The 121,896-nt window shown below is 41.8% G+C and overlaps 2 protein-coding genes across 2 annotated transcripts; one reads left to right on the top strand and one right to left on the bottom strand.

Moving 5' to 3' along the window:
- Positions 1-7,175: 7,175 nt before the first annotated feature.
- On the bottom strand, positions 7,176-37,757 carry LOC124121057. The gene is made up of 4 exons (XM_046484006.2): positions 37,638-37,757; positions 20,609-20,874; positions 12,150-12,308; positions 7,176-8,500 (listed from the first exon to the last, which is right to left on the bottom strand). Exons 1-4 carry the CDS (start codon positions 37,661-37,663, stop codon positions 8,310-8,312), a joined length of 642 nt encoding a protein of 213 aa, XP_046339962.1. The 5' UTR covers positions 37,664-37,757; the 3' UTR covers positions 7,176-8,309.
- A 3,034-nt stretch (positions 37,758-40,791) lies between these two features.
- On the top strand, positions 40,792-82,060 carry LOC124121059 (kelch-like protein 24). Its single transcript, XM_046484007.2, has 2 exons — positions 40,792-40,822; positions 78,839-82,060. Exon 2 carries the CDS (start codon positions 78,847-78,849, stop codon positions 80,614-80,616), a length of 1,770 nt encoding a protein of 589 aa, XP_046339963.2. The 5' UTR covers positions 40,792-40,822; positions 78,839-78,846; the 3' UTR covers positions 80,617-82,060.
- Positions 82,061-121,896: the final 39,836 nt, after the last annotated feature.

The raw sequence follows: 121,896 nt of genomic DNA, 5'->3' as shown, positions 1-121,896 counted from the left end.
TACTATTGTCTCCAGGTCACCATGTATGCAGATTGATAATGTGTGATGTTCATGTGCAAATGGGTCATGCTGGTCCAGAGAGAACATTGTGCGAGAGTAGGAGATACTTTTGGATTGTGCGTGGGCGGAACCTAGCCAAGAGTATTGTGAGAAATTGTGTTGTGTGAAGGAAGTTACGTCAGCCTGGTAATACCACTCTGATGGCTGACTTGCCTCCAGAAAGATTACTTCCATTCTCACCACCATTCCATGTAACAGGAGTTGATCTCTTCGGACCAATGTCAATCAAGTATGGTAGGAACAAAACCCAAAAGGTATGGGGAGCAATCTTCACGTGCGCGAATGTGAGAGCGGTTCACTTAGAGATAGTGGATGGATTGTCTACTCAGGCATTTCTACAAGCATTGGGTTGTTTTGTATCAAATCATGGATGGCCACACACAGTTATTTCTGATAATGGCACATCGTTTGTTGGAACCGAGAGAGAACTTCGTACCATATTCATAGAAGGCAAACAACAAATGATGGACTTTGCATTGCTGCACAGAATCAATTGGAAGTTCATCACGCCTTTGAGCCCACACCAAGGTGGAATCTATGAAAGTTTGATTAAACAAGTGAAAAGATCTCTTGAGGTCATCATCGGTCAACAGATTCTCAGCTGGAATGAGTTATCAACTGCATTTGCAGAAGTGAAAGGTTTGTTGAACGCAAGACCATTGTATTATACAGCACAGGATCCTAATGATCCACAAGCCCTAACACCCAACCACTTCCTGTTAGGGAGAGCTTCCATAAATGTTCCACAAGGACCGTTCCAGGAGACAAAGAACCTGCATAAAAGGTTTGAATATGTGCAGGAGCTGGTGAAACAGATTTGGAAGAGGTTTCTACGAGAGTATCTACCAACTCTCATGCGTAGGAGCAAGTGGCGTACACAGGGGAGACAACTCCAGATAGAAGATATTGTTCTGCTCATGGACAACAATGCACCTAGAGGAAAATGGGACTTGGCAAGAATCGTTGATTTATTTCCAGGAAAGGATGGTATAATCAGAAATGTCAGAGTTCGCACCAAGAACGGTGAATACAACAGATCAGTACAGAAATGCTGTTTGATCCTGGAATATTTCACATAGACTGTTTTCAGATGGCACTTGGTTGCCCCCGGAGGATTTGGTTGATATGACATTTGAATCTGAAATAACTAATAATTAATTTCATTTATGCTAAGAAAGACATATTTTTAGTTTGCCGGTTTGATCAAGCCGTTTTGGTATATGTACTGTGCTCCAAAATAATGATGACTCCCTGTTGTGTATTGCGAGCTCCAGCGATGAGCGTGAGTGACCCGCGATGGTCAAATGTGTGAGAATTTCTGTGTGTTGCAGAGAGTTAGCGGCTGAGCACTAATCTTCAGGTATGAAATACTGTTTTTTGTTTAATATATTATCATGTCATAAATGCAAGTTTTGGAAATACTTCAACTTTATTGATAATTCATTTTGCATTTTTCAAAGAGCGTGTTGTTCGATTTTCAATCATCTTTGAGTGCTCAAAATATATGCTGGAAGTATTTGTAATGTTTTCAAGTATTGTTATATCACCTAAATGGTATAACTATTCTTTGTTGCGTAAATATCAGTCAAAGAAAATGTTTATTTACCGTAAATTTGAATTTTGTAGGGAGTTAAATTTAAGGAGAAATCCTTGTTTCAAAATGAAATGTAACCTTTATTGGGGATGATTTGGGTGAACATTATGAATGTTTGAATACTTTTCAAGAACTTTAAGTGATTTATTTGCTTTATTATCACTAAAGAGTATATTTATTTTACTCTTCAGAACATATTTAATGTTACGAAGGACTCAGCCAATAAAGAGTGGTGAACACTATCTTCTCTTTATCATTTGTACCAATCTGTATTGCTTCCTTTATACACAGGTATTATCACGCCTATCATACCTTCAGGAAGATAGTATTCAGATATAATAAGGTTAAACATACATGTACTGTGCCACTGTGAGCGGCATACCTTCAGGAAGATAGTATTCAGATATAATTAGGTTAAACATACATGTACTGTGCCACTGTGAGCGGCATACCTTCAGGAAGATAGTATTCAGATATAATTAGGTTAAACATACATGTACTGTGCCACTGTGAGCGGCATACCTTCAGGGAGATAGTATTCAGATATAATTAGGTTAAACATACATGTACTGTGTCACTGTGAGCGGCATACCTTCAGGAAGATAGTATTCAGATATAATTAGGTTAAACACACATGTACTGTGCCACTGTGAGCGGCATACCTTCAGGAAGATAGTATTCAGATATAATTAGGTTAAACATACATGTACTGTGCCACTGTGAGCGGCATACCTTCAGGAAGATAGTATTCAGATATAATTAGGTTAAACATACATGTACTGTGCCACTGTGAGCGGCATATCTTCAGGAAGATAGTAGTCAGATATAATTAGGTTAAACATACATGTACTGTGCCACTGTGAGCGGCATACCTTCAGGAAGATAGTATTTAGATAGAATTAGGTTAAACATACATGTACTGTGCCACTGTGAGCGGCATACCTTCATGAAGATAGTATTCAGATATAATTAGGTTAAACATACATGTACTGTGCCACTGTGAGCGGCATACCTTCAGGAAGATAGTATTCAGATATAATTAGGTTAAACATACATGTACTGTGCCACTGTGAGCGGCATATCTTCAGGAAGATAGTAGTCAGATATAATTAGGTTAAACATACATGTACTGTGCCACTGTGAGCGGCATACCTTCAGGAAGATAGTATTTAGATAGAATTAGGTTAAACATACATGTACTGTGCCACTGTGAGCGGCATACCTTCAGGAAGATAGTATTTAGATATAATTAGGTTAAACATCCATGTACTGTGCCACTGTGAGCGGCATACCTTCAGGAAGATAGTATTCAGATATAATTAGGTTAAACATACATGTACTGTGCCACTGTGAGCGGCATACCTTCAGGAAGATAGTATTCAGATATAATTAGGTTAAACATACATGTACTGTGCCACTGTGAGCGGCATATCTTCAGGAAGATAGTAGTCAGATATAATTAGGTTAAACATACATGTACTGTGCCACTGTGAGCGGCATACCTTCAGGAAGATGGTATTCAGATATAATTAGGTTAAACATACATGTACTGTGCCACTGTGAGCGGCATATCTTCAGGAAGGTAGTAGTCAGATATAATTAGGTTAAACAAACATGAAAGGTGTTTATATAAACTACAGTGGGCATATTTTAGATACTCATTTGTAACTACATCTGGTCCTTTGCAAAGTCATTATCAAAGTCGGAATTTTCAAATGGACGAAACAGGTAATATGTGTCCCTTATGTTACAGATTCAGTAGTTGTCACCGTTATGGTCTTGTACGTGTCAGAGTTCTCAGCTGATGTCTTCCACTGCTTCTTCACTGTTTTATAGAATTCACTAATGTCTAATTCACACATGTGGAAGTATTTTTCTTTATTCCACTGCCTTTCAGCTTTTCGTTTGCGACGCCTGCTTGTACGCTTTGTAATACTGATGACTGGCCAATCTTGGCTTCCTCTCAGCCTTCCACAATCGCTTTGATTGTCTCATATCATAGCTACATGTCCAGCTTTAAAGGTTTCCAATAAGGCTTCAGTTAGGTCTTAAATTACCTTGTGGGATGTGTTGCAACGCACGCTGCAGAGTGCAGGGCAGTTGGTATTGAGTCCATGTATGATTCTATAGTATCCAGTGTTTGGTAGCCTGGACCAGCTACAGTTGATCCTAGAAGAAACTGTACTTCTGTTCTATACAGATCCCGTTGTACTCAATCAGCTGTATACCACCTTGGCATGTTCACATGTTTATCCTCAGTGAGAAATATGTCGCCATGAAATGCTGAGGTCACAGGATAATGATCTGATAAATGAAAAAGAATGGTACTGTCAATTGCACTCTGGAGACTAGATGGTCCAAAGATATACTCTAAGACTGAGTATTGAGTATAAGTCTTGTTTCGCCAAGTTTTCACCATTCCTTCAGTGGTACCACAAGAGTACGAGGCCACCATGCTGCGATCCGATAGATACTGTGAGAGTAGCTGTGATCTTCGTGAGAGGCTATTGTTTTGAATGTCAGTGTTATTAAATGTTCTTCCATTGTAACTACATCCCTACCTACTCAACTGTATAAACACCTGTATATATGCTTGTCAACCATACCATGAACATCACCTGCTGGATAACAGTGTTAGAACCTACACCGAAACGTCGCCCCCAATTCTAATAAAGAAGGTGTCCATCAATATATCTTATCCTTACGAAATATATCGAGGTTTTGGTTTGAGATTTTACTATTAAGTGAGCAGCGGCTGCTTATTTCTGAAATGTAGGCCAAAGGCCCGTCATACAAGTACACTGATGGATATCGGCCGAGTGGTACATGTATGTTTACGTGTTGACAGTACATGGTGTATAAACGTAGCCACATTCCGTAGGAGATGGTCATTTCTGTTGACATTAGTACACACTTCTACCATGACATTGATGAATGCTTGATTCTGATTGGTTAAAAGAGGTTTCATTTTTGCTACGGAAACCCCTTTCAAATATATTAAGCCTTTTCACAAAAAAACGTGCGTATGAATACATAAACTAGTGTCCAAAAGAAACGATACCACCTGTTTGCAACGACATAAAAGAAAAACTAAACAATGCAGAAGTTTAGGATTGGTGTTATGCTTTTGAGAAATTCTTTCACAACATCTGTACAAAAATTTCATTTCAATAAAATCTGTACAACCAATATGACAAGCCTTTAAAGATGGGTGGGGTCGAAAAATGAACATTTCGTTAGAGCACTGATCACAGAAACAACGGGAAATGTCACACCACACGTCTCAAAGTCAAGTCAGTAGTGGGTATGTCCACCGTGAGCATCAATACATGCCAGAACACGCCTACGGACTGATGACGTCAAACGTCTGATGACGTTGGGAGTGATGCGTTGCCATTCCTCGAGGAGACATCGTTCCAAGTCCTGGACGTTGACTGGAGGCACACGGTGACGTCGGATTTGCCGATCGAGGTGGTTCCATAAGTGCTCAATGGGATTCATGTCCGGTGAACATGCGGGCCATGGCAAAACCTGTACTTTGGCGTTGGCAAGGAATTTCTGTGTCAATCTTGCTGTGTGTGGCCTTGCATTGTCATGTTGGAATAGGAGTCCACGAGGCTGTTGCTGAATAAAGGCCACCACAACAGGCCGTAGGATGTCATCAAGATAACGCTGTGCATTCAGGTTTCCACGAATTACGACAAGCATCGTTTTGACGTCACCACATATGCCACCCCAAACCATTAACCCTCCACCTCCAAACGGCCGGACCTGTTGGATACAGTTAGGCGCCAAACGTTCACCAAATCGTCGGTATACCCGTAACACGTGCCCAGTCCCGCCGTTGCCAACGTCGAACTCGCCTGGCCCAGATCAGTCTGTTGTTCCGGTGTCGAGGCGTCAGGAGCGGTCCGCGGTAGGGATGACGTGGCCGGATACCATACTGCCGTAGTCTCCTGTAGATGGTCTGTCGACTGATCCTGTGTCCCAGTGCTGTAGCCGCAATGGACGTCGCTGTTACGATGCGGTTCCTCAGGTGTAATACCTGGATGTTACGATCTTCACGGGGCGTGGTTACTCGTGGTCTTCCACTCCTGGGCCTGTCTGACGTCTGACCTGTCTGACGTAACCGCTGCATCAACCTGGTGATAGTGATGCGTGCGCAGCCCAACCTTCTAGCGACGTCGACGTGTGACGCTCCTTGTTGGACCATTCCAACGGCTCTCTCTCTCTCGATGGCTGTCAAACGTGGCATATCTTGTATTCTTTTTGTTGCTGTGATATCAACGTGTCTGATCAGCCGTTTTATACAGTTTTTCTGCACGTGCAGAACATGCTAGAGAGGGAAATGTCACTTTCACGAAATTTACGTTTTTCCCGGGAGTGATCACGTGTTCCCGGTATTTTTTATCGACTATGCTGTGTTTGGGATGCGCAATACGAATTGGCATGTTTTCATACTTGACAATTCACTTAGTAAAAAACAATTTTGAAAATAAGTTGGTATCGTTTCTTTTGGACACTAGTTTAGATAGCCTACATATCGATTTATAGAAAATGGCTGCCGATTGACCACCCCCATTTGAACTGTAAAACATATCTATATTTCCTCTAATACACGCTGGGTCTCTAATACACGCCGAGTCAAGGGCTCTCGCGAAATTAATAGACGGCGTTGCGTCAAATAGAGGAAATACAGTAGTTTGTTATGGGATGTTTTTGGCGTTGGCTAGGCCGCAACCCTGACTGCTTCGATGATGACATTAAAAGATTTAATGAAGGCATATCTTTTGCATACAAATGAAATGTTTTTGAAACCGTTAGAGAAATGGTCTATGGTGACCAGAATCGGAACCATTAAAGCTATTTCCTCATTGAAACAACCGACAATGAAAGTAAACTATAACAGTATAAAAACTGTTTGAAAAAAGCTTTATTCATGACAACATGTTGTTTACAAACCTTTTTCTGATCGATATTCGTTGCCATCTCCGTCAACCACCACCGTTAGAATTTGGCAGGAGGGGATTTGAAAGTCCATCATTTAACACTCCCCTTCGAAAGTCCACGAAAACAATGTCCCAACTGAAGTGACAGCTCATCAAACTTGATGAAATTCATTTCAGAACACCACAATTAAGAAAATCACACACGATCCACTTTTTCTGGGACACAAATGTCTAAGTTCTGTCACTATTTGGCTTTGGATCCGTGAAATCTTGAAATTAATAGATCACATCATGCAGATTCCTCGTTTTAAAATATCCGGCTGGTCTGCAGCCTAAACGCGTCTGTTCAGTCATACTCAGTCACATTGGTAATCATGTGCTTGCTTCTTTCTATAACTCGTTATGGAGAATGTAAACACATCATTGTCAGCCATTGACAGCTGTGAGGTGTGAGTAACCGTGATGTAGGTCAAGTTCTGCCACATCCAAGTTCGGTTTGGAGAGGCTTTTATTTTGATTTTATTATTGTTTACTGGGGGTAATTGCTAACTAACTAATAACACTTACACATGTTAAATGTATAATAGAATGTTTATTTATAAAGTTTGCTGTAGAAATACATTCGTTTAGCATTTTAAAACCTTTTTTTATTACCCGTCACCCCTACAATAGAAATGATGGCATGTTCGATTTTCCAGAAATTAACTCTCACAAAATTCCGAGAAATGACAGTCAGTCCACAGTGTGCAACAGTGTACAACAGTTTGTCGGAAATTAAAACATCTCTCTTTGGACTAGGTTAGGAGAGTTATTTGTCAACTTCTTTTGAAAAACTATGTGTATTGAACACTTATTATGAAATACTCACGACTATGGTGTTTCTAATCTTGAACTTTGGTCATAATTGTTACATATATAACTACCTGTGACCACTTTTCGGAATGTTTGATTGCGGACCTGTGCACCTGTGTTATTACTCGTTGCAAGAGAGCGCCGTTTTCAAAGCGAGGTTGCCGTCATGGTAGAATGGAGATAAACCTACTGTGTTTCCAAATTTGATGTAGTCCCACTGTAGAATAGATACCTCTTTATTATAATTTTGAACCGAGCGCTTTAACGCTTTAGCGCAAGGTTCCAAATTATAATAAAGAGGTATCTATTCTACAGTGGGACTACATCAAATTTCAAAACACAGTAGGTTTATCTCCTAAATAGTATTAGCTGATGGACAGGACGTATAGTTTAATGGAATTTAACGATTCCCTAGATCTCTATAATGTGTACATTTGAGAAGGACATGGAATTCGTCTTCAATATCATTACTGTTATACATTCTACATAATTGGTTCCCAGTGGCATGAAATAGTTATTTTTTATAAAACATTAGATCATAACAATCACATCGAAATTGCGATAATGCTGTTCTAAATTTTCATACACTGCTCATATTGTTTATATAGTGAATACGGATATGTACATTTTCCATTTGAATATTCCTAGCCCATTCTTGCTGAAAACAATCTTTACATCTTTGTTGCACAATTGATACAGATTTAAAGATTTTTTTCAGCAAGAATGGACTAGACATATTTAAAACGAAGTTACTATTAAGTTGTAGATCGCAGACCTCTGTCAGCCGTCCTCAACCAGTAACAGTTGAGTTTAGCTCCGTCCATCAACTAGTTCGTCCCTACATGCTGTTGGGTCTATGTGTCCTGACCATGTCCCCGCTGGCGTCGGACGCCTTCGATGTAGGCGGGTAGCGTCATCGTCGCCCCTGTAGCCGCAGTCAGAATCAGCGCCAAGATGGCGACAACGAAGGACCAGGACACACGGACATCGGGTACAGAACTGACCCCGGTGTTGAACATGACGACAGTCAGCAGTAGACATATGCCTGGAAGTGGACATGTACAGATCTACTGTATACAGGGGATCTCACTACACACGATGTTGTAATGCATCACAGGAAATCATTTACTCACCAACTCACAACACAGGACATACGTTGGATATACGAGGGCTGGTAAAGACGTTCTAAGCCTAAGAAACAAAACCAACAATTGATTTTTTTCAACACAATCTGTCTGCTTTTCAATACACTTCTCATATCGATAGTGAAGCAATTCCAGTCAGGACGAGGTTTTCTGAAGCCACCCTGAAAAACCAATTCATGACAGCTTTGAGGTCATCCTTGTCGTCATAGCGCTTTCCACGAAGCTGTTCTTTCAGTTTAGGAAACAGGTGGAAACCAGTTGGTGCCAGGTCGGGTGAGTATGGGGCACGAGGAAGCTCGTCGAACCCACATTGTAGCAGAGCAGCCTTTGCAAGTCGAGAGGTGTGAGAAGAGGCATTGTCATGAAATCGTAGAACTCCAGCAGTCAGCATTCCTCGCTGCTTTTTTTAATAGAATCCCTCAGGCGATGTTCAAAGCAACTCAGCATAGCAGGCACCGGTAATCGTCGTTTGACTTTCTAAGTAATCAACAAGGATCACACCATTTACATCCCAGAATACAGTGATCATAACTTTCTTCACTGACCTTGGAGACTTGAATTTCTTTGGTGCTGGAGAAGTGGAATGGTGTCATACAATTTATTGACGTTTTGACTCCGAATCATAGTGGTAGACCCATGTTTTATCACCCGTTACTAATTTTTTTTTTTAATTTGACGAAATCCTCCTCAATTAGCTCTAAATGTTCACTGTCAATATCAGTTCTTTTTTCATTGAGATAAGAATTTAGAAACTTTGGCAGCCAACGGGCACATATGTTATTCAACTGCTAATGTTAAAGAATAATAGTTTCAATAGATCCTTTGGCTTAGACCTGTGTCTTCCTCAAGTTCAGCAATGGTAATACATCCGTCTGACAGTATAAGTTTTTCTATCTCCTTGATTGAATCTTCATTGATGGTAGTTGAGGGACGCCATAGGGTCATCATCAAGGCTTGTTCTCCCAGCCTTAAACATAGCTGCCGAACGTTTAACAGTGGAATAGCTAGGGCACTTATCCACTCACAATTTTCTCTAAAGTTAAAAAAAAATGATGACTGCTCTGTACATGTTCTTTTCTATTTCTGGGTCCACTTGGACCCCTGTCACGTTCAAATGGTTGTCACTAATATACAAAGGGCCTCAACAGACCAAATACACTTGCAATGAACTACTCAAACAATGTACTACATTTGCTCGTTCATTTTGTTATGGCCCATAGTTGAAAGTTAGTCAGGCTTAGAACTTTTTGACCAGCCCTCGCAATTGTTAATATTTTGACCGCGGTAGTACGGATATAAAACGGAGACTGAAATGTTTATACCAGAAGGAACCAGTGTTGGAAAGTGAGAGCTTGCTTCACGTGCAGTGTTGTCAACATCAAGCTGTTGACAGTGGTATTGGCAATGGTATGGTGTGGGAAAAGGGCCATAATATCCAATACACGGATACAACCTAATAATTTTCAAAACATATCATTCTGTGTAACTTTGACTTTACTTGGCGCCTGATGATTTCCAGGTGTATACACACCTGTGTATGATGCAGGTCAGGTCACGTGCTATGTAGCAGGGCATGGCTGACTTCCTGTTCTAGGGGATTCCCCTTTCTGTTCAGTAGAATCCGGGAAGTGTGGTTAATCAAGGACTGATAGAAAGTATTACGAATCCAAATAGAAAGTATTTTGGATAAAGCTTTAAGAGGCATAGATCCGATGCTCCAAATCTAATGAACCTATTGAAACATGACTTATGAATGTTCTGAACCTCACATGAAAAGACTTGGTCTAAAAATCTTATAATGGTTTTTCAAGCTAACCCCCCTTCCACGTTGATACACTTTAGCTAACGAAGTTCATGGGAGTTTATAAGTTTCGGCTAAAGATGTCTTCATGTCTGGGAACAGGTGACAGATCCATCAGGAGCATAAGGTGAGTGCTGCACAAGTTCAAAGCCACACCCGTGGCTTGTAGCTATGGCAATGCCTGATTTGTGCCCTGGCGCATTGTCCTCAATGAGGAGCACAGCTTTTCTCAGCTTCCCACATCTCGTAGTTTTAACTTCATGACGTAATTGCCTCAAACGTGCAACATAATATGCTCCGTTTATTGTCTGTCATTTTGGAACATAGTCCCCCATAATGGCACCCCCGGATTTCCATAAACATCTGAAGGGACAATCTTTGCTTTCTTGGGTGGTGGTGGTATCAAATGCTACCACTGTTTTGATTGTTTGGACATGTTTCATTCACAGTCACAAATCATTGCAAGAACCTTCCTTGGCCAGCTTCAAACAGAGTTAGATTATCCCGAGACATTTTGTGTCTGATGCGTTGCTGTATTAACGAACTGAAACCTTCTTAATTGCTACAGTTTCTGTGATAATGGAGTGTACTCTCTCCTGGCAAATGCCTACTGAACTAGCAATATGACCCCCAGTCTCTCGCCCGTTGGTCATCACCACATCGTGGATTCTCTGGCTCATTTCTCCAGAGATCACAGAACGCTGCTTATTTTGCTTACTTCTCACAACGAAACAATTTACTGATTTGACTCCATTTTGTATGGACATACCTCTATGGCATCATGTAATGTCCGATTAAAGGGTTTCATTATTACGTAATTCCTTGTATGTAAGGCTCAGTCAACTCTCGTTAAACAATAAAGACCTATATGTCCCAGGCCTGAACCTGGTCCAGGCCACGTGGCATCATAACTCCACCCTCTGTACTACCCCTTCCTGTTCCTCATTGTATACATTTGGTGAATTGAGTGTCACTCTTACCTCCTTGATGCAAGGGGTAAGGAGTAACCAGGTTGGTACTATGTAGAAGACAACATAGGAGTAATCAGGTCGGTGCTATGTAGAAGACAACATAGGAGTAATCAGGTTGGTGCTATGTAGAAGACAACATAGGAGTAATCAGGTTGGTGCTATGTAGAAGACAACATAGGAGTAATCAGGTTGGTGCTATGTAGAAGACAACATAGGAGTAATCAGGTTGGTGCTATGTAGAAGACAACATAGGAGTAATCAGGTTGGTGCTATGTAGAAGACAACATAGGAGTAATGAGGTTGGTGCTATGTAGAAGACTACATAGGAGTAATCAGGTTGGTGCTATGTAGAAGACAACATAGGAGTAACCAGGTTGGTACTATGTAGAAGACAACATAGGAGTAATCAGGTTGGTGCTATGTAGAAGACAACATAGGAGTAATCAGGTCGGTGCTATGTAGAAGACAACATAGGAGTAATCAGGTTTGTGCTATGTAGAAGACAACATAGGAGTGATCAGGTTGCTACTATGTAGAAGACAACATAGGAGTAATCAGGTCGGTGCTATGTAGAAGACAACATAGGAGTAATCAGGTTGGTGCTATGTAGAGGACAACATAGGAGTAATCAGGTCGGTGCTATGTAGAAGACAACATAGGAGTAATGAGGTTCGTGCTATGTAGAAGACAACATAGGAGTAATGAGGTTGGTGCTATGTAGAAGACAACATAGCAATACATCTATCGTAAGTTGAGTACTTTACTGTCTGCACTGACCAGTGGCCGCTGTGAGACTGGCGTTGACCCCCGCCAATATCTCTCTCCCTGCGGCACCCGGCTTCAGGAACATGTGGGCTAGGATGGCAAACTCCTCCCAGAACCAGCTCAGTAGACCAAGGATCATAAACACCTGCGGAGCCCGGTGCCAGTCACCCACTGCCAACAACAAACATCGACGCACATCAAGGTTACAGTTTACAAACATAATAAAAGTGGGGTATCCCTATCCTGGACCTCCATGATAACATATAATAATATATATATAATAACAATAAAATTATAATAATAATAATAATATATATATATATATATATATATATATATATATATATATATATATATATATATATATAATAATATGCAGTTTATGTCACTGGGTATCTGGAGGGGTCTGCAGTTTATGTCACTGTGTACGTGAAGGAGTCTGCAGTCTATGTCACTGTGTATGTGAAGGAGTCTGTAGTTTGGGTCACTGTGTACGTGTAGGAGTCTGCAGTTTGGGTAACTGTGTACATGAGGGATTCTGCAGTTTACGTCACTGTGTACGTGAAGGATTCCGCAGTTTACGTCACTGTGTACGTGAAGGAGTCTGCAGTTTATGTCATGAGTACGTGAAGGAGTCTGCAGTTTATGTCACTGTGTACGTGAAGGAGTATGCAGTTTATGTCACTGTGTACGTGAAGGAGTCTGCAGTTTATGTCACTGTGTACGTGAAGGAGTCTGCAGTCTATGTCACTGTGTATGTGAAGGAGTCTGTAGTTTGGGTCACTGTGTACGTGTAGGAGTCTGCAGTTTGGGTAACTGTGTACATGAGGGATTCTGCAGTTTACGTCACTGTGTACGTGAAGGATTCCGCAGTTTACGTCACTGTGTACGTGAAGGAGTCTGCAGTTTATGCCATGAGTACGTGAAGGAGTCTGCAGTTTATGTCACTGTGTACGTGAAGGAGTATGCAGTTTATGTCACTGTGTACGTGAAGGAGTCTGCAGTCTATGTCACTGTGTATGTGAAGGAGTCTGTAGTTTGGGTCACTGTGTACGTGTAGGAGTCTGCAGTTTATGTCACTGTGTACGTGAAGGAGTCTGCAGTTTGGGTAACTGTGTACATGAGGGATTCTGCAGTTTACGTCACTGTGTATGTGAAGGATTCCGCAGTTTACGTCACTGTGTACGTGAAGGAGTCTGCAGTTTATGTCATGAGTACGTGAAGGAGTCTGCAGTTTATGTCACTGTGTACGTGAAGGAGTCTGCAGTTTACGTCACTGTGTATGTGAAGGAGTCTGCAGTTTATGTCACTGGATACGTGAGGAGGTCCTAAGTTAATGTCTCTGTGTACGTGAAGGAGTCTGCAGTTTGGGTCACTGTGTACGTGAAGGAGTCTGCAGTTTATGTCACTGTGTACGTGAAGGAGTCTGCAGTTTACGTCACTGTGTACATGAAGGAGTCTGCAGTTTATGTCACTGTGTACATGAAGGAGTATGCAGTTTACGTCACTGTGTGTGTGAAGGAGTCTGCAGTTTAAGTCACTGGATACGTGAGGAGGTCCTAAGTTAATGTCGCTCTGTACGTGAAGGTATCTGCAGTTTACGTCACTGTGTACGTGAAGGAGTCTGCAGTTTGGGTAACTGTGTACATGAAGAAGTCTGCAGTTTATGTCACTGTGTACGTGAAGGAGTCTGCAGTTTATGTCACTGTGTACGTGTAGGAGTCTGCAGTTTACGTCACTGTGTACGTGAAGGAGTCTGCAGTTTGGGTAACTGTGTACATGAAGGAGTCTGCAGTTTGGGTAACTGTGTACATAAGGGATTATGCAGTTTACGTCACTGTGTACGTGAAGGATTCCGCAGTTTACGTCACTGTGTACGTGAAGGAGTCTGCAGTTTACGTCACTGTGTACATGAAGGAGTCTGCAGTTTACGTCACTGTGTGTGTGAAGGAGTATGCAGTTTATGTCACTGTGTACGTGAAGGAGTCTGCAGTTTACGTCACTGTGTATGTGAAGGAGTCAGCAGTTTATGTCACCGTGTATGTGCAGGAGTCTGGAGTTTATGTCACTGGATACGTGAGGAGGTCCCAAGTTAATGTCGCTGTGTACGTGAAGGATTCTACAGTTTACGTCACTGTGTACTTGAAGGAGTCTGCAGTTTACGTCAATGTGTACGTGGAGGAGTCTGTAGTTTATGTCACTGTGTACTTGAAGGAGTCTGCAGTTTACGTCACTGTGTGCATGAGGGAGTCTGCAGTTTATGTCACTGTGTACGTGAAGGAGTCTGCAGTTTACGTCACTGTGTATGTGAAGGAGTCTGCAGTTTATGTCACTGGATACGTGAGGAGGTCCTAAGTTAATGTCTCTGTGTACGTGAAGGAGTCTGCAGTTTACGTCACAGTGTACGTGAAGGTGTCTGCAGTTTATATCACTGGATACGTGAGGAGGTCCCAAGTTAATGTCTCTGTGTACGTGAAGGAGTCAGCAGTTTATGTGACTGTGTACATGAGGGAGGCTGCAGTTTACGTCACTGTGTACGTGAATGAGTCTGCAGTATACGTCATTGTGTACGTGAAGGAGTCTGCAGTTTATGTCACTGTGTGCGTGAAGGAGTCTGCAGTTTACGTCACTGTGTACGTGAAGGAGTCTGTAGTTTATGTCATTGTGTACGTGAAGGAGTCTGCAGTTTATGTCACTGTGTACATGAAGGAGTCTGCAGTTTACGTCACTGTGTGTGTGAAGGAGTATGCAGTTTATGTCACTGTGTACGTGAAGGAGTCTGCAGTTTACGTCACTGTGTACGTGAAGGAGTCAGCAGTGTATGTCACCGTGTATGTGCAGGAGTCTGGAGTTTATGTCACTGGATACGTGAGGAGGTCCCAAGTTAATGTCGCTGTGTACGTGAAGGATTCTACAGTTTACGTCACTGTGTACTTGAAGGAGTCTGCAGTTTACGTCAATGTGTACGTGGAGGAGTCTGTAGTTTATGTCACTGTGTACGTGAAGGAGTCTGGAGTTTACGTCACTGTGTGCATGAGGGAGTCTGCAGTTTATGTCACTGTGTACGTGAAGGAGTCTGCAGTTTACGTCACTGTGTATGTGAAGGAGTCTGCAGTTTATGTCACTGGATACGTGAGGAGGTCCTAAGTTAATGTCTCTGTGTACGTGAAGGAGTCTGCAGTTTACGTCACAGTGTACGTGAAGGTGTCTGCAGTTTATATCACTGGATACGTGAGGAGGTCCCAAGTTAATGTCTCTGTGTACGTGAAGGAGTCAGCAGTTTATGTGACTGTGTACATGAGGGAGGCTGCAGTTTACGTCACTGTGTACGTGAAGGAGTCTGTAGTTTATGTCATTGTGTACGTGAAGGAGTCTGCAGTTTATGTCACTGTGTACATGAAGGAGTCTGCAGTTTACGTCACTGTGTGTGTGAAGGAGTATGCAGTTTATGTCACTGTGTATGTGAAGGAGTCAGCAGTTTATGTCACCGTGTATGTGCAGGAGTCTGGAGTTTATGTCACTGGATACGTGAGGAGGTCCCAAGTTAATGTCTCTGTGTACGTGAAGGATTCTGCAGTTTACGTCACTGTGTACTTGAAGGAGTCTGCAGTTTACGTCAATGTGTACGTGGAGGAGTCTGTAGTTTATGTCACTGTGTACGTGAAGGAGTCTGGAGTTTACGTCACTGTGTGCATGAGGGAGTCTGCAGTTTATGTCACTGTGTACGTGAAGGAGTCTGCAGTTTACGTCACTGTGTATGTGAAGGAGTCTGCAGTTTATGTCACTGGATACGTGAGGAGGTCCTAAGTTAATGTCTCTGTGTACGTGAAGGATTCTACAGTTTACGTCACTGTGTACTTGAAGGAGTCTGCAGTTTACGTCACTGTGTGCATGAGGGAGTCTGCAGTTTATGTCACTGTGTACGTGAAGGAGTCTGCAGTTTACGTCACTGTGTATGTGAAGGAGTCTGCAGTTTATGTCACTGGATACGTGAGGAGGTCCTAAGTTAATGTCTCTGTGTACGTGAAGGAGTCTGCAGTTTACGTCACTGTGTACGTGAAGGTGTCTGCAGTTTATATCACTGGATACGTGAGGAGGTCCCAAGTTAATGTCTCTGTGTACGTGAAGGAGTCAGCAGTTTATGTGACTGTGTACATGAGGGAGGCTGCAGTTTACGTCACTGTGTACGTGAATGAGTCTGCAGTATACGTCACTGTGTACGTGAAGGAGTCTGCAGTTTACGTCACTGTGTACGTGAAGGAGTCTGTAGTTTATGTCATTGTGTACGTGAAGGAGTCTGCAGTTTATGTCACTGTGTGCGTGAAGGAGTCTGCAGTTTACGTCACTGTGTACGTGAAGGAGTCTACAGTTTACGTCACTGTGTACATGAAGGATTCTGCAGTTTATGTCACTGTGTACATGAGGGATTCTGCAGTTTACGTCACTGTGTACGTGAAGGATTCTGCAGTTTATGTCACTGTGTACATGAGGGATTCTGCAGTTTATGTCACTGTGTACATGAGGGATTCTGCAGTTTATGTCACTGTGTACATGAGGGATTCTGCAGTATACGTCCCTGTGTACATGAGGGATTCTGCAGTATACGTCACTGTGTACGTGAAGGAGTCTGCAGTTTACGTCACTGTGTACGTGAAGGAGTCAGCAGTTTATGTCACTGTGTACGTGAAGGAGTCTGCAGTTTATGTCACTGGATTCGTGAGGAGGTCCCATGTTAGTGTCGCTGTGTATGCAAAGGGGTCTGAAGTTTACGTCACTGTGTACGTGAAAGAGTCGTCAGTTTACGTCACTGTGTACGTGAAAGAGTCTGCAGTTTATGTCACTGGATACGTGAGGAGATCCCAAGTTAATGTCGCTGTGTACATGAAGGAGTCTGCAGTTTACGTCACTGTGTACATGAAGGATCCTGCAGTTTTTGTCACTGTGTACAAGAACGAGTCTGCAGTTTACGTCACTGAGTATGTGACGGATTCTGCAGTTTACGTCACTGTGTACGTGAAGGAGTCTGCAGTTTATGTCGATATGTACATAATCAGTCAATTAATCAAAACAATCAACCAACTAACCAACCAACCAACCAACCAGCCAACCAACCAACCAACCAACCAATCAATCAATTGAATTACATTGCGTACAGAATCTCTTATCTCTTGATGTATTATTTGAAGTACATTGCTTCGTACATAGAAATATTTTACACGTATAAAGATGAACTGATACAGTCGATTTAAATTCACATAGCCCCCACACTTCTGAGGCAAATTACCGAATTAAGGAAATCTTAGTATCAACGATATTAAAGAATGTCGTATATGAAAGGTCTGTTACATTTTGTAAATTATGTAGAAGACCGAACTGTACCTTCTCCCCTTGATCGCTGCATTATTAGCATTCGTAACGGTAACTTTTTTGAAAATGTAACACCTAAATATTTGTAGGAAGTAACAGTTACTAAATGGCCTTTGAAATACCATTTTTCCTTTTTGCGAGTTTATTACCTTTACTAAAAACTCTGACCTCACTTATCAGAATTTACTTCTACATACTGAATAAAATGCTTCAGTGACATTGCATACAATGCTTCACGTTTTCTCTGTATATATCCGTCTGTAATAGCCTGTACGATAAATATGTTATCTGTAGTGGAGTATCCACGTCTAAATTCCTATTGTTCTTCGCCAATCTTTTCAAGAGCTTCAGACCAAAAACCTTTCTTCTATTTATGATTGAAATAATAAAATACGATGTTTCTAGAAATGAACTGAATACAGTCTCAAAATAGAGAACTACGAAATTACGAGACGATTCTTAGATTAATGCTTCGCTTCCTGAACTTTTATTGGTTTTCAAATCATGAATAGCAGGTGATATTTCTTCTCTTGATATTGGTTGATCCAGCATATATGTGGCATGAGTACATACCTCTTCTATTTGAGTCTTGTGAAAGGAGGAAAACTATGGTCTATGTAAGGAGGGACATGGTGGTCTAGTGTAAGGTAGGACACGGTGGTGTAGTGTAAGGTGGGACACAGTGGTCTAGTGTAAGGATGGACACGGTGGTCTAGTGTAAGGAGGGACACGGTGGTCTAGTGTTACCTGGGACACGGTGGTCTAGTGTAAGGATGGACACGCTGGCCTAGTGTAAGGATGGACACAGTAGTGTACTGTAAGGTGGAACACGGTCGTCTAGTGTTAGGTGGGACACGGTGGTGTAGTGTAAGGTGGGACACAGTAGTCTAGTGTAGGGAGCGACACGGCGGTCAAGTGTAAGGTGTGACACGGTGGTCTAGTGTTAGCTAGGACACGGTGGTGTAGTGTAAGGTAGGACACAGTAGTCTAGTGTAAGGTGGAACACGGTCGTCTAGTGTTAGGTGGGACACGGTGGTGTAGTGTAAGGTGGGACACAGTAGTCTAGTGTAGGGAGCGACACGGCGGTCAAGTGTAAGGTGTGACACGGTGGTCTAGTGTTAGCTAGGACACGGTGGTGTAGTGTAAGGTAGGACACAGTAGTCTAGTGTAAGGAGGGACACGGTGGACTAGTGTCAGGAGGGACACGGTGGTGTACTGTAAGGATGGACACGGTGGTCTAGTGTAAGGATGGACACGGTGTCTAGTGTAAGATGGGACACGGTGGTCTAGTGTAAGGTGGGACACGGTGGTCGAGTGTAAGGAGGAACAAGGTGGTATTGTGTAAGGTGGGACACAGTGGTCTAGTGTAAGGTGGGACACGGTGGTCTAGTGTAATGAGGGACACGTTGGTCTAGTGTAAGGAGGAACACGGTTGTGTAGTGTAAGGTGGGACACAGTGGTCAAGTGTAAGGCGGGACACGGTGGTCTAGTGTAAGGAGGGACACGGTGGTCTAGTGTAAGGTGGGACACGGTGGTGTAGTGTAAGGTGGGACACAGTGGTCTAGTGTAAGGTGGGACACGGTGGTGTAGTGTAAGGATGGTCACGGCGGTGTAGTGTAAGGTGGGACACAGGGGTCTAGTGTAAGGAGAAACACGGTGGTGTAGTATAAGGAGGGACACAGTGGTCTAGTGTAAGGTGGGAGACGGTGGTCTAGTGTAAGGAGGGACACGGTGGTGTAGTGTAAGGAGGAACACAGTGGTCTAGTGTTAGGTGGGACACAGTGGTCTAGTGTTAGGTGGGACACGGTGTCTAGTGTAAGGTGGGACACGCTGGTGTAGTGTAATGTGGGACACAGTGGTGTAGTGTAAGGCGGGACACGGTGGTCTAGTGTAAGGAGGGACACGGTGGTCTAGTGTAAGGTGGGCCACGGTGGTGTAGTGTTAGGTGGGACACAGTGGTCTAGTGTTAGGTATGACACGGTGGTCTAGTGTAAGGATGGACACAGTGGTCTAGTGTAAGGAGGGACACGGTGGTGTAGTGTAAGGTGGGACACGGTGGTCTAGTGTAGGGAGGGACACGGTGGTCTAGTGTACGCAGGGACACGGTGGTGTAGTGTAAGGTGGGACACAGTAGTTTAGTGTTAGGAGGGACACGGCGGTCGAAAGGTAAGGTGTGACACGGTGGTCTAGTGTTAGGTGGGACACGGTGGGGTAGTGTAAGGTAGGACACAGTAGTCTAGTGTAAGGAGGGACACGGTGGTCTAGTGTAAGGTGGGACACAGTAGTCTAGTGTTAGGTGGGACACGGTGGTGTAGTGTAAGGAGGGACACGTTGGTGTAGTGTAAGGTGGGACACAGTGGTCAAGTGTAAGTATGGACACGTTGGTCTAGTGTAAGGTGGGATACAGTGGTCTAGTGTAAGGGGGGGACACAGTGGTCAAGTGTTAGGTTAGACACGGTGGTGTAGTGTAAGGATGGACACGGTGTCTAGTGTAAGGAGGGACACGGTGGTCTAGTGTTAGGTGGGACACGGTGGTCTAGTGTAAGGTGGGACACGGTGGTCTAGTATAAGGAGGGACACGGTGGTGTAGTGTAAGATGGGACACAGTAGTCTAGTGTAAGGAGGGACACGGTGGTCTAGTGTAAGGAGGGACACGGTGGTGTAGTGTAAGGATGGACACAGTGGTCTAGTGTAAGGTGGGACACGGCGGTCTAGTGTAAGGTGTGACACGGTGGTCTAGTGTTAGGTTAGACACGGTAGTGTAGTGTAAGGATGGACACGGTGGTCTAGTGTAAGGATGGACACTGTGGTCTTGTGGTGTAAGGAGGAACAATTTCCTATGCAGGGATTCATATTCTCTTGACATGTTAACTCTGTGGTGGTAGGTTCAAATATCATATTACCTGGTTCGTTAGCACCTTATCATACCTGGTTCGTTAGCATCATACCACACCTGGTTCGTCAGCACCATAGCATACCTGGTTCGTTAGCACCATACCATACCTGTCATCTTAGGCTTCACAGACACGTCTTGAAAAGTTTGAATAACTCCTACCACATTCACCAACTCCTGTGTAATTGAATAATGTAGTTTATTAGGCTACCTTTACTGTGGTCGACCACGTGAGTGTGGAGAACCTTGGACGAGCAGGTAGTCTGGCCGTCCTTGTCAGTGAGACACCCGGACCACAGTCCGAAGTTGACACGGTATCCACCGGAGTTGAGTACTGCCCAGTGATTGGTTGAAATGGCGATGACGTAAAGGACAAGGGTGACGAGAAAGGAAGCGGCTGTGAACATGTCTGGCACCGTTGGCCTCTTCCACTTGAAACTGTCCAAAAAGCTGTCGATCACATCAACATCCTGAAGTCTGAAATACAATGATAATAAAAACTAGTACTATACCTAATTCATCACCGAACTAGTGCTATATCCAGGTAATCAGCGAAATAGTGCTATATCCAGGTAATCACCCTACCAGTGCTATATCCAGGTAATCACCCTACTAGTGCTATATCCAGGTAATCAGCGAACAAGTGCTATATCCAGGTAATCACCCTACCAGTGCTATATCCAGGTAATCACCCTACTAGTGCTATATCCAAGTAATCACCCTACCAGTGCTATATCCAGGCAATCAGCGAAATAGTGCTATATCCAGGTAATCACCCTACCAGTGCTATATCCAGGTAATCACCCTACCAGTGCTATATCAAGGTAATCACCGAACTAGTGCTATATCCATATAATCACCCTACCAGTGCTATAACCAGGTATTCACCCTACCAGTGCTATATCCAGGTAATCAGCGAAATAGTGCTATATCCAGGTAATCACCCTATCAGTGCTATATCCAGGTAATCACCCTACCAGTGCTATATCCAGGTAATCAGCGAAATAGTGTTATATCCAGGTAATCACCCTACCAGTGCTATATCCAGGTAATCACCCTACCAGTGCTATATCCAGGTAATCACCGAACTAGTGCTATATCCATATAATCACCCTACCAGTGCTATAACCAGGTAATCACCCTACCAGTGCTATATCCATGTAATCACCGAACTAGTGCTATATCCATGTAATCACCGAACTTGTGCTATATATATGTAATCACCGAACTAGTGCTATGTCCAAGGATTCACCCTACAAGTGCTATATTCAGGTAATCACCCTGCTAGTGCTATATCCAGGTAATCACACTACCAGTGCTATATGCAGGTAATCATCCTACCAGTGGTATATCCAGGTAATCACCCTACCAGTGCTATATCAAGGTAATCACCGAACTAGTGCTATATCCATGTAATCACCCTACCAGTGCTATATCCAGGTAATCACCGAACTAGTGCTATATCCAGATAATCACCCTACCAGTGCTATATCCAAGTAATCACCCTACCACTGTTATATCCAGGTAATCACACTACAAGTGCTATATCCAGGTAATCACCCTACCAGTGCTATATCCAGGTAATCACCCTACCAGTGCTATATCCAGGTAATCACCCTACCAGTGCTATATCCAGGTAATCAGCGAAATAGTGTTATATCCAGGTAATCACCCTACCAGTGCTATATCCAGGTAAACACCCTACCAGTGCTATATCCAGGTAATCACCGAACTAGTGCTATATCCATATAATCACCCTACCAGTGCTATAACCAGGTAATCACCCTACCAGTGCTATATCCATGTAATCACCGAACTAGTGCTATATCCATGTAATCACCGAACTCGTGCTATATCCATGTAATCACCGAACTAGTGCTATATCCAAGGATTCACCCTACAAGTGCTATATTCAGGTAATCACGCTACCAGTGCTATATCCAGGTAATCACCCTACCTTTGCTATATCCAGATAATCACCGAACTAGTGCTATATCCAGGTAATCACCCTACCCGTGCTATATCCAGGTAATCACCCTACCTTTGCTATATCCAGGTAATCACCCTACCAGTGCTGTATCCAGGTAATCACCCTACCAGTGCTATATCCATGTAATCACCCTACCAGTGCTATATCCAGGTAATCACCCTACCAGTGCTATATCCAGGTAATAACGCTACCAGTGTTATATTCATGTAATCACCCTACCAGTGCTGTATCCAAGTAATCACCCTACCAGTGCTATATCAAGGTAATCACCCTACCAGTGCTATATCCATGTAATCACCCTACCAGTGCTATATCCAGGTAATAACGCTACCAGTGTTATATCCATGTAATCACCCTACCAGTGCTATATCCAGGGAATCACCCTACAAGTTCTATATCAAGCTAATCACCCTACAAGTGATATATCCAGCTAATCACCCTACCAGTGCTTTATCCATATAATCACCGAACTAGTGCTATATCCATGTAATCACCGAACTAGTGCTATATCCAGGTAATCACCCTACCAGTGCTATATCAAGGTAATCACCGAACTAGTGCTATATCCAGGTAATCACCCTACCAGTGCTATATGCAGGTAATCACCCTACCAGTGCTATATCCAGGTAATCACACTACAAGTGCTATATCCAAGTAATCACCCTACCAGTGCTATATCCAGGTAATCACCCTACCAGTGCTATATCCATGAAATCACCGAACTAGTGCTATATCCAGGTAATCACCCTACCAGTGTTATATCCAAGTAATAACCCTACCAGTGTTATATCCATGTAATCACCCTACCAGTGCTATATCTAGGTGATCACCCTACCAGTGCTATATCCAAGTAATCACCGAACTAGTGCTATATCCAGGTTATCACCATACAAGTGCTATATGAAGGTAATACACCCTACCAGTGCTATATCCATGTAATCACCGAACTAGTGCAATATCCAGGTAATCACCCTACCAGTGCTATATCCAGGTAATCACCCTACCAGTGCTATATCCAGGTAATCACCCTACCAGTGCTATATCTAGGTAATCACCCTACCAATGCTATATCCAGGTAGTCACCCTACCAGTGCTATATCCAGGTAATCACCCTACCAGTGCTATATCCAAGTAATGACCCTACCAGTGCTATATCCAGGTAATCACCAATCAGTGCTATATGAAGGTAATCACCGAACTAGTGCTATATCCATATAATCACGCTACCAGTGCTATATCCAGGTAATCACCCTACCTTTGCTTTATCCAGGTAATCACCCTACCAGTGCTGTATCCAGGTAATCACCCTACCAGTGCTATATCCAGGTAATCACCCTACCAGTGCTATATCCATGTGATCACCCTACCAGTGCTATATCCAGGTAATAACGCTACCAGTGTTATATCCATGTAATCACCCTACCAGTGCTGTATCCAGGTAATCACCCTACCAGTGCTATATCCAGGGAATCACCCTACCAGTGCTATATCCAGGGAATCACCCTACCAGTGCTATATCTAGGTAGTCACCCTACCTTTGCTATATCCAGGTAATCACCCTACCAGTGCTATATCCAGGGAATCACCCTACCAGTGCTATATCTAGGTAGTCACCCTACCAGTGCCATAACCAGGTAATCACCCTACCAGTGGTATATCCAAGTAATGACCCTACCAGTGCTCTATCCAGGTAATCACCAATCTAGTGCTATATCCATGTAATCACCCTATAAGTGCTATATCCATGTAATCACCGAACTAGTGCTATATCCAGGTATTCACCCTACCAGTGCTATATCCATGTAATCACCCTACCAGTGCTATATCCAGGTAATAACGACACCAGTGCTATATCCATGTAATCACACTACCAGTGCTATATCCAGGTAATCACCCTACCAGTGCTATATCCAGGTAATCACCCTACCAGTGCTATATCTAGGTAGTCACCCTACCAGTGCTATATCCAGGGAATCACCCAAACAGTCCTATATCCAGGTAATCACCCTACCAGTGTTATATCTAGGTAGTCACCCTACCAGTGATATATCCAGGTAATCACCCTACCAGTGCTATATCCAAGTAATGACCCTACCAGTGCTATATCCAGGTAATCACCAATCTAGTGCTATATTCAGGTAATCACCCTATAAGTGCTATATCCAGGTAATCACAGAACTAGTGCTCTATCCATGTAATCACCCTACAAGTGCTATATCAAGGTAATCAACCTACCAGTGCTATATCCAGGTAATCACCCTACCCGTGCTATATCCAGGTAATCACCCTACCAGTGCTATATGCAGGTAATCACCCTACCAGTGCTATATCCAGGTAATCACACTACAAGTGCTATATCCAAGTAATCACCCTACCAGTGCTATATCAAGGTAATCACCCTACCAGTGCTATATCCATGAAATCACCGAACTAGTGCTATATCCAGGTAATCACCCTACCAGTGTTATATCCAAGTAATAACCCTACCAGTGTTATATCCATGTAATCACCCTACCAGTGCTATATCTAGGTGATCACCCTACCAGTGCTATATCCAAGTAATCACCGAACTAGTGCTATATCCAGGTTATCACCATACAAGTGCTATATGAAGGTAATACACCCTACCAGTGCTATATCCATGTAATCACCGAACTAGTGCAATATCCAGGTAATCACCCTACCAGTGCTATATCCAGGTAATCACCCTACCAGTGCTATATCCAGGTAATCACCCTACCAGTGCTATATCTAGGTAATCACCCTACCAATGCTATATCCAGGTAGTCACCCTACCAGTGCTATATCCAGGTAATCACCCTACCAGTGCTATATCCAAGTAATGACCCTACCAGTGCTATATCCAGGTAATCACCAATCAGTGCTATATGAAGGTAATCACCGAACTAGTGCTATATCCATATAATCACGCTACCAGTGCTATATCCAGGTAATCACCCTACCTTTGCTTTATCCAGGTAATCACCCTACCAGTGCTGTATCCAGGTAATCACCCTACCAGTGCTATATCCAGGTAATCACCCTACCAGTGCTATATCCATGTGATCACCCTACCAGTGCTATATCCAGGTAATAACGCTACCAGTGTTATATCCATGTAATCACCCTACCAGTGCTGTATCCAGGTAATCACCCTACCAGTGCTATATCCAGGGAATCACCCTACCAGTGCTATATCCAGGGAATCACCCTACCAGTGCTATATCTAGGTAGTCACCCTACCAGTGCCATAACCAGGTAATCACCCTACCAGTGGTATATCCAAGTAATGACCCTACCAGTGCTCTATCCAGGTAATCACCAATCTAGTGCTATATCCATGTAATCACCCTATAAGTGCTATATCCATGTAATCACCGAACTAGTGCTATATCCAGGTAATCACCCTACCAGTGTTTTTTCCAGGTAATGACCGAACTAGTGCTCTATCCAGGTAATCACGCTACCAGTGCTATATCCAGGTAATCACCCTACCTTTGCTATATCCAGGTAATCACCCTACCAGTGCTATATCCAGGTAATCACCCTACCAGTGCTATATCCAGGTATTCACCCTACCAGTGCTATATCCATGTAATCACCCTACCAGTGCTATATCCAGGTAATAACGACACCAGTGCTATATCCATGTAATCACACTACCAGTGCTATATCCAGGTAATCACCCTACCAGTGCTATATCCAGGTAATCACCCTACCAGTGCTATATCTAGGTAGTCACCCTACCAGTGCTATATCCAGGTAATCACCCTACCAGTGCTATATCCAAGTAATGACCCTACCAGTGCTATATCCAGGTAATCACCAATCTAGTGCTATATCCAGGTAATCACCCTATAAGTGCTATATCAAGGTAATCACAGAACTAGTGCTCTATCCATGTAATCACCCTACAAGTGCTATATGAAGGTAATCAACGAACTAGTGCTCTATCCATGTTATCACCCTACAAGTTCTATATCCAGGTAATGACCGAACCAGTGCTATATCCAGGTAATCACGCTACCAGTGCTATATCCAGGTAATCACCCTACCTTTGCTATATCCAGGGAATCACCCAAACAGTCCTATATCCAGGTAATCACCCTACCAGTGTTATATCTAGGTAGTCACCCTACCAGTGATATATCCAGGTAATCACCCTACCAGTGCTATATCCAAGTAATGACCCTACCAGTGCTATATCCAGGTAATCACCAATCTAGTGCTATATTCAGGTAATCACCCTATAAGTGCTATATCCAGGTAATCACAGAACTAGTGCTCTATCCATGTAATCACCCTACAAGTGCTATATCAAGGTAATCAACCTACCAGTGCTATATCCAGGTAATCACCCTACCCGTGCTATATCCAGGTAATCACCCTACCAGTGCTATATCCGGGTAATCACCCTACCAGTGCTATATCCAGGTAATCACCGAACTAGTGCTATATCCAGGTAATCACCCTACCAGTGTTTTTTCCAGGTAATGACCGAACTAGTGCTCTATCCAGGTAATCACGCTACCAGTGCTATATCCAGGTAATCACCCTACCTTTGCTATATCCAGGTAATCACCCTACCTTTGCTATATCCAGGTAATCACCCTACCAGTGCTGTATCCAGGTAATCACCCTACCAGTGCTATATCCATGTAATCACCCTACCAGTGCTATATCCAGGTAATCACCCTACCAGTGCTATATCCAGGTAATAACGCTACCAGTGTTATATCCATGTAATCACCCTACCAGTGCTATATCCAGGGAATCACCCTACAAGTTCTATATCAAGCTAATCACCCTACAAGTGATATATCCAGCTAATCACCCTACCAGTGCTTTATCCATATAATCACCGAACTAGTGCTATATCCATGTAATCACCGAACTAGTGCTATATCCAGGTAATCACCCTACCAGTGCTATATCAAGGTAATCACCGAACTAGTGCTATATCCAGGTAATCACCCTACCAGTGCTATATGCAGGTAATCACCCTACCAGTGCTATATCCAGGTAATCACCCTACCAGTGCTATATCCATGAAATCACCGAACTAGTGCTATATCCAGGTAATCACCCTACCAGTGTTATATCCAAGTAATAACCCTACCAGTGTTATATCCATGTAATCACCCTACCAGTGCTATATCTAGGTGATCACCCTACCAGTGCTATATCCAAGTAATCACCGAACTAGTGCTATATCCAGGTTATCACCATACAAGTGCTATATGAAGGTAATACACCCTACCAGTGCTATATCCATGTAATCACCGAACTAGTGCAATATCCAGGTAATCACCCTACCAGTGCTATATCCAGGTAATCACCCTACCAGTGCTATATCCAGGTAATCACCCTACCAGTGCTATATCTAGGTAATCACCCTACCAATGCTATATCCAGGTAGTCACCCTACCAGTGCTATATCCAGGTAATCACCCTACCAGTGCTATATCCAAGTAATGACCCTACCAGTGCTATATCCAGGTAATCACCAATCAGTGCTATATGAAGGTAATCACCGAACTAGTGCTATATCCATATAATCACGCTACCAGTGCTATATCCAGGTAATCACCCTACCTTTGCTTTATCCAGGTAATCACCCTACCAGTGCTGTATCCAGGTAATCACCCTACCAGTGCTATATCCAGGTAATCACCCTACCAGTGCTATATCCATGTGATCACCCTACCAGTGCTATATCCAGGTAATAACGCTACCAGTGTTATATCCATGTAATCACCCTACCAGTGCTGTATCCAGGTAATCACCCTACCAGTGCTATATCCAGGGAATCACCCTACCAGTGCTATATCCAGGGAATCACCCTACCAGTGCTATATCTAGGTAGTCACCCTACCTTTGCTATATCCAGGTAATCACCCTACCAGTGCTATATCCAGGGAATCACCCTACCAGTGCTATATCTAGGTAGTCACCCTACCAGTGCCATAACCAGGTAATCACCCTACCAGTGGTATATCCAAGTAATGACCCTACCAGTGCTCTATCCAGGTAATCACCAATCTAGTGCTATATCCATGTAATCACCCTATAAGTGCTATATCCATGTAATCACCGAACTAGTGCTATATCCAGGTATTCACCCTACCAGTGCTATATCCATGTAATCACCCTACCAGTGCTATATCCAGGTAATAACGACACCAGTGCTATATCCATGTAATCACACTACCAGTGCTATATCCAGGTAATCACCCTACCAGTGCTATATCCAGGTAATCACCCTACCAGTGCTATATCTAGGTAGTCACCCTACCAGTGCTATATCCAGGGAATCACCCAAACAGTCCTATATCCAGGTAATCACCCTACCAGTGTTATATCTAGGTAGTCACCCTACCAGTGATATATCCAGGTAATCACCCTACCAGTGCTATATCCAAGTAATGACCCTACCAGTGCTATATCCAGGTAATCACCAATCTAGTGCTATATTCAGGTAATCACCCTATAAGTGCTATATCCAGGTAATCACAGAACTAGTGCTCTATCCATGTAATCACCCTACAAGTGCTATATCAAGGTAATCAACCTACCAGTGCTATATCCAGGTAATCACCCTACCCGTGCTATATCCAGGTAATCACCCTACCAGTGCTATATGCAGGTAATCACCCTACCAGTGCTATATCCAGGTAATCACACTACAAGTGCTATATCCAAGTAATCACCCTACCAGTGCTATATCAAGGTAATCACCCTACCAGTGCTATATCCATGAAATCACCGAACTAGTGCTATATCCAGGTAATCACCCTACCAGTGTTATATCCAAGTAATAACCCTACCAGTGTTATATCCATGTAATCACCCTACCAGTGCTATATCTAGGTGATCACCCTACCAGTGCTATATCCAAGTAATCACCGAACTAGTGCTATATCCAGGTTATCACCATACAAGTGCTATATGAAGGTAATACACCCTACCAGTGCTATATCCATGTAATCACCGAACTAGTGCAATATCCAGGTAATCACCCTACCAGTGCTATATCCAGGTAATCACCCTACCAGTGCTATATCCAGGTAATCACCCTACCAGTGCTATATCTAGGTAATCACCCTACCAATGCTATATCCAGGTAGTCACCCTACCAGTGCTATATCCAGGTAATCACCCTACCAGTGCTATATCCAAGTAATGACCCTACCAGTGCTATATCCAGGTAATCACCAATCAGTGCTATATGAAGGTAATCACCGAACTAGTGCTATATCCATATAATCACGCTACCAGTGCTATATCCAGGTAATCACCCTACCTTTGCTTTATCCAGGTAATCACCCTACCAGTGCTGTATCCAGGTAATCACCCTACCAGTGCTATATCCAGGTAATCACCCTACCAGTGCTATATCCATGTGATCACCCTACCAGTGCTATATCCAGGTAATAACGCTACCAGTGTTATATCCATGTAATCACCCTACCAGTGCTGTATCCAGGTAATCACCCTACCAGTGCTATATCCAGGGAATCACCCTACCAGTGCTATATCCAGGGAATCACCCTACCAGTGCTATATCTAGGTAGTCACCCTACCAGTGCCATAACCAGGTAATCACCCTACCAGTGGTATATCCAAGTAATGACCCTACCAGTGCTCTATCCAGGTAATCACCAACCTAGTGCTATATCCATGTAATCACCCTATAAGTGCTATATCCATGTAATCACCGAACTAGTGCTATATCCAGGTAATCACCCTACCAGTGTTTTTTCCAGGTAATGACCGAACTAGTGCTCTATCCAGGTAATCACGCTACCAGTGCTATATCCAGGTAATCACCCTACCTTTGCTATATCCAGGTAATCACCCTACCAGTGCTATATCCAGGTAATCACCCTACCAGTGCTATATCCAGGTATTCACCCTACCAGTGCTATATCCATGTAATCACCCTACCAGTGCTATATCCAGGTAATAACGACACCAGTGCTATATCCATGTAATCACACTACCAGTGCTATATCCAGGTAATCACCCTACCAGTGCTATATCCAGGTAATCACCCTACCAGTGCTATATCTAGGTAGTCACCCTACCAGTGCTATATCCAGGTAATCACCCTACCAGTGCTATATCCAAGTAATGACCCTACCAGTGCTATATCCAGGTAATCACCAATCTAGTGCTATATCCAGGTAATCACCCTATAAGTGCTATATCAAGGTAATCACAGAACTAGTGCTCTATCCATGTAATCACCCTACAAGTGCTATATGAAGGTAATCAACGAACTAGTGCTCTATCCATGTTATCACCCTACAAGTTCTATATCCAGGTAATGACCGAACCAGTGCTATATCCAGGTAATCACGCTACCAGTGCTATATCCAGGTAATCACCCTACCTTTGCTATATCCAGGGAATCACCCAAACAGTCCTATATCCAGGTAATCACCCTACCAGTGTTATATCTAGGTAGTCACCCTACCAGTGATATATCCAGGTAATCACCCTACCAGTGCTATATCCAAGTAATGACCCTACCAGTGCTATATCCAGGTAATCACCAATCTAGTGCTATATTCAGGTAATCACCCTATAAGTGCTATATCCAGGTAATCACAGAACTAGTGCTCTATCCATGTAATCACCCTACAAGTGCTATATCAAGGTAATCAACCTACCAGTGCTATATCCAGGTAATCACCCTACCCGTGCTATATCCAGGTAATCACCCTACCAGTGCTATATCCGGGTAATCACCCTACCAGTGCTATATCCAGGTAATCACCCTACCCGTGCTATATCCAGGTAATCACCCTACCAGTGCTATCCAGGTTATCATCAACCAGCCAGTGCCATTTTAAATACCAAACCTGCGGCATCTTCGTGTAAACACTCAATCAGTCCATGGAATCACACAACACGTATTATATCTATGTAATCTTTCCAATTAAATTAGAGTTGATCCGCCGTTCTCTGAACGTGATGTTGAGAAGTTTTCCTTTCATTTTAAAAAGGTAGATAACAGTTTGAAATGGCCTCGAAATCAGTAATCTTGATTATCAGGTTGTCAAGCCCGAGGTTCTGAAGGCGTATGAATTGGTCCCTGAAGCTTAGTGGCAAGCGTTTGGGTCTGCTACGAAAATGGATTATTCTGCTTTTTTGACAGGTGGTCTATTTCAAAGGAGGTCAATGGTGATTTTGATAGTTGGTTTTTCTGGAGGATTTTAAGCAGTGCGTGTCAACAAACATTCAGACATATCTTGATGAGCAGAATGTGTTACATTCGGCTGCTACTTTGGCTGATGATTCACCAACTCACAGGGCTAGTTTGGCTCATGATTCACCAACGCACAGGGCTACTTTGGCTGATGATTCACCAAATCACAGGCTGCTTTGGCTGATGATTCACCAATCACAGGGCTAGTTTGGCTGATGATTCACCAAATCACAGGGCTAGTTTGGCTGATGATTCAACAATCACAGGGCTAGTTTGGCTGATGATTCACCAAATCACACGGCTAGTTTGGCTGATGATTCACCATATCACACGGCTAGTTTGGCTGATGATTCACCAATCACAGGGCTAGTTTGGCTGATGATTCACCAAATCAAAGGGCTAGTTTGGCTGATGATTCAACAATCACAGGGCTAGTTTGGCTGATGATTCACCAAATCACACGGCTAGTTTGGCTGATGATTCACCATATCACAGGGCTAGTTTGGCTGATGATTCACCATATCACAGGGCTAGTTTGGCTGATGATTCACCAATCAAAGGGCTAGTTTGGCTGATGATTCACCAAATCACAGGGCTAGTTTGGCTGATGATTCAACAATCACAGGGCTAGTTTGGCTGATGATTCACCAAATCACACGGCTAGTTTGGCTGATGATTCACCATATCACACGGCTAGTTTGGCTGATGATTCAACAATCACAGGGCTAGTTTGGCTGATGATTCACCAAATCACAGGGCTAGTTTGGCTGATGATTCAACAATCACAGGGCTAGTTTGGCTGATGATTCACCAAATCACACGGCTAGTTTGGCTGATGATTCACCATATCACACGGCTAGTTTGGCTGATGATTCACCAATCACAGGGCTAGTTTGGCTGATGATTCACCAAATCAAAGGGCTAGTTTGGCTGATGATTCAACAATCACAGGGCTAGTTTGGCTGATGATTCACCAAATCACACGGCTAGTTTGGCTGATGATTCACCATATCACAGGGCTAGTTTGGCTGATGATTCACCATATCACAGGGCTAGTTTGGCTGATGATTCACCAATCAAAGGGCTAGTTTGGCTGATGATTCACCAAATCACACGGCTAGTTTGGCTGATGATTCAACAATCACAGGGCTAGTTTGGCTGATGATTCACCAAATCACACGGCTAGTTTGGCTGATGATTCACCATATCACACGGCTAGTTTGGCTGATGATTCACCAATCACAGGGCTAGTTTGGCTGATGATTCACCAAATCACAGGGCTAGTTTGGCTGATGATTCAACAATCACAGGGCTAGTTTGGCTGATGATTCACCAAATCACACGGCTAGTTTGGCTGATGATTCACCATATCACACGGCTAGTTTGGCTGATGATTCACCAATCACAGGGCTAGTTTGGCTGATGATTCACCAAATCACAGGGCTAGTTTTGCTGGGTTTACAGGCATGAGTTAGCAGGGTTACAAATCAGAATTTAATAAATCTGGTTCTGAGTTTGTTGACATTAAGTCAAGTTCTACTCCAGTTGGTTCTAAACATACTTCTAGTTTTTCGTCAGAGCCTGATTGTAGAGATTGCACAAAACATGTCATATCATTTCTGAGTGTAGTAATCTCGCTTTCAAGAACAGTCATTCTTCCCCGAAAGCTTTTGTAAATGTCAGGTTGCAGCCTGAGGAGATAGCTGTCGTGGATCAGTCACCAAAGTCTGTTGTTGTGCGAGAGGGGTACTTCCCTCATGTTGATAAAGGTTGCAGCCTGAGGAGATAGCTGTCGTGGATCAGTCACCAAAGTCTGTTGTTGTGCGACAGGGGTACTTCCCTCATGTTGATAAAGGTTGCAGCCTGAGGAGATAGCTGTCGAGGATCAGTCACCAAAGTCTGTTGTTGTGCGAGAGGGGTACTTCCCTCATGTTGATAAAGGTTGCAGCCTGAGGAGATAGCTGTCGTGGATCAGTCACCAAAGTCTGTTGTTGTGCGAGAGGGGTACTTCCCTCATGTTGATAAAGGTTGCAGCCTGAGGAGATAGCTGTCGAGGATCAGTCACCAAAGTCTGTTGTTGTGAGAGAGGGATACTTCCCTCATGTTGATAAAGGTTGCAGCCTGAGGAGATAGCTGTCGTGGATCAGTCACCAAAGTCTGTTGTTGTGCGAGAGGGGTACTTCCCTCATGTTGATAAAGGTTGCAGCCTGAGGAGATAGCTGTCGAGGATCAGTCACCAAAGTCTGTTGTTGTGCGAGAGGGGTACTTCCCTCATGTTGATAAAGGTTGCAGCCTGAGGAGATAGCTGTCGTGGATCAGTCACCAAAGTCTGTTGTTGTGCGAGAGGGGTACTTCCCTCATGTTGATAAAGGTTGCAGCTGAAGATGAGTGTTCCAATGTTAAGCCCTTTACCGTTTTAAAGGATACTGTTGCTCTTCAAACTCTGCTTTTTTATGGTAATTTGCCACTTCTGACACCAGCGAGGTATCGTTAGAGGGTTTTTGTGGTTTTACCAGTGCAACTGTCCATTTTATAAATTTAAAGACATATTTGGTGTCTGGGTTGGTCAAGGTGGGGGTTGTAGAAACTATGCCTCTTAAAGCTGTAGACTTGCACAATGGGAATGATTTGGTAGTGGGAGATGTTTGGCTGATCCTTTTGTTTGTCTTGAGCCTGGTACTTCGGAAAGTACTGAAAATCTTGAAAAGAAATTCACAGGTTTTTTCCTTCCTGTGTTGTTACTGTGTTGTGCCATGGTTAAGCAAACTTCTTCTGAGAATGATTCCAGTTATGATTTGGCTGGCACTTTTATGGATCATAGAGGGAGAGTAATAAAAATTCTGACAGTTTGGCTTTTGAGAAACCAGTTCTTGCCAACAGGGCACTCTCTTTAGAAGAAGCTGACAGGTTCCAGTTTGCTATTATTTCATGGATAGCCATTTCATGGCCGCCAGATGTACATGCTGAAAATGAATGGAATGTTTTCCGTCAAATTGTTAAAACCGAAAACACGTTTTGAGTTTGGCACATGAAACTCCTTTGGCAGGACATTTGGGTATAAGAAAAACTTGTGACAAACTTCTGTCCCATTTCTTTTGGCCTAATTTGCGGCATGATGGGGCTTATTTTGAAAACATGCCATGTTTGTCAAGTGGTTGACAAACCTAATCAGAAAATCCCAACCGCACCTTTGAAACCCATTCCAGCTTTTGAAGAACATTTCAGCAGGGTCATCATTGATTGTGATGGTCTTTTGCCTAAAAAGTCACGGAATCAGTACATCTTGTGTGCCTCCTCAAGGTTTCCAGTGACTATCTCTTTACGGAAAATTACAGCTCAGGTTATTATCACGGCTTTGGTAAATTTCTTCACCATGGTTGGTTCGCCTAGGACCAGTCAGAGCAGGGCTCTAATTTCTTGTCAGTTGTTTTCCAACAGGCTATGCACCAGTTAGTGGGCATAACTCTGTTTAAGTCTCGCGCATATCACTCTGAAACTCAGGGAGCTTTGGAGAGATCTCACAGACTCTTAAGAATATTAATTGAGTGTTTTAAGACTGAGAAGGAAGGCATTCATGTGTTGTTGTTTGTTGTGAAGGAGTCAGTCCAGGAGTCCTAGGTTTTAGTCCTTTTGGCATTGTCTTTAGTCATACAGTTTGCAGACCTTTACATTACTTGAAGGAGCATTGAATGGTCTGAAATGAGTTTTTGGAGTATGTCTCACCATTTGGGTCTTGGCTTTTAAAAGCTGGTGAAGTTGCCAGCGATAACTTGACGGAATCCCAGGACAAAATGAAAGTAAATTATAACAAAAAGTTCGGTTCTGGCGATAAAGTATTCGTGATTTTGCCAATCCCTGGACAACCATGACGGGGTAAGTACTGACGGAAATGTCAGTGATACTGACTATTTTGTACAAACACCAGGCCGTCGTGAAAAGACACAGCTTTGTCATGTCAATATGATAAGAAAGTATCATGAAAAAAAATGACATTGTACCTACTCATTGTGTTGCCACTGTTTCACTTGTGGATATTGTATGAGATTGTGATACTGACGAGAATTGTGACTTTGTCAAGTTTGATGGCATTGCTGACTATGCTTAACAGTTCTAATGTTTTTGCTAACTTGGATGCTAAGTTAGATCATGCCGTAGGACAAGGCATGGGTGGAAGCTATTTAAAAATTCCAAGTTCCACAAAACCACCACTCTATTGTGTACTGCCATTGTAACTGATGTGCAGTAATTTGAATCGATTTGTAAACCTAGTTAATTTTGTAATACATTTGTTGATTGTATACCGCTTGTTGGTTGTTGGTTTCACACTAAGCTCTTTTACATGCATATTTCTGGGTTAACATATTGTTTCAATTTAGGAATGGACACGTGGTTCTATGCTGGTTACACGCTAATCAGACTTGCCTTCTGCAAAGATTGAAGTCAGCATGTCATTGCCCCTGGGTGGTTCTATGCTGGTAACACGCTAATCAGACTTGCCTTCTGCAAAGATTAAAGTCAGCATGTCATTGCCCGTGAGTGGTTCTATGCTGGTTACACGCTGATCAAACTTGCCTTCTGCAAAGATTAATGTCAGCATGTCATTGTCCCTGGGTGGTTCTATGCTGGTTACAAGCTAATCAGACTTGCCTTCTGCAAAGATTAAAGTCAGCATGTCATTGCCCCTAAGTGGTTCTATGCTGGTAACATGCTAATCAGACTTGCCTTCTGCAAAGATTAAAGTCAGCATGTCATTGCCCCTAAGTGGTTCTATGCTGGTTACACGCTAATCAGACTTGCCTTCTGCAAAGGTTAAAGTCAGCATGTCATTGCCCCTGGGTGGTTCTATGCTGGTTACACGCTGATCAGACTTGCCTTCTGCAAAGATTAAAGTCAGCATGTCATTGCCCCTGAGTGGTTCTATGCTGGTTACACGCTGATCAAACTTGCCTTCTGCAAAGATTAATGTCAGCATGTCATTGCCCCTGGGTGGTTCTATGCTGGTTACAAGCTAATCAGACTTGCCTTCTGCAAAGATTAAAGTCAGCATGTCATTGCCCCTAAGTGGTTCTATGCTGGTTACACGCTAATCAGACTTGCCTTCTGCAAAGATTAAAGTCAGCATGTCATTGCCCCTAAGTGGTTCTATGCTGGTTACACGCGGATCAAACTTGCCTTCTGCAAAGATTAAAGTCAGCATGTCATTGCCCCTGGGTGGTTCTATGCTGGTTACACGCTAATCAGACTTGCCTTCTGCAAAGATTAAAGTAGCCTGTCATTGCCCCTGGGTGGTTCTATGCTGGTTACACGCTAATCAGACTTGCCTTCTACATAGATGTGCATGTCATTGCCCCTGTATATGAAGTGGTATATGAAGTACACATTTGAACCATATTTCTCTATCACCGACTTCTTAGACTGCCCTCTCTGTGCACGTTTAGGTAAATGCCCTTCCCGTGTGTCGTTACATCTTTCTTTGGCAACGTCTCACTTTGTTCAGTTTCTCTTCATCGTCATTGTATTAAAAAGATCCTTTTCAAAGGAAACTCGATAATTTTGTGCCAGATGTCCGTGTATCTCATCGCAAATGTCACTGTTTCTGTCAGCCACTATTTGTGTAACACAGCGTGAGCTATCGTCCCCACTGAGAGAAACCTCACACGACCTGCCCATTGTTCTCTGACTCAACGCTGGGTTAGTCAACCATGGCCACTTCGGTCCCTTCTTTAGGTATTTACACATATAAGATTATTGACGTACAGACGAATTCCCCCATTCGATCCATGTAATACTTTACATAGATTGGCTCTTGAAGTTGTCATTGTCCTTTTCTGCAACTGTGCGCACATGATATTTTCATTAATCAAAAGTTTGATGTAGCGTGACCTGGACAGACGTGGTCCGTGTACATGAAGTGAGCAGAAACAAGATCACGTGACCAGCTTTCTCTTCTGACTGCCATCAGTCAGACAAGAACCCGTATATATGAATACTGATAAACCGTCAGCAACATAATCTAATATATAGAAAGCGTCTTACCCTTTCACTTGTGACTTTCTCCCCATGTCCACCGTCTGTGCATGAAGCAGCTCCCCGTGCAGTGATGCATGACAAACAAGTCTTCTCTGTTCTCCCCGGAGCCCTCGGCTGACCCCGCTGTGTAATTATCGGCTGACGTATCGGGTGTTACATTGTGCAGAGGACATGTCGGCGATTGTTTCACAACATACTCATGGACAACCACAAGGAAACACATATCACAACACCAGAGTCAGGTTTACTGCTGATTAATCTCAAGAAATGCGCGTTCACAGAACCGTTGTCTACCCACAGCACAACATGACACTGACCACTCTCTACCCACAGCACAACATGACACTGACCACTCTCTACCCACAGCACAACATGACACTGACCACTCCTTACCCACAGCACACCATGGCACTGACTGCTGTCTACCCACAGCACAACATGACACTGATCACTCTCTACCCACAGCACAACATGACACTGACCACTCTCTACCCACAGCACAACATGGCACTGATCGCTATCTAACCACAGCACAACATGACACTGGTCGCTGTCTACCCACAGCACAACATGGCACTGACCACTCTCTACCCACAGCACATTATGGCACTGATCGCTATCTAACCACAGCACAACATGACACTGGTCGCTGTCTACCCACAGCACAACATGGCACTGATCGCTATCTAACCACAGCACAACATGACACTGATCGCTGTCTACCCACAGCACAACATGGCACTGATCGCTGTCTATCCTTAGCACAACATGGCACTGACCGCTCTCTACCCACAGCACAACGTGGCACTGACCGCTGTCTACCCACAGCACAACATGACACTGATCGCTGTCTACCCACAGCACAACATGACACTGACCGCTGTCTACCCACAGCACAACATGGCACTGACCACTCTCTACCCACAGCACAACATGACACTGATCACTCTCTACCCACAGCCAACATGGCACTGATCGCTGTCTACCCAGAGGACAACATGACACTGATCGCTGTCTACCCACAGCACAACATGACACTGATCGCTGTCTACCCACAGCACAACATGGCACTGACCGCTGTCTACCCACAGCACAACATGGCACTGGCCGCTCTCTACCCACAGCACAACAAAGTTTTTAAAAGAGAAATATAGAACAGTAAGGATTAGGGCTAGGATTAATTTTAGGATTAGGATTACGGTTAGATTTAACACCCAGAATGCTACTGAGGCATCAGGGTTAGGGTTAGAGTTTAGGGTTAGAGTTAGGGTTAGGGTTAGGGTTAGGGTTAGAGTTAGGGTTAGATTTAACAACCAGAATGCTACTGAGGTATCAGGGTTGGGGTTAGGGTTAGGGATAGAGGGTTAGGGTTAGGGTTAGGGTTAGGGTTAGGGTAAGGGTAAGGGTTAGGGTTAGGGTTAGGGTTAGGGTTAGGGTAAGGGTAAGGGTTAGGGTTAGGGTTAGGGTTAGGGTTAGGGTTAGGGTAAGGATTAGGGTTAGGGTTAGATTTATCACCCAGAATGCTACTTAGGCATCAGAGCATAACAGAAACAGGGTTAGGGTTAGGATTAGGGTTAGGGTTAGGGTTAGATTTAACACCCAGAATGCTACTGAGGCATCAGAACATAACAGAAACAGAACACAGGGTTAGTGTTAGTGTTAGGGTTAGGGTAAGGGTTAGGGTTAGGGTTAGGGTTAGGGTTAGGGTTTATGGTTATGGTTAGGGTTAGGGTTAGGGTTAGGGTTAGGGTTAGGGTTAGATTTAACAACCAGAATGCTACTGAGGTATCAGGGTTAGGGTTAGGGTTAGAGGGTAAGGGTTAGGGTTAGGGTTAGGGTTAGGGTTAGATTTATCACCCAGAATGCTACTGAGGCATCAGAGCATAACAGAAACAGGGTTAAGGTTAGGGTTAGGGTTAGGGTTAGGGTTAGATTTAACACCCAGAATGCTACTGAGGCATCAGAACATAACAGAAACAGAACACAGGGTTAGGGTTTGGGCCTAAGGGGAGTCATCTGAGCCTAGGCTCAAATAACTCTCGAGTCGTCTGAGCCTTGGGAGTCATTTGAGCCTCCTACACCGGGATACTCGAAATATGAGGCACACGTCTGCAGACAGTATATACACAAGATGTCAGGAAGGTATATTTGGAAGAGTTTACAGTTCCTATGACATGACATGATGTACATAATGTATTTATTTATTCATTTATTTACAATTAAATAGTTGTTTTAATTTAAGCATATTTGGGTTTTTAAGATATGAATTTAGAACAAATATTTTCCGTTCGTGCCACCTGCTTAATTCAATAGGTAAATGATGGCATGAAGTTCTAAACAAGAAAGTTTTAACAGATAAAAAGAAAGGCATAAATGATTAATACTTTTCAAGAACGAACTCAGTTTTTAATATGCGATATGTGCTAACTTTAGAAGAATGTGTAATCACTGCATTCCATGTTGCTTTGTCAGATAATCTTGAAGAAATGATAGATATAAAGAAATGAGGAAGACTTACTTGTTGGCCTAGCCAATAAAAACTATAGCCCGTTTCATTGAAAATACTTTCCAAACATTTTATCCATTTATGACAGCTGTTGTTTTGTACAGACTTCATTATGTAACATTTAATATATGATTCTTGAACATTTGTTCTTTGCCAGATAAGAGCTTAGCCCAACAACATACCATTAGATATTTAATCGAGTTAAGTAAAGGTACTCTTCAATGTTCTCCATATAACCTGTTCAAATGTGGTCTTTTCTCAGTGGGAAGTAATTTACATAAACGCTTCACATGAAATGAATCAATTTCAACAGTTTCTAAAACCCCAGTTTTCACAACCATATAATAGAATTGGTTTTATCATAGCATCGAGGAGATATAGTTGGCATTTTATTGATATATTGAATAATCTGCTTTTACGTAATATAAAGTACATGGCCTCAGTGGCAGATTCACGAAATCCGTAAGCACAAGCAGCCAAAGAAAAAACAGTATTTCCACAGTTCTAATAAGTGATTGATAACAATGGTTTATTCACTCAAGCGGGATTACTTCTTGAGGATTTAACCTAAGTCGCCAATCTCCTTGGAGATAATCCCAATGTGACTCTCAGCGCGCACCTGCCCTAGTGACCACGGGTCAGTCTGCAGTCACCAGCAGCTCACGCTGCACGCAGTTATCTTCAGGTAAACAACAACTTCGGTTCTTATACTCATGTATGCGCTATTGTGTTAATATATGTTTATGGCGAAAAGCAAATCTTTCTAAAACGTTTAAAAGTAGACATGTGGAGAACATTTCCAAATTTGCCGCATAAGTGACAAAAAATATGTACAATGCAATTCCCTGTTTTGACTTGTACCGTATGTTGTCGTGTTTTTCCAGGTGAACAACTGACTTGCCTTTGCATGTGTTTGCAACGGGTATCACCTTTTCGCGAACAACCGTTATCGTTACTGTGTTGAAGTATCTATATGGCGGGTGTTATAGCGAGTCATATACTCATAAAGTGTTCTCATATTGAGTCCTTATAGTGTTCAAAGTGTCATTATAGCGAGTCATGTACTCAGGCGGACGTCAGATAGTGTTCAATGTGTTTGTATGGCGATGCATGTACTCAGATAGACGTCAGATAGTGTTCAATGTGTCTGTATGGCGAGCCATGTACTCACTCCGGTGGCCATCAGATAGGGTTCAATGTGTTTGTATAGCGAGGCATGTAATCAGATGGACGTCAGATAGTGTTAAATTTGTCTGTATAGCGAATCGTGTACTCAGGTAGACGTCAGATAGTGTTCTATGTGTATGTGTGGCGAGCCGAGTACTCACTTAGGTGGACGTCAGATCGTGTTTAATGTGACTGTATGGCGAGTCGTGCACTCAGGTAGACTTCGAATAGCGTTCAAGTGCTTGTACAGCGAGTCTTGTACTGAGGTAGATGTCAGGTAGTGTTCAATGTGTCTGTATAGCGAGTCATGTACTCAGGTAGACGTCTAATAGTGTTCAATGTGTTTATATAGCGAGGCATGTACTCACCTCGGACGTCAGATAGTGTTCAATGATAGATAGATAGATAGATAGATAGATAGATAGATAGATAGATAGATAGATAGATAGAAAGATAGATAGATCATCTTTATTTCCTCCAATTGATGAAGATACATTGATATGAGATATTACGGTGTTCTACAAATGTATATATATAACACCTGATATATTGTATGTACAGGCAGTTTCACATCGTTATCAAATAATTATTTCATACTTTGAAGTTTACACTGTTTCTTTCATGCTAATTGGCTGAATGGGTAGTCACGGGATCTGATGTTTGGAGTTCACACACCTGTGACGGACAGACAAAGTTCACACGATGTGAACAATTTTGTGTGAAATTGATCGTGTGAACTTTTGCCGGAACTACTATCCTCGATCGTTGTTTACGATCAACTCGTTTTTCTTTTTTCTTTTTAATACCTGCATTTATCAGCAATATAATTAATTTAGTATTTTTGCCTGGTCTTGTTGCATTTCAGCGGACTTATAAATAAATGCTTTGGTTCTGGTGATTGATGTCATCTAGCTGCGACAGGAAACAAGATGGATTGTCCTTGCGGTGATTTGAATATGGAATGGCAATCTTTCAATACTAATAACGCAAGTGAAGAAAATTATTTCTGTAAAATTACTGATGTGAACGAAATTGATTTATTGAGCGATTTTGACTTTGATGCCTTGTTTTCGGAAATGACAGGAATCTCGCGACAACGAAAACAATGTCGTACCCTGCTCACATGAGTCCGCTGACAGAGCAAACGCGACTGCTCCTGATCAATCCCAAACTAAAACCCGAATTTACTATCGTATCGGGAAAAAAATCTGAGATTTTGAGAAACCATAAAACATAAAAAGGTAAGGAATGAAACTTAAATTTTTTTTTAAAAAAACATCCAAAAACGTGCCTACCTGTTTTATCGATTGGTCATCGGAGACGAGAAAATATCCGTAAACGGAATTAGAAATCTACTATATTCCGGTTTCTGAGTGCATTCTAGGCCGAGAAGCGGCGGCACATGAGGATTGACGCTGGCATCAGATCATACAGTAGGTCAATCTCAGGTGACAAGAAACACCAGCTAAGCAAAGTAGTACAGCACACGCGACAAATCCCAAACTCCAAATATAACACACCCTGACGTTGAAAATTCACAGAAAACACGCAAGTTTCAGAGCACTCGGTTCAATCCCTACCAGTCCATTCCGCATCGTCCGAATTGGTTTGCGATTATCCAAACACATGCAACACAATCATAAATCGGTGATATTCCAAATTTGCTAGTGCCATGAGAGGGTTCACGCGTCGGGGTGTTATCCATAACTGCTCCATAAACGTCATTTTCAACAGCAGTAATATATATATATTAAAGTATAAATTTTATCCTCATGCTCCCGTTCGACTCGAAATGCACCTCTTTACAAACTTATGTGACGTCATATATAAATCCGCGCGTGAAGGTTGACCTCGCCTCGGTGCATCGAGGTCATGTTTATATTTTTGTTCAACTTCCTGTAACCTATTTTTAAGATTTGATTTATCCCAAATATTGGTTGTGTAATTTGTTCAGAGAATGAAATTATGTTGACATATTTCAAGATTATGTTGTATATATTCAAAGAACTATTTTTCTTTGCGTAACTGAGTATGAGTAGGGAAACGTATGAGACCGAGAGCCGGCAAATACCGACAAAATTACATTGTTGCAATGTTCTTCGGCGAAGCCAGAGGACTTCTAATTTAAGCAAACATTGGTAGGATATTATTCGGCGAGACCAGTAAACTATAAAGTATGAAATTATAAGAATTGAACGTCAGTTTGGATGGGTTCATTGAAGTGTGAACGATTGAAAAGCGATGGAGGTTCACACAGTTTAAGCATCGTTTTTCAATCGTTCACACTTCAATGAACCCATCCAAACTGACGTTCAATTCTTAAATGTTTCTCAGTAGGTTTTTCCACATTGTAACAGTTTTACATACACGGAGCATTATATTTGTCCATAGATTGTATTCAATTGTCATAGTACTTTCTGTTGGCAAAGGTATCGTCATCATCGTTCCAGATACTAGAAAAAGTTGTCACATCTAGTGAATCAATAATAGACTCAACAAGAATATTTCTTTGTTGTTGAGTCTTTTTATAATACATAAACACATGTTTGATAATATCAAAAGCAAATGTGCCGCATAAACATTCATCAGATTGTATACTGTAGGTGCTAAACATAATAAATATGCTAAATCATAGAAGTGTTCCGGCCTTTCAATTGTTAGTAACCAAAGTCTGTGTACCTTAGGTGATCGTATAAGAGAGTATCGTTTAAGGCTTTCTCTTGAATGAATCTCTGCATGAATTACGTTATGGTCACAAACGCTTATTTGTTCTTTAACTCGACTCGCCCATGCATGTTTTGAGGGGAAATGAGAATAGGTGGTATAGGTGTTTATATCATTTTTTAGTTCATACTTGTTTACAAGTGAAAGCATGTGGTATACGGGTGACATTTTACATTTATCATCTTTTTCTTTAATTGTATCGAGTTCATACTGAACAGGTCTGGGCTGCAATCGTCTTTTAAATGCAAAGTTAATGCCACTATTACATAGACTTCCAAGGAATAAGCGAGCTCGTTGATCAATGTACGCCTGGAGAGAAATTAAACCCAGACAATCTCTGGTGACGACGGAAGGAGTGCGTCTAGACACTCCTTGAATCTTTTTACAAAACTAACGTTGAATAATTTCAAACATTTCGTATTCCTTTGGTGACAGTTTACCCCATACACTAAAAGCAAAAAATCCACATGGTAAAATTACCCTTTCCATATACGAACAGCTGGGATAGGATTTAAACCACCAAAGTATAATCCATGATTATAATTTATATTGACAAACATTCTGAGTTTTTCACATATTAGATGGGTACGTTCTAAGGTTTTCTTTGATGTACTTAAAAGCAATCAAGCATAAGTTACATTTTCCTTTTTAGGAAGTACTTGTGAACCAATGTAGACACATTGACACACAGATTTGCGAATATTCCCAAACAGTAGAAATGCACTTTTACTGGCATTATATTTCAAATGCCATCTATTAGCATAGGTGTATATATCATTCAGTAGACATTGCAGTCCGTCAGGGGAGCTGCTCAACAGCGTAGTATCGTCTGCTAATAGGATGCCGGGGGTATTACCCCATGGAAGACACAAACCACGCCCTGAATCATCAAGTGAATACAACAAATCGTTAATATATAGAGTAAAAAGCCATGCCGATAAAACGCGACCTTGACCAACACCTTGCTTAACATGAACCACATTTGAGGTAAAACCTCCAATGCTTACACATGACTGCATTGAGGTATATATTGTGCGTTAAAGTCGCCATAATTTTCCATTAATACCAAAGTTATACAATTTGAAAAAAAGACCATTAAGCCAGACTCTGTCAAAAGCTTTCTCGTTGTCGAGAAAAGCGCAATAAACTGGAGACTGCCTTTCGTTATGATAAGCTATGCTTTCCATTAATGTACACAGGGCAGTTTCTGCCCCAGCCCCTCTCCTAAATCGAAATTGAAAGGGATGGGGGAAGCCTTTAGATTTGTTTGCCCACTCTTCAATTCTATTCAGCAGAAGTCTTTCGAACAGTTTACTTAATACTGGAGTGAGGGTAATACCTCTGTAGTTCGTGGGGTCATCTTTACATTTACCATGGCCTTTATGGATGGGTAAAATCTTTCCAACGTTAAACATTTTAGGTACATATTAATGAGAAACAATTTTTTTTATAGAATATAACAAGGTGATGGGTAATAGAGTATTTAATATGTTCATTAACTATGCCATCGGGACCAAGCGACTTTCCACTTTTTAGACGTTTTATAGTTGTCAATAACTCATCAGATGTGAAAGGACAAATCAACGTGGAACTAACGTCACTGTTCCCTTGGTCATTATACGAATCATTTTCGAATATTCACATAATCAGTAAAATCTGAGTCAAAATTGATATCATGATTTTAGCATTGATAAATCCTTGAAATATTTGGAAAACAGATTACAAATTCCTTCCTGTGTATTACAGGACTCTTCATTATACACAAGCGTCTGGGTTTGTTCCTTCTTTCTTTTATATTTCTTGGTTTCTCTAAAGTACTCTGTTCTCTCAACCTCTGCTGCTTCATATATTTCCTGAAACTTTTCGTCTTTCAGCTTTTGTTTGGAACGGCGATGCTGCTTCGTAAAGATATGTTTTGCTCTTTTATACTCAATGTAATTTGCATCCTCTTTATCATGAGAATTACCATTATAGATCCATTCACCACGGCGTTGTCGCATTGAACGATGCAACGTATTTAAATTATCTTTTGTCCAGTATGGTTTTAAATGAGATTGGAATTTGAAGATGGTATACTTAGTTTAGCTGCAGCATGTAACGATTGTGGGATATAGTTGTGATAATTTTCAATGTATTCATGAGGAGATGCGTACTGTGTTTCGTCAAACTGAGCACATCTAAAATAGTTTTCAGTTTCATATCGGTATAACATAAAGTCTACGTCATTAGCTTGACGCCAGTTAAGATGTTCACCGCCATAGTGGCGTGGCTGGGAATATTTGACAATGGTCTGATACTGAGTATTGAACTCCAGTATCTAAAGTATAACCAACAACGGTACTAACATGTTGGAGGTTAATGAACACATCTATCATACTTCTAATAGTTTTACATTTACTTGTGAAGGTAAAAAAGCATTATCGTCAAGGGGTACGACAGAAATTAGATTCCGTTCAGTGAGCACTCTTTGCAGATATTTCGCTCTGCGTTTCAATATAATTCCATGCCGCAGGTCTGCATTGAAATCACCTAGAAGAATTGTATCCCCTTGATGAGAACATTCATCATAAATCTCTATTAAGTTCTTCTATGTATACACTATCTAATACGTTAGATGAGGGAAGGCGAGCAATGATATGCTCGCTTGAAGGTATACTGATTGCTGACGACCTCCGACATGTACTTTTACGAATAAATATGGCTATACCCCCTGCGCCTCTTTGAGATAAGCGGTCATGCTGACATTTAACATAGACGTTAAAGTCATCATCCAAGTCATAGAGTAGATATTCACGTGTGTCGTCTTGCCAGTGTTCGGTAATAACCAAAATGTCACAGCTCGTTAGTTTTGAGCGAATTTCACCTAAGCAATTCAATGCCCCACGCACATTCCACGTAATCATGCGAATGGTTGCCATTAGAACAAGTATATATGTCGCAAGTCTAAAATTGGTCATCTTCATTAGTAATGTTCAGCCTTATCGTCATTGTACCACACATTATTCGGTAGCCACTCACGACAGTTAACGTTTTCGGGCCAAAAGCAGTCATCATCCAAGATGGGGAAGGTAGGATTGCGTCGCCCTTCCCAGTGTTTCATGAGTCTCACATTTGTGATAGTTACATCACGATTCTTAGCATAGTCACATATAGCATCTTTAACAACGTCAAATGGTTCGTCAGCTCTGACATAGCTTAGGACGAGTCTTTGGTTTCTATTTCTATAGACACCGGCAAAAGACTTTTCCTACTGATTGTTGAATGTAACATTTCTTGACTTCTTTACATTGTTTACAGGTTAAGTTTTCTTTTGTCTGTCGACGTCGACGTCATCATGCTTGACAATGAGCGGCTCGGGGGAAGTGTCTTCAGAACTTGGGTCTTTACTGCCTGCATTGTCATGAGTCTGAGGTCTGAATGGGAGGCTTGGGAATTGACGAGAGTCTATACTCGTGTAATCGGTCCTCTGAATGGGTGGGGAAATAGGTCTGTTGGAATTTGGGCTTCCCTTCGTAACAGTCTCCGAATATAAAAGTTTGTTCTTGTGTTCACGCAATCTATTTTTCCATCGACAACGCGCACATTCTTGTCAATAGATATAATTGTTTCTTTCACATTTCCTCTCAATTCAAGTAACTCTGTCTTTTTCTGTTTGAGTTGACTGTTCATTTGAACGAAGTGTCTGAATCACAACCGTACACCTTTTCACTTCATCGCTCTTTTGATCATATGCACTGATTAACTGTAACATATCTCAGTCATATTTGTCTTGAAATTGATCCAGTTGTCTGCGCACACTGTCAAACTTCTTGTTCACATCTTCATGCAAGAACATTAGTTTCGCCAATACACTTGACAATATGTCCTTGTCCTTTTCCATAGCTACCTCAGTAGTAGGCTTCATACAGACAGACAGACAGACAGACATACAGACAATTTTATTCAGTAAGAAGGCCATAGGCCCATAATACAGACAATGGTTGATTGCATGAACTACGCATGCCAAGGAAGTAATCGATTTAAGTTTCTCTTAGCCGTTGGACTTTATATAGATATAAACATTTGTTATATACAACATCAAAGTTTTCTGATGAAATAATTTCAGTAAAAGATGTTACAGTTTGAAACTTGATATACTGTTTAAAAAAATATTTCTTAGGGCTGAATAAGATGCTAAAGATGTAAATACTTTGCATATGGTATCAATGAGTGATATGCCTCTATAATTGTTGGCATCATTCATATCACCAGACTTTAACAGAGGACAGATGATACTTTTCCCCCACACATCTGGAAAGTTACCACTCTCAAAGATTTTGTTAAATGTAATAACTAAAATTGGTGTAATTTGTTTCTCTGAAGACTTTAAAAATTCAGCAGCAATACCATCAGGCCCAGGGGATTTATTATTCCCAAGCTGGTTTATTTGACTTGATATTTCTTGTGCTAGAATAGGAATGTTAATTGTTAGATCATTATTGTCAGGGATATGGTACATACTGCTATCAAGTGCAAGATCCTGCCTAAAAAGAAGAGACATAAAATGGTTAGTCCATTGCTCAGTATTAATTGATTGAGTGACTGCATTAAATGGTTTACTATCCTTGAGCAGTTTCCAGAACAACTTTGGGTTGTCTCTTGCAGCTATCAGTTTTTCTCTTTGTGCTTCAAGAAATGAGTTTTTCTTTCTACTGAAAGCATTTTTAAACATTGATCTTAAGTGTCTAAAAAGTGAAATATCTTCCCCATGATCTCTGTGAGCTCTCAGGGCTTTGTATTTGTCATGTTTAATTAATTCAAGTTCATCGTCCCACCAGGGAGGCTGCTGATTTCTCCTGAAGTTAGAATTTAAACCATATACTTTTTTGGTGTGTTCTGCAGCTTCTTCATAATAACTGACTATACAAGATACTGCTGTATTACAATTATTATTAGCTAGTTGTAAGATATAATCATAATGCCCTACTAATATACCCTCAAGCTTGTGCAAGAAGGTTCTCCCAACTGCTTCCACCTTCCTTTTCCAGATTACAGTTGGAGTTACTCCTTGTATTACCTGGGGCTGGGGGTTGACTATATTTACCAGATGAGGTTCCCTGAATATTGAGTGAGAAGTCCGAGAATTCATCGGACCGTCTCACAAATGACTCACAAAACGCTATCAAGTCAAAATGTTCACAAAGACTTTTTACCTGAGATGTGGAGTTTTCATATTTTCGCAGTCCTTCTATATTTTACGAGAGAATATCAAATGTTGGGCCGTGGCCGCCACATCACTTACCAAAATTGTCAACATTGGGAGTTAACTCCCCTGAAGGAGGTGTGTCTCGGTTTGTGTTGCTTCCGGGTCCATACAAATCACTCCATGAACGATCGCGAAAAGAGGGCCTTGCATCACGATGCGTACCCCCACCTGTAGACACCTTCTTCACACACTTGTCTTGTCGGTCGTACATATATACCTGCCCTTCCACAATAAGCTTGTTAACACGTATCTTAGGTCGTTTCCCGCTGTCTCTGGCTTCTTGGAAGTAGGTAGACAGTGCGCTTCTATCCTCTCGTATTTTCTGTGGGAAATCCTCTGTTACACGTGATCGGTGATTTCTATCCTGTTGTTCCCGTCCTCTCTTGAAAATATCACTCTTGTCTTTTGTCAGTAGGAATATAGCTATGATAGGAGAATCACTTTTGCCAGGGTTGAGGCGGTGCACATCATGAGCACGAATAGTAACAATATCATTTGCCTTCTCCATGTGTAACTCGTCGCGCAGAAACTCTCTCACGTTTGACTCGGACTGATCCCATGTTTCGCCCCTCTCTCCAGATATTCCATGGAATTATTAATATTAAGTTGTTTCGCCGCTCACGACACTCTTGATCCTCGAGTTTTTCTTCCAAACTAGACAGAGAAAGTCTCAGTTGTGTATTTTCATGTTGTAGCGAGGCTAGCTGCTCGTGGAAATCAGACGCCATTTTTGTGACCTTGTCATCGAGTCTCTCAAACTTATTGTTTATGTCCGTGGTGTTAGATTTAATGTCCTTTAAAATCGCCATCAAGTCGCTGTTTTCATTTTCCGTTGCCGATATCTGTATCAATCCTGTTTCAGACACGGACAAAGTTGACTGATTTCGGGTATTGTGTGCGGGGCCGGACTTAGGTGGGCCTGGGTTCGTCTCGACACAACCATCTGCTACAAGTAGCAAACTCAGACAGATCAAAACCCGTAGGCACATCGAGAAACACTTATTGCTAATTTTGATACCTTTCATGCTTCTTCTCGCTTTGTTTGGTTGTACAAACAGTCCTATTTTAGCTCTGTATTGGGAAAGAGAGATCCCCATGGTGGGAGCTAAGAAAAACACGTCCACCCTGTTCAAACTCACGCATGCGCATACAGGCTTGCTTTGGTCTACTTATAAACATCAGTCTGAATCACATGAGCTGGAGTAGCACCTTTAACAAACTTATAAAGCAGATACACATCAGATGCATATTTTTCTGCTACGCTTTTGGTTTGACCACTTCTATTGACTCTCTTAATCGAAATGCCCTCTGGAAAGTCTCCACACTCTGATTTAGCTACATCATAGACAGATTCTCTGATATGATTGAGCCCTGTATCATCATTATCAAAGGCGTCAACCAATTTCTCCTCACAAGTCTTTCTATCATTTTCGCCAATTATCTCTTCAAGCTGCTTCAATATATTGTAGTCCAGTTCATCTGGCAGTTGTGTTGAGTACGCTTGAGCACTTTAACTCATTGTCAATATAAAGGTATAAAGAAGGATTGTTTTACCTTACATTGAGATGTCCAGTGGTTAATCACAAATAGTCCAAATGTCTCAGGGTAATGCATCACGAATCTTCAGTAATTCACAACTATTATCGTACACTTTCTCACAAGGCTGTAGTATGCATCATATCGTTTCGCCCTTAGTCAGATAGGTTTCTGTGTGTCTGTATAGCGAGTCGTGTGCTCAGGTAGACTTCGAATAGTGTCCAATTGTCTGTATAGCGAGTCATGTACTCAGGTGCACGTCAGTTAGTGTTCAACGTGTTTGTATAGCGAGTCATGTACTCACTCAGGTGGACGTCAGATAGGGTTCTATATGTTTGTATAGCGACTCGTGTACTCAGGTAGATGTCAGATAGTGTTCAATGTGTCTGTATTGCGAGTCATGTACTCAGGTAGACGTTAGATAGTGTTCAATGTGTCTGTATTGCGATTCATGTACTCAGGTAGACGTCAGATAGTGTTTAATGTGTCTGTATGGCGAGTCGTGTACTCAGGTAGACGTCAAATAGTGTTCAAGTGTCTGTATAACGAGTCATGTACTCAGCTAGACGTCAGATAGTGTTCAATGTGTCTGTATGGCGAGTCATGTACTTAGGTGGACGTCAAATAGCGTTCAAGTTTCTGTATAGCGAATCGTGTACTCAGGTAGACGTCCGATAGTGTTCAATGTGTCTGTATAGCGAGTCATGTACTGAGCTATACGTCAGTTAGTGTTCAATGTGTCTGTATGGCGAGTCGTGTACTCAGGTTGACGTAGGATAGTGTTCAATGTGTTTGTATGGACAGGCATGAACTCAGGTAGACTTCAAATAGCGTTCAAGTGTCTGTATAGCGAGTCATATACTCAGGTAGACGTCAGATAGTGTTCAATGTGTCTGCATGGCAAGTCGTGCACTCAGGTAGACTTCTAAGAGCCTTCAATGTGTAGCGAGTATAGCGACTCATGTACTCACCCAGATCAACGTGACACAGTGTTCAGTGTGTCTGGATGGCGAGCCATGTACTCAGGTAGACTGTCAGATAGTATTTAATGTGTCTGTATGGCGAGCCATGTACTCAGGTAGACGTTAGATAATGTTCAATGTGTCTGTATGGCGTGTCATGTACTCAGGTAGACATTAGATAGTGTTCAATGTGTCTGTATGGCGTGTCATGTACTCTGATAGACGTCAGATAGTGTTTAATGTGTCTGTATGGCGAGCCATCTACTCAGGTAGACGTTAGATAGTGTTCAATGTGTCTGTATGGCGTGTCATGTACTCAGGTAGACTGTCAGATAGTCTTCAATGTGTCTGTATGGCGTGTCATGTACTCTGATAGACGTCAGATAGTGTTCAATGTGTCTGTATGGCGTGTCATGTACTCAGGTAGACTGTCAGATAGTGTTCAATGTGTCTGTATGGCGAGCCATGTACTCAGGTAGACGTTAGATAGTGTTCAATGTGTCTGTATGGCGTGTCATGTACTCAGGTAGACTGTCAGATAGTGTAATGTGTCTGTATGGCGAGCCATGTACTCAGGTAGACGTTAGATAGTGTTCAATGTGTCTGTATGGCGTGTCATCTACTCAGGTAGACTGTCAGATAGTGTTCAATGTGTCTGTATAGCGTGTCATGTACTCAGGTAGACGTTAGATAGTGTTCAATGTGTCTGTATGGCGTGTCATGTACTCTGATAGACGTTAGATAGTGTTTAATGTGTCTGTATGGCGAGCCATGTACTCAGGTAGACGTCAGATAGTGTTCAATGTGTCTGTATGGCGAGCCATGTACTCAGGTAGACGTTACATAGTGTTCAATGTGTCTGTATAGCGTGTCATGTACTCAGGTAGACTGTCAGATAGTGTTCAATGTGTCTGTATGGCGATCCATGTACTCAGGTAGACTGTCAGATAGTGTTCAATGTGTCTGTATGGCGAGCCATGTACTCAGGTAGACGTTAGATAGTGTTCAATGTGTCTGTATGGCGTGTCATGTCCTCAGGTAGACTGTCAGATAGTGTTCACTGTGTCTGTATGGCGTGTCATGTACTCTGATGGACGTCAGATAGTGTTCAATGTGTTTGTATGGACAGGCATGAACTCAGGTAGACTTCAAATAGCGTTCAAGTGTCTGTATAGCGAGTCATATACTCAGGTAGACGTCAGATAGTGTTCAATGTGTCTGCATGGCGAGTCGTGCACTCAGGTAGACTTCTAAGAGCGTTCAATGTGTAGCGAGTATAGCGACTCATGTACTCACTCAGATCAACGTGACACAGTGTTCAGTGTGTCTGGATGGCGAGCCATGTACTCAGGTAGACGTTAGATGGTGTTCAATGTGTCTGTATGGCGTGTCATGTACTCAGGTAGACTGTCAGATAGTGTTCAATGTGTCTGTATGGCGTGTCATGTACTCAGGTAGACGTTAGATAGTGTTCAATGTGTCTGTATGGCGTGTCATGTACTCAGGTAGACGTTAGATAGTATTTAATGTGTCTGTATGGCGAGCCATGTACTCAGGTAGACTGTCAGATAGTGTTCAATGTGTCTGTATGGCGAGCCATGTACTCAGGTAGACGTTACATAGTGTTCAATGTGTCCGTATAGCGTGTCATGTACTCAGGTAGACTGTCAGATAGTGTTCAATGTGTCTGTATGGCGATCCATGTACTCAGGTAGACTGTCAGATAGTGTTCAATGTGTCTGTATGGCGAGCCATGTACTCAGGTAGACGTTAGATAGTGTTCAATGTGTCTGTATGGCGTGTCATGTCCTCAGGTAGACTGTCAGATAGTGTTCAATGTGTCTGTATGGCGAGCCATGTACTCAGGTAGACGTTAGATAGTGTTCAATGTGTCTGTATGGCGTGTCATGTCCTCAGGTAGACGTTAGATAGTGTTCAATGTGTCTGTATGGCGTGTCATGTACTCTGATAGACGTCAGATAGTGTTCAATGTGTCTGTATGGCGTGTCATGTACTCAGGTAGACTGTCAGATAGTGTTCAATGTGTCTGTATGGCGAGCCATGTACTCAGGTAGACTGTCAGATAGTGTTCAATGTGTCTGTATGGCGAGCCATGTACTCAGGTAGACGTTAGATAGTGTTCAATGTGTCTGTATGGCGTGTCATGTCCTCAGGTAGACTGTCAGATAGTGTTCAATGTGTCTGTATGGCGTGTCATGTACTCTGATAGACGTCAGATAGTGTTCAATGTGTCTGTATGGCGTGTCATGTACTCAGGTAGACTGTCAGATAGTGTTCAATGTGTCTGTATGGCGAGCCATGTACTCAGGTAGACGTTAGATAGTGTTCAATGTGTCTGTATGGCGTGTCATGTACTCAGGTAGACTGTCAGATAGTGTAATGTGTCTGTATGGCGAGCCATGTACTCAGGTAGACGTTAGATAGTGTTCAATGTGTCTGTATGGCGTGTCATCTACTCAGGTAGACTGTCAGATAGTGTTCAATGTGTCTGTATAGCGTGTCATGTACTCAGGTAGACGTTAGATAGTGTTCAATGTGTCTGTATGGCGTGTCATGTACTCTGATAGACGTTAGATAGTGTTTAATGTGTCTGTATGGCGAGCCATGTACTCAGGTAGACGTCAGATAGTGTTCAATGTGTCTGTATGGCGAGCCATGTACTCAGGTAGACGTTACATAGTGTTCAATGTGTCTGTATAGCGTGTCATGTACTCAGGTAGACTGTCAGATAGTGTTCAATGTGTCTGTATGGCGATCCATGTACTCAGGTAGACTGTCAGATAGTGTTCAATGTGTCTGTATGGCGAGCCATGTACTCAGGTAGACGTTAGATAGTGTTCAATGTGTCTGTATGGCGTGTCATGTCCTCAGGTAGACTGTCAGATAGTGTTCACTGTGTCTGTATGGCGTGTCATGTACTCTGATGGACGTCAGATAGTGTTCAATGTGTTTGTATGGACAGGCATGAACTCAGGTAGACTTCAAATAGCGTTCAAGTGTCTGTATAGCGAGTCATATACTCAGGTAGACGTCAGATAGTGTTCAATGTGTCTGCATGGCGAGTCGTGCACTCAGGTAGACTTCTAAGAGCGTTCAATGTGTAGCGAGTATAGCGACTCATGTACTCACTCAGATCAACGTGACACAGTGTTCAGTGTGTCTGGATGGCGAGCCATGTACTCAGGTAGACGTTAGATGGTGTTCAATGTGTCTGTATGGCGTGTCATGTACTCAGGTAGACTGTCAGATAGTGTTCAATGTGTCTGTATGGCGTGTCATGTACTCAGGTAGACGTTAGATAGTGTTCAATGTGTCTGTATGGCGTGTCATGTACTCAGGTAGACGTTAGATAGTATTTAATGTGTCTGTATGGCGAGCCATGTACTCAGGTAGACTGTCAGATAGTGTTCAATGTGTCTGTATGGCGAGCCATGTACTCAGGTAGACGTTACATAGTGTTCAATGTGTCTGTATAGCGTGTCATGTACTCAGGTAGACTGTCAGATAGTGTTCAATGTGTCTGTATGGCGATCCATGTACTCAGGTAGACTGTCAGATAGTGTTCAATGTGTCTGTATGGCGAGCCATGTACTCAGGTAGACGTTAGATAGTGTTCAATGTGTCTGTATGGCGTGTCATGTCCTCAGGTAGACTGTCAGATAGTGTTCAATGTGTCTGTATGGCGAGCCATGTACTCAGGTAGACGTTAGATAGTGTTCAATGTGTCTGTATGGCGTGTCATGTCCTCAGGTAGACGTTAGATAGTGTTCAATGTGTCTGTATGGCGTGTCATGTACTCTGATAGACGTCAGATAGTGTTCAATGTGTCTGTATGGCGTGTCATGTACTCAGGTAGACTGTCAGATAGTGTTCAATGTGTCTGTATGGCGAGCCATGTACTCAGGTAGACTGTCAGATAGTGTTCAATGTGTCTGTATGGCGAGCCATGTACTCAGGTAGACGTTAGATAGTGTTCAATGTGTCTGTATGGCGTGTCATGTCCTCAGGTAGACTGTCAGATAGTGTTCAATGTGTCTGTATGGCGTGTCATGTACTCTGATAGACGTCAGATAGTGTTCAATGTGTCTGTATGGCGTGTCATGTACTCAGGTAGACGTTAGATAGTGTTCAATGTGTCTGTATGGCGTGTCATGTACTCAGGTAGACGTTAGATAGTATTTAATGTGTCTGTATGGCGAGCCATGTACTCAGGTAGACTGTCAGATAGTGTTCAATGTGTCTGTATGGCGAGCCATGTACTCAGGTAGACGTTACATAGTGTTCAATGTGTCTGTATAGCGTGTCATGTACTCAGGTAGACTGTCAGATAGTGTTCAATGTGTCTGTATGGCGATCCATGTACTCAGGTAGACTGTCAGATAGTGTTCAATGTGTCTGTATGGCGAGCCATGTACTCAGGTAGACGTTAGATAGTGTTCAATGTGTCTGTATGGCGTGTCATGTCCTCAGGTAGACTGTCAGATAGTGTTCAATGTGTCTGTATGGCGAGCCATGTACTCAGGTAGACGTTAGATAGTGTTCAATGTGTCTGTATGGCGTGTCATGTCCTCAGGTAGACGTTAGATAGTGTTCAATGTGTCTGTATGGCGTGTCATGTACTCTGATAGACGTCAGATAGTGTTCAATGTGTCTGTATGGCGTGTCATGTACTCAGGTAGACTGTCAGATAGTGTTCAATGTGTCTGTATGGCGAGCCATGTACTCAGGTAGACTGTCAGATAGTGTTCAATGTGTCTGTATGGCGAGCCATGTACTCAGGTAGACGTTAGATAGTGTTCAATGTGTCTGTATGGCGTGTCATGTCCTCAGGTAGACTGTCAGATAGTGTTCAATGTGTCTGTATGGCGTGTCATGTACTCTGATAGACGTCAGATAGTGTTCAATGTGTCTGTATGGCGTGTCATGTACTCAGGTAGACTCTCAGATAGTGTTCAATGTGTCTGTATGGCGAGCCATGTACTCAGGTAGACCTTAGATAGTGTTCAATGTGTCTGTATGGCGTGTCATGTCCTGAGGTAGACGTTAGATAGTATTCAATGTGTCTGTATGGCGTGTCATGTACTCTGATAGACGTTAGATAGTGTTCAATGTGTTTGTATGGACAGGCATGAACTCAGGTAGACTTCAAATAGCGTTCAATGTGTCTGTATGGCGTGTCATGTACTCTGATAGACGTCAGATAGTGTTCAATGTGTCTGTATGGCGTGTCATGTACTCAGGTAGACTGTCAGATAGTGTTCAATGTGTCTGTATGGCGAGCCATGTACTCAGGTAGACGTTAGATAGTGTTCAATGTGTCTGTATGGCGTGTCATGTACTCAGGTAGACTGTCAGATAGTGTTCAATGTGTCTGTATGGCGAGCCATGTACTCAGGTAGACGTCCGATAGTGTTCAATGTGTCTGTATAGCGAGTCATGTACTGAGGTATACGTCAGATAGTGTTCAATGTGTCTGTATGGCGTGTCATGTACTCTGATAGACGTTAGATAGTGTTCAATGTGTTTGTATGGACAGGCATGAACTCAGGTAGACTTCAAATAGCGTTCAAGTGTCTGTATAGCGTGTCATGTCCTGAGGTAGACGTCAGATAGTGTTCAATGTGTCTGCATGGCGAGTCGTGCACTCACGTAGACTTCTAAGAGCGTTCAATGTGTAGCGAGTATAGCGACTCATGTACTCACTCAAATCAACGTGACACAGTGTTCAGTGTGTCTGGATGGCGAGCCATGTACTCAGGTAGACTGTCAGATAGTATTTAATGTGTCTGTATGGCGAGCCATGTACTCAGGTAGACGTTAGATAATGTTCAATGTGTCTGTGTGGCGTGTCATGTACTCAGGTAGACGGTAGATAGTGTTCAATGTGTCTGTATGGCGTGTCAGGTACTCAGGTAGACTGTCAGATAGTGTTCAATGTGTCTGTAATGCGTGACATGTACTCTGATAGACGTCAGATAGTGTTTAATGTGTCTGTATGGCGAGCCATGTACTCAGGTAGACGTTAGATAGTGTTCAATGTGTCTGTATGGCGTGTCATGAACTCAGGTAGACTGTCAGATAGTCTTCAATGTGTCTGTATGGCGAGCCATGTACTCAGGTAGACTGTCAGATAGAGTTCAGTGTCTGTATGGCGTGTCATGTCCTCAGGTAGACGTTACATATTGTTCAATGTGTCTGTATGGCGTGTCATGTCCTCAGGTAGACTGTCAGATACTGTTCAATGTGTCTGTATGGCGTGTCATGTACTCTGATGGACGTTAGATAGTGTTCAATGTGTCTGTATGGCGTGTCATGTACTCAGGTAGACTGTCAGATAGTGTTTAATGTGTCTGTATGGCGAGCCATGTACTCAGGTAGACTTTAGATAGTGTTCAATGTGTCTGTATGGCGTGTCATGTACTCAGGTAGACTGTCAGATAGTGTTCAATGTGTCTGTATGGCGAGCCATGTACTCAGGTAGACGTTAGATAGTGTTCAATGTGTCTGTATGGCGTGTCATGTACTCAGGTAGACGTTAGATAGTGTTTAATGTGTCTGTATGGCGAGCCATGTACTCAGGTAGACGTTAGATAGTGTTCAATGTGTCTGTATGGCGTGTCATGTACTCAGGTAGACTGTCAGATAGTGTTCAATGTGTCTGTATGGCGTGTCATGTACTCAGGTAGACGTTAGATAGTGTTCAATGTGTCTGTATGGCGTGTCATGTACTCTGATAGACGTTAGATAGTGTTTAATGTGTCTGTATAGCGTGTCATGTACTCAGGTAGACTGTCAGATAGTGTTCAATGTGTCTGTATGGCGATCCATGTACTCAGGTAGACTGTCAGATAGTGTTCAATGTGTCTGTATGGCGATCCATGTACTCAGGTAGACTGTCAGATAGTGTTCAATGTGTCTGTATGGCGAGCCATGTACTCAGGTAGACGTTAGATAGTATTTAATGTGTCTGTATGGCGAGCCATGTACTCAGGTAGACGTTAGATAGTGTTCAATGTGTCTGTATGGCGTGTCATGTACTCTGATAGACTGTCAGATAGTGTTCAATGTGTCTGTATGGCGAGTCATGTACTCAGGTAGACGTTACATGGTGTTCAATGTGTCTGTATGGCGTGTCATGTATTCTGATAGATGTTAGATAGTGTTTAATGTGTCTGTATGGCGAGCCATGTACTCAAGTAGACTGTCAGATAGTGTTCAATGTGTCTGTATGGCGAGCCATGTACTCAGGTAGACGTTAGATAGTGTTCAATGTGTCTGTATAGCGTGTCATGTCCTCAGGTAGACTGTCAGTTAGAGTTCAATGTGTCTGTATGGCGAGCCATGTACTCAGGTAGACGTCAGATAGTGTTCAATGTGTCTGTATGGCGTGTCATGTACTCAGGTAGACGTTAGATAGTGTTTAATGTGTCTGTATGGCGTGTCATGTACTCAGGTAGACGTTAGATAGTATTTAATGTGTCTGTATGGCGAGCCATGTACTCAGGTAGATGTTAGATAGTGTTCAATGTGTCTGTATGGCGTGTCATGTACTCAGGTAGACTGTCAGATAGTGTTCAATGTGTCTGTATGGCGTGTCATGTACTCAGGTAGACGTTAGATAGTGTTCAATGTGTCTGTATGGCGTGTCATGTACTCAGGTAGACTGTAAGATAGTGTTCAATGTGTCTGTATGGCGAGCCATGTACTCAGGTAGACTTTCAGATAGAGTTCAATGTGTCTGTATGGCGAGCCATGTACTCAGGTAGACGTTACATATTGTTCAATGTGTCTCTATGGCGTGTCATGTACTCAGGTAGACTGTCAGATAGTGTTCAATGTGTCTGTATGGCGAGCCATGTACTCAGGTAGACTGTCAGATAGTGTTCAATGTGTCTGTATGGCGAGCCATGTACTCAGGTAGACGTTAGATAGTGTTCAATGTGTCTGTATGGCGTGTCATGTACTCAGGTAGACGTTAGATAGTATTAAATGTGTCTGTATGGCGAGCCATGTACTCAGGTAGGTGTTAGATAGTGTTCAATGTGTCTGTATGGCGTGTCATCTACTCAGGTAGACGTTAGATAGTGTTCAATGTGTCTGTATGGCGAGTCATGTACTCAGGTAGACTGTCAGATAGTGTTCAATGTGTCTGTATGGAGTTTCATGTAGTCAGGTAGACGTTAGATAGTGTTCAATGTGTCTGTATGGCGTGTCATGTACTCTGATAGACGTTAGATAGTGTTTAATGTGTCTGTATGGCGAGCCATGTACTCAGGTAGACTGTCAGATAGTGTTCAATGTGTCTGTATGGCGAGCCATGTACTCAGGTAGACGTTACATAGTGTTCAATGTGTCTGTATAGCGTGTCATGTACTCAGGTAGACTGTCAGATAGTGTTCAATGTGTCTGTATGGCGATCCATGTACTCAGGTAGACTGTCAGATAGTGTTCAATGTGTCTGTATGGCGAGCCATGTACTCAGGTAGACGTTAGATAGTGTTCAATGTGTCTGTATGGCGTGTCATGTACTCAGGTAGACTGTCAGATAGTGTTCAATGTGTCTGTATGGCGTGTCATGTACTCTGATAGACGTCAGATAGTGTTCAATGTGTCTGTATGGCGTGTCATGTACTCAGGTAGACTGTCAGATAGTGTTCAATGTGTCTGTATGGCGAGCCATGTACTCAGGTAGACGTTAGATAGTGTTCAATGTGTCTGTAAGGCGTGTCATGTACTCAGGTAGACTGTCAGATAGTGTTCAATGTGTCTGTATGGCGAGCCATGTACTCAGGTAGACTGTCAGATAGTGTTCAATGTGTCTGTATGGCGTGTCATGTACTCAGGTAGACGTTAGATAGTATTTAATGTGTCTGTATGGCGAGCCATGTACTCAGGTAGACGTCAGATAGTGTTCAATGTGTCTGTATGGCGTGTCATGTACTCAGGTAGACTGTCAGATAGTGTTCAATGTGTCTGTATGGCGTGTCATGTACTCAGGTAGACGTTAGATAGTGTTCAATGTGTCTGTATGGCGTGTCATGTATACTGATAGACGTTAGATAGTGTTTAATGTGTCTGTATGGCGAGCCATGTACTCAAGTAGACTGTCAGATAGTGTTCAATGTGTCTGTATGGCGAGCCATGTACTCAGGTAGACGTTAGATAGTGTTCAATGTGTCTGTATAGCGTGTCATGTACTCAGGTAGACTGTCAGATAGAGTTCAATGTGTCTGTATGGCGAGCCATGTACTCAGGTAGACTGTCAGATAGTGTTCAATGTGTCTGTATGGCGTGTCATGTACTCAGGTAGACGTTAGATAGTGTTTAATGTGTCTGTATGGCGTGTCATGTACTCAGGTAGACGTTAGATAGTATTTAATGTGTCTGTATGGCGAGCCATGTACTCAGGTAGATGTTAGATAGTGTTCAATGTGTCTGTATGGCGTGTCATGTACTCAGGTAGACGTTAGATAGTGTTCAATGTGTCTGTATGGCGTGTCATGTACTCAGGTAGACTGTCAGATAGTGTTCAATGTGTCTGTATGGCGTGTCATGTACTCAGGTAGACGTTACATAGTGTTCAATGTGTCTGTATGGCGTGTCATGTACTCAGGTAGACTGTAAGATAGAGTTCAATGTGTCTGTATGGCGAGCCATGTACTTAGGTAGACGTTACATATTGTTCAATGTGTCTGTATGGCGTGTCATGTACTCAGGTAGACTGTCAGATAGTGTTCAATGTGTCTGTATGGCGAGCCATGTACTCAGGTAGACGTTAGATAGTGTTCAATGTGTCTGTATGGCGTGTCATGTCCTGAGGTAGACGTTAGATAGTATTCAATGTGTCTGTATGGCGTGTCATGTACTCTGATAGACGTTAGATAGTGTTCAATGTGTTTGTATGGACAGGCATGAACTCAAGTAGACTTCAAATAGCGTTCAATGTGTCTGTATGGCGTGTCATGTACTCTGATAGACGTCAGATAGTGTTCAATGTGTCTGTATGGCGTGTCATGTACTCAGGTAGACTGTCAGATAGTGTTCAATGTGTCTGTATGGCGAGCCATGTCCTCAGGTAGACGTTAGATAGTGTTCAATGTGTCTGTATGGCGTGTCATGTACTCAGGTAGACGTTAGATAGTGTTCAATGTGTCTGTATGGCGTGTTATGTACTCAGGTAGACTGTAAGATAGTGTTCAATGTGTCTGTATGGCGAGCCATGTACTCAGGTAGACTGTCAGATAGAGTTCAATGTGTCTGTATGGCGAGCCATGTACTCAGGTAGACGTTACATATTGTTCAATGTGTCTGTATGGCGTGTCATGTACTCAGGTAGGCTGTCAGATAGTGTTCAATGTGTCTGTATGGCGAGCCATGTACTCAGGTAGACTGTCAGATAGTGTTCAATGTGTCTGTATGGCGAGCCATGTACTCAGGTAGACGTTAGATAGTGTTCAATGTGTCTGTATGGCGTGTCATGTACTCAGGTAGACGTTAGATAGTATTTAATGTGTCTGTATGGCGAGCCATGTACTCAGGTAGATGTTAGATAGTGTTCAATGTGTCTGTATGGCGTGTCATCTACTCAGGTAGACGTTAGATAGTGTTCAATGTGTCTGTATGGCGTGTCATGTACTCAGGTAGACTGTCAGATAGTGTTCAATGTGTCTGTATGGCGTGTCATGTACTCAGGTAGACGTTAGATAGGATTCAATGTGTCTGTATGGCGTGTCATGTACTCAGGTAGACTGTCAGATAGAGTTCAATGTGTCTGTATGGCGTGTATTGTACTCAGGTACACGTTACATATTGTTCAATGTGTCTGTATGGCGTGTCATGTACTCAGGTAGACTGTCAGATAGTGTTCAATGTGTCTGTATGGCGTGTCATGTACTCAGGTAGACGTTAGATAGTGTTCAATGTGTCTGTATGGCGTGTCATGTACTCAGGTAGACTGTAAGATAGTGTTCAATGTGTCTGTATGGCGAGCCATGTACTCAGGTAGACTGTCAGATAGAGTTCAATGTGTCTGTATTGCGAGCCATGTACTTAGGTAGACGTTACATATTGTTCAATGTGTCTGTATGGCGTGTCATGTACTCAGGTAGACTGTCAGATAGTGTTCAATGTGTCTGTATGGCGAGCCATGTACTCAGGTAGACTGTCAGATAGTGTTCAATGTGTCTGTATGGCGAGCCATGTACTCAGGTAGACGTTAGATAGTGTTCAATGTGTCTGTATGGCGTGTCATGGACTCAGGTAGACGTTAGATAGTATTTAATGTGTCTGTATGGCGAGCCATGTACTCAGGTAGATGTTAGATAGTGTTCAATGTGTCTGTATGGCGTGTCATCTACTCAGGTAGACGTTAGATAGTGTTCAATGTGTCTGTATGGCGTGTCATGTACTCAGGTAGACTGTCAGGTAGTGTTCAATGTGTCTGTATGGCGTGTCATGTACTCAGGTAGACGTTAGATAGTGTTCAATGTGTCTGTATGGCGTGTCATGTACTCAGGTAGACTGTCAGATAGTGTTCAATGTGTCTGTTTGGCGAGCCATGTACTCAGGTAGACTGTCAGATAGAGTTCAATGTGTCTGTATGGCGTGTATTGTACTCAGGTACACGTTACATATTGTTCAATGTGTCTGTATGGCGTGTCATGTACTCAGGTAGACTGTCAAATAGTGTTCAATGTGTCTGTATGGCGTGTCATGTACTCAGGTAGACGTTAGATAGTGTTCAATGTGTCTGTATGGCGTGTCATGTACTCAGGTAGACTGTAAGATAGTGTTCAATGTGTCTGTATGGCGAGCCATGTACTCAGGTAGACTGTCAGATAGAGTTCAATGTGTCTGTATTGCGAGCCATGTACTTAGGTAGACGTTACATATTGTTCAATGTGTCTGTATTTCGTGTCATGTACTCAGGTAGACTGTCAGATAGTGTTCAATGTGTCTGTATGGCGAGCCATGTACTCAGGTAGACGTCAGATAGTGTTCAATGTGTCTGTATGGCGAGCCATGTACTCAGGTAGACATTAGATAGTGTTCAATGTGTCTGTATGGCGTGTCATGTACTCAGGTAGACGTTAGATAGTATTTAATGTGTCTGTATGGCGAGCCATGTACTCAGGTAGATGTTAGATAGTGTTCAATGTGTCTGTATGGCCTGTCATCTACTCAGGTAGACGTTAGATAGTGTTCAATGTGTCTGTATGGCGTGTCATGTACTCAGGTAGACTGTCAGGTAGTGTTCAATGTGTCTGTATGGTGTGTCATGTACTCAGGTAGACGTTAGATAGTGTTCAATGTGTCTGTATGGCGTGTCATGTACTCAGGTAGACTGTCAGATAGTGTTCAATGTGTCTGTATGGCGTGTCATGTACTCAGGTAGACTGTCAGATAGTGTTCAATGTGTCTGTATGGCGTGTCATGTACTCAGGTAGACGTTAGATAGTGTTCAATGTGTCTGTATGGCGTGTCATGTACTCAGGTAGACTGTAAGATAGTGTTCAATGTGTCTGTATGGCGAGCCATGTACTCAGGTAGACTGTCAGATAGTGTTCAATGTGTCTGTATTGCGAGCCATGTACTTAGGTAGACGTTACATATTGTTCAATGTGTCTGTATGGCGTGTCATGTACTCAGGTAGACTGTCAGATAGTGTTCAATGTGTCTGTATGGCGAGCCATGTACTCAGGTAGACTGTCAGATAGTGTTCAATGTGTCTGTATGGCGAGCCATGTACTCAGGTAGACGTTAGATAGTGTTCAATGTGTCTGTATGGCGTGTCATGTACTCAGGTAGACGTTAGATAGTATTTAATGTGTCTGTATGGCGAGCCATGTACTCAGGTAGATGTTAGATAGTGTTCAATGTGTCTGTATGGCGTGTCATGTACTCAGGTAGACGTTAGATAGTGTTCAATGTGTCTGTATGGCGTGTCATGTACTCAGGTAGACTGTCAGGTAGTGTTCAATGTGTCTGTATGGCGTGTCATGTACTCAGGTAGACGTTAGATAGTGTTCAATGTGTCTGTATGGCGTGTCATGTACTCAGGTAGACTGTCAGATAGTGTTCAATGTGTCTGTATGGCGAGCCATGTACTCAGGTAGACTGTCAGATAGAGTTCAATGTGTCTGTATGGCGTGTATTGTACTCAGGTAGACGTTACATATTGTTCAATGTGTCTGTATGGCGTGTCATGTACTCAGGTAGACTGTCAGATAGTGTTCAATGTGTCTGTATGGCGTGTCATGTACTCAGGTAGACGTTAGATAGTGTTCAATGTGTCTGTATGGCGTGTCATGTATTCTGATAGACGTTAGATAGTGTTTAATGTGTCTGTATGGCGAGCCATGTACTCAAGTAGACTGTTAGATAGTGTTCAATGTGTCTGTATGGCGAGCCATGTACTCAGGTAGACGTTAGATAGTGTTCAATGTGTATGTATAGCGTGTCATGTACTCAGGTAGACGTTAGATAGTGTTCAATGTGTCTGTATGGCGATACATGTACTCAGGTAGACTGTCAGATAGTGTTCAATGTGTCTGTATGGCGAGCCATGTACTCAGGTAGACGTTAGATAGTGTTTAATGTGTCTGTATGGCGTGTCATGTACTCAGGTAGACGTTAGATAGTATTTAATGTGTCTGTATGGCGAGCCATGTACTCAGGTAGATGTTAGATAGTGTTCAATGTGTCTGTATGGCGTGTCATGTACTCAGGTAGACGTTAGATAGTGTTCAATGTGTCTGTATGGCGTGTCATGTACTCAGGTAGACTGTCAGATAGTGTTCAATGTGTCTGTATGGCGTGTCATGTACTCAGGTAGACGTTAGATAGTGTTCAATGTGTCTGTATGGCGTGTCATGTACTCAGGTAGACTGTAAGATAGTGTTCAATATGTCTGTATGGCGAGCCATGTACTCAGGTAGACTGTCAGATAGAGTTCAATGTGTCTGTATGGCGAGCCATGTACTCAGGTAGACGTTACATATTGTTCAATGTGTCTGTATGGCGTGTCCTGTACTCAGGTAGACTGTCAGATAGTGTTCAAGGTGTCTGTATGGCGAGCCATGTACTCAGGTAGACGTCAGATATTGTTCAATGTGTCTGTATGGCGAGCCATGTACTCAGGTAGACGTTAGATAGTGTTCAATGTGTCTGTATGGCGTGTCATGTACTCAGGTAGACGTTAGATAGTATTTAATGTGTCTGTATGGCGAGCCATGTACTCAGGTAGATGTTAGATAGTGTTCAATGTGTCTGTATGGCCTGTCATCTACTCAGGTAGACGTTAGATAGTGTTCAATGTGTCTGTATGGCGTGTCATGTACTCAGGTAGACTGTCAGGTAGTGTTCAATGTGTCTGTATGGCGTGTCATGTACTCAGGTAGACGTTAGATAGTGTTCAATGTGTCTGTATGGCGTGTCATGTACTCAGGTAGACTGTCAGATAGTGTTCAATGTGTCTGTATGGCGTGTCATGTACTCAGGTAGACTGTCAGATAGTGTTCAATGTGTCTGTATGGCGTGTCATGTACTCAGGTAGACGTTAGATAGTGTTCAATGTGTCTGTATGGCGTGTCATGTACTCAGGTAGACTGTAAGATAGTGTTCAATGTGTCTGTATGGCGAGCCATGTACTCAGGTAGACTGTCAGATAGTGTTCAATGTGTCTGTATTGCGAGCCATGTACTTAGGTAGACGTTACATATTGTTCAATGTGTCTGTATGGCGTGTCATGTACTCAGGTAGACTGTCAGATAGTGTTCAATGTGTCTGTATGGCGAGCCATGTACTCAGGTAGACTGTCAGATAGTGTTCAATGTGTCTGTATGGCGAGCCATGTACTCAGGTAGACGTTAGATAGTGTTCAATGTGTCTGTATGGCGTGTCATGTACTCAGGTAGACGTTAGATAGTATTTAATGTGTCTGTATGGCGAGCCATGTACTCAGGTAGATGTTAGATAGTGTTCAATGTGTCTGTATGGCGTGTCATCTACTCAGGTAGACGTTAGATAGTGTTCAATGTGTCTGTATGGCGTGTCATGTACTCAGGTAGACTGTCAGGTAGTGTTCAATGTGTCTGTATGGCGTGTCATGTACTCAGGTAGACGTTAGATAGTGTTCAATGTGTCTGTATGGCGTGTCATGTACTCAGGTAGACTGTCAGATAGTGTTCAATGTGTCTGTATGGCGAGCCATGTACTCAGGTAGACTGTCAGATAGAGTTCAATGTGTCTGTATGGCGTGTATTGTACTCAGGTAGACGTTACATATTGTTCAATGTGTCTGTATGGCGTGTCATGTACTCAGGTAGACTGTCAGATAGTGTTCAATGTGTCTGTATGGCGTGTCATGTACTCAGGTAGACGTTAGATAGTGTTCAATGTGTCTGTATGGCGTGTCATGTATTCTGATAGACGTTAGATAGTGTTTAATGTGTCTGTATGGCGAGCCATGTACTCAAGTAGACTGTTAGATAGTGTTCAATGTGTCTGTATGGCGAGCCATGTACTCAGGTAGACGTTAGATAGTGTTCAATGTGTATGTATAGCGTGTCATGTACTCAGGTAGACGTTAGATAGTGTTCAATGTGTCTGTATGGCGATACATGTACTCAGGTAGACTGTCAGATAGTGTTCAATGTGTCTGTATTGCGAGCCATGTACTCAGGTAGACGTTAGATAGTGTTTAATGTGTCTGTATGGCGTGTCATGTACTCAGGTAGACGTTAGATAGTATCTAATGTGTCTGTATGGCGAGCCATGTACTCAGGTAGATGTTAGATAGTGTTCAATGTGTCTGTATGGCGTGTCATGTACTCAGGTAGACGTTAGATAGTGTTCAATGTGTCTGTATGGCGTGTCATGTACTCAGGTAGACTGTCAGATAGTGTTCAATGTGTCTGTATGGCGTGTCATGTACTCAGGTAGACTGTAAGATAGTGTTCAATATGTCTGTATGGCGAGCCATGTACTCAGGTAGACTGTCAGATAGAGTTCAATGTGTCTGTATGGCGAGCCATGTACTCAGGTAGACGTTACATATTGTTCAATGTGTCTGTATGGCGTGTCCTGTACTCAGGTAGACTGTCAGATAGTGTTCAAGGTGTCTGTATGGCGAGCCATGTACTCAGGTAGACTGTCAGATAGTGTTCAATGTGTCTGTATGGCGAGCCATGTACTCAGGTAGACGTTAGATAGTGTTCAATGTGTCTGTATGGCGTGTCATGTACTCAGGTAGACGTTAGATAGTATTTAATGTGTCTGTATGGCGAGCCATGTACTCAGGTAGATGTTAGATAGTGTTTAATGTGTCTGTATGGCGTGTCATCTACTCAGGTAGATGTTAGATAGTGTTCAATGTGTCTGTATGGCGTGTCATGTACTCAGGTAGACTGTCAGATAGTGTTCAATGTGTCTGTATGGCGTGTCATCTACTCAGGTAGACGTTAGATAGTGTTCAATGTGTCTGTATGGCGTGTCATGTACTCAGGTAGACTGTCAGATAGTGTTCAATGTGTCTGTATGGCGAGCCATGTACTCAGGTAGACTGTCAGATAGAGTTCAATGTGTCTGTATGGCGTGTATTCTACTCAGGTAGACGTTACATATTGTTCAATGTGTCTGTATGGCGTGTCATGTACTCAGGTAGACTGTCAGATAGTGTTCAATGTGTCTGTATGGCGTGTCATGTACTCAGGTAGACGTTAGATAGTGATTAATATGTCTGTATGGCGTGTCATGTACTCAGGTAGACGTTAGATAGTGTTCAATGTGTCTGTATGGCGAGCCATGTACTCAGGTAGACGTTAGATAGTGATTAATGTGTCTGTATGGCGTGTCATGTACTCAGGTAGACGTTAGATAGTGTTCAATGTGTCTGTATGGCGAGCCATGTACTCAGGTAGACGTTAGATAGTGTTCAATGTGTCTGTATGGCGTGTCATGTACTCAGGTAGACGTTAGATAGTGTTCAATGTGTCTGTATGTCGTGTCATGTACTCAGGTAGACGTCAGATAGTGTTCAATGTGTCTGTATGGCGTGTCATGTACGCAGGTAGACTGTCAGATAGTGTTCAGTGTGTCTGTATGGCGAGCCATGTACTCAGGTAGACGTTAGATAGCGTTCAATGTGTCTGTATGGCCTGTCATGTACTCAGGTAGACATTAGATAGTGTTCAATGTGTCTGTATGGCCTGTCATGTACTCAGGTAAACGTTAGATAGTGTTCAATGTGTCTGTATGGCGTGTCATGTACTCTGATAGACGTCAGATAGTGTTTAATGTGTCTGTATGGCGAGCCCTGTACTCAGGTAGACTCTCAGATAGTGTTCAATGTGTCTCTATAGCTAGTCATATACTCAGGTAGACGTCAGATAGTGTTCAATGTGTCTGCATGGCGAGTCGTGCACTCAGATAGACTTCTAAGAGCGTTCAATGTGTAGCGAGTATAGCAAGTCATGTACTCACTCAGATCAACGTGACACAGTGTTCAATCTCTCTGTATGGCGTGTCATGTACTCTGATAGACGTCAGATAGTGTTCAATGTGTCTGTATGGCGAGCCATGTACTCAGGTAGACTTTCAGATAGTGTTCAATGTGTCTGTATGGCGTGTCATGTACTCAGGTGGACGTTACATAGTGTTTAATGTGTTTGTATGGCGAGTCATGTACTCAGGTACACGTCAGATAGTGTTCAATGTGTCTGTATGGCGTGTCATGTACTCAGGTAGACTGTCAGATAGAGTTCAATGTGTCTGTATGGCGAGCCATGTACTCAGGTAGACGTTACATATTGTTCAATGTGTCTGTATGGCGTGTCCTGTACTCAGGTAGACTGTCAGATAGTGTTCAAGGTGTCTGTATGGCGAGCCATGTACTCAGGTAGACTGTCAGATAGTGTTCAATGTGTCTGTATGGCGAGCCATGTACTCAGGTAGACGTTAGATAGTGTTCAATGTGTCTGTATGGCGTGTCATGTACTCAGGTAGACGTTAGATAGTATTTAATGTGTCTGTATGGCGAGCCATGTACTCAGGTAGATGTTAGATAGTGTTCAATGTGTCTGTATGGCGTGTCATCTACTCAGGTAGACTGTCAGATAGTGTTCAATGTGTCTGTATGGCGTGTCATCTACTCAGGTAGACTGTCAGATAGTGTTCAATGTGTCTGTATGGCGTGTCATCTACTCAGGTAGACGTTAGATAGTGTTCAATGTGTCTGTATGGCGTGTCATGTACTCAGGTAGACTGTCAGATAGTGTTCAATGTGTCTGTATGGCGAGCCATGTACTCAGGTAGACTGTCAGATAGAGTTCAATGTGTCTGTATGGCGAGCCATGTACTCAGGTAGACGTTACATATTGTTCAATGTGTCTGTATGGCGTGTCCTGTACTCAGGTAGACTGTCAGATAGTGTTCAAGGTGTCTGTATGGCGAGCCATGTACTCAGGTAGACTGTCAGATAGTGTTCAATGTGTCTGTATGGCGAGCCATGTACTCAGGTAGACTGTCAGATAGAGTTCAATGTGTCTGTATGGCGTGTATTGTACTCAGGTAGACGTTACATATTGTTCAATGTGTCTGTATGGCGTGTCATGTACTCAGGTAGACTGTCAGATAGTGTTCAATGTGTCTGTATGGCGTGTCATGTACTCAGGTAGACGTTAGATAGTGTTCAATGTGTCTGTATGGCGAGCCATGTACTCAGGTAGACGTTAGATAGTGTTCAATGTGTCTGTATGGCGTGTCATGTACTCAGGTAGACGTTAGATAGTGTTCAATGTGTCTGTATGTCGTGTCATGTACTCAGGTAGACGTTAGATAGTGTTCAATGTGTCTGTATGGCGTGTCATGTACGCAGGTAGACTGTCAGATAGTGTTCAGTGTGTCTGTATGGCGAGCCATGTACTCAGGTAGACGTTAGATAGTGTTCAATGTGTCTGTATGGCCGGTCATGTACTCAGGTAGACATTAGATAGTGTTCAATGTGTCTGTATAGCGAGTCGTGTACTCATGTAGACGTTAGATAGTGTTCAATGTGTCTGTATGGCGTGTCATGTACACAGGTAAACGTTAGATAGTGTTCAATGTGTCTGTATGGCGTGTCATGTACTCTGATAGACGTCAGATAGTGTTTAATGTGTCTGTATGGCGAGCCCTGTACTCAGGTAGACTCTCAGATAGTGTTCAATGTGTCTCTATAGCTAGTCATATACTCAGGTAGACGTCAGATAGTGTTCAATGTGTCTGCATGGCGAGTCGTGCACTCAGATAGACTTCTAAGAGCGTTCAATGTGTAGCGAGTATAGCAAGTCATGTACTCACTCAGATCAACGTGACACAGTGTTCAATCTCTCTGTATGGCGTGTCATGTACTCTGATAGACGTCAGATAGTGTTCAATGTGTCTGTATGGCGAGCCATGTACTCAGGTAGACTTTCAGATAGTGTTCAATGTGTCTGTATGGCGTGTCATGTACTCAGGTGGACGTTACATAGTGTTTAATGTGTTTGTATGGCGAGTCATGTACTCAGGTACACGTCAGATAGTGTTCAATGTGTCTGTATGGCGTGTCATGTACTCAGGTAGACTGTCAGATAGTGTTCAGTGTGTCTGTATGGCGAGCCATGTACTCAGGTAGACTGTCAGATAGAGTTCAATGTGTCTGTATGGCGTGTCATGTACTCAGGTAGACTGTCAGATAGTGTTCAATGTGTCTGTATGGCGTGTCATGTACTCTGATAGACGTCAGATAGTGTTCAATGTGTCTGTATGGCGTGTCATGTACTCAGGTAGACTGTCAGATAGTGTTCAATGTGTCTGTATGGCGTGTCATGTACTCTGATAGACGTCAGATAGTGTTCAATGTGTCTGTATGGCGACCCATGTACTCAGGTAGACGTTAGATAGTGTTCAATGTGTCTGTATGGCGTGTCATGTACTCAGGTAGACATTAGATAGTGTTCAATGTGTCTGTATAGCGAGTCGTGTACTCAGGTAGACGTTAGATAGTGTTCAATGTGTCTGTATGGCGTGTCAAGTATTCAGGTAGACTTTAGATAGTGTTCAATGTGTCTGTATGGCCTGTCATGTACTCTGATAGACGTCAGATAGTGTTTAATGTGTCTGTATGGCGAGCCATATACTCAGGTAGACTGTCAGATAGTGTTCAATGTGTCTGCATGGCGAGTCGTGCACTCAGGTAGACTTCTAAGAGCGTTCAATTTGTAGCGAGTATAGCAAGTCATGTACTCACTCAGATCAACGTGACACAGTGTTCAATCTGTCTGTATGGCGTGTCATGTACTCTGATAGACGTCAGATAGTGTTCAATGTGTCTGTATGGCGTGTCATGTACTCAGGTAGACTGTCAGATAGTGTTCAATGTGTCTGTATGGCGAGCCATGTACTCAGGTAGACTGTCAGATAGAGTTCAATGTGTCTGTATGGCGTGTTATGTACTCTGATAGACGTTACATAGTGTTCAATGTGTCTGTATGGCGTGTCTTGTACTCAGGTAGACGTTACATAGTGTTCAATGTGTCTGTATGGCGTGTCATGTACTCAGGTAGACTGTGAGATAGTGTTCAATGTGTCTGTATGGCGAGTCGTGTACTCAGGTAGACGTTAGATAGTGTTTAATGTGTCTGTATGGCGTGTCATGTACTCAGGTAGACTGTCAGATAGTGTTCAATGTGTCTGTATGGCGTGTCGTGTACTCAGGTAGACGTTAGATAGTGTTTAATGTGTCTCTCTGGCGTGTCATGTACTCAGGAAGACTGTCAGATAGTGTTCAATGTGTCTGTATGGCGTGCCATGTACTCTGATAGACGTCCGATAGTGTTCAATGTGTCTGTATGGCGAGTCGTGTACTCAGGTAGATGTTAGATAGTGTTCAATGTGTCTGTATGGCGTGTCATGTACTCAGGTAGACTGTCAGATAGTGTTCAATGTGTCTGTATGGCGAGCCATGTACACAGGTAGACTGTCAGATAGAGTTCAATGTGTCTGTATGGCGTGTCATGTACTCTGATAGACGTTACATAGTGTTCAATGTGTCTGTATGGCGTGTCTTGTACTCTGATAGACGTTACATAGTGTTCAATGTGTCTGTATGGCGTGTCATGTACTCAGGTAGACTGTGAGATAGTGTTCAATGTGTCTGTATGGCGAGTCGTGTACTCAGGTAGACGTTAGATAGTGTTTAATGTGTCTGTATGGCGTGTCATGTACTCAGGTAGACTGTCAGATAGTGTTCAATGTGTCTGTATGGCGTGTCGTGTACTCAGGTAGACGTTAGATAGTGTTTAATGTGTCTCTCTGGCGTGTCATGTACTCAGGAAGACTGTCAGATAGTGTTCAATGTGTCTGTATGGCGTGCCATGTACTCTGATAGACGTCCGATAGTGTTCAATGTGTCTGTATGGCGAGTCGTGTACTCAGGTAGATGTTAGATAGTGTTCAATGTGTCTGTATGGCGTGTCATGTACTCAGGTAGACTGTCAGATAGTGTTCAATGTGTCTGTATGGCGAGCCATGTACACAGGTAGACTGTCAGATAGAGTTCAATGTGTCTGTATGGCGTGTCATGTACTCTGATAGACGTTACATAGTGTTCAATGTGTCTGTATGGCGTGTCTTGTACTCTGATAGACGTTACATAGTGTTCAATGTGTCTGTATGGCGTGTCATGTACTCAGGTAGACTGTGAGATAGTGTTCAATGTGTCTGTATGGCGAGTCGTGTACTCAGGTAGACGTTAGATAGTGTTTAATGTGTCTGTATGGCGTGTCATGTACTCAGGTAGACTGTCAGATAGTGTTCAATGTGTCTGTATGGCGTGTCGTGTACTCAGGTAGACGTTAGATAGTGTTTAATGTGTCTGTCTGGCGTGTCATGTACTCAGGAAAACTGTCAGATAGTGTTCAATGTGTCTGTATGGCGTGCCATGTACTCTGATAGACGTCCGATAGTGTTCAATGTGTCTGTATGGCGAGTCGTGTACTCAGGTAGATGTTAGATAGTGTTCAATGTGTCTGTATGGCGTGTCATGTACTCAGGTAGACTGTCAGATAGTGTTCAATGTGTCTGTATGGCGAGTCGTGTACTCAGGTAGACGTTAGATTGTGTTCAATGTGTCTGTATGGCGAGTCGTGTACTCAGGTAGACATTACATAGTGTTCAATGTGTCTGTATGGCGAGTCGTGTACTCAGGTAGACGTTACATAGTGTTCAATGTGTTTCTATGGCGAGTCGTGTACTCAGGTAGACGTTAGATAGTGTTCAATGTGTCTGTATGGCGTGTCATGTACTCAGGTAGACTGTCAGATAGTGTTCAATGTGTCTGTATGGCGAGTCGTGTACTCAGGTAGACGTTAGATTGTGTTCAATGTGTCTGTATGGCGAGTCGTGTACTCAGGTAGACGTGAGATAGTGTTCAATGTGTCTGTATGGCGAGTCGCGTACTCAGGTAGACGTTAGATAGTGTTCAATGTGTCTGTATGGCGTGTCATGTACTCAAGTAGACTGTCAGATAGTGTTCAATGTGTCTGTATGGCGTGTCATGTACTCTGATAAACGTCAGATAGTGTTTAATGTGTCTCTATGGCGAGCCATGTACTCAGGTAGACGTTAGATAGTGTTCAATGTGCCTGCATGGCGAGTCGTGCACTCAGATAGACTTCTAAGAGCGTTCAGTGTGTAGCGAGTATAGCAAGTCATGTACTCGCTCAGATCAACGTGACACAGTGTTCAATCTGTCTGTATGGCGTGTCATGTACTCTGATAGACTGTCAGATAGTGTTCAGTGTGTCTGTATGGCGAGCAATGTACTGAGGTAGACTGTCAGATAGTGTTCAATGTGTCTGTATGGCGTGTCATGTACTCAGGTAGACGTTACATAGTGTTCAATGTGTCTGTATGGCGTGTCATGTACTCAGGTAGACTGTCAGATAGAGTTCAATGTGTCTGTATGGCGTGTCGCGTACTCAGGTAGACGTTAGATAGTGTTCAATCTGTCTGTATGGCGAGTCTTGTACTCAGGTAGACGATAGATAGTGTTCAATGTGTCTGTATGGCGAGTCGCGTACTCAGGTAGACGTTAGATAGTGTTCAATGTGTCTGTATGGCGTGTCATGTACTCAGGTAGACTGTCAGATAGTGTTCAATGTGTCTGTATCGCGTGCCATGTACTCAGGTAGACTGTCAGATAGTGTTCAATGTGTCTGTATGGCGAGTCATGTACTCTGATAGACGTCAGATAGTGTTTAATGTGTCTGTATGGCGAGCCATGTACTCAGGTAGACGATAGATAGTGTTCAATGTGTCTGTATGGCGAGTCACGTACTCAGGTAGACGTTAGATAGTGTTCAATGTGTCTGTATGGCGAGTCGTGTACTCAGGTAGACGTTAGATAGTGTTCAATGTGTCTGTATGGCGAGTCGCGTACTCAGGTAGACGTTAGATAGTGTGCAATGTGTCTGTATGGCGTGTCATGTACTCAGGTAGACTGTAAGATAGTGTTCAATGTGTCTGTATGGCGTGCCATGTACTCAGGTAGACTGTCAGATAGTGTGCAATGTGTCTGTATGGCGTGTCATGTTCTCTGATAGACGTCAGATAGTGTTTAATGTGTCTGTATGGCGAGCCATGTACTCAGGTAGACGTTAGATAGTGTTCAATGTGTCTGTATGGCGAGTCGTGTACTCAGGTAGACGTTAGATAGTGTTCAATGTGTCTGTATGGCGTGTCATATACTCAGGTTGACGTTAGATAGTGTTCAATGTGTCTGTATGGCGTGTCATTTACTCAGGTAGACTGTCAGATAGTGTTCAATGTGTGTGTATGGGGTGCCATGTACTTAGGTAGACTGTCAGATAGTGTTCAATGTGTTTGTATGGCGTGTCATGTACTCTCGTCGACGTTAGATAGTGTTCAATGTGTCTGTATTGCGTGTCATGTACTCTGATAGAGGTCAGATAGTGTTTAATGTGTCTGTATGGCGAGCCATGTACTCAGGCAGAGTGTCAGATAGTGTTCAATGTGTCTGTATGGCGTGTCGTATTCTCAGGTAGACGTTAGATAGTGTTCAATGTGTCTGTATGGCGTGTCATGTACTCAGGTAGACGTTAGATAGTGTTCAATGTGTCTGTATGGCGTGCCATGTACTCAGGTAGACTGTCAGATAGTGTTCAATGTGTCTGTATGGCGTGCCATGTACTCAGTTAGACGTTAGATAGTGTTCAATGTGTCTGTATGGCGTGCCATGTACTCAGGTAGACGTCAGATAGTGTTTAATGTGTCTGTATGGCGAGCCATGTACTCAGGTAGACGTTAGATAGTGTTCAATGTGTCTGTATGGCGAGTCGTGTACTCAGGTAGACGTTAGATAGTGTTCAATGTGTCTGTATGGCGTGTCATGTACTCAGGTAGACTGTCAGATAGTGTTCAATGTGTCTGTATCGCGTGCCATGTACTCAGGTAAACTGTCAGATAGTGTTCAATGTGTCTGTATGGCGAGTCATGTACTCTGATAGACGTCAGATAGTGTTTAATGTGTCTGTATGGCGAGCCATGTACTCAGGTAGACGTTAGATAGTGTTCAATGTGTCTGTATGGCGAGTCACCTACTCAGGTAGACGTTAGATTGTGTTCAATGTGTCTGTATGGCGAGTCGTGTACTCAGGTAGACGTTAGATAGTGTTCAATGTGTCTGTATGGCGTGTCATGTACTCAGGTAGTCTGTAAGATAGTGTTCAATGTGTCTGTATCGCGTGCCATGTACTGAGGTAGACTGTCAGATAGTGTGCAATGTGTCTGTATGGCGTGTCATGTTCTCTGATAGACGTCAGATAGTATTTAATGTGTCTGTATGGCGAGTCATGTACTCAGGTAGACGTTAGATAGTGTTCAATGTGTCTGTATGGCGAGTCGTGTACTCAGGTAGACGTTAGATAGTGTCCAATGTGTCTGTATGGCGTGTCATATACTCAGGTTGACGTTAGATAGTGTTCAATGTGTCTGTATGGCGTGTCATTTACTCAGGTAGACTGTCAGATAGTGTTCAATGTGTCTGTAGTGTCTGTTTGGCGTGTCATGTACTCAGGTAGACTGTCAGATAGTGTTCAATGTGTCTGTATCGCATGCCATGTACTCAGGTAAACTGTCAGATAGTGTTCAATGTGTCTGTATGGCGAGTCATGTACTCTGATAGACGTCAGATAGTGTTTAATGTGTCTGTATGGCGAGCCATGTACTCAGGTAGACGTTAGATAGTGTTCAATGTGTCTGTATGGCGAGTCATGTACTCAGGTAGACGTTAGATTGTGTTCAATGTGTCTGTATGGCGAGTCGTGTACTCAGGTAGACGTTAGATAGTGTTCAATGTGTCTGTATGGCGTGTCATGTACTCAGGTAGACGTTAGATAGTGTTCAATGTGTCTGTATGGCGAGTCGTGTACTCAGGTAGACTGTAAGATAGTGTTCAATGTGTCTGTATGGCGTGCCTTGTACTCAGGTAGACGTTAGATAGTGTTCAATGTGTCTGTATGGCATGTCATGTACTCAGGTAGACTGTCAGATAGTGTTCAATGTGTCTGTAGTGCGTGTCATCTACTCTGATAGACTGTCAGACGTTAGGTAGACGTTAGATAGTGTTCAATGTGTCTGTATGGTGTGTCATGTACTCAGGTAGACGTTAGATAGTGTTCAATGTGTCTGTATGGCGTGTCCTGTACTCAGGTAGCCGTTAGATAGTGTTCAGTGTGTCTGTATGGCGAGTCGTGTACTCAGGTAGACTGTCAGATAGTGTTCAATGTGTCTGTATGGCGTGTCATGTACTCAGGTAGACGTTACATAGTGTTCAATGTGTCTGTATCGCGTGTCATGTACTCAGGTAGACTGTCAGATAGTGTTTAATGTGTCTGTATGGCGAGCCATGTTCTCAGGTAGACGTTAGATAGTGTTCAATGTGTCTGTATGGCGAGTCGTGTACTCAGGTAGACGTTAGATAGTGTTCAATGTGTTTGTATGGCGAGTCATGTACTCAGGTAGACGTTAGATAGTGTTCAATGTGTCTGTATGGCGTGTCATGTACTCAGGTAGACCGCCAGATAGAGTTCAATGTGTCTGTATTGCGTGTCATGTACTCAGGTAGACTGTCAGATAGTGTTTAATGTGTCTGTATGGCGAGCCATGTTCTCAGGTAGACGTTAGATAGTGTTCAATGTGTCTGTATGGTGTGTCATGTACTCAGGTAGACGTTAGATAGTGTTCAATGTGTCTGTATGGCGTGTCATGTACTCAGGTAGACTGTCAGATAGTGTTTAATGTGTCTGTATGGCGTGTCATGTAGTCAGGTAGACGTTAGATAGTGTTCAATGTGTCTGTATGGCGTGTCATGTACTCAGGTAGACGTTAGATAGTGTTCAATGTGTCTGTATGGCGTGCCATGTACTCAGGTAGACTGTCAGATAGTGTTCAATGTGTCTGTGTGGCGTGTCATGTACTCAGGTAGACTGTCAGATAGTGTTCAATGTGTCTGTATGGCGTGCCATGTACTCAGGTAGACTGCCAGATAGTGTTTAATGTGTCTGTATGGCGAGCCATGTTCTCAGGTAGACGTCCGATAGTGTTCAATGTGTCTGTATGGTGTGTCATGTACTCAGGTAGACGTTAGATAGTGTTCAATGTGTTTGTATGGCGAGTCGTGTACTCAGGTAGACGTTAGATAGTGTTCATTGTATCTGTATGGCGTGTCATGTACTCAAGTAGACTGTCAGATAGTGTTCAATGTGTCTGTATGGCGTGTCATGTAGTCAGGTAGACGTTAGATAGTGTTCAATGTGTCTGTATGGCGAGTCATGTACTCAGATAGACGTCAGATAGTGTTCAATGTGTCTGTAGTGCGAGCCATGTACTCACTCAGGTTGACGTCAGATAGTGTTTAAGTACCTACTTCATTGAAAGTTTCCCTTTAAAGAAGTCCATGATGTTAGACAGTTTTGTTAATTTTCTTACATTTCTTGTTCTCCAGAAACAAACATGTCCGATCTTGACAACACTCTGATGGCGCCGAACGAAGCAGACGACATCCGGTCGTCACACATGTCAGAACTAACTACTGCACTTGGCGCCATCTGGAGGAAACGTCTTTACACCGACCTGACGCTGGTGGTGGACGGGAAGGGGCTCAAGTGCCACAGGGCCATATTAGCGGCAGCCTCGCCCTACTTCCACTCTAGGCTCTTCAACGGCAAGAGGGAATCCACAACAGATAAGCTGTATGTCAACACCGTGTCTAGATCTGTGATGGCACAAGTGCTAGAGTTTATATATTTTGGTGACTGTCACATCACAGACAAGAATGGACAAGGCATAATGAAAGCGGCGTATGCATATGAAATAAGTGGACTTAGAAAGAAATGTGACTATTTTCTAAGTGAGAAAGTGAACGCAGAGAATGCTCTGAAGATGTACGTGTTCGCCACGGAAACGAGATCGCCTTTCTTGGAGCAAGCCGCTCGCGCGGTGGTGGTGAAACATTTTGTCAGATTGGCACAAATGAGGCTGTTTAAATCTCTTGCTCCAGCAGAACTGATCAGAATCATTAGTGACAACGAGTTGTGCGTGCCCAATGAGGAGGTGGTGTGTGACATAATTCTCCAGTGGGCGACGCACGATAAGGTCAACCGGAAACACGTTCTTGGGGAAATATTCAAATATGTCCGCCTGCCGAACGTGAAGGAAGACTACATCAGGCAGGTGCTGGAGAACAATGCCCTGGTCAGGGACAACAGTGACTGCATCAAATTGATGAATGAAGCTAAAGTGTTTCATTCAGACCCTGGGCGACGACATGAGACAACGTCATCACACCTTGACTACCGCGAAGACGCACATATCGACGACGTCGTTGTTATCATTGGAGGAGCCATGTCAGGGGACTCCAGGTTCAAGTGCAATCAAATGGTTGTCGCCTTTAACCTGAATCTTAAGAAATGGTTCCCCTTGGCTTCCCTTCCGTACGGCTTTGACTCGGGTACAGCTTCTTGCACGTGTGGGAACGACATCTACATCAGCGGGGGCGGCGACTCCAGACAGGCGCTGGCCTTGTATGAGAGCAAGGAGGACGTGTGGCATGTCTGTGCCCCGATGCTGACTGGAAGGAGGGGCCACGCTATGGTTCCCTTCGGGTTGAGTCTGTACGTGTTTGGGGGAGCCATCGGTCAGCGTCCCGAAGGCAAGCTGAGAATGACGGCCTCGATCGAGGAATACGACATGCACGAGAATACGTGGCATCAGTGTGGACAGATGGCGGAGTCTGTGTGGGGGATGTCCGCGGCTGTGTGTGGGGAGAGCGTGTTTCTGATGGGGGGGTATATAGACAGAGAGACCCCCACGACCATCATACAGATGTACGACCCCACTCTGAAGACGTGTTCCGTTGTAAGTAGTCTCCCCTTCCCATGCGGCCTGTCCAGAGCAGTGATCACAGACGACGTCTACCTCCTCTGCCCGACTGGGGACATCCTCCACTCCCGCGACTGCCTCGCATTCAATCACGTGGCCACCCTCCCCCACTTCACCCGTGCTCTGTTCGGAGTGGCCCCCCACCAGGGCGACGTGCTCATGTTTGGGGGGAAGTACGGTAATGATGTGTTTGAGGACATTCTGGTGCTGGACCTCAAGACAATGGCAGTCAGTTTTATACCGGAGAAGTTGTACAAACCCGTGTGGGGATTTGCTTGTGTAAAAACATGTCTGCCGCGAAGGAACATGATGAAAACAGCTATTACTGAATTATGGGATTAGAAGGATGTTGGTATATGGCGAGACCGCCGGCATGGCGGTGTGACGGTCGTTTATATCGAGATCCCATCACATATTCGACGGAAGCTTCAGATACATTGGTGTAGGATTTGCACCTGAACCTGGTTGACTTGTTATTATACATGGAACGTATTAAATAGTTTTATCAAGATTTGTGTTGTTTAGTACAGTTACTATTTCCACACATAGAATCTCAATTCTAGTATGACAGGGGCGGTGGGGTAGCCTAATGGTTAAAGTGTTCGCTCGTCACGCCGAAGATCAGGTTCGATTCTCCCAGGTGTGAAGCCCATTTCTGGCGTTCCCCCGCCGTGATATTGCTGGACCATTGCTAAAAGCAGCGTGAAGCAATACTCACACACATTAGTATGACACATTCCACACACCTTTTCACCACCATAGTTTCGTTTTTAATCCATATGACACGTTACATATAGCCTCCAATGAAATTACACTCATGTTGCATATAGCCTCCAATGAAATTACACTTATGTTACATATAGCCTATGAAATTACCATTGGTGGAGGTGGTATAGTAAAAGTCGTAGCCTATATGGTGCCTGCAGGTGTGCGTGCGTTCTGCACCTTTCTGCTTGTAACGCGTTGGCCAGGTGTGGGAGTGTCTGTGGCGTGTACTGACGTTGACGCAAACTTCGATCGAGTTCATCCCAGAGGTGTTTGATTGGGTTGAGATCTGGAGATCTCGACGGCCAGGGCAAGGCATTAATGTTGGCATTATGAAGGTAGTCTACCGTGACACGAATTGTGTTCGGTGAACCGTTGTCCTGTTGAAACAGCTCCCTCTGGCGGTCAATGATTGGAAGAAGGTGGGGTTGAAGAATTTGATTCATGTAGCGATTTGCTGTCAAATTTACCTGAACCACAACAAAGTCAGATCTCCTGGTGTAGGATATGGTGCCCCACACCATGACACTACCGACACCGAAATTGTGGAATTCACGTGCACAATGTGGGGCAAAACGCTCATTTTGACGAAGATGAACTCGTTGGCTTCCATCTTGCCGGTGAATATTCATCACTAAACCACACTCGTCTCCAGTTTCTCAAACTCCAATGCTGTAAGGCATCATGGCGCCAACGCAAGCGTCGCTGTCGATGGACCTGTTACAAAACAGGTACGATAACTGGTCTTCTGGGTCGGATTCCAGTCTCACGAAGATGGTTCCTGACAGTCTGGTCCGATATCCTCCTCAAACCAGGGATGCGTCCTGCAGTCTCCGTAGCTGTGGCATTGCGATGACGTAGGTGGAACTGTCGAATGTAGCGATTCTGTGCAGGGATGGTAACTCTTGGTCGGCAGGTTCTCGGACGGTCTGCAGTGGAATTGAACTGTGTCTATCCGTCCCAAAGGCGGCAAATGGTGCTGTTGTAGACGTTGAAGTGGCGTGCAACAGAAGACTGCGATTCCCCTCTTTGGATACGCCCTGTGGCGATGTTCCGATCGGCAGCGCTGAGTCTCTACATTTTGGAACTTAAAAAATGTTGACAACTGAGTAACAAATTATTGGCTTATGCTTGCCTTTTATAGCCACTGCCACGAGTTACGAATGCCATAACTTGAACGTGCATTTTGCTTTACTGTCTTCATCCATGACATTTTTGAACAAGTGGGACAACAATGCCGTTTAAGACATTGCAAATCGACAATGGCTGCGTTTTGACGCACCGTTTGTCGAATATCAGGCCACCAACATTTTCCAATAACATATATCCAATTTATATATAGGATTTTTTGTGTAGTCAAGTTCATTGAACTGTATATTACCTGTGCGTTTCTTTTTTTGAAGAGTGTATGTAGATTCAAATAAAAGATGCAACTTCAACATTGCAAAAATACAATATAGTAACGGTTTTTATTCAGTAGATGTGTAAATCTTTATTAGTTGTGAGAATTCTATGGACCACACCGTATTGAAGCCATTTTACTTTGATGTTATTGGTTGTTCGGAAAAAAAAATAATACAATTGTAATGGGTTTTTTTTCCATAATGGTCCGTTATTTTGGAATCAACTTCCTTTTCTCATTTTGTTTCATGGCGAACGTTTTGCATTTCCTTTACATTGTTCACTATATTTGAATAAAATAACTTGCATCCCTTATCTTCCCCACACAATATCTCTACGTTTTGAGCGGTAAAGAGCAATCCTATTCGTTGTACTCAAACGATATCGATTTGATACATCCGTACACCTTAATTGATAACATCAACACTGTATATTCTAGAAAATTGGTATTTAGTTCATTCAGTTCAGTAAATTCATCATAACTCATCGTATTTCAGACACCTGTTAATAAATTTAACGCTCACTTACAAATATTGCTCGTGTTGAGTTCGCCATACTTCTAATCCTTGTTTGCTAAAGGCTGCAACTACTCTCGTTGGATTAAATATGTATTGACAGAGGCGTACACATGTCTGACATCGACGATGCGTGAATCCCACTTTAACTTAAGTTAATAACTCTCTTTTTTGTTTTTGTTTAACATGCTTCAAGCTTTAAACACATATATACACGTATGGCGTTACAAACACTGTATTTCTCTCCATATTCACATGAGAAAACTGTATGGGGAAAGAGGATTGCCTTGTCTACACCCTAGTGCCATCGAATATTGAATATCAATTTTAGTGTGCCGCGGATGAATTGTAGGTACTGTTGCGTGTCCGTCTGCTTGTAGTAAATAGGTATTGTATATCAAGTTATAAGTATCGTGTGAAGAGGACCAGAGGTACCAGCATCCACTGGAAGTGTTGCTTATCAACATGCCCAGCTACCATCAACACATCGAACGACTTCATCACCACAGTCAACAACATCCACAACCATGACGCAAACCATACCAAAATTGCTGTTGATAAGTTTGTCGCCTCTGTGAAGAACATGGTTAAGAAGGACAGCAGATCCATTCCTTCAATTTACCTCTCAGAGTTAAATGGTATGCATGAGTTGAGCTTACCTCTTATTATAATGTCCATAATTTTATTTACTAAATATTTCAAAGATTTCAAACACTTGTAATGTGTATTTGTGTCTTAATTTTTTTTGTCTTATTTAACTTAATGCTGCTGTGAATGTGTTCCAATGCTAACTTAAAGGTTGTCTTTTCCACTATAGACAAGCCAATCCAATACTGAAATGATCATCAGCCATTCAGCCATTCAGACGATCATCGTCAGCCTCCACGTAAGAGTGATTGAGTGAGGTGGGTTTAACGCCGCTTTTAACAGTATTCCAGTTATATCACGGCGTTTCAGCTTAATGTGGGAGGAAAGCTTGAAGTGATGCAGGTCTCAGACGTTTACCACTTTGGTGAAACCCACGAGCACGGGTATGGTGCTGACAAACCTAGAAACATAATCGGGGCGAACCGAGATTCGAAATCACAATCATAGGTTTCTGGCGTGCCCAAGGGACGCGACTCTGCACAGCGAATCGCGGCGCCTTAGACGACTGGGCCACCCGTGCCCCCTCCACGTAAGAAGAAATACAGAGAACTAGACCAGCGTCTTCAAAGAGTAAAGGACTTTCTTCTAGCTGGCACCAAAACATCCATTGGGTATGCCGATTCAGTGTCACATCTCATTGGACTGCAAATATGTGTATGAATTTATCAAAATGCTAAATGTAATGTTATGAAGTGCTATATAGAATTAAATAATGAAATAATGAAATACACTGTAAATATGTGTATGAATGTATCAAATGCTAAATGTAATGTTATTTAATGCTATGATATGAAGTGCTATATAGAATAAAATAATGAAATTTTTGTGCATATCATATATCAACATTTTGAGATGACCCCTGGTGCCTTCTATCGTTTAACCAATTAGCATGCCTGACTGGTTTTCATACTGGGAACAATAGGTGGTGGCAAAGTGAGGAGATCACAGTAAATATCCATTTTCAATTGGTCGCCTTGCTTAAAAATGTTCATGTCTAAAAATAAAATCTCATTGTGGCCCCATTCCATAGCGAATGAAAGCAAAGGATGGATCGCATCCAGAATCTTCCGGAAATTGTGTAACTCTTTCAGTGTTGAGAACCAAAAAATAAAACAGTCGTTCAGATATCTTCTCTATGTTTCACGAATATGTTTAGCTGCATTTACATTCATCAAATGTGCTGTTTTGGACTATAACATTTCTTCTATGTATCCCATTACCAGTGGCTTATGTGGGTGCTACTTTTGTTCCCATGGCTGCTCCGCTTATTTGCTGATAAAACTTGTTGTTGAAATAGAACGTTAACGTATTGTTCCCCAGTACAAGATTCCATGATGATCGTATGCGTGAAATTGCAGTCAATGGCATCAGGATGCTTATTCAACCAATACTGCATCGCTTCAAGTTCTAGATACTGGGGTGTATTAGAATACAAACTTTTCACGTCAAAGGTCACTAGAACAGCATCCGTTGGTATGACTTCCGGTAGGTGATATATATATGTGTATTGTATATAATTACAATCCACAGACTGCAAAGTTTTATGGACTGCCACAAATACGCAAAAGCCCAGAGATAAACTCTTTAAGCAGTAAAGGAACAGAATTGTGAATATGTGGAAGTCAAGAACCCTAAAGACTTATCATTTAGGCCTATTGCTGGAAGCCCCAATAGTCCTACTCAACGTTTAAGCAACTTCATAGCTATACTCCTGAAACCTCTCACGAAGAAAGTTCCAAGTTTTGTTCGAGAAGATGGTTTTGACTTTTTAAGTCACCTACCGGAAGTCATACAAACGGATGCTGTTCTAGTGTCCTTTGATGTGAAAAGTTGTTGTAGATGAAGTGATTATTGGTTGTTCATGAAGTGATTATACAATGGGTAGGTAGATACTGTGGTCTCTGTTAATGACTGACCTCTTTCTTTGGATTTCGATGCCTCCTTGAAGTTTCCCCCAATGACTAATGTTAATGAGGAGAATTTTGGTTTGCAGCCAGGATACATGGTGGTCAAGACATTTTATGAGAGGACAGAATTCATGTCAAATCTTTCAACAGAGGTCTTGTGTGCTTTTATTCTGGTGGCTATGGGGCATGAAGTCTCTCCAATGCATTTGTGGAGTTGCAGTTGCAGGATAGCTCATACACATATCCCCTTGGATTTGGGGTGGTCTGGGTGGGACCTTTACCATTGGCGTGTACCATATTTTTCAGTGTCCTGTCGGAAGTGAAAGTTACGTCCTATTTTGGTGAGCAGCCCACTGATCTGACGACTGGGATGCTGACGAGGATGGGTGATGGGCCTTGTTTGGTGAGCAGTCTGGTGACTTGTAGGGCCTTGGTATGGGATGCCGACGAGGATGGATGATGGGGCTGGTTTGGTGAGCAGTCTGGTGGCTGGTTGGGCCTTGGTATGGGATGCCGACGAGGATGGGTGATGGGGCTGGTTTTGGTGAGCAGTCTGGTGGCTGGTTGGGCCTTGGTATGGGATGCCGACGAGTATGAGTGATGGGGCTGGTTTAGTGAGGAGTCTGGTGACTGGTAGGGCCTTGGTATGGGATGCCGACGAGGATGGGTGATGGGGCTGGTTTGGTGAGCAGTCTGGTGGCTGGTTGGGCCTTGGTATGGGATGCCGACGAGTATGAGTGATGGGGCTGGTTTGGTGAGCAGTCTGGTGGCTGGTTGGGCCTTGGTGTGGGATGCCGACGAGCATGAGTGATGGGGCTGGTTTGGACTTCGAACGGGAATCTTTTAGCTGGGTTTCTTAGGTGTTCCGTATGACATATCCATTGAGGGCGATAAAGGTGTGTTAAAGATGCTGAGTTTCTTTGCTGAGACTGTTCGAATTGCAGATGGCTATGGCTCGTCGGGTGAAGGTGGCAACTATGGCTCCGTTTGATCTGAGAATTATGGTTTGTACTACACCACAGCCCAGCACCTTGCCAAACTATTGGAACCAATGTGGAAAGAAGGAAAATCTTGCATCATCGATTCCAGTACCTTTATCAACAAACTTTAAGAAGCCGAGCTCACAGGTCACATGGTCAGCTCGAATAAATATATGCTGTTTCCGGATATAAAAAAACTAAAAAATGTTGAGTAACAGAAATGTAAAAGAAATCAAGAACATTGCAAAATTCCTATGTATAATAGAAATAGAGCTTGACTGCATATATGTGTTAATGTTTTAATGTTCGTACACATTTTCAAGAAAAATGTTTAAATGTCGCCAAATGTGGGAACAGATTAACCGACAATTTGTTATCATGTTACGAAACTTTCTCATGTACCACCGTGGCTGTGAGGGAGTGGGAATGTGTGTGCGTGTGTGTGTGTGTGTGTCTTTTTGAGAAATTGATTGATTGATTGATGTGGTAGGGAGCGGGTCAAAACGGCCTCTGGAAAAAGTCAAAAAGGCCACAACCCTTAGTCAAAACTGCCATAAAGAAAAGTCATAAAGGACACAACAACAAAAGTCATAACGGCCACGCCGAAAACAGAGAAGACAAACTCAATATTGTGTCACATTAGTTGTATTATATACATTGTGTAACAGTTCATAACACCATAAGCACACAGATCCTAATTTAGCATTAACTCAGCACCACACATATCACATATCACCCATCCGTATCACATAGCATGTCGTTGGTTTGAAGCACATATGTTAAGCAGCTCAGATGGTCCTATGTCGCCTCCCTTGTACAGTTTTACTACTCACGAATGGATTAGTTTGAAACACAAACACTGAAAGGTTTCATCATTGGATAAAAGTTTATTCATGTTTTCACAACAGATTGATACACTGGTCAGTACAGAGTTCAAAGTAAATTATTACATTGTAATAACACCTAACATGCCATGCCATTCAAAGACTTGAACATCTAACATGTATACTCTGTACACATCCTGCTCACATTGGATATTCATTTATCATTAATAACAACATCTAACATATATACTCTGACACATCCTGCTCATATTGGATATTCATTTATCATTAATAACAACATCTAACATGTATACTCTGTACACATCCTGCTCACATTGGATATTCATTTATCATTAATAACAACATCTAACATATATACTCTGTACACATCCTGCTCACATTGGATATTCATTTATCATTAATAACAACATCTAACATGTATACTCTGTACACATCCTGCTCACATTGGATATTCATTTATCATTAATAACAACATCTAACATGTATACTCTGTACACATCCTGCTCATATTGGATATTAATTTATCATTAATAACAACATCTAACATGTATACTCTGTACACATCCTGCTCATATTGGATATTCATTTATCATTAATAACAACATCTAACATATATACTCTGTACACATCCTGCTCACATTGGATATTCATTTATCATTAATAACAACATCTAACATGTATACTCTGTACACATCCTGCTCATATTGGATATTCATTTATCATTAATAACAACATCTAACATGTATACTCTGACACATCCTGCTCATATTGGATATTCATTTATCATTAATAACAACATCTAACATGTATACTCTGTACACATCCTGCTCACATTGGATATTCATTTATCATTAATAACAACATCTAACATGTATACTCTGTACACATCCTGCTCGCACTGGATATTCATATGTTATTATCGTGGACATTTTGACTTTTTTGTTGTGGCCATTATGACTTTTATTGTGTGGACGTTTTTACTATGGGTTTTTAGCCATTATGACGTTCTTGTGGCCGTTTTGACTTTTGAGTTTTGAGGCCGTTTTGACTACAACCAGTTTAGTAGACCTCTTCCCCTTTAGTGCACTTAATTGAATTCTCTCCTGTTAATCTCATTGGTTGATAGTCTTTATTTATTCCAATACTGAATATTCCAGTTTTAGGTATGTTAACACCAGGCATAACAACTTATGATTTAAACAATATTTATTTCCACAAAAAAGGAATGGGATTGGTGAACAGGTTAAAGCTATTTAAACACCTCTTCCTACAAAGGACATTTAACAATTAAAAATAGTAAACTGTATATAAGATAATAAATTTAGATTAATTGTACCTACTGTTGCAAATATTATGATGCGAATATACAAGTCACACACAAATACACCAATACACACATACATATATCGGTACATAAACAAACAGCATACCAGCATATCACACATACAAACAACTATTTGATTGATGTAATCGTAAAGATGACATATTTAAATTTTGAATCTTTTACGTTTTGAAATGAATAAATGGACAGATTGTACATAGCAAGGTTAGTATCAGTAGATGTTGTAGCATTTCCATATAATACTGAATCCAAGTCGTATCCCTTTATATGGTAATACATATTGTCCCGAAGATTGTAGTAGTTGTGACATGCAAAGAAGTAATGAGCAGGAACCTCTTTATGATATCCACAGGAGCAGGTAGTAGACTCATGAATATGTCTATGATATTTGCGTGCATTTAAATCATTGCATCTTAACCTGAGGCGGCAATGGAAAATGTGACAGAAACGGGTACCATAGTCTTAGTTAAAGCCAAATATTCTAGGATTTTCTGTTGTGGTGATAGATTTAGGGAAATCATTTACAGTATATTTTGACTGAACATTATCAGGTAATTAATCCCACATTCGCACTGTGTCGGGTAAAAATGAATTGTGGTAGTTAACTGTTCTAGCATTTACAGCCTCAGCTGTGAAGAAGTTCTTAAATTGTAACGTGCGCCGCTGAAACATTAGGAGGAACAAGATTACATTGATATTCAGGGTCCGACTTGTTAACCATTTTGTAAAATGTTTTAAATTCATGAGATTGCCGTCTTTCGGATAAGGGTGTAAGGTTAGTTTCAGAGTATAGAGACTCGCGACTGGTACCACGAGTAGCTCCACATATTGTTCTCATTGCGTCTAAATTAAGCCTTTCCAATACCAACGCATGTTCTTGAGAACAGTTATCCCATTCCCTGTCACAATAGTCGAATATTGGTAAAATAAATGACAAATATATCTTCTGTAACGTTTTTTTTCTGGACAGGTGGTATTTGAACGTTCTAAAGCAGTTAATCCTTAGGCTTATTTTATCTACTATATTATCTATATGATTTGACAAGTAGCCATCTTGCTGTAAAATTAGACCTAGGTGTTTGTGCGATGAGACCTCTGTTATTGGAGTACCTTTCATTTTAAGAACAGGTTTTTTACTTGGGTTAATTTACTTGAAAACACTATGCTTTCAGTTTTTTGTGGATTAAACGTTACTTGCCATTTATTCGCCCATACTGAAATCCTTTCTAGATCAACATTTATATTAATTGCTGCTGTGTATAATATACAGTGCCATATCGTCTGCTAGGAGACGTATATTACTGTCTATCATCAACCAGGTCATTCATAAAGATAAAAAATAATAATGGTCCCAGGACCAATCCCTGTGGAATACCTTCCGTGATAAATTTTAACTGTGATTCTTTACAACTGATAACAACTTTTTGTATTCTATTTAATAGATAACTGTCAAACCATTTCAACAATTTACCTTGAATTCCACATGAAAATAATGTATAAAGTAATCACTTATGCTAAACTTTATCAAAAGCGTTGCTAATGTCACAAAACACTGCTCTTACTTCTTTTCCATTGTCTAGAGCCTTTGAAATAAAATTATACAGATCTAATAATTGGTAGCCCGTGGAATCGCCTGGTATAACGCCTGAATGGAGACTGTAGTCTTTGAAGAAGTTAAACACATTTTTATGAATACATTTTTCAAATACTTTTGCCAAACAACTTGTTAGTGCGATTGGTCTATAATTACTGCATTCATTTTCATTTCCTTTATTGTGAATTCGCAATACAGATGCTAATTTCCACTTTGATGGAAAAACAGAATATCTAAGTGACATGTTTAAGATTAATGATAATGAGAGGGATATACTTTTAGCAGAAACTTTGATAAGACCGTCAGGTCCGGATGCCTTGGTGGTATCAATAGAAAGTAAAACATCTTGAATTTCCCCTGGAGTGAGGACAATGTGGTCCAACACTCTGTACTTGCAATGTTTTTGACGGGAATTCGACTGTCGATTGTTCAGAGAATTAGGTGTTTAAAATATTTGCTTTACATACATCATCATCATATATATCTTTATATATAACAGCTGGAAAGAGAGTATTCTGAATTTTGTTTTTTAGAAATCGCTTCACCAAACTCCACCAAGTTTTAGAACCTCGGGAATTATTAATTTTTTCATCTATTTTTTTTTGCAGTAATTTTGTTTTGCAATTCTAACAGAGGTGACAACTTGATTTCGTAATTGTCTAAAGGTCTTCCAATCCGATGGATAGTTTCTCTTTTTTGCAGTTTTATGTTTACGGTAGCGTTTATGCATTAAACTACAGATCTTACTGTTTATCCACGGATTGTCCTTACTTCTTACGGTAATAATTTTATTGTGGACGTAAACGTCGTAGCTTTTACAAAGTATTGAAGTGAATTCTGTAACTGCATCATCTACGCAATTGCTATTAATTAACACGTTCCAGCCATTATGACTAATAACTATCTACTAATAACCAACATCAATAAGATTATGATTAAATATTTTTCTGGTATATGCGAACATTTTAGTTTCCTATTTAATTCCTATGTACACTGGACACTGATCACTACAAACAGGGTCAAGCACACCGCGATACAAAGATCAAATCAAGTAGTGTACTAGAATGGTAGGTAAGGTTATTCAAGATGGCTCAGAGATTATCTGTTTTAGACCATAATCCGATTGTAGTTATTCAATTTCTTGTTTATTTACGCCAATAAAATCAATGTTAAAATCTCCTGTTATTTAATTCAATTTTTTTATTCAACGTACTGAGGAGGCCACAGGCCAAAAGTACAATCATGATTACAGGAGCAATTGGTACAATCATATAATTTCCAAACTTAATTTTCTTTGCATATAAAGCATGATATATGTACATAGAAAGATTTCTTATGGTTTCAATGTTGCTTGTGGTCAGTAATAGTTTAAACTTAAATGTACAATGGTTTACATGAAAATATTTTGGTATATATACTTTTCTTAGTTCATCATAATGCGGGCATAATAGTGAAAAGTGATATTCGTCCTCAATTCATCCTAGGTCACATAGTGGATCGAGTCTATTTTCTCTCGGAATATTTTGATATCTACCTTTTTCAATTAAAAGATCGTGTGATGAACATCGAAATCTTGGAAGTGCTACACTAAATTTTCTAAGACTAACACTGAAAAGGTATTGCTCTGCAATGATATATGACTTGAAACTGCTATATAACAGGGACTTTGGTGAACGCGCTAGAGTTGCATTCCATGACTGAAAATATAAGTCTTTTAATCTTTGTATTATAGCATTTATGAACAAAAATATAAGTCTTTTAATCTTTGTATTATAGCATTTATGAACAACTTCGGATAAGCAATATGTTCTTATTTAAAAATGTAAACAAAACCACAATTATTCAGTAGGTTCCTTAGGTCGGTAACCCAATTTGTTTTGCCATTGCTATGATACAAACACATCATATTGTAACATTTCTTAGGGAATCTTGATGAGGGCATATTTAGTAGTCTTATCTATTTTATTAATTTCAGACGTGCTACTATACACAAAGGGACTCGTCCACATTCACCATAAACCATCATGTTTGGGGTATTCATTTTAACTCCTAAATATTTCTTACAAGCATATAAATGATTTTTTTCAAAAGCAACCATTTGTGTAAATCCCAAATTTCTGCCCCATATAAAAGAATGGGTTTAATTTTCGTGTCAAATGTTTTGAAATATATTTTATAGTTTACATCCCCTACATATTTTTAAAATACTGAACATGCCCAACAATATTTTCTTTCCCTGTACAGCAGCATTATTTCAATGTGTATTCCATGCCAACGTATTGGAAAAATACACACCTAAATATTTAAAACCCTTAACTACTTCTAAACACTGACCTTTACATAACCACTCTTTAAACCTTGATAATTTGCCACCTTTTTTTAAAACAACGATTTTTGTCTTAGTTGTATTAAATTTCATATTAAACTTATGACAATGAACTTCTAATTCTGCTATTTGTTTTTGCAATCCTTTCACCGTACTAGAAAACATGATAATGTCATCAGCAAATAACAGAAGAAAAAGCATGACAATGTCTGGATGTAGTTGTATACCATCTGTACAGTTCTGATGAACAGCTGTAGCTAGTTCATTAATAAAGAAGACAAACAAAAAAGGGCTAAGTATACATCCTTGGCGTACACCAGTGCTGCAGTCAAAAGCGTTGGACATTACACCATTATTTCTTACACATGCTTTTACATTTTTATATATGTTACATAATAGTTTTCCCATTTTACTGCTGAGGCTATGATTGGTAAATAACATCCAAAAGCTTTAGAGAAGTCAACAAATCAAACGTAAAATTTACCCCCTTTGCTTGATATATAGCGCTGAATGAGATTATACAAAATAAAAATATTGTCCGTGGTTGAGTATCCTTCCCTAAATCCTGCTTGTGCCTCGCTGATTTTATTTGTAGCGTTGGACCAAAAAACTAGTCTTTTATTGATGATATACAAGAAAACTTACCAAATATACTAAGAAGTGTAATACCTCGATAATTGTCAGTAATATTTGGGTCACCATTATTGAATAGGGGTATGATAATACCAACATCCCAACATTTAGGAAAGTAAGATTTTTCAAGCATTAAATACCAGTAGGTATGGCGTTAATAAATCTTCAGCATGTTTGAAAAACTCCGGGATAAAGATATCTATTCCTGCAGATTTTTTATTTTTAAGATGCCGAATGCTTTCTCTTATCTCATCTTCTGAAATTTGTGAATCCAAGATATCCCTTGATATATCATTCTAAACATTTTTTTCCAAAAATTGACTCGAAATAATTATGAAAATCATTAACATCTGAGCCATTCTCTTCTGGTCTTTCGTCAAATAATCCCTTAAAATGATTAAACCAGTCTTCCAATTGTATTATATTAAACGTAAAGTTAGTATGTTTTAAACTTTTTAACACTTCCCAAAACTTTTTGGGGTTATCGATAGAATTTTCTAATAGTTTTAATTTCTCTCCGTTATATGCTTCTTTTCTTTCACGACAAACTGCTTTATATTTATTCCGTGCAAGTTATACTCTTGCAAAGACTGGGTGTCCTTAAGTGTCCTGAATTTATTTAATCCCCTACATCCTTCCTTTTTGTAGAATTCAGATTCAAAATCATACCAAGGTTTGCTATTTTTTGGAGTACCACAAACAAGTTTCCGCATTCCTTCTGCTGCCGTACACAAAGCTCGGGATAAACAATTAATACTTTCATCTATGTTTGTAAAGGCTACATCTACGGATTCCTCCAACAAATGTTTAACCCTATCTGATTGTAAATTATCGCAAAAGGAGTTTTTCTTAGTGCCGTCCCACTTAAACTTATAGCTCAAATCTTTGCCATTACTATCAGCGTGGCGTTCACTGTGATAAAGCGCTTATAAAGATAAATTAAGTGTAAGGTGTGATGATTCTGCTCGCGAAAGGACAACAAACTTTTTGCAATTTGGAAAAAGCTCTTGGGAGCATAAAACGTAATCTATTAAACTGGCCCCATTATGTCCAATGAGAGTAAAGGCACCAACTCCCTGATCATCATCACATCTTCCGTTCATTATATGAACATTTAATAGAGCACATAGATTTAACAAACATCTGCCAAAATTATTGACACACTTGTCCACTGAATATCTTTTCAGTGAGAATTTATCTAACAAAAAATCCCATAAACAACCGTCATTACCTTATACATACTCAATTTACAGTCAGGCTGTTTCTTCGTTTCATTTCCCGACTGTGTCCTGTCATCATATGCACGTTCCCTGCACCAATCAGAATCATTGTCTCTGCCAAAGTCTCTATGCGCTGCGCTCTCTGTTGTATTGCTCCTCTCTGTCCCTGGTCTACTCTGCTTATCATGGTTTTCATCTCGTTCTGTGTATCTCTCTGATTCATGACTAATTTCTGTCTCGGGGACAGATATATCACCACTCCGTCTTTTTCCTCTATCTGATTCTACTCTTGATATACTGGTATCTGCATCTGTACTGCGCCTCACATCTTCCATTATCTTTTTTTCCTTTATACTAAAAATGTTTGTCCGGATTTTCGTTTCTCAGTTTGTTCAGTTCATGACGTTGATAGGAGGTTAGGTCGATTGCCACACCATACCCCATTTGCCGCAAATTGTCCCTCATTCCAGTAACCTGCATTTTATCATCCAAGTGTAATAACTTTACAATGAGGGGTCTAGGTTTATTAATGTTTTTCACACCTATTCTGTGTGCATGTTCTACATCTCCTGGGGATAAGAGTTGTAGGGACTTGTCTTTCTTGTCTCTGGCCGTGTTAATTATTTCAATAACTTTTTCTTTGCACACCCTGTATGATTCAGATACACCCTCAGGTACGTCATGAAATATAATATTGTTCCGTCTGCTTTGTTGTTCTTGATGTTCAACCTTAGTTTTTAGTTCATCTATAGACTTCAGTATCCTCCATTCTATCAGCTAGAGCATCAATATCAGCTTGTAGGATAGCTTGTGTTTCTGTAGTATTGTCCACCTCTCTCCATAACCCACTAACCTCCTCTCTTATTGAGTGGATTTCATCTTTGAGAGAGTTAATGTCTTTAGCAAGTCTATCCTCAGATTCCTTAATCTGTTTAATAATTGCATCTTTTAAAACATCTGACTCTGTGTTTGTGGGGCCTGGGTTAGGTTCTAAATCTCCGGCTAAGTGTAGTAGTGATATAGGTGGTGAGATGCTCCTGTCAAATGCATTGTTCAGTATTCGATATGTAAACAATGTGGCTCTGCTGATTTAGTTGTGACAAAATCTATCATCGGAACATACCTGGGCAGGGGGAATAAGTGTAGATTGTACTTGCTGTAACTTCACCTACATATTCCATAAACAAAGTAGGATTGTGGTACAGAGAAGAAGGCGACAAGCCATGTCCATACCTGGCGTCGATTGTGTTGTGGGGTTGTAAGGTAGAATGGTTTCTACTTGTCGGAGTCCTCTTGGGGGGACAAATCTGCCGATTCTAGCTCGCCGGGCTTCTAGAGATATTCCCATGTTGTTTGGTAACTTTCTATGACCCCTTGCGTGAGTAGATAATTAGATTTTTTATAAATCACTGACAGCATGTGATTGTACACAACATACTCCAGGGGAGGTAATCCGTCAGGTCCGGATGCCTTGGTGGTATCAACAGAAAGTAAAACATCTTAAATTTGAATTTGAATTTGAATTAAAAGTCCACCCACACACTCGATAGGTCGGCATGTAGAGACAGTACACTCCACACAATGTACTGTATCCATGTTGTAATGCATTCCATCGTTGTTGAATCTGGCCCATGCGTTTCAAAGTCTCTTTAAACAGAGGTAATGAATACAGTCGATAGCTATCATTTCCACTTATCCAGGAGCTGGATGATAGATGCTCACCCTGTGTGTGTCAGGTTGATCGCTTGGATCTGTGTTGACAATGTATGCTTTGGGTAAAAAGGGTCATCATGTTGCAATCCCACTCTGGCAAAGTCATCTCTGGCCAGGATGCCCCGGTAGATGGCATGGACGTCATCAGCCACGATGGCTTCTAAATCCAAGGTGCTCAAACTGAAATGTTCATCCATGGTCTCATGTAGGGGGAAAGTGAGGCATGACAGTCTGTCTCTGCTTTTTTTTATACCATCATCGCATTATGGAAACGATCTATACCAGAACACTTTCATATTCCTCAGAGCAGATGAGGGTGGCCGGGTTGAAAAGAGCTTGTCCAAATTGGATTTCCAAACCCACCTTACCAGTGTGTCGAGGATAGTTGATGCCTTCATCAGCACTAAGGTCTGGTGTGAGATCCACCACCAATAAGGTGTAACCTTGAGAAGTCACCTTGGGAGTCACCTCACAGGTCTCAGGCCGCCACAGCTGTCCAGTGTTTAGGAACAGATTCATGGAGATTTGTTTCAAATTGGCACTGTTGTTGCTGAAGTCGCTTTTCATTTCCCTGCCATGTACTTCCTGTCCATTGAGTTTCAGCTTCATCATTGTGACATGGTGATGTTTGAAGTTGTATGGATTCTTCTCTTTGCTTCCTACATAGGCATTATTATCCACCAGTCACAGTACCACTCATTTTGGTAATTGGCCACTGATGAGCTGATCCTTGTGAAAGTCACTTGCACACGGGAAAGGGGATACTTGGTAATCACCCCTGCATTCAGACACATGTTTTTCTCAGACAGCAGGATCTATGTTGATTCGACGAACATGAAATTCAGCTTTGGTCAGGGCTATTTTGTAGGCAACAACATCAGCACACATGAAGACGAATTCATCGGGACTTCGTAGCAATTCCAGTTTCAAAGGGACACCATCCATCCAACAGATATCCTTCTTGAAGAAACAGGTCACAGTGTAGACGCCCTGTCAGTTCCACTTCTTTGTTTGGAAAAATAAGATCACACTGATTTCTGACACCAGAGTTTCTTGTATCAGCATCTGCAGCATCAGGATTGAATGCATCCATTTTACAAGCATCATAGGCAAAGCATCCAGGACATCGAAGGTGAGATGTTTTGGCTCCTGTACCATAACTCAGAAGGGTTTCCAAATAGGCTCTGTAGGGGTAAGTGCCCATGGAAGGTGTGAATTCCAACTGATTGTGTCCCACTTGCAGCCGCACTTCACGAAACAGGGAATGCATCAAGTTGTTGACTGTTGATACAGGGTGATCAACTAGAGTGGTATCTGTCCCATCTTCTTGAGTCACTCAAAGGCAGACTCTCAGGTAACGCTGTTTAAAATCAATGCAAGCGTTCACTGGATTGGAAATGTTAAACTGGAGTGGCCCTGCAACAGAGGGTGGCGCTTAGGGAATATAGCGAATCCACTGCCCATCTTGCACAGATGTGGTCACAGGGGGTACAGTAATAAGATCCACCTGGGCCTTTGAACTTTCTCGTCGCATCATGATGATTGATGTTCCCTTTCTCTGCCTTTAAGGCCTGCTGAACTGTCCTCGATAAAACATGCCATTCCCCTGCTGTTGTCCCAACATGTTTCTGTGTTAGCGGCATTTGAAGTGAAGTGTCACAATTGCTTTTCCCAAACTGCAAACAGGTCAGACACTTGTGAAAAGCTTGACAGGTATTGAGACCTCCCTCTGAGGGTGGCTGGACATTGTTGGTTTAACAGCGCTGATTTCGGAACCATCCTTTACATGACAAACAAGAAATACCATGATCTTCCTTTGGTCCACAAGGTGTTGATTGGCAGCATGCATGGCATTGGTATTGCTTGTACACAGGGGTGTCTTTTGGGATCATTATAACCACGGTTACAGTTCTCACAGTAATAGCTAGAACCACAAAAGGATGTCATGGAAGTGATCACATCAAAGTGGTCACGATGATGGTATAAATGCAAAATGGGGGCGCCAGGTGGAGCTTCATCACTCTTGTACAACAGCCTGTTGAAAATATCTTGACTGTAGATTTTAAGTTGATAGTGCAATTTGGACAAGGCACGTCCCACATGTTATAGGGTGTCCAGGCCCTGACAGCGGCCTTCAGGGATGCCAAGGCGCCAAAACAATTACTGTGCCAGTTTTCCTTGTACATCAGCTCCACCCATTCTCATCAGTCTCACTCTCTGCCTTGACCGTTTTTTGGTAGGGGGATTGGGCTTCTGTGCATAATGTTGTACACAACAATGGCCCTTGCCAAACAGGACTTTGTTCTTGATCCGTACAATGCACTTTTTGCGTTCTAAAAATGCTTCCAGACCAACCACATTATTCAGACAACCACTGCCTGATCCTGCTCGGTTTGGATCTTCTACATGTAATAATTTCAATTCCATTGCATCATCGATTGTCAGGTCTTTGTTGGACTGCTAGACTTTTACCACAGCATGCAAGATATTTGGCCATGGAGATCTTCAATGTGGCGAAATGAAATCCGTATTGGGGACTCCAAAGCTTGGTGATGGATACAAATACCAATATGGTCACCATCCTGGCCTGACATCTTAGTTGGTTCCATCAAGTACACTGTCAAATAAGCATTGCAGTTCTCTGGACAGGTTGTGTGGTGGAACGTTTTCCAAGTAGCCTTGGTTAAATTCCCAAATATATGTTTGGTTAGATGTTGTTAACTGTCTGGCTCGAGACACTTCTATTTTCTTCAAGCTATACGGTTCACTCTGCTTGTCAGCCATGATGCAAATGATAGCCTAATGAACGTGTGCTTTTTAGAAAATTATAGACAAGACTTGCTACTTCACCATTGGTCAAAATCCACCAATCGCCACTCAAGAAAAAGAACCAATCATAAAGAGGCAGCAATCGAAAATGCACCAATCAGAAGACAACACTCGAGCCGAGTTGTGCTTTCTTCCCCATTGAAAATACATTTTACTATGGAAAAGAAACACAAGGCTTGAATCGGTTTAGAAAACATTGGCTCAGACTAGGCACCGAAATGGACCAAACAGCGTGCAGAGTTATGGACCAATCAAAACATATTTGAGCACCAACGCACTGGACCAATCAGCGTGCAGAGTTATGGACCATTCAAAACATTGGGTGCCACCAAAAGGGACCAATCAGCGTACAGAGTTATGGACTAATCAGTGTGCAGAGTTATGGACCAATCAAAACATTGGGCATTTCAATCCACTCCTCTCCTACAAAAAAGAGCGAAGCCACTAACACTGCATTCTATGACAACATGGAAATCTGGGATCTGGAGCTCGTTTCTACTGAGACAGTAATATCCCCAGCATTACCATCACCTGCATGGCAAAGCACCATATGCCAAGGCTACCTGTGTACGATCATGGCACTGTAGCATATGATGGGAAATTCCAGTGTGTGTATTGCCACACCAAACTGAAGGACACTTACGTGAGGCGTTTAACCCACGCCAGCAAGTGTCCAGTTAGAAGAAAGATGGCGACCCATCTGTGCCTGTGCTGTACAGCAAATATGTGGTGAGGTAGTCTTCACAATCCAACGGCCCTTCTCAGGGCCACCCAACTCTCCCGAAAGAACACTTGAATCATTGCAAACCAAAAAATAAACCTCAAAAGAACCCCTCCTCCTTCTCTTCCTCACACCCCTCCTCTCCTTCCTCCCCCAACTCTTCTGCCCCACCTCTTCTGCCCCACCTCCTCCTCCTACTCCTCCTCACGCACCTCCTCTTCCTTCTCCTTCTCCTGCAACCAGAAGTATTGCCATCGGTTAGTGCACCGAACTAGGGTACACCCCAATACTACAACCCTTATCTAATCCTTACTAGCACAATATTACCTGTGCTGTATTATGCTCATAATTATAAACAACACACATGAATTAAAATAATATTGATTAATTTCTCATGGCGACAAATATGGCAGACACAAATACTTATATATGTCGCCTTTATCATAAAAATATTATAGTACATTCACATCATATCAGAAAATCATAAACATGAATGGTGTGTTTATAATCATTACTGTCCTTATACAAATGACTAAAAATTCATTCATACTCTCAAATCACATAAGTATATCCTACACTGAAATAATGTTTGCACTATACATGCTGTACTAAAACAAATATTACATCCCACATAATGTTTATAATTTAGTATTTTGAGAGAAAGATGTGAAAATCCTTGTATGTGACAATACGTGTCATAATACGTGTCCCTCTAAAAGCAAGACAAAAGATTACCCACGACACTTACAATAAACAAAAGAACTGACCAGCCCAAGTTCAGCTTGGAGCATTCAGGCTGGAAACTGGTACCGTACATAATCCAATAAAATACACCAACAACACTGTCTAAAACCAATACCAGATATATATATACAGATCTTCCCTGTGATCCTCATGCAGAGTGACGTCTGTAACAACTTCAGCCTCAACCTCAGGTGGCCCATCAGCTGGTACACCAGCTGAAACTGATAAGGTCACGGGCACAATATAAATATCATCATCTGAATCATCCTCTTGATCCTGGCACAAGTCCTCCTGGGTTGAAATTCTGGATGGAGCACTTGATGTCTTGGATTTCCGAGAGGGTCTTTCAGTGGGGACAGGTGCCTCTGGAACTGGTAGTGGCAGAGATCCTATGGGGAGCAGTAGATTCCTGTGGAGAGTCCTCCGTTTCCCATCATCTCTTCCCTTTCTTACCACAAACACAGGTATCGCAGAATCAGGTTGTTGGAGATTTACGTAAACATCCCTCTCCCATTTATCAGCGATCTTGTGTTTCCCATCAAAAGCAACGATCTTTACTTGCACTCTGTCTCCAACGTCCAACATGGCAGCCCTAGCTTTGGCATCATAGTCTTTTGTCTCGTTTGGGACTTGTCAGTATTTTCAGCAGCAAGTTCATACAATTGTCTCACTTTGTCTCTCAGGGACTTAGTATATTCCAACAGGGTCGATCTCCAGTCCAAAAACTAGGTCAACAGGATGTCCTGGATTTCTACCATACAGGAGGAAGAATGGTGAGTATCCAGTCGTCTGGTGCCTTGTAGAGTTGTATGCATGTACAAGAGGACCTACATGGCTCTTCCAGTGCTTCTTCCCACTAGCATCCAAGGTTCCAAGAATGTTAAGTAGAGACCTGTTGAAACGTTCACATTGACCATTAACCATAGCATGGTAAGGAGTAAATCTCGACTTGCCGATCTGTGTGAGACTGCACAACTCCTTCATAAGCTTTCCCTGAAAGTTCGCTCCTTGGTCCAAGTGGATCATCTTAGGTAGTCCATAGTTGACCACAAAGTTTAGAAGAATACCTCGGCTGTTGTCCAAGCAGTCATATTCTTAGTGGGGTAAGCATAGGCATAGCGGGTTAAATGATCTGTGATAACTAGTATACACTGTTGTCCTCCCTTGGATGGTTCCAATGTCAGAAAATCCATACATACTAACTCCAAGGGCTGGGTGGTCTTGATACTTACTAAAGGTGCTTCCACTGTTGTGTCGCTCTTCCTCCTAATGCATATTTCACACTGGCTGACATGGTTCTCTATGTCCCTATCACGTCTGGCATGTCAAACTTGGTCATGGAGGCAGCGCAGGACTGACTGGCGACATCTACGTGGCAGAACAAGTTGCTCGCAGGTTTCACCATCCACTAATATAACTCGGTATAGGACTCCTCTTCGAAGTTTGAAGCTTGAAAAATTCTTCATGAGACCACTTATCTCAGGATCTGCTTGACAATCACTTGGTCTTGGCTTAGTTCCATTCCTCAGATGGGCCCTAACAGTACCCAAGGCTGTGTCTCTGGCTTAGGCTCTTCTCCAGTCTCGGGCATTGGCATCACACTTCTCATCAGTTATTTCTACTTCCTGCTCCTGAATAATGGCTGATGAAACAGATACACTCTCCACGAGACATAGGGTAGATGTCATGTTGCAGATAGCATTGATGGAATGTGATGAAATCTGTCTCATAGTCGACTGATCCTCTGGTGTTAGAAGTCGTGAAAACATATCAGCATCAGCATCAGCATCAGCATCGTTCTTCCCAGACCAGTATGATATCGTGAAGTTATAGGCTGAGAGTGCTGCCAACCATCTATGCCCTGTTGCGTCCAGTTTCGCACTGGTGAGCAAATATGTCAGAGGACTGTTGTCCATAATTACTGTGAATTTATGTCAGTAAAGGTAGTCATGGAATTTTTCCATGACGGCCCATTTAAAACATTCCAATTTGTGAGCAGAGTAGTTTCTTTCAGACTTGTTTAGGCTCCTACTGGCATATGCAATAACTTGCTGATGTCTTTCATGTGTCTGAAATAACACGGCACTGAGACCTCGTGTGCTGCCATCTGTATGCAATTCAAAAGGCTGGGAATAGTTTGCATATACTAGAATAGGTGGTGATGTTAATCTGTTCTTCAGTTCCTGGAAAGCCTTTTCCTGGTTGGGTCCCCAAGTCCACTGTACAGTCATCTGATCCTGTCGCAATGGATGTTTCTTGCCTTTCGTCTTAGGCATCAGCTCTGAGAGGAGTTTCACAATCTTGGAGAAGTCCTGTACAAATTTTTTATAATAACCTGTCAAGCTATTTTAAGCCAAGGTACTTTCTAACTTTTCATGACACGTTGGTATAGGCCAGTCTCTAATCTTGTTGATCTTCTCCGGGTCTGCTTCGGTTCCATTTTCAGAGACAATATAACCAACATACTTGACTTTATTCTTGACGAACTTGCATTTCTTGGGTGCCAAGTTGAAGCCTCATTCTCTGAGACGTTGAAACACAAGCTCCAGGTGTTCAAGATGTTCTTCATAGGTCTTTGAGAAGATTATGAGATCATCAATATAAACAAGACATATTTTAAGATGTTATCCCGACAGGTAGTTTTCAATTAATCTCTGGTAGGTGGCTGGTGCATTACATAAGCCAAACGGCATCCAATTAAGCTCATAAAAACCTAGTGGTCCAATGGTGAATGCTGTTTGCTGTTTGTGTTCTTCTTGGAGTTCAACTTGATGGTAACCTGACTTCATATCAAGGATAGAGAAATATTTCATGCAGCAGAGACAATCGAACATCTTTTCAACTCGAGGAAGGGCATACGAGTCCTTCAATGAACGGTTATTCAGCTGGCAATAATCCATGCACATGCTAAGTTTTCCATCAGACTTGCATACAAGAACATGTTTGATGACCATGGGCTATGTGATTCTCTTATCACTCCAGCTGACAACAGTTGTTGAAGGTGACTATAACTTCTTCATTCATTGCAGGAGGTATTCTTCTATGGCGTTGCTTAAATGGAATGTCGTTGGTCAAGTCAATATAATGTCTTACAGCAGAACTGTGTCCCAAGTCATCATCTCCTCTGGAAAATATGTTCTTGAATTGAGGATGACTCCAAGTCCTAAGTCCAGTTTCTCTTGAAATATGCTCTTCTGCTCTACATCAACTTGTTCAAGCAAGAACTTCTCATCTTGTGACTCCAATGGCATTAGTCCTTTAAATGTGATGGGTTGAAGCTCGCATAACTGTGCTCTTGGCCGTACAACAATTGTCTGAGTAGTGACGTTGGCTACATGCACATAAAATTCGCCAGGGTGCTCTCTGTTGTAGTCTATGATTGAGGGAGCAATGTCAAGGTCATTTGGAATCATACCGTTGTCCGTCGGTCCGATCAGTGCACATACTTTAGGAAAGTTGACATTCTTCTCAAAATGGCCTCTGATGAGGATTTGACTGTTGGCAGGAATAATTACATTTCCAACTTCTGCACTCTTGACTAGTCCAAGTTTCCATTCATCCCTGATAAGTTCCTTCCTCCTCAACACCATACTGCGGAAAGCCAAGTACCAGGGTGTATGCAGTGCAGCCTTCTGTAGAAACTGGACACCATGTCTGTTCTTGCATCCTTCCATTAGGTGACATAAAATGTTGGTCCCAAGTAAAGCTGGCACTTTAGAATTATACTGGGTGTCTGTCGATACCAGAAACAAATAAGAAATTAGTTTGGCTGATGACCTCCCCGATGTGTCCAACTTGACATCCACATATCCTGTATAAGGTAGCGACTCTTCTCCAACACATTTGATGTTCAAAATGTTATCAAGTGGCTACAAAGGTACATGCTTTAAGTAGGAATCATAGAAAGTATGTGATAATATAGACACTGTAGCTCCTGTGTCTAGAAGTGCTTTTGCCTTTACCCCTTCAATATTTATATCCACTTCGTTAACGTAACCAACAAGTCCATCCGGGATTCCTCTTTTCCTAACTCTGGGGTGCTTGTGAAAACCTACAGGCGGTCCCTGCCCATAAGCTCTTCCACATCTAGAATGGTCCAGTCTAACTGTGCATGTGTGTTGAGTATGTCCAACCAGTCCACATCTCCAACAGGTGGGCCCCATTCCCCTCTGTGGTCTGTACTCCGTCTTGAGCTTGTCCATATGAAGCTTGGTGACCAGCTGATCCTTCATTCCATGGTGGCCTATAGGAATCATAGCTAGCGTGGCCTTGATCCTCTTTTGACTGCTGTTTGTTCCAGTCGGGGTGTCCACTTGATGGCCTTGACCTCTGATATGGGGCAGGATAAAGAAACTCTTGCTCTGGTGCACTTGTTTATCTCATCCCAGCAACTTCAAAAGTAAGTTTGTTGATCATAGCTTTCATTTCCTTCTTCCACTCAGGATCCTGTGCAGTGGCACTCTTTGCTGTTCCTTGTGTCTTTGTCTTAGCAGATGGGACTGTGCTCAACTGATCATTCTCTATCTCCCGGAGAGCTTCTAACAGGTCATCAAAGTTATTGATGGTATCAAACTTGTGTCCTTAGATGTTCTTGAGGTCTGACTTGAGTCCTGTCCAAAGCATATTCCTAAGCATCTCATCAGAATCCTCATTGCTGGTCGGCTTATCCTTCATGACACGGGAAAGAAGTTCCTCCAAACGACAAGCCCACTGTGACACATCCTCCTCTTTCTTCTGTCTAGCGCTATAAAACTGTGGCATCATTGATTCCGTCCTCTCAACAACTCCAAGAACAATACTGAGCTTCCTTAGCAGGGTGGAAATACTGGTCCAAGGACGGCGATCTTGGCAGCCTCTCCCTTCAAGGAATCCTTGATTGCCTGTTCCTCAATAGCCTGTGTATAAGATGAAGATTCCAAAAGCCCATCAACACGATACCTCCAGAAGTCATAAGGTCCTTCCCAGTCCGGTCTCTACTGAATGGGGGAGTTCTTGGAAACCTATCATGATTCATAGCACTAGCCTGAGCTCCATTTCCTGTGTCAGAAGAGTTTCATTCCTGTTCCACAACTGGTTTAACCTCGGTCTTAACTTTCCACGCTTAAATGCTTCCACAATATTATCAATTTCCTTCCGAGAAAATTCCATGATTTACCGAAGAGTGAGCACAGAATAAAATAATCTAAGAATTTAAAAATCACAAACTCAAACAATGCAGGTAGAACCCGCAAATTCCAAGAAATCACCCAAGATGCCAAGAAACCAAGCAACCTCACATGATCAAACCTAGTCAAAGTTCAAAATACAACACAGAAACAATACAAAACCCACGAAAAGAGTCAAGTTCTCCCACATCAGTGGGTGATTCAACTCACTGAGGTTCAATGACAAACACAAACTGTTCCATAATGAACTGCACAATATAACAGAACACTTCACATTTATAAACTCATCTGCTAAAAAATTGAAAAACAAATATGGTCAATTAAAAAATTCACTGTGCAATTCAAGTGCAGCAAAAGCATTCAGTCAAGCCTGTCAGTCCGAAAGAGAGACAACACAAGCTACGTATACCTACATTATTACTAGAGTTTAACACCTAATTATAGATAAGCTTAAATATCACTCACTATTATTACACAGTCACACAAACTCACATCAACCAAACACGCATAGCAAGGTAATATAACTAAGTACAGTAACTAAGGCATGATAGATAAGGTACTATGGTGATCACCAACTAGTAGGGTACCCTTGTTGACTAAGGTAACTACTGTAACTAATGTAACTAACTAAACTCTAAACTAACTAAGACGTGTAAAATTCTATTCACATGTGAAAAACTTAAAGCTACATTCAATCACATCTTAATTATGAACACAACTAAGACATGGTGAAGTTTAATTTACAGAACACAATTACTTATTGTTGATGAAATAGTATCACATCTTGTCTAACAATGACAAGATAATCGAATATATCACATTTAAGTTACATATACTCTTCAGAAAATAAAACTTGACACCGTCTCTCAAAATTTAAGATAAAAAAAATGTTTGAAAATAGGACACAGAAACCTTAATTGAAACATCGTTTGAGGATCAATGACACAATGTTCAAAACATTAATCGTGTCACACAGACAGACACTCAACACAATAGAGTTAATATCACAGGGGTACAGGAAATGTCAGTATCAGTTGTGACCTCCATGTGCATCAATTACCGCATGACACCGACGACCCATAGATACAATCAAGCTGTGAATAACACACTGTGGAATGTGCTGCCATTCATGCTGAAGTGCTACAAGAAGCGTTTGAAGTGTTTGGGGTGGTGGAGTCCATCTGTGAAAGTGTCGATCCAACTCGTCCCGCAGATGCTCAATCAGGGACAAATCTGGTGACCGCGCTGGCCAAGGTAATGTCTTGATGTTGTTGCGCTGTATAAAGTCCTGACAAACACGTGCAATATGCGGTCGAGCGTTGTCTTGCTGGAATTGCCCACCGTGAACGCTGAATGGCCGAACCGGCCATACCATGACTCTCCAGCTGCCAAATCAGACAACCTGCTGCACACAGTTGGGGCGTAACTTTCATCCCAACGTCTGTCTGTCAGCATGTGTGAGTAGAAAACGGGACTCATCAGTGAACAGTACATTTCTCAACCTTGCACGTGCCAATCTTACCCTCTGTTGACACCAATTCAGACGGTCTGCCAGATGACGTGAGGTCAATACATGATGTCAAACAGGTCTTCGTGCAAAAATTCCGGCCTCCCTCAATCTGTTGCGTACTGTTTGATCTGAATTCTGCTTAGCCCAGGGATCTGTATGGTTGTAGACGTTGCTGTGGTAGTGCGTTCTCGTAGCAGTACATCCATCTTGTGCTGGCGTTGTCACCCTTGGTCTTCCTGACCTTGATCTGTCCTCAACTCTGTTGGTGTTGTTGTACTGGGTCCATAATGCGGAGATTGTCTGTTAGGATACGCCAAGGTGCCTGGTCACATCTTGCTGAGTTGCTCCAGCTTGTAATCTGCCAATGGCGTTGTGACGTTGAGCTGTATTCACTCTCGGCATTCTGTCACCACGTCTACTGTCGTTATAAGGTCTGTATGAACGCCCATTGATGTGTTTTTTTTATATCCCTTTAGCAGGGGTGCATGCAGGATCCTGTGATGCACGTTTTTTTTTACAGCTGGTTGCGTTTGGATGAATCTGTAAACTTGATCACCAAACGCGACGTTTATGTGGTTTGGATATGTTTCCGCGAATTATGGAAACACCATCTTTCTGTTTGACTAATTCTTATCACATTTCAATTTATGATTTTGGATATTTTGAGAAAAGTGGTTTTACATCTATGTCAAGTTTTTTTAAGAGTTAATATCAGACACATTTAGCACAATATAATTAATTACCTTATGGGTATATAACTGGTGATTTATAAATATAGAAGTAGCAAGTTACACTTCTCCATGACAAATATGCAATTAATATATAAACTGTGATCACATGATCACAAGAAAGATAGAACAAAGTGATCCGAAGTCACTGGAAGCTGACGTATAATGTCCGACGCGCACGCGGCTGCGATTACATGGTGTCACAGTAAATTACAAGTAGAATCCTACTGTACACTATTGACGCGAGTACAGCTGATCGCTCGCTGATGTGGCACCTCACTCTCCTCTTTAGTCAGTGTTCCTCCATTTTGTAGCAGGTTAGGGTGGTGTAAATCTCATAAAGAAGACCAACGCATGCTGGGGGTGAGTCGTGACCAAGAAGCCACAAGTTTATTTTCAATATTAATATTCACCCTTTAACATTATTGAACAAATTATGAGTAAATAGTTATACACATTAAAACATTGCACTTCTCGCCGTTATTGATATAATAATTAAACAATAAATGTGTAATATAACTATCGAGTATGCCTACGCAAGTATATCCTACACTAAAATAATGTTTGCATTATACATACTGTACTAAAATATTACAACCTACATAATGTTTGTAATTTAGTATTAAAACTAACTTTTTGAGAGAAAGATGTGAAAATCCTTGTATGTCACAATACGTGTCATAATATGTGTCACATACAGTGGCTGTCCAGCGCAGCTGTACAGATAGATAGGTCATCTTTATTTCCTCCAAGTGATGAAGATAAATTGATATGAGATATTACGGTATTCTACAAATGTGAACGGGTGAAACGGGTGAAATATTGCATGTACAGGCAGTTTTACATACAAGGAGCTTTATATTTGCCCATAGATTGTATTCAATTGCCATAGTACTTGCTGTTGGCAAACCGCCAAGTAAAAAGGACAGAAAGGTATCGTCATCATCGTTCCAGATACTACAAAAAGTTGTCACATCTAGTAAATGAATAATACTCAACAAGAATATTGTTGTTGAGTCTTTTTACAATACAAAAATACATGTTTGATAATATTAACTGCAAATTTGCCGCTAAAACATTCATCAGATTGTATCCTGTAGGTGCTAAGACATACTAAATATGCTCAATCATAGAAGTGTTCAGGCCTTTCAGCTGTTAGTAGCCATAGTCCCTAGTACCCTAGGTGGTGGTATAAGAGAGTGTCGTTTTAGGTTTTCTCTTGAATGAAGCTGTGTATAAATTACGTTACGGCAACGTACACTTATTTGGTTCTTTAACTCGACTCTCCCAAGTATGTTTGTTGGGGAATTGAGAAGAGGTGGTGTAGGTGTTTATATCATTATTGAGTTCGTACTTGTTTACAAGTGATGGCATGTGGTATACGGGTCACATTTTACATTTATCATCTTTTCCTTAAATTGTATCGAGTTGATACTGAACAAGTCTGGGCTGTAATAGTTTTTTAAATGCAAAGTTAATGTCACTATTACATAGTCTTCCAAGGAATAAGCGAGCCTGTTGATAAATGTACGCCTGGAGAGAAATTAAGGCAAGACAATCTCTGGTGACGACGGAAGGAGTGCGTCTAGACAATTCTTGAATCTTTTTACAAAACTAACGTTGAATAATTTCAAACATTTCGTATTCCTTTGGTGACAGTTTAAACCATAAACTACAAGCAAACAATCCACATGATAATATTACCCTTTCACATATACGAACAGCTGGGATAGGATTTAAACCACCAAAAAATAGCCCATAATTATAATTCATATTGACTAACATTCTGCGTTTTTCACATATTAAATAAGTACGTTCTAAGGTTTTCTTTGATGTACTTAAAAGCAATCCAGCATAAGTTAAATTTTCCTTTTTAGGAAGTACTTGTGAACCAATGTAGACACGTTGACAGACCGATTTGCGAATATTCTCAAACAGTAGAAATGCACTTTTACTTGCATTATATTTCAAATGCCATCTATTAGCATAGGTGTATATATCATTCAGTAGACACTGCAGTCCGTCAGGGGAGCTGCTCAACAGCGTAGTATCGTCTGCTAATAGGATGCCGGGTGTATTACCCCATTGAAGACACAAGCCACGCCCTGAATCATCAACAGGTCACTAATATACTGAGCAGCATTGAAAACGCACCAGCAATAAATCTTGAAATATTACAAAAACAACTTGAGCAATGACCGATTTTGATTAGAACAGACATAGACGGATTATTAAGAAAGATGACAAAGGAAACAGGAATACCACACAGTAATTACAATTACGTCATCAGTGTAAGGAAGACACATCGGGTTAAAATGAAAAGTCAATATCTGGAATGTCCGCCATTGACAGCAACACAGGCCATGCAACGTCTTCTCATTGATCGAATAAGTCTGCGAATAGTGTTCTGGGGCATTCCACTCTTAACGTAGTGTATCTTCAAGTTCTCTCAGGTTCTGTACTTGTGGACGACGTGAGAGGCGTTGACCCAGGTAATCCTATAGATATCAATTGGCGATAGATCGGGTGACAGGGCTGGCCATGGAAGCAGAGACACATTATTGTTCGCTAGGTACTGTGTTGAAACACGTGCTGTGTGCGCTCTTGTATATCTTGCTGGAAGGTGTGCATATCCTGGTGCTAATGAAAGAATGGGATGACGTGATTTGCCAATATGTTATTCCTGTAGTTAAGGGCATTAAGTCTTCCACGACAAACATGGAGCTCTGTTTGATGGTAATGACTGATGCCGTCCCACACCATGACACTCCCTCCTCCCCCGTAAATGAAAACAGGACTCATCAGAGAACAGCACACCATGCCACTGCCGCAATATCCATTGACGATGCCTTTTAGCCCAACGCAGACGTTCATTTCCATGTCGATCAGTGAGTATGGGTCCTACATATGGACGTCGATCACGTAGCCCTGCTGAGCGGATACGTCTACGTACGGTGTCAGCACTGATCAATTCCGTCGGCCTTGTATGGTTGCTGCAGTCCTGGTAGCCGGAAGTGTACTATCACGAAGATGCCGACGAACAATATGGCGATCCTGACGTGGTGTAGTTACACGACGTTGACCCGGACGTGGTTGATCTCTGATGGTTCTTGTCTGCTGGTATCTGCTCAGTAGCCTGAGGACTGTTGAATGATGGCATTGAAACCGTTGTGCAACGACTCTACTTGACGTACCAACTTGAAGCATGCCCAAGGCACGTTCACGTTCCTCTACTGTTAATCTTGGTATTTCTTGTGTCAGTACCCTTTACGTCTGCAGCAACAAGTGATGTGGCTTTTAAAAGTGTCCTTTATAGCCCTATTCTGCATGCTTCCCATGAAACAAAACACGTTTTCCATGATGTGCACGCAATTTGTTGCGTTTTGGCGATTTCGCTCACAAAAAATTTAGGAATGTGTTTTGACGAGCTGTTCTTACTCATGCTTCGTCCAGAACGTCGTACATTACTAATTCACTTATATATTTTCATATGACTTAAGCCCGGATAAAAATACATCCATTTTCATGGTGGTGCGTTTTCAATGCTGTTCAGTATATATCAACACGCTTCCTTAGATTCTCCATAGTTTTACCAAATACTAAGTTATTCATAAGCTTATATAGGTTCTTTTCGAAATCGCTGGTAAACATCTTTCTTAAATCTGTGTTTAGCCTTACATAGGGCTCCATCCAAGGGCTTTGATCAAACTCTGTGTATGTTCTTTATTTTCATGCCTAACGATAGATATAACTGGAGATTTCTGTAGTGAACTATATATTTTGTCTTCTTCATCAAATTTGGTACGAGTTTTTCTACATTAGCTAACCTAGTATTACCCATCAAGGAGTGTTGATATTCAGACACCCAATCTTTATTAACCATTAACCTTTCGGGAGCTAGCGGATAACTGTTATGGTCTTTGTGCAACTCTGTTGGATATTCCAAGTCAACTTCTAGTATGCACCCTTTATTCGCATCGACCTCGTGAATATCATTCACATCGATATCATTCACATCAACCCACTCAAAACCACCCATAGGTAAAGGTTGACTCATAGCCCATCAATACACATTTTTGGCGTCGAGATATAATATATGCGTATCGGGTTTTCTCGGATCATATGCTTCCACTAATTTATTATTAGCCTTAGAATACCTTTTCGCCGTCACCAATATACCACCTCTTAATACTTTCTCAACAAACAAGTGCATATCATAATTGGTGAGTAATTTTAGTTCTACACCGGTCTTCTTCAACAATGCATCCAGCGATAGTCCGGGGCTGAAATAGTACCATGCCGGATCCAAGCCGCATTGTTTTAAACATGTCTTTCTAAATATCTCGAATATATCAGCGAGTAAGAGTACATCGGTTTTTAAGTACAGATTGTGATAATCACCTATATTCTTACAACCTAATTTATCCCACACTGTCAGAGCGTGTCCATAATCGGCATCGGTTATTTTAGATTCTGTTAGGTTACGAAAGAATGATTCAAGGGGTGGTAATTTAGTTTTGTTGAATTTAGACCAATCATCCATATATTCGTAAGGATATACACCTTTTCTCAGCAACAAATGTCGTGTTATCTGATCAGTATATTGATTTGTTATTGCAAAGTCATCGGGATTGTTTCACATTAGCTAAATTGTCCAAGGAAGATAAGAGAAACTGTACGGAGTCTACGAATCTAAGTCCATTACTTTGTTTTGTTCTGGCTTTCCGATCCTTGTCCGTATAATGTATAGTTTTAGACAACGAGAATGATATGTATTTTTCCATATTATTAGGAATGCACGTTAGGCCACCGCCGGTCTTTATGAGATAGCTTGCATGATGAGATGAGAATCATATCCTCTAAGGTTGTGAAACAACGGGGATGGGTATTGTTTGAGAATTTATTTTTAGTTTCAAGTTACACTCGTTATGCGCAGCTCCCCGATAATTACCCGTGACGTGGCAATGATCTCTTACGGAATCACCATTCAGGGGTTTATTACAAACATGACAACTCGTTGAATTCTTATAGGCCCTCCAATCATCCCTCGTCACACGCGATAAATGTTCCCTGATTTCTCTCTCTTCGTTTTGTAGATATTCTAGGAACTTTCTCCCTGCATCGGGACCTCTGTAAATCAAGGGTGGGTTTGTTTTCCCATCATACCTTACAACTATATATCCAAACCCACAAGGAATATGTTCTTGAGTTTTAAATTTAAAACTACATTCAGTACTGTGTTACATATTTTCTATCGGTTTGATAAGTGCTTTGAAGTCAGCATAAATTATGTACGGTACTGGCATTTGATTACAATAATGTTCAAATTTTAATATAATTTTCCCCTCTTAAGGCATATCAAACCTGATAGCAGTCTGTGCAGTCTTCTTTATGCGCTTCTAATAGATATTGTCTGCTGTACCCATGCAGGTATCTTTCGCAGAAATATTTCTTTCCATCCTATAATCTTTGATCGTATAATAGCCTGCTTGAACTCTTTATCCATGTATAAAATATTTACCATCTTTTTCGATCAGAAATGAATTGATTCTGGGAATATGTTCTGGAGCAGAGCTTATTCTGTGTACAAAAATTCCTTTAGAAGAATGCCCGAAAACATTCATAGCTAAATTACTGTGCTTTTCCACCTTATCAATTTGTGAGATTGGTGTAGGTACGTCTATACCATCAAGGTTGAGTCCATCGTTTTGGGGATAGCTAGAAGGTCTATTTGCAATTTTAGAATCTGCAGGAAACAATGCAGATGTTATCATCATTCTGAAACAGTCATCGCCTTTATTCTTTACATTAATTATGTCTTTTTTCTTTTTATAATACGAGGGTAACTATAGATAAGATCCACCTTTGAAAGGCATATAATCTAGATATGAACTATCGATTCTATCCACACCCAAACCCGAACCTCTATTAGTCCAGCATTCTAAAGTTTCTTGTATCCTCTGAATTGATGCATCTAATGATGCCCTTATTGTATCAGATTCGGTTATAATTTCTTGATTGCTCCGGAAATAAGGTTCGGTATATCGGCGTCATTTTTACTCAATGGCATTTTAACCATTAGCTGGTATTTTATACCATTTAAATCATCTAACTCCTCGTTAATTTTGCTCGATACGATGGGCTTAACATCATTTACATCCATGTTGGAATTAATATCCATCTGCCAACCTCTTAGGTATTTACCAACGCCGGCTGTGGGTACAAATCTTAACTCAACGGATTGATTTTTATCAACATCAACTGATTGATTATTATCAACAACAGCCGGTTTATTATTATCAAATAAAGCGATCAATTCAGCTTTTCTCATTCGAGAATAACCTCTCAGCCCACTTTTTTGTCACTTCAGCTTTGAGTTCTCTAACAGTCTGGGGTTTGTTGTATTCCAAACCGAGTAAATCAATCACTTCAGCTTTTCTCATTCGAGAATGACCATGTAGACCACGTTGATTTGCCAAAGCCTTCAACTCTCTGACAAAAACCATAGTGATGTATAACTACATGTGAACTTATCTCTAAATGGTTTAAATTCTACTCAATCTATTTCTCTCATTGCGATAAACCTTTTTCCTCTCATGCATAATTTGAAACCGTTTCTTGTCAGCACCGTGACTCTTACATAAACAGTAACTACCTTTGACCCAAATCCCACATACAGAACACATATAATTAACATGCCCTTTTCTAATTGCAATGGCATGTATCCCACATTTTTGTGATTGGCCCATGTGTATGAATTTACACCCCTCTCCATTGTGATAAATATACACTTCTAGTATCATTTGTCTAAATGTGTGTCATCAGCCGATTCTCTGCCCGACATAGGTGATACGTAATAGATCATAGCTTATGTGTAATTGTGTAGCTGGAAATCGCAACTACCGACAACCCAAACATTATAAATACTATCTCACAGTCTTTCTGAGCCTCTGACGGTGTATTAAACTAACTTATTGTTGGCCTTGGTATTGGGTCTTTCCATAAACAAGGAAGTACTCATGCATGGTAGATTCAACATCCTTAAACGTTTGAATTGAATGTCCTTGTTGAGGAAGTTCATCATTAATAAAATCTAATCCCTCCATTCTGTGTCTGGCCCATTATGACTGTTTCGAGTTGTTCTAATGCTTTATTATATCGTTTAGGCTCCTCTTCAATTTCTTTAGCGTTTGATTCCCTCATACTAGAAAACAAAATATTACTCCCCGAAAAAGCTAGAGCATTGACAATAGCTCCACGGAGCATCATCGCAATTGATGCCATTTTGTGTTCAATAATATAAAATATTTAATTGTTTAATAACTTCATTATGTCTTCTGGGATAAGCCCTTGTTTGATTAGCATATCTTTTGTAGCCATTGCTAGGCCTACATCTGGAACCATCATACCGAAATCATAACCATTAAAATCTAGCTTGTGGTGTGGCTTTAGTTATCATTTTAGCTATACGGGCATGGCCAATGGCCAAGCCACTGACCACCGCTGAATGATACGTTGCGTTTAACAACATTTTACCGTCTGTAACTGGAGTAGTCATTATAACATTATATGGGGGCTAACCTCTAATTGACCTTGTTGTTGTGTAATCGGGGGTGACGTTTTCTCTTTTCCAGCCTTTAAAAACAACCATACCACCGCTATAGCAACAACAGCTAGTGCATAGGGAGCCCAAGTTTGAATCGGACGACTATGTTCAATATTTGAATTATGCATTAGTTTTCTAGCCTTTCTCGCTGACGCACCCTTTTTACCAACGGCGATTTTCAAAGGATTCTTTGTCACTCTGGCTTGTGATTTCGCAATTGCTGGTATATCCTCATTCACTTGTGGTACAATCTGTTGTGATTGTGGTCACCGGCGCTAAGAACATTCCGTATCTATGATAAAACTCACAGCTTACTGCGCTTAAAGCATGTTGTTGAATGGGTCTTTCTCGAGAGATTCGATAAATGTGGGCGATGTTCGGGCGGGATAGGTAAAAACGTACTAGCTACGACTGTGTATAGTTGTAACATAGCCGACCCTATTGTTTTAGTCATGGTAGCTCCCAGTCTAGACTTGTAACGCGCGTACAGTTTTTTAATTTCTTCATCGGTCATGTTATCAATTTTTTCGATGGTATAATTTTCCCCCAAATATTGGGAGCATTTTCCACCGGCTACCAAAGCCGCGAGTCTTTCTCTATGTTTATCTAAAGATTTATCTTCATGTTCTTCTGCATGTTGATCTGGTTCTTTGAGCATATGTTCGATGAGTTTGTCGCATTCCATAATGTAATACCTAAGGAGATATTAAAGTCTAACATAATAAAATATGGCATATCCAATGCAGCCCCTAATAATAAACTGTTGCAAAAGAATTAGGATTTCAAGCCACATTATTACATAATAACTGCTAATGTTCAATTTATCGTACATTTGCTATCTTTTTGCTATCTTTGCAATTTTTGCTTTTTTTTGCTTATCAGTTGCTATTTTTGCTATATTTTTGCTTAGCAGTTGCTATTTTTGCTATATTTTTGCTTAGCAGTTGCTATTTTTGCTATATTTTTGCTTAGCAGTTGCTATTTTTGCTATATTTTTGCTTAGCAGTTGCTACATTTGCTATATTTTTGCTATTTATTGCTTAGCAGTTGTTATTTTTGCCATATTTTTGCTATAATTTTGCTTAGCAGTTGCTATTTTTGCTATAGTTTTGCTATTTTTGCTAAGCAATTGCATAAGAACTGGTTGATCCGTTTTTAATACGAGTTTACAATGCTTCGTTGAAGCTAACAGTTTTCTGACTTTATCTCGTTCGGACTTGGTGTAAATAACATCAATTTCACGTAGACATTCCTCAAATGAATCTCGGTCTTTGCAATGAAACAGGGCTACCCATTTGGTCTGCTCTCTCAGATCTTTCAGGACAGAGCTGTTTTTTTGAGTAAGTGCCAAAACGCTATGCTGAGTAGATTGCTTGCACGAATCGTCCATTCTGTATATTAAGTTGCGCGTCTATAATCACGTACAAATATATGTTTAATTTACCAGCCGCTTCCTAGAGCTTCGTTATCTGCATAGTAATACCCTCGCTGGCATTTTCTATTCTCCGCCCACTGCCGTGTAGTTGGTCATCGTCCGTTGTTCGTATGTCGAGCCACAGCGCATACTTCAGCCATCGATACATCCCCAAGAGACAGATCTTTCGCGACCACGTTAACTTCCGGGCTTCGTTTTATAGAAGGCAGTTTTTTAATCTCATCCAACTGTTGATATGCTCGCATGCCTTGACTATATAGTTGATTAGGCACGCCCTCGATAGTCAATTCTACTTTTGTAATCTTGGGATTGTAGAACGCCTCTGTATCTCTTGCAAATGCTTCAGAGGGGTCCTCGAACAACATTAAAATACCCTTCAACGATCTAGCGGAACGTTTATATTGATATTCCACGTCGTATCTCTTTTGTTCCTGGTGAACCCTCTGTGTCGAAGCACGGGATCGTACAAAATGGCTAAACTTCCGGTATACTGGTTACGAATTTGTCTGGCTAATTCAGGATCTGTTATCATATCATACTCCAATAAGATATTTTCCATAGAATAGCTACTAGGATCTTCAGTAGCTTTGATTACTCTGCTGTAGTCATTAAAAGTGAGTTCGTATTCTAACCTATCGCCTAGGGATGCTTGATAAAAGGGCATGTGACTATCTAGTAATTCAAAGTCTAGTGGAATATAGAATCGGTTACCTAATACATCAGCAACGGCCTTATCTTCTACGACGGTATTATCACCACTATCAGCTCCCACACGCAGTCTCAATGTGTTCTGATTACAAATACCTTGGTATTGTAAGTTTTCTCGTTCTTTAGCCGTTCTCCAGAGATCCATGTAACAGAAATATACATCGCTGTCGTCAATATAAAACTGCATTACCGCTAATTTTAATCGCGATTTTCTTAACAATCTTACGAGCTATGTTCTGAACGAGCTCTCTGCTAGCGTCGGCGGAATTCAAACTAATTGTAAATGATAGTCGTGCACTTACCGGAACTAACACATCGTGTGCGCCGAGATTAGGAAACCGAACCAGAAGCGTTTGATTCTGATCGATGGTACTCGGGTTATTAGTTATAGTGTCAGACTGGCGAATTGCTTTGACCCCTAATGGATCCCGAAGTCTATGTTGTGGGTTTAACTTGCATCCGTATTGCGAAGACATTGTTATATTAAAATTATGTAACCTTATGTTTAATATAAAAATGGATGATTTTAATCTAGATGACTTTGATAACCCTAGTACAATCGAAGAGGGTACTGATGAAACCAGCTTTGGTGGCATGAATCTTAACGATGAACTTTTGAAATCAACCGTTAATGATTATTACAATGCCTTAAAAGATGATAAAAAATATGTTAGCCCAATTGGTCGTGACTATTCAAAGTTTACGATAGATAGTAAAGGAATATTGCGACTGAGTGGCTCTCCGGATATTGATCTTATGCATTCTCGTACTCGTAAGCCCCTAGCCTTGTCTACGATAGCCAATAAACACGGCATCAATATTGTTTGTAATGAATTAGGTTTTGTACACTACTCACAAGAAAATCTTTCTGAGAAGACTACTCAGGTTCTTCGGACTGTGTGTGCTGAACTCGGTAACATAGATAATTTGGAAGAAAGCTTGAAGCTGGCCTCGGACGGACTCGAGAAATCTTGGATACATACTACGATAATTCCACGGCTAGTGTACCATCCTCGGAGTTCAGTATTAGGGAATTACGAGGCCTTGACAAGGCAATGCAAACAATGCGGGGAGAACTCATTAATAATATGGCCAAGCTATCCGAACTCGACAATCATATAGCTTATGAGAAAACAAAACTTGAACAGGCGGGTGATGAATTCAGTAGACGCCGCGTTGCTGAAAGATTGCGTAACTTAGAAGACAAAGATCAGCCCGCCTCGAAGCTGCTTCCAGTAATAGAAAGGCACTTCGTTCACAAATCAGTCAAATTCGAGAAACTATCGATTAAGTCCTCAACGATGATACTACACTGGCCAATAAGATTAAAACATTGTTCAGAGAAAAGGGGATAACCATTGCCAGTATTTTAACCACATTGGGATTTATTATTTCGACTTTGACTCTCGCGTAACCGGTGGCAGCGGACCACCCACACCACCTACTGATAAGGATGGTGTAAAAGAGAGGATAAAAAAGCATTTAAAAGCATTAGGAGAAGCACTGGGAAAGCTCGCTGGGAAAGCTGCGTCTGCACTTCCCGGTATAATAGGGAGTATAGTTTCCTGGCTCTTGAATTTATTAGCTAAGACTACCACTTGGCTTAGTCAAAACTTGTGGGCACTGATCGTAGCAATTGCAGGGCTGTTGTATGTATCCGCTAAGACTATTTAACCAAATAAGAACTATTTATCCAAATCATGAGTAAAACAGCCGCAACTCCACCTACTATAAGCGCTGTTTTTTCATCGATATGTTGTTGATTTTTAGCTGCAATATGTGGTGGCACTTGTGGTTCTGCGTCAGTAGATGGTTGTGAAACATGTGGTGACTGTGGCTTGACTATTCCCGTTTCGCCTGTGTTTGTTTGCGTTAATAATTGGGTATTAATATCTGAATTTATACCTGTTTTTTGCTGATCGGAAGCAATAACAATTTTATTATTATAACCGATCACTTGACCGATCTTAAGTTCCATATTACTCAGAGACATGTATAGTCCTGGTGCATAAACGTAGTCTACTTTGGATTGAGCGTACTGTAATACATCTTGATAACGCTTTATAGAAGATGGTATGTCAACTGGTCAATTCATAGCATCCTCCAGGTTTGCGGCAAACTGTTTTTGTGCATCGAGCGGTCCCAGAACCAATTATTCCCGTTCGTGTTTGCGATTGTGCACCAAGAATTGCCAAAACATAAGTTCTTAGTGATTCATTATTTCTTACAACTCCTTGGTTAGTAAATTTATTTTCTGTTTTATCATTCCAAGGGTTTGCAGTACCGTTCAGTTGTACAAATTTTGTAACAACATAAATTAAACCACTCTTAAAACTCATAATATCTCTCCTCTCCAATCGTTACTCGAAAGTTCCCAGCCGTGATACGTATTATGCGTGTTTAAATAAAGATCATGTATTCTTACATATATAAAGTTTGTTTGTCTGTAACAATCTAAATGGATTGAATGGTTTTTGGTGAATTTCTTCAACTAAATTATCACTTTCTTCTTTAACAGTTATTTGTCCATTGTATGGAACACCTAGACCATGGTTAAGTCCTTAAATACGTCAATCTTTACTAGTTGAAATACCAAATACCTGACAAATACGCTCATACGCGAACCTCTTGTATGGATAATTTGTGGAATTCCATGCTCGATCCTGCGGTAATGGAGCACTAATTTCTTAAGTATACGTCTAATCTGATAGTACATGTGAAATGATAAAACAGACTTATTTAGTTCAAATCCTGGGGCAAAAAGAGATACACCACATCCTGTTGTGGCACACCATATGGCAAAGTTTTAACTGATTCTGCCAAAATTCCATCAGATTGTGGAACCAATCGTGCACCATTTTATCGCTAGTTGCCGTGACCCTGTACTTTTCAAAGATATCAGGGAATTCAACAAAAAAATTAGCACCTGAGGCACTTACTAAAATCGACTGATTAGTAATGTAAGTTGATTTCATATTCAGGTTACGATATAGTATCATTGTATATTTAATATGTATGTCACACTCCCTGGAATAACAAATGGTCAGTCTATTCAACTGCTTCATACTATCGGTAACTCGGATGGACAACTTGAGGTCGGTCTATGCGATGTGACGAGTACCTGCAGTGGGCAAATATAAATGCTGTGAGAGGTAATAATCAGGTACTAGTTGGAATAGATGGGGACATTTACATTATACCTGATGGGTATTACAGTTGTAATATCTGTAATTGAAACGCAGTAGTTTTAAACTAGCTAGTGTATAATATTATGACAGGCCAACAGATGTCCACTCTTGTAATGTGATTAGTTGCAGGTAAGCGCGATCACGTGCTCTTATGTAACATGCGACAGTCTGAATAAACAGCCGGTCAAGTGGCAGACTCGTCTCCCTGCTCCCGCGTTTGTCGTTCCTCCCTGAGAACCAAACATTTTGGCGACGAGGATGGGATCCAAGGTAGCTATGATGTATATGTAAAGGAATTTTGGTACGTTTATCTGGCTGTTTGACGGTACATTGACTAGGTGTGTTCGTTGCGACGAGTGTGTTAGCCAAGAGCACGTTGGTCTGCTGACCTTTGTTTCACCCGTCAGTGTGAAGTAGGAGAAGCGGTATAGATGAACATTGACTTTTGTTTCGCTCTTCTTGAGGCATTATAACCGTCACTATCTTCAGCTCAGATATTATGGCTACCACGGGTTTTGTTTGTGGATTGTTTGAATTTAATCCAAAGAAGTCGACATGGGAGGAATGATGTGAGATACTGACACATGTTTTCGTGGCAAATGGAATTACAGACGAAGACAAACAGAAAAGCATACTGTTAGCGTCATGTGGAACTGAAACTTACCAGTTGATAAGAGCATTGGTTCAGCCCGTGAAACCTAGCGTGAAAACGTTTGACCAGCTGGTGGTTTTATTGAAAGAACATTTCACGCCAAAACCATCGGAAATTGTACAGAGATTTAAATTTCATTCACGGAATAGGAAGGCTGGTGAAAGTGTAGCTGCTTATGTCGCCGAATTGAGAAAGTTGACTGACGGGTGTGATTTTCGAACGTCTTTACAGGCCATGTTGAGAGACAGGTTAGTGTGTGGTATTTGTGATGACAATATTCAGAAAAAGTTGTTGTCAGAGACTGCTCTAACATTTAGTAGTGCATTGAAAATTGATAACGCAATTGAGGCGGCAGACAAGAATCTACAGGATCTTCACGGTGATAAAACTGTGGGACATTCAGTACACAAGTTTCGCAGTAAACCATCAGCACAATCTACAAAAGAC

Source organism: Haliotis rufescens, unplaced genomic scaffold (assembly GCF_023055435.1).
Source record: "Haliotis rufescens isolate VD_foot unplaced genomic scaffold, xgHalRufe1.0.p SCAF_11, whole genome shotgun sequence".
Lineage (NCBI taxonomy): Eukaryota > Metazoa > Mollusca > Gastropoda > Lepetellida > Haliotidae > Haliotis > Haliotis rufescens.
Note: the sequence above shows the minus strand (reverse complement) of the source record. Positions and strands in the feature narration are given on the sequence as shown.

Excerpts from the sequence above, each read along its gene's own strand:
- LOC124121057 (XM_046484006.2), bottom strand. The coding sequence starts at position 37,663 with ATGGGGAGAAAGTCACAAGTGAAAGG. Across the intron at positions 20,875-37,637 it reads AGAAAGTCACAAGTGAAAGG|ACTTCAGGATGTTGATGTGA; the intron begins GTAAGACGCTTT and ends ATTGTATTTCAG. Across the intron at positions 12,309-20,608 it reads CGTGGTCGACCACAGTAAAG|TGGGTGACTGGCACCGGGCT; the intron begins GTAGCCTAATAA and ends TGTTGTTGGCAG.
- LOC124121059 (XM_046484007.2), top strand. The coding sequence starts at position 78,847 with ATGTCCGATCTTGACAACACTCTGATGGCGCCGAACGAAGCAGACGAC.